The sequence below is a fragment of the Panthera leo genome, chromosome A2, assembly GCF_018350215.1.
Source record: "Panthera leo isolate Ple1 chromosome A2, P.leo_Ple1_pat1.1, whole genome shotgun sequence".
In the NCBI taxonomy this organism is placed as follows: Eukaryota; Metazoa; Chordata; class Mammalia; order Carnivora; family Felidae; genus Panthera; species Panthera leo.
The window spans coordinates 286,617-419,549 of NC_056680.1; the positions used below are offsets into that span (position 1 = coordinate 286,617).

The 132,933-nt window shown below is 63.8% G+C and overlaps 9 protein-coding genes and 1 long non-coding RNA gene across 21 annotated transcripts in view; 7 read left to right on the plus strand and 3 right to left on the minus strand.

The window, feature by feature from the left end:
* The first annotated feature begins 5,073 nt into the window (after positions 1-5,073).
* On the plus strand, positions 5,074-10,989 carry FSTL3 (follistatin like 3). Of its 5 annotated transcripts, XM_042927718.1 has the most exons (6): positions 5,074-5,223; positions 6,564-6,749; positions 8,931-9,146; positions 9,508-9,735; positions 9,826-9,877; positions 10,200-10,989. In XM_042927718.1, exons 1-6 carry the CDS (start codon positions 5,121-5,123, stop codon positions 10,249-10,251), a joined length of 837 nt encoding a protein of 278 aa, XP_042783652.1. In that variant the 5' UTR covers positions 5,074-5,120; the 3' UTR covers positions 10,252-10,989. The 5 variants fall into 5 exon arrangements, with proteins under 5 accessions (XP_042783652.1, XP_042783648.1, XP_042783653.1 ...); XM_042927714.1 differs by having other exon boundaries at positions 9,508-9,877; XM_042927719.1 differs by having other exon boundaries at positions 9,826-10,989.
* Positions 10,990-11,740: 751 nt separating this feature from the next.
* PRSS57 (serine protease 57) lies at positions 11,741-16,316 on the minus strand. The gene is made up of 5 exons (XM_042927377.1): positions 16,209-16,316; positions 15,819-15,972; positions 15,250-15,394; positions 13,289-13,552; positions 11,741-12,244 (listed from the first exon to the last, which is right to left on the minus strand). The coding sequence occupies exons 1-5, from the start codon at positions 16,285-16,287 to the stop codon at positions 12,035-12,037; spliced, it is 852 nt and encodes a 283-aa protein (XP_042783311.1). The 5' UTR covers positions 16,288-16,316; the 3' UTR covers positions 11,741-12,034.
* Positions 16,317-23,256: 6,940 nt separating this feature from the next.
* Positions 23,257-47,248, plus strand: PALM (paralemmin). 4 transcript variants are annotated; one of them, XM_042927722.1, is made up of 9 exons: positions 23,257-23,309; positions 33,780-33,831; positions 34,238-34,318; positions 34,637-34,764; positions 36,083-36,206; positions 37,629-37,650; positions 38,718-38,777; positions 41,251-41,382; positions 45,266-47,248. In XM_042927722.1, the coding sequence occupies exons 1-9, from the start codon at positions 23,305-23,307 to the stop codon at positions 45,793-45,795; spliced, it is 1,134 nt and encodes a 377-aa protein (XP_042783656.1). In that variant the 5' UTR covers positions 23,257-23,304; the 3' UTR covers positions 45,796-47,248. The 4 variants fall into 4 exon arrangements, with proteins under 4 accessions (XP_042783656.1, XP_042783654.1, XP_042783657.1 ...); XM_042927720.1 differs by lacking the exon at positions 23,257-23,309 and adding an exon at positions 31,113-31,452; XM_042927723.1 differs by lacking the exons at positions 23,257-23,309; positions 45,266-47,248 and adding exons at positions 31,113-31,452; positions 42,899-43,512.
* A 150-nt stretch (positions 47,249-47,398) lies between these two features.
* On the plus strand, positions 47,399-55,714 carry LOC122213257 (mitotic spindle positioning). Its single transcript, XM_042927378.1, has 5 exons — positions 47,399-47,462; positions 51,975-53,719; positions 53,999-54,102; positions 55,042-55,080; positions 55,540-55,714. The coding sequence occupies exons 2-5, from the start codon at positions 52,012-52,014 to the stop codon at positions 55,627-55,629; spliced, it is 1,941 nt and encodes a 646-aa protein (XP_042783312.1). The 5' UTR covers positions 47,399-47,462; positions 51,975-52,011; the 3' UTR covers positions 55,630-55,714.
* Positions 55,715-65,029: 9,315 nt separating this feature from the next.
* Positions 65,030-65,867, plus strand: LOC122213656. The gene is made up of 2 exons (XR_006199609.1): positions 65,030-65,312; positions 65,437-65,867. It is a non-coding gene; the product is annotated as an uncharacterized LOC122213656 (long non-coding RNA).
* Positions 65,868-80,985: 15,118 nt separating this feature from the next.
* Positions 80,986-98,044, plus strand: PTBP1 (polypyrimidine tract binding protein 1). 5 transcript variants are annotated; one of them, XM_042927725.1, is made up of 16 exons: positions 80,989-81,174; positions 81,292-81,502; positions 88,413-88,443; positions 91,690-91,765; positions 91,921-92,093; positions 92,174-92,320; positions 92,425-92,595; positions 92,689-92,799; positions 92,873-93,047; positions 93,302-93,379; positions 94,094-94,242; positions 95,378-95,411; positions 95,845-95,937; positions 96,030-96,246; positions 96,345-96,422; positions 96,510-98,044. In XM_042927725.1, the coding sequence occupies exons 1-16, from the start codon at positions 81,066-81,068 to the stop codon at positions 96,640-96,642; spliced, it is 1,986 nt and encodes a 661-aa protein (XP_042783659.1). In that variant the 5' UTR covers positions 80,989-81,065; the 3' UTR covers positions 96,643-98,044. The 5 variants fall into 5 exon arrangements, with proteins under 5 accessions (XP_042783660.1, XP_042783659.1, XP_042783661.1 ...); XM_042927726.1 differs by lacking the exon at positions 93,302-93,379 and having other exon boundaries at positions 80,986-81,174; XM_042927727.1 differs by lacking the exons at positions 80,989-81,174; positions 81,292-81,502 and adding an exon at positions 81,537-81,668.
* A 491-nt stretch (positions 98,045-98,535) lies between these two features.
* Positions 98,536-105,192, minus strand: PLPPR3 (phospholipid phosphatase related 3). Its single transcript, XM_042927379.1, has 8 exons — positions 105,184-105,192; positions 104,039-104,159; positions 101,343-101,528; positions 101,112-101,253; positions 100,830-101,025; positions 100,666-100,723; positions 100,412-100,585; positions 98,536-99,915 (listed from the first exon to the last, which is right to left on the minus strand). Exons 2-8 carry the CDS (start codon positions 104,111-104,113, stop codon positions 98,536-98,538), a joined length of 2,211 nt encoding a protein of 736 aa, XP_042783313.1. The 5' UTR covers positions 104,114-104,159; positions 105,184-105,192.
* Positions 105,193-120,707: 15,515 nt separating this feature from the next.
* Positions 120,708-123,438, plus strand: LOC122213659 (neutrophil elastase-like). The gene is made up of 5 exons (XM_042927731.1): positions 120,708-120,965; positions 121,326-121,482; positions 121,873-122,014; positions 122,821-123,051; positions 123,177-123,438. The coding sequence occupies exons 1-5, from the start codon at positions 120,836-120,838 to the stop codon at positions 123,375-123,377; spliced, it is 861 nt and encodes a 286-aa protein (XP_042783665.1). The 5' UTR covers positions 120,708-120,835; the 3' UTR covers positions 123,378-123,438.
* Positions 123,439-124,958: 1,520 nt separating this feature from the next.
* Positions 124,959-127,436, plus strand: CFD (complement factor D). The gene is made up of 5 exons (XM_042927732.1): positions 124,959-125,339; positions 126,200-126,356; positions 126,443-126,587; positions 126,678-126,935; positions 127,220-127,436. Exons 1-5 carry the CDS (start codon positions 125,282-125,284, stop codon positions 127,379-127,381), a joined length of 780 nt encoding a protein of 259 aa, XP_042783666.1. The 5' UTR covers positions 124,959-125,281; the 3' UTR covers positions 127,382-127,436.
* Positions 127,437-130,793: 3,357 nt separating this feature from the next.
* MED16 (mediator complex subunit 16) overlaps positions 130,794-132,933 on the minus strand; it is a 12,054-nt gene continuing 9,914 nt past the window's right edge. Inside the window, 3 exon segments of the mRNA XM_042927730.1 lie at positions 130,794-131,450; positions 131,957-132,040; positions 132,840-132,933. The exon segment at positions 132,840-132,933 is cut by the window's right edge and continues 120 nt beyond it. Of these exon segments, the coding sequence (XP_042783664.1) occupies positions 131,324-131,450; positions 131,957-132,040; positions 132,840-132,933 (305 nt within the window). The 3' untranslated portion in view covers positions 130,794-131,323.

Genomic DNA, 132,933 nt, shown 5'->3' on the forward strand with positions numbered 1-132,933 from the left:
TATTTTGAGTTATGTCTTTTCTCCCCCATTTTAAAATTTTTATTTGAGAGAGAAAGAGAGGGAGAGAGAGAGAGAGACAATGAACCCCAAGCAGGCTCCACACTCAGCCTGACTCTGGGCTCCATCTCATGACCCTGGGATCACCACCTGAGCAGAAATCAACAGTCAGACACCCAACCGACTGAGCCACCCAGGCATCCCTTCCCTTTTTATTCATGTTTGTTGGCTTGTACTTTTTATTTCTATTTTTCATTTTATTCATACACACCCAGGTGTATCTCCAAAAGCAAGCTACTCACTTACCTGAACCGAAGGCACATTTACCAAAGACACAGAGCCGGGGCTAATCCGCAGCCTCATCCAAGCGGGCTGCTCATCTCCATGGTTTTGTCTCGTTCCGCATCCTGTGGTTGTCAGTTCTCCCACATGGGACATTTTTGGCCGTGACCTTACACACGGCATAGGCTTGGATCAGGCCAAGCGAGTTCTGGTGCTTTCTCTTCCCGTTCACAGGCCCAACCCCAGGACACTGGACACCTGAGCAAACAGACGACGGGCCAAGGTGGATGACAGGACAAGGGACGTGCCCAGGTCGCCCCTGTGCCGGGTGGTGAGGACGTGCCCTGGGGGCGAGAATGCTGCAGGATAGAGGACGCGCCCTGGGGGCGAGGACGCAGAGGCCGCCGGCCGGACAGCGGCGAGCGCTGCGACCCCCGGACACATCTGATTTTGGCCGCTGAGACCCGCCTCAGACCCCTGACCCCCAGCACCGCGAGGCGTCGGGTTTGTGCAGCTAGAATCGCGGTCATCTGTTAGAGCAGCAAACGGGAACCGAATCCCTCAAGCTCTCACGGGTCACGTGCGCACACGCTCGGCCGCGCGGTCTTCCAGTCCCCGCCCTGGCAGGTTGTCTCTCCTACCATTGGCCAGATATGGGTCACATGGTCACGCCTAAACCAATGGCTAGCAAGAGGAGGGTGGGCCCTACCTTTGGTTACAAATCATACTGCCGGCTCCCCGCCCAAGATCTGGTCACTTTGCGGGGACGGGGATGCGGTGGGGGTGCTTGGGGGTGGCGTGGAAGAGTTGCAGCGGGGATTGCATGGATTGAGCAGGAAGGGCCTGCAACCCAGGCTGAGAAGCCTGGACTTCGTCCAGGGGCCACGGGGAGCCACGGTGGCGTTTGAGAGGGGAGGGCACATCCGATGAAGGCGTCATGAAGCCCAGCTCTGACCAGAGTTCTCCCGTAGCATCCACCATGCCCGAGTCTTCAGGTGCTGCCTTGGTTATCAACATCACATACCCTATCGGAGAACCCACAAGGCCTTGAAGGTTTCAGGTCCTAGTGCAAGGGCTGTGGACATTGAGTGTGGAGTCCATCACAAGCCTTCTTCCGGCTTGAGGAAGGTGGGAGCTGGGGGGGGGGGGGGGGGGCGGGGGCGACCCTGACCGTTCTGGATCAAGCTAAGACCCATATCCTGGAGGCAAAGGTCTGCACTTTAGGGTGTGTGTGATTCCTATGGCCCTGCAGACCCACTGCTCTGGGTCCTAAAGGCTCCCCTTGAATAAAATGTAAATGGGCTTATTGAAAGCTGGTTTTTTCCGCTACGAGTGACAGAAACTCAGCTTAAATGGACTTCGTCTTATTGGGGTGGAGGAGTTCAGGTGCGGCTGGATCCAGGCCTCCAATAGCGGCACAGGGAATTTCTGCTGCCCCCTCTTGGCTCAGCATCCCACTGGATTGGCCTCTCCCTGGCCATTGGTAGGAGCCACCTGCAGCTCTAGGCTCCCACCCATCTAGCTCAGGCAGGAAGTTGGTGTCTCTGGATCCCAGAAAAAAAATCTCAGAGCTTACTCCTCCCGGCTTGCTGAATGTCAGATGATTCTAATTGTTTGAGCCTGGGTTGGTGTCCATTCCTGGGGTCATTTGGACTGGAAGCACAGGAGGTGATTTCTCAAAGGAAAATCCAGTGCTGGAACCAGAACGGGATGCCAGCCACAACCTGGGGGCTGGCCCCCAATGTCCGATCCAGAATGGGGAGGGACCTGCCCCACAGTTCAGCACATGGGGCCTGGGATCTTGCTGCTCTGGTACTGTCCCGACACTGTGGGGCTTTGTGACTGCCGGAAAGTCACTTTCCTTCCTCCAGCTTCAAATACCCCCTCTGTAAAACGGGTGCCTGCCTCACAGCATTGTGGTGAGTGGCAGAGAAGACTCGTCACGCGTCTTCCCTGGACACACAGCTCTCTGCTGGTTAATAAGAACCTGGGCACACATGTCGTGCCCCTACTGTGCACCAGGCACTGTCCCTGGCGTCCTTCCTAGAATCTGCAGGACTGGGATCTGTGCCCATTTTACAGGTGAGAAAATGGGCAGAGAGAGAAAATGGCCACACACATGGCCTAGCCAAGGCGGCCTTCCCCCCAGAAGGCCCCTTCTCGTTCCAGGCCCCAGGGTCACCCTCCTGCTCCTGGGGGCGTCTATACCGCCGCCTGCCGTCATACTTGTGATCACTCTCGTTTGTCCCCAGCCAAAGGGGACCCTCTCACTGTGGCACCAAACCCAGTCTGTAGCACCTGCTTGCACTCGTTGCCCGTTGCTGCTCTAAGGAACTGCCACGAACGTGGTGGCTTGAAACAAGACACATTCTTCTCTTCCAGTTCTGGGGGTCAGAAGTCCACCCCTGAACCAAAATCGAGGTATTGGTAGAGCTGTGTTCCTTCCGGAGTCTCGGGGGGGGGGGGGAGGGTCTGTTCCTTGATTTTCCAGCTTCTAGAGGCTATACGCTGGCTCAAGGCCCCTTCCTCTGCCTTCACAGACAGCAATGGCAGGTCACGTACATCACTGTGACCACAGAGGGAAGTGGTCTCCGCTTCTGACGATCCTCTGATTCCACTGGGCCCACCTGCGAATCCCGGACCGTTTCCCTGATCCAAACCTTTGAGGTGGGTTTTCTCTTACCTGTAGCACAAACATCCTATCACTTCTGTCCCCACACCCCCTTCCTCACCGTTGTTCAGTCCAATGCGATTTAAATGTCCTCCTCCTCCTCTGGGAAGCCTGCCTGGGCCTCCCCAGTCTGCACTGGGTATAGCATCTTCCATCACAGTCTTGATCACTTTGGATTGTCATTGCCTGTTTTCTGTGGGGTCTGGAGGAGTGAAGCCTGGGGCCACGGGGAGTCATGGTGGATGTCTGAGCTGGGGGAGGAGCCTTATGGCAGACAGCCAAGGTAGGAAGTGGGCTGCAGGGGATGAGGCTGAGACCAGTTCAGGGTGGACAGGAGGGCATGAAAAGGAGAGACCAAAAGGGGGGGGGGGGCGGAGGGCTCCCCAGAGAGGGCCAGTGTCCTGCTTAAGGTCACCCAGCACGTGGCCTCTGGGTCGGAGAGATAGGCCAGGATGGGAGGCAGGAGGCTGCTGGCAACTGGTCTCAGTTTCGAACCCACGCCAGGCCAACAATGACCCTTTGGTTTGCACAAACCCAGGCTGGGGCGGCTGAGCCACAGCAGGGTCAGCCCTCGGCCAAGGCCACAATGTCCAGCTCTTGCACACCCCTGGTGAGGACATAGGGTCCCATCCCTGCCCCATCCCCAACCGGGGGAGAACCCCCTCACCTACTCAGAGGCCAAGGACAGGCCAAGAAGCTGGGTGTCCTCCCTCAGTGCCACTGGGCAGGAACGTGGCCCTTGGCCACGGGTGGGGGCACATGGGTCGGGCTGAGCAGCTGAGATGGGGCAGAGGTCTCGGCGTGGTGTATGCTGCTGACAGATCTCGTGTACACAGAAGGCGTCTGCTGTGTGGCTGCAGGGATCTTTGGGTTCCATACCTGGGGAAGGAGTGGGGGGAGATGCGGGAATGGGGGGGGTGACGAGGCACCCCCCCACGATACACCACACTGCTCTCAAGCGTTTTTATTTTCCCGAAAGCATTTCCCCTCTTTGAAGGCCTATATTAATGTGTCCATGTACGGATTTCATTTCCGCGGCCCCTGCAAGCCATGGGCTTGCTGATGACAAGACAGGGCACCCTGAACAAGCCCTGCCATGAGGAGATCGTCAAGAATTATTTCTTGGAAACTCAGAGAGGGGCTGTACAGGACCCCCGAGCCTTTGGAGGACGCCCTGACAATTTGGGGTTGCGGGGGCTCCCAAACAGGAAGAGTGTCCGCTGCACTAAGGCCCCAGTGGTCACTACTTTCCAGGGCCACGCTGATGTCTGAGGTCACTGTCACAAACTGGAAAGTCTGGGATTCCAGGTGGCCAGGGGCCGCAGACACAGCACTGAACCTGGGGAGAGAAGAAAACCCTAGCCAGTGAGTTCTCTTTGATGCGGCCTGGGAGGACCGTTTGCAGGGGCCTGGGGGGCGGGCGCGCCCGGCACACTGTGGCAGTCGTGCGGTAGGATCGCTGCTGTCCACGACGACGCCGGGAGGGACCGTTGGTGGCTCTGGGTCTCCCGCTGTCGCCCCTGCGCCCCTCCGCCTCTGCTGCCGCCCGGCCCTCGCCCACTCGCGCTTGCTCACGCCCAGCTGTGCCCACGGGCTCCAGCGGCCAGGTGGGGGCCCCCGGGGTGCGAGTGGGCGTTGCCGGGACTCAGGTCTCCGGAAGTGTGTGGGCGCACCGGGGCGGGGATGAGTCTGGGGGCGCCACGTGAGCGAGCGACCGCAAGCAAGCCAGGACGCGGCTGACACGGAACCGCAGGCCGGCTCCCCGTGGGTCCCCGGCGAGCTCAGCCGCAGCCCTCCGGCCGAAGACCCCACCTCCCCAAACGCGCGGTGAGCCCCGGAACTCACACCAGGGGCCAGGCTGGCCCTCTCGCCCCGGCCACGGGGACACCTTCCCGGGCGAGTTCTCGGGCTCCCGGGTCGCACTCCCGCCCCCCCCCCCGCCCCCCGCGCAGCTGCCCTCGGGGTGGCCAGGCCCAGCCCCTGCACACACCGTGCGCGCCCCGGCCCCGCGCCCCGCCCCGGCCCGGCCCCGCCCGCAGCCAGCGGGACCTTTATAGGGAGCGCCCGGCCGCGGCGCGCTGGGAAGTCGGTGCCGCCGCCCTCCCAGCCGCCCGCCCGCCCGCCCGCCCGCGCCTCCGACGCGGGGGCCGCCGCCGTCTCTGCGTCCGCCATGCGTCCCGGGACGCCGGGGCCACTGTGGCCACTGCCCTGGGGGGCCCTGGCTTGGGCCGTGGGCTTCGTGGGCTCCGTGGGCTCGGGGGACCCCGCGCCCGGTGAGTGGGGCGGCCGGAAGGGGCGGGCGGGGTGGGCCACCCACGTGGGCCTGCCCGGAATGCGGGCCTTGGGGGAGACGTTGGGGGCACGGCGGCCGTGCTAGCCGCTGATCGGGCGGCCTCCTCAGGTTCAGTCCGGGAGGGCTTGGGGCTCCCCTCCCCCAGCCCCAAAGGGCCTGAAGGAGGGTCACCAGGAGGTCAGCAGAGCAGATGTGACTCCCTTTCACAATTGTCAAGAGTGGTCGTCTCGATGACGGCTGACATTTATTGAGCGCTTAGTGTCTACCTCTCGCCTCCTTGAATTCATGTGATAGCCCATTAATGTGTGTACTCTCACGCCCATTTTCCGGATGGGGGAGCTGAGGCGCAGTCACACAGCCCGTCGGTGGCCGAGTCAGGATTCGAACCGGAACCATCTATGTCCTGAAGCCCCAGAGAGGCGGGAGTGGGTGGGGGGGGGGGGGGTGGCAGGCCCCAGGACCTACACCGGAAGTGTCAGATCCTCCCCAGCTTTGGCTTAGGCAGATGGGCCATTGGAGTCCCGTGCCTGCCACTTGTTAGGGGATGCCAGGCAAGGAATATCCCCACCGCTGGCCTCAGTTTCTCCTTTTAGAAGACGGGTGCCAGAGTGCTGAGTTCCCAGAGCTGCCCCCTGGAAGGAACCAGCAAGCTCCCGGGGATGGGGGCCGGGGCCATTCCCGCCCCCATGTAAGGGTGAAGGGATTGAGGGCTATCTGCCTTCCGACCCCACCCGGCAGCCCCACCCCAGCCCCGCATGAAGGGGAGAGCTGAGCCCCCTCCCCGAAGGCCGTGTCCCCAGGGAGATGTGAGCTCATGCAAGGAGAATGTTCCCAAGTTGGAGTGAGTAAGAGGCGGGCCAGGCAAGGGGGGGCTGCTGGGCGAGGGGGGCTCTGCGTGCCCTCGGGCCCTGTCTAGACAGAGGGCAGAGGCGGAGAGGGGGCTCCAGGGCCCACTGACCCTGGCATGCCGAGCTCTGAGTGTTTGACTGGTTGGGCAGGACGCCAGGCCTGGGCCTGGGGGCCTGGGGGCCTGGAGCAAGGTCGGGGGTGGGGTAGGGAGAGCTTCCCACCAAGAGTGAGGGTTGTGTGTGGGGTGGGGCTCAGAGAGGAGGAAGAATCCCAGAGGGATCGAGAGCAGAGCTGGGACGGGAGCACCTGTGCAGGTCTCTGCCCCTCCTTCCCACGTTCGGAGCAAGATCACCCCCTGTGTAATCACCGAGCGCCAACGGTATGCATCCCCCGTGGGTGGAGGGCCTGGGCGTTGGGAGCGGCATAGGAGGGCCCCTCTGGGCCAGTGGTAGCTGTCCCCCTTGTCCACAGGTGGCGTCTGCTGGCTCCAGCAGGGCCGAGAGGCCACCTGCAGTCTGGTGCTGCAGACTGACGTGAGCCAAGCCGAGTGTTGTGCCACCAGCAACATTGACACCGCCTGGTCCAACTTCACTCACCCGGGGAACAAGATCAGCCTTCTGGGCTTCTTGGGCCTCGTCCACTGCCTCCCCTGCAAAGGTGAGCTCCTGGGCATCGGCCACGGGTCAGGGTCACCGCCAGCAGGTGGGGCAGCTGCGAGTGAGCTCCCCACCTTGGGGGTATGCAGGAGGAGGGTGAGGCTGTTAGGAAGGGTGTTTGTGGGGGGACCCGGGGCTCGGAGAGAGACAGGGGGCCTGAGGTTCCAGGCCTCAGCCTCCCTCTGTTGAGGATTCAGGAAGAAGCTTGGAGGACTCCCCAGCTTGGTTTCTAGCCTCTAGGCCCTTGCCCATGCTGAGCCCTCTGCCTGGATGGCCTTTCCCAGCTGCACCCCACCTGGTATACCCGACTCACACCCAAGTCCTAGGAAGATGGATTTTCCTAACTGGCCACCGGGGTTCGTGACTCCACAGTCAGCGCTCCCAAACACTTGATCTTCCCATCACCGCAGATTCCGGCGATCTGTGGTGGGGCCGCAGATGCACGTTTCATAAGCGTGTCCCTTCTGGATCGTGTCCTGAGAAATGCTGCCTCTTTCTTCAGACTAGGAGCTCCTTGAAGGCAGAATGATTGAGTGAATAAGCCAAGACATACCCTCTGCTCTGGAGAAGGGGTTGGGGGTCCTCCCAGGCCTCTCTGGCCGGGGCTGAACCTGCAAGGGCCCGGCGGTAGTGTGAGGCATGGCTTGAAGGAAGTGGGCACTAGGACCAGGGTGTTGGAGTGTGATTAGGAGTTTGCCAGATGGAGAGAGTATGGGATCAGGCCCTAGTGGGTGGGGTCAGGGCAGGGGAGCAGGGAGGAGGCTGGAGCTGAGGGCCAAGCCCAGAGCCCAGCTGGCCACTGGGATGTGATTAATCCCTGCTCGGCCTGGCTGGGTGGTCTTGGGCTCACTGCCATGTGCCCTGGCTGGCTCCCTCCAGAACCTACTCTGGGTTCTGGCAGGGGGAGGACAGACTTCAAAAAGTGCCTGGCCTGGGCATGAGAAGGTCCAGCTCACCCCCCCCCCCCCCCACCAGCACCACATCTCATCTGGCCTTGGGGAAGGGAACTCAGTTCTCCCACTTCCGTTCTGCTTGTGAAGCCACCCAGGGGGAGCGTTTCCAGATGTGCGTGTGGGCAGGCAGCGTGGGAGGTGCCCAGGTGCGGCCCACATGCCCTGCCTCTGCCTGGTTGGGGGCACCAGTGCACCAGCTCATTTTATGCTCATGCTCCCCCTGTAAGGTGGGCACCCCAGTCAGCCTCACTTACACACAGGGAAACTGAGGCTGAACTCAAGAGCTCAAGTCTGCCCTCCAGGTCCACAAGCAACAGAGGTGGGGGGTTCCATCTGGGGTCTGGCCTGGAATTCTCATGCTGAGGGGCCCCTGGCTCTCCTCCACTCACAGCTGTGACGGGGCCTCGATTTCCCCCTTCTGTAAAATGCTAATGAAGTGTCATCACCTCCTAGGGGTGGTTGAGAGACGGCAAGGAGCCTGGGAGGGCCTGTGAGAGGAGCAGCTCAGTAATAGGTCTGGGTGGGGGCGAAGACCCCAGGGAGAGACTTGCCCTGGCCAGACCCGTTTCCCTGCCTGAGAAATAGGGCTGGCGGGGGGGGGGGGGGGGATCCCCTGGGCTCACTGGGCTCGGGATGTGGGAAGCCCCCTCCCCAGAAAATGAGCCTCAGGCCAGGTGCCAACGCCCCACCCTCCCCGACGGCTCCTCTGGGTTGGTCCTGGCAGGCCCGGGGAACAGACGCGGCCGGTCCTCCCCAGGCCCGCTCCTGGACGGGGTGGGGCCCCCCTCTGATGACGCAGCCGGGCCCCGCGCCGGCCTTCCCATAACCGCGCGTAAATCAGGGAACGGACGCCAGCCCCAGCGGGTGGCCCAGCTGCGGAGCGACACCGGGACTGGGTACTGGAAGCTCGTTCCTGGACCCCCAGAACCGAGCGGAAACAACCCACTCCCGCCCGTTCCGAGCCCCAACTCCAGACAGAACCCCAAGCCTAGGCGCAGCCTCGACTCCCGGTCCACCGGGACCGTGGCTGATCTCGTCCCCGACGGATCCCGCACCCAGACTCTGAACCAGTCGTCCTCTCCGGGGTTCCCGGACTCCCGCCCGGCCTCCGGCGTCAGAGCAGGGACGGGGGTGCCGTGGGCTCCGAGGACGCCCGGCCTCGGCCACGCACCTCTCCACCACCACCACCGCCACCACCACCACCACGCGCGCGTGCCCTGTGTCCGCAGATTCGTGCGAGGGCGTGGAGTGCGGCCCCGGCAAGACGTGCCGCATGCAGGGGGGCCGCCCGCGCTGCGAGTGCGCGCCCGACTGCGCTGGGCTCCCGGCGCGCCTGCAGGTCTGCGGCTCCGACGGCGCCACCTACCGCGACGAGTGCGAGCTGCGCGCCGCGCGCTGCCGCGGCCACCCGGACCTGCGCGTCATGTACCCAGGACGCTGCCGCAGTACGTGAGGGCGGGGTGGGGGCGGGGCCTGTGGGGGCGGGGCCTGGCGGCGCTCTGGGGGAGGGGCCTAGCGAAGGGACAGCGCCGCCGGATTGGGTCTTCTGCCGGGGTCGGTCGGAATGAGGAAAAGCGGGGTGGGGTTTCGGAAAGGGAGGCTCACATGGGGTGCGAGACTGGGGTGCGTGACTCAGGGAGGGGCTTGCGGGTGCAACCAGAGGGGCGGGGCCTGGGTGTGGAACGAGAGTGGGCGGGGCGCGCGGAAGGGGTGTGGCTTCCGGCGCGGCCGGGGGCGGGGCCTGCGGGTGGAACCTGCGGCGGGCTGGCCCCCGCCCCTGACCCGCCCCCGGCTCCCCGCTCGCAGAGTCGTGCGCGCACGTGATGTGCCCGCGGCCGCAGTCGTGCGTGGTGGACCAGACCGGCAGCGCTCACTGCGTGGTGTGTCGCGCGGCGCCCTGTCCCGCGCCCTCCAGCCCCGGCCAGGAGCTCTGCGGCAACAACAACGTCACCTACATGTCCTCGTGTCACCTCCGCCAGGCCACCTGCTTCCTGGGCCGCTCCATCGGCGTGCGCCACCCGGGCAGCTGTGCAGGTGTGGCGCGGAGCGGGGAGCAGCGGTGGGGCCCAACCTCCCGCCCCTCTCCGCGCCCCCACTTTTCTTTTCGTCCCTCCCGCTCTTCAGGCACCCCCGAGCCGTCAGATGCGGAGTCGGAGTCGGAGGAGGAGAACTTCGTGTGAGCCCGTGGGGCCGGCTTGGGCCTGGCGTTCAAGGCCTCCCCGTTTTATTTATTGCCACAGCCGAGTCTAACTTATGTCCCATGGACACTCCCCAGAGCCTGGGCCGGGACCGCTTAGGAGGAGCCCTGGAGCCCCCTGACAATACCTTGGAAGGATTGGGGGAAGGGGGCCTGGGAGTGGGGCTGGTAGGTGGGGCTCCCACTCCAGGCAGGAGGACCCCATGCTTCTGCTCTAGGGGTTAGCTTAAATTACGGTCACCACGGAGAGGGCTGGGGATTGCCTGCCAGCAATTAGTGAAGAGGCACCCCCTCCTTCTAGACCGCAGACTGGGAGTAACGAAGGGGTCCACAGCCCGGATGTGTATAAATGAGCCGCAGAACCTGCCCAGGCCCCAGATAGGCCAAGGAAGCAGCCACTGTCCACAAGCAGCTCAAGGACTCCAGGCCCTACCTTCTCGGTGCCTCCATTTCCATTTCCCCAGGACGTCCTGTGGTGGCTCCTGAGAAGAGCCCAGTGTGTCTCCTGGGGTGGGAGAGGCCAGAAGAGAGCACTATGTGTCGTGGTGCCCAATGCACTTTGGGCGGGACCCAGTGGGGCCCACAAAGAGCCCCTGCTCACCCACCGTGGGGTTTGTGTGCCAAGGCCCACCGCACACCCTGCCTCCTAGAGCTGTATGTCTTAGCGGCACCCCTCGTCCCTGCTGCTCCATCCGAAAGGAAAGTCCAGAGCAGGACCCCTCGGTCCCATGAGACTTGCCTTGGCCAAGCCTCTAAGCCCAGTTCCCAGGTGCACCCGCCTCAACCACCAGCCGGCCGGGAGTTTTGACACCTGCCAGATGCTGGCTCTGGGCAGGGTCGCTGCCTTCTGTTTGCTCAGTGTCACCTCCCCGTGGCTGCATGTGGCAGAGGCTCAGACCGGACAGGGGGGGCCCAACAGGCAAGAGCCCACCTCCCCGAGTTTGCAGTGAGCCGTGCAGGGGCCAGTTGTTCCCACCCTCTCCTGGCCCCTCAGAAGTGCCTTACCTGTGACACCCAGAAAAGTGCCCTTGAGGCCACCTCCGCACCCTGGGGTCCTGCCTCACCAAAGAAATAAAGACTATAAAAAGCCACTTCGGGGCGTCCGAGCCTCGGTCTGCCTCTCTCTCAGCCTCTGTGCAGTCTCCTCTTGCTAGTGCTTCCACCCAGTCGGAAGCGTAGGGTGCTGTGAGGGTGGTGAGTGGGGGGCTCTGGGAGCATCTGGGGGAGATGCCTTCTGTCTCTGGGCCTCAGTGTCCACCTCTGGGCAGTGGGCGGCAGCCAGGGAGAGGGCTGAGGTAGGTGAGGTGCAGGGTGAGGCCGGGGGGCGAAAGGAAGCCTTCGTAGGGCAGGAGACAGAAGAGGCAATCAAGACGGCTTAGGGCGCTCCGGAGAAGCCACCGGGTTTAGGCTCCAGAAACAGAGGCCTGGCCTGGAAGGGCTGGGGGTGTGATGGTCGCCATAACACCGTTAAAAATAACACGACGACCATAACACCAGCTGGGACTTACCCAGACGTGGCCATATGCCAGCACTTTCTTCAGTGAATAACAGACTTCACGGGGGGCCAGGCCAGCCTGAGACTCTACACAGAGGACCAGGAGACCCCCCATCCCCATTGGTTTCCCCATCGATGCCTGGGTGTGGTTAGCTGGAGGCCGAGGGAGAGATGTGCTAGGCTGGGCCACTGCTTGGGCAAAGGCCAAGAGGCTGTCCCGAGTGCAGGCTGTCGGGTGGGGGTCGGTAAATCCAGAAGGGCCGGTGGTGAGGAGGGCAGGGAGGGGCCTGGGTCCCGAAGCCAGAGGACCAGATGAGGCCTCTGAGCAAGCAGCTCACGGTCTCAGGGAGGCTGTGGCCGAGCCACACCCTTGGCCTCGCTGAGACAGAAACTCGAAGGATCGTGGATGGGCCCTGGAGGTGAACCATTGTGTCTGGTTATTCAGTTAACATTTTATTTGGTCATTTTGGCCCTTTGCATTTGGAACCGATGCCCTCTCTACCCCACCCTCCACCCCACGGACACACCAGGCTTCCTGGAGTTCGGGGGCCCACGGATGCCCTGCCCCAGCCGTGGAATTTCCAGGCAGGAGCTATCTGAATCATTTACCACCTCATCTGTGTACCCCGTGCTGTTGTGGTTCAGGCAACTCCCGCAGGAACCCAGCGGCCCCGGGCAGGGGACTGGGCTGGGGCCTGTTTGGGCCTTCGAACCACATCCTGTATCCAGCTTACGAAGGCAGACAGCTGCGTGTACACATCAGGGGTCTTAGGGTCGCCGCACCAGAGTCCAGAGAAGGAGACCAGACCATGTGCCCGGTTCCTGCACACCAGGGGTCCCCCAGAGTCCGCCTGGGGGTGGAGGGAAAGGCAAGGTCAGGGGTCCATCTCTGGGCCTCTTTCCCTGGCCTCCCTGCCTCGAAACCCTTCCAAGGCTTCCTAGCGCTCCTCCAGCAAAAACTAAACTTACGGCCTTCAAGGGACTTGAGCACCTAGCCCCCACCCATCTGTCTGCACTCCTTTCCCTAGGTTCCCGCCCCACCAGGCTTCTGGGCTGTTCCTGAAGCAAACCAAGCTTGGTCTGGCCTCTGGGCTTTTCCATATCCTGGAGACCTGTTACTGCCCCCATTGGACACTGCTGGTATAAATATACAAGTCTGCAGTACTTTGTGTAGTACACAACTTGCACAGCTGTATATGGCAGCCCTGTGATGGGTGTCTCTGCCTGGCATGCCTTCCCTCAGATCTCCTCAAGCCTCCTTCAGTCTCAGCTCAAAAGGTGCTCTTCTCTGAGAAGCCTTCCCGAATACTCACCCTAAAATTCCCGCTTCCTCCCCTCCTCTCCCCTTCCCAGTCATATCACCCTAACTGTAATCTGAAATCACCTCTGACCCTAGGAAGTAGGTACTATTAGTGTGGCAGTTTCACAGGTAAAGAAAGGTCCAGAAAAGTGAGGTGACTTTTCCAAGGCCACACACCTGGGAAGCGTCACAGTCGGTTGGACTCCAGAATCTGTTCTGAATCACTCTCTTGCCAGGAACAAAAAAATCCTCCAGGCTGTTTCTCCCTCGGCACCGGGGCCAGGGTTGCCCAGAGTCCACGCAGGGTCTCGGGAGGAGGAACTCCTTGACGGAGATCTGTTACTGCCCCCTACTGAACGCTGCTTGTAAGTACACAAATCTGTAGCCCTTCGTGCGACGCGCGATCTGCACGGCTGTACCTGACAGCCCTGTGACCTCGGAAAAGTCTTTGTCCTTCCAGGGTCTCAGTGAGGCTTCATCTGGTCAAAGGTGAGCTTAAGGACTTAGTTCCCAAGCCTCTGCCTTCTCTAACCCTGTCTGTGGGCCTCAGTTTGCCCATATTGCAGGAAGGTAGGGTGGGGACCCAGTGTCTTACCGAGCAGAAGCCACGCCTCCGGCGGTCCCCACTGTGGGTGCAGAGCATGGCAGGGCTCAGCTGGCCCTTCCAGGAGCTGTTGCAGGCGTCCAGGCCCAGCACGCGCACTTCGGCCTCCATCAGCCCGGGTGGCAGGTCCTCGAAATCGGATACAGAGCCCCAGCCAGCCACCCGGCAGCGTGCCCCAGCCCTGAGTGGCGTGGCGTCTCTCCGTGGCAGCCTCAGCAGCCCCACTGCAGGACCCAGGATGGCAGAGCCGTTGAGCTGCAGAGAGACCGCTGACTTTGGGTTTACCCCCAACCACCCATCAGTGTTCCTGCCTCAGTTTACCCGTCATGACGCCTTGGCTCTCTGTGGACTCACGGGGAGGAATCGGCAGCCGCTGCCGTGAGGCTCAGGAAAGCCTCTTGCTGCCACGCGGCCTGCCCATCAGGCCTCACCCGTTCAGACCAGGACGCTGGCCTCCCCAGCTGCCAGCGGTGTCCTTCCAACCAGCATCTCCCCTGCTCGCAAGCTCTCCCATGGCTCCCCATTGTTCCTGGGACAATACGTCCTGGCTCACCATTCGGCCCTCCCCTCTACCCAGAATGAATTTGCTGTCATTCCCTGGTCCCCACCACCCCACCCCCTCTCCCCCCCCCCCGCCCCCCGCCGGAACACCCTCCCTATCCAGCCTTCAGGTCTCAGCTTAGATGCCACCTCCTCCAGGGAGCCTTCCTAGACTCCCAGGATAGGACAGGAGCCTCCTCCGGGTTCCATGTGCCCCTGCCAAGGCCGATTTACCCAGCTGCCACCGAGTGGGACCGGAAGCTCTAAGGGGACCGGCCCTGGGGTGTCCAGGGCCCCAAACAGCTGGTGGGCGCTCAGTCAGCGTTTATGGGATGAATGACTCAGGCCCCTGGTTTTGGTACTCACTCCCTAACCGTGGCCATATCCTGACCGCACCGCAGCCTCAGTTTCCCCAGCTGCATAACAGGACGGGTGACCAGAGCTGTGGGCTCCAGGTTTTGGGGTTTCACAGATGAGCAAAACCCACATGCCAGCTTTGGCCGCGGATACTCGCTGCCCCCTTTTCATTTTGCTTGGAGAACAGCCCCCGCCCCCAACCCTCTCGTTCCCGGGAACCTATTCCTGTTACGCTGAGCATCTCTGTTTTGACCTTTCACCACATTTGGACAGCAGGCCTGAGGTGTTTTCCCTTGAAAACGGAGGCCCTGGGGGCCCCTGGAATTGAATTTGGGGCACCTGAGCGTCCTGCGGGGGGGCGGCCCCCAGGCAGGCGGGGGGGGGGGGGCGCTCAGAAAGGACGCCCCTGTGTGGGCAGGGGGGGAAGGAGCCACTTCCTGCCCGGAAACCCCGCACAGGGCCTGGGGGGCAGCGACTAGAGTATCTGGTGTCCTAGAGTCTCACGCGTTTCCCCTTTCAGCGTGAACATCGGGGCCTGCCGTGCGCTACAAACGGCCATAAGGAGATAAAAATCCCCGCGCTCCAAGCCTGGAGGAGGAAGCAGTGAACGTTGGTGAAGAAGCAAATGGTTTCAGCTGTGGGGGACACAAGGAAGTTGGGACAGAGGGACGGGATGGGGAGATGGGGGGGCCGGGGGAGGGCGGGTGACAGGGGCTTCTCAAGGGAGGCCCCAGAGGAGGGGACGTTTGAGGGAAGACTGGGAAGGGTTGAGGGACAAAGCCATGCGGTGTCTGGGGGAACGGCGCCCTGGAGGGGACGCAGCCAGTGCAAAGGCCCGGGCGTAGGGGGCACGGGGGCCACGCTGATGGCTCAGTCTGCCCCCGGGGGGCACCGAGGGGGCAATGTGGGAGGCACAGAGGGCAGAGGCGGGACACAATCCGACTCGGGTGCTCACAGGACCTTACAGCTGTTTTTAAAACATGAGAGGTCGGCGTGGGGGTGGCCAGGGACGGGCCAGACCCGCGTCCGGTGCCCCCCCCCCCCCCAAGGCTCACCTGCAGTAGACAGATGTCGTTGGCGTGGGTGGTGGGCTGGTAGTCTGGGTGCCTGACGACGGTGGAGATGCCCAGCACCTGTCGTGTGGGCTCCGAGCTGTGCAGGACGTGAGCCCCCAGCACCACCAGGCCCATTCGGGAGTCCCTGCAGGGGGAGGGGCAACTGAGAGCGAGCCTGGGGTCTCGGCGTCCCCGTCTGCAGAACGGGGTGCGGCCCCACGACCATAATTACGTTTATTTCCGTCCCCACCTCAATTACAGCCTTCACCTAGATAGGCGCGCTATTAACGTTAATACATATTATCGCGAGGTACTTAGAACAGGGGCGATACTTCCTACGTTTCTTACAGCCCCCCCCCCCCCAGTTACAACGTTACCCCCAATATCTTCCGTGGCAACGCCGTGGTTATTCAACAGGAAACCCCGAGCGGACACAGGGCTGCAACCCCGGCTGTGGCCACGACGTCGCTCTCACACACTCTTCTCGCCGAGCCCCCCCCTTGCCGTCCGGAGCCGGGGGCCTGGGGCCCGAGTGGCAGCGGCGGGGGCGGCCCCCGGGGTGGGCTCACCTGTGGCTGAAGCAATGGGCCGCGGAGACCACCCAGCGGGAGCGGAGCAGGAAGCCTCCGCAGTGGTGCTGGCCCTCGAAGGCCACAGACACCATGTAGGGCCGGGAGTGGGGCTTCACCTCGTGGCCCCCGATGATCCGGGCTCCCCGGGAACCTGCAGGAGGGGCGGGACAGAGGGGTGATGGGAGCGGCTCCGGCACCTGCGGGGGGGGGGGGGGGGTCGGGGGGGGGGCGAGGCGCCCGGACGAGGTCCTCGAGCGTGCCGGGAGGGAGCCTGGACTCCAGAAAACCCTGGGCCTGGGCCTCCGCCCCGGCCCCCAGTCCCAGCTGAGGCCGAGAGGGGCAGCGACCCAGAGGGCTGAGTAGCTGCATGGGGTCGGGGGCTCTTACCTGGGGGCCCCGTAGGCAGCGTGAGGGCCACAGACACTGCCAGCAGCAGGCGGCCCAGCTCGTTCGCCCGGGGCCCCATGGCTGTCGCCGGCTGTTGGCTCCCTCAGAGCTCTGCGGGACACGGCCCGGAAAGGGGGAACCTGGCTGTGGCCTGTGGTGGGAGGTCGGCCAGGCCACACCAGCAACGCCCAGTTCGGTGCTGGCGCCTCTGGGAGGCCTCGGGCCGTTGACGGTCCCAGCCGTCCAGGAGGCCAGGGCGCAGGGCGGCGAGGGGATGAGCGAGGGTCTAGGAACTGCCCGCCTGGGGCGAAACCTGGCTCTGCAGGGCCCGGAGGTGACCCCAGAGGCCACTTACCGCCCCGTGCCTCGGTTTATCCAACATCTGCCCACGGAGCACGTGCAGGGAGCTTCCTGCAGAGGCCAGGACCCGGCCGACAGGCATCGTGCCCCCAGCTGCCTCCTGGGGGTGTGGGGCCGCCTCCCCAGCCGGACGGGGTCTGGCCCCTTTGCCACCTGCTCCCCCTCTGCAACTCGGGCACCGACCTCAGGGCTGTGAGTTCCCCGGAAAGCCCTGAGATGGTTGCTGCCTTTGTTGCACTTACCGAGTGCCTACTGTATACAGCCTCTGGCAGGAGCTGGAGATAGGAGTGTGGCAGTGACCCAGGCCCCCGCCCCAGGTGCCCCTCCCACTCTGCCGGCCAGGCCACCTCGCGGAGCCGGGGTGGTGGCCGTCCGACTGGCCATCACAGGGCAGTAGGGTGAGGCCATGTGATGCTGGAGGCCGGCGGGCAGGTTCCGGTGTCTCGGGCTGTGGGCCCACGCCGAGGGGGCTGAGGTTTCTGTTTTCGGGGGTGTGGGGACAGGGCGCTAAGGCTGGAGCCCCCAGACCCGCAGCCCATCCCCACCCCTCCCTTAGGCCCCGGCCGCTCACCCAGCCTCCCCATGGTGCGCGGCCGCAGCAGCACGGCTGGGAAGTGTCCTCACCCAGCTCCCGGGACGCCACGAAGAGGTCTCAGCGGGGCACCATCTTGCGCCCCCTACGGTACCACCTCTCAGGGTCCCTGCGAGTCGGGAGCCTGTGACCACACCCCCAGATGCTGCCCAGACTCGAACCTGCCTGGCATGTCTGTGTGACCTCCCGGGGCCACTGGGACCCGTCACCACACGCCAATTCTGACAGCTCTGGGCTCAGAAGTCCTGACACCCAGGCGTGGGCAGGACTGCTCCCCCCAGGGCCCCAGGGAGCCCCGTCTCCCCCCTCTTCCAGCTTCCAGAGCAGCACGGGGTCCGCCCGGCTCTCTGCCTCCCTCTCGTGAGGACCTCGTGAGGACACTGGGCCCCCCGAGCCCCCAGGTCACCCCCGCCTGGTGATATGACAGGTGCCTGGTCCCGGGACCAGGACAGGGACGTCTTTGGGGCCGCACTTAGCGCCCCCTGGTCCATGTGTGTCATCACCCCATTTCACAGACAAGGTCCAGAGCCGCGAAAGCAGCGGGGTGAGGGGGAACCAGCTGGCCTGGAGGAGGCCCCCGGCCCGTCTGGGTTTGAGCCCCGTGAGGCCCACTGATCAGGTACTAAGTGAATGTCTCGCTAAGCCACCATGTCCGTGGTGACCCGTCAGACCAGCCGGCGGGAACCAGCACGGCCGGGAGAACCCGCGGGAAGAAACCACAAGGTCAGCGTCACGGTTGTTTCTGCCAGCGTCAGACCCCATGTGGCCACCCAGAGCCCTGCGGTGGTCGTTTCCGTGAGGGGCCACGTGGGGCCCTGTCTGCTCTGGGGCTGCCCCAGACCTCAGTCAGTCCCCCTGGCCACACTCCTCCTGAGGCGCTGGGGGAGGGGGGGGGCATGGCCCAAAGCTGCAGGGGTCCCGTTCGGTCCTACAACCTGAGGTGGTCGGCATCGTTTGTACCCCCGTGACCGATGGAGAAACCAATACGCAGAGAGGGCGAGTGCCTTGGCCAAGGTCACACAGCGAGGGAAGTAGGGGGTCAGGGCTGCGGCCTCAGGCCGGCCCCTGTTGCCTCTGCCGACGGCTGATTCTGCCCACAGCCAGGCCTGTTTCCTTCCCATCCGGTGAGAGATTATGAAACAAATAACCGTCCTTCCTGGTCAAACAGGCAAGCTTCCCAAAGCCCCGAGGAGCGGGTCAGGGGTCAGTGTTTCCGTTTCCCAAACTGAGGCCCAGAGAGGGGAGCCTGACTTGTCTGGGCTGCCCAGCACAGGGTCCGACACCACAGCTCTGGACTTCAGTCCTTGAAGGGTCTTCCCGCAGAAAATTTGGGTGGCCTTCCTGGTCAGAGCAGGCTCAGCCATGACGATGGTGACAATGACGGTGATGACGACAGCTCCCTTTACTGAACGCTTACTTTCGTCACGGATTTGTTGGAGCTCTTTGTACGTCGAGGAGATTAACTCACGGTCAGATGGATTTCTTCTCCTGAGCGAGCTTGGATCGGGTGCCAAGAACCCAGCCTCCCCGGGGGTGCGTGTGGACTCTGATGACGTGCAGAGGGGCCCCAGGGCCCACGCGGCCAGAGCCGGTGGCTCCGTCAGACCTCGAATGCTCCCGTCTCCCTTACCTTCGGAAGCTGGAGCTCCCAGGGCCGTCCCACGAGCAGGCCCAGTCTACCCAGGTCCCGGCGGCCCCAGCCCTGAGGGCGCGCGCATCCGTTCACCCCTCAGCCCGGGCCAGGGTGTGGACGCCCGGCTCAGGAGGCGCACAGCCCCTTTGGGCGGCAGCAGGGTGGTGGGAGAGGTTCTCGCGGCGAGGAGAGGGGGTGGGGGTGGGTCTGGAGCCACGGGAAACTGGAGAAAAGCTCACAATCTTCCCAGAAGACGGCGGGCGCGGCGTCGGGGCCCGGGGACCCCAGCTGGCCCGCCTGTGCCGGGGCCTCGGCGGTCAGCGGGATGGCAGCAGCACTTAGAAGGGCCCAGGCCTGCAGGCGTCCCTCGACGACGCTTTTCCTTCTCTCCCTCAATTGAACGAGCATTCCAAGGAAGCCGCGTCTTATCTCTCGACACGGGTGGTGCGCCCGCTGCCAGGCCCAACGACACCCCGCGTCCCCGCAGCGCCTCTCAGGACTCGGCCCTGGCGAGCGTGGGGCTGCGACGCACGTGCCTGCCTCGCGCGGACTCTCCCTGGCCCCGCGCCTAAAGGCCTGGCAGAGAAGGGGTGCGGGGTGGGGGGATCCTTGAGCGAGCCCGTGCCTCCAGTGGGTAAACTGAGGCTAGAGGGCCCAAGCCCCACCACCTCTGCCCGCCTCGTCTGCCTTCATGGCTCCAGATTTCCATCCGGGGAGGGCACTGGGGAAAGCAGCCTGGCCAGAGCCGCTCCCCACCCCCCCCACAAGCCTGGGGCACAGGTGACCCTGGGGCATCTCGAGATGCCCAGCGAAGGGTCAGCGAGGGGCTGGGTGCCCACCGGCCAGCTGCAGTAGTGCCTGCCATCCTCCCCACGGGGCGGGGGGGTGGTCACAGTGCCCGGCGGGAGGCAGGAAGCCACTCATCCCACGGCTGTTTACTGAGCACCGGGGACACGGCAGCAGGGAAGACAGGCCAGTGTGTGCCCGGTGGACCGAGCAGATGACGTCGTCTGCCAGAAGTACTAGGTGGTAAGACAGCGGCCAGAGAAGGACGGGGAAGGGGGTAGGGCTTTAAAACAGGGAAGCCTGGAGACCCAGTAACAGTGGACAAGTGGGGAAGGTCCTCCTGGAGGTGGGCACAGAGGGTGCAAACGCGGGATGTTGGGATGCGGGTGGGGGAGGTGAAGGGAGGGCCGGGCTTGGCAGGGCTCAGCCGGACCCGGGATTAGGGTGCCGGGTCCCGGGGAGCCACAGCAGGCGTCTGATGGGGACAGTGGCGTCCACAGAGGAAGCAGGGAGACCTGGGAGGCTCCGGGGCTGGGAGGCGGGGGGTGACAGGACACAAGGCCCAAGCTAGGGTCAGGGCTGGGGGAGGTGAGGGCGTCTCTGACTCAGTGACAGGGGATGGGTGGGCTCTGGGGGCCGGCACAGAGCCCGGCATGAGAGAGTCCTGAAGTCCCAGGGCCTCAGGGGACGTCCGGGGGTGGGGGTGGGGCGGGGGACAGGCAGGAGCTCAGGGCAGGGGCTGCTGGGCAGAGCCCTGGTGGGGGGGGGGGGGGACACGCCCAGGACAAGCAGGGGGAAGGAGTGTCATCAGGGACACGGTGGGTGCAAGTGGCCGGGGGGAGGTGTGGGCCGAGGGTCCAGTAACCATGCCCCCGGACTGGGATGGGGGCTGCAGGGTGCCGAGCGGAGAGGAGGGGAGTGGGTGATGCGGCCGCCTCTTGGGGAGAACACGCAGCTCTGGCCCCCGGCACACCCCGCCCTGCCCACCTCCCGGCGATCGCCTGCCACGTGTGCCACCGGGGATGCCCACCCACCGTCTCTGCCTCATCTCCTTGTCTCCTGTGGCACCACCTCCGGGCTGGCCCCCTGGAAGCGGTCTGTGGATGTCGGGGTCTCTGTTGGGGACCCCGAGAGCCTCAGGGAGGACTCTGCTTTCGATCTGAGGGAGGCGGGCACCCTGGGAAGTTTAGGGCTGGCGAGGGACGGGAATGGCTTATCACCTGCCCCTCTCCATCCGTTGGCTCTCCTTTCCCTCCGGTCCCTGAACAAAACGCAAACCTCAAAGCTTGCATCATTTACGTAGTAGACAAAAGCGCCCCCTCTCCGAGGACAAGGCTTCTGCAAGCCTGGCACCTAACAGCATCAGGGGCTCAAGAAATGTTTGGGGGCGTGACGGACACAGAGGCAGAGGGGTAGCGCTGAACGCACGCACGGCCCGCTTTCGCCGAGCCCCTAGCGCAGGGTCAGACCGGCCGAGCACCTGTTACATACACAAAGTTTTAGTGGCACACGGCCCCACGGGTGCATCTGTGTGCTGCCTCTGGCCGCTCTCCCGCTGCGATGGCAGACTCCAGTCCTTGCGACGCAGATCGGCCTGCAATGCTGAGAAGCGTTTACTACCTGGCCCTTCGCGGAAAAAGTGCCAAGCCCTGAGTGGGCATGTGCCGGACGCTGCTCCAAGGCATTGTGTATATTCGCTCCATCAACCCTCCCAGCGGTCCTAGGACGGGGGAAATAAGGCCCAGAGGGGTTAAGAAACGGACCCAAGGGCACACAGGATACACGGAGCTGAGCTGGCACTCAACCCCAGGGCTCCCATGCTTCTCGGGACTGTTTGGTTTGCCCTAGGCTTGCTATTTCATCTCACCGGTTTAATGCTAAGCGAATGTACATCCGTCGTAAAGAGAGACAGGCAAAGACCCACGAAAGGAAAGGTATCGATGTCCCTCCCCGTTCAGAGCTCATTCAAGGTTGTTTCTTTCTACACGCACACACCCACCCCCTCATTGAGCCCCTGCTGAGTGGAGGGAAGAACCGACTTCCCCCCACTCCAGACCCCAGTACGTGTTCAGGGTCAGGGGCTAGTGTTCCCGTGAGAGCCTGGTAAGTCGGGGCCGTGGTCTGCACGTTGGTGGGCACAGGTCCTGCCTCACTCCCAGTCTGGGGGGCCCACCTGGTGACACTGGCATCATGAAGGACTCAAGACAAACTACGGGGGACCAAGGAGACAGCGGGGCATCTAGCTGCTTCTTTGGGCCACCGGCACCTGCTCCCCACATCCTCCTGTCCAGGCCTCCCCACCACTAGCCCAGGCCGGGCCTCACACTGAACCCCACCCGATGTCACCCTTGTCATCTCTCCAACCCTGTCTGTGTCATCGTGTCCTTCCAGGGGGTCCCCAGAAGACAGGGGGACCCCAGTACTTGTCATCCCACGTCCCATCTGGTGGCAATCTTGTTGCCTCCCCTTTCAGAATCCGTCCAGCCTCCAAGCCCCCTCTCTTTGCTGTCCTCAATCCCCTCCTGGCAGCAGGAAAGGCCTTCACAGAAATAAGTAAAACAGGCTGAATCCTCACCTGCTCTAAACCCTGCTATGGCTCCCCAGCGCCCCCAGGACAAAGCCTGCATTCTGTGTGGCCTCTGAACGGCCCCTTCCTTCACTCTGGCCGCCTGGGTCTGCAGTGTGGCTAAGGGGGGGCGGGGCGGGGCTGATTAAACGTACGACTGTCCTCCAGCCGCAGGACCAGGCCCAGCGCTGGGGAAGCGCGCAGCTGTTACCCTCCTCGGCCAGGTCTGGCTGCCTTTGCGCCAGCTCTCACGTGCCCTACACCTGGCGGCTCTTCTTTAAGACGTCCCACAACCGGCCTCTCGCGGCCCTTCGGGCTGCGGCAGAGACGTCAGCTCCTCGTAGCAGCCTCCAGGACACCCCCTCCCCGGGTCCCACTCCTTCTCTCGGGTTGCGTGTCCCCATCCACGTCTCCGCCCTCCAGACCCGGCTCTGGGCAGGGGCGACCCTGTCTGTGCAGGCGCGGAGAGGCGGCCGCCCAGGGACACGGAATGCAGGGCGCGGGGTGGGGGTGGGGGGCGGCTGGGGGCCCAGTGCGCTGAGGAGGAGACCGCGGCTGGTGGACCCCCCCCCCCCCCCCGCCACCGTGCGCCAGGCTGGGGGCGGGAGGGGGGCACGGCGGGGTCCCAGGGCGCCAGGCTGGGGGCGGGGACCGCGGCGGGGGTGGGGGGGCCGTGCGCCAGGCTGGGGGCGGGAGGGGGGGCACGGCGGGGTCCCAGGGCGCCAGGCTGGGGGCGGGGACCGCGGCGGGGGGCCCAGTGCGCCGGGCTACGGAGGGGGGGGGGGGGCGGGGGCGCGGCGGCTGCAGGCGGCGGCCGGCAGGGGGCGCGGCGCCGGCAGCCGGGAGGGAGCGCGCGGGGAGCGAGCGCAAGACGCGCGGCGGCGGCAGCGGCGGCGGCGACGCGCGCGCCCAGCCCACCCCCCGCGCCCGCCGCCGCCGCCGCCGCCCGGACAATAAACAGCCGCGCGCGGGGCGATGCCCGAGCCGGTGCCGCCGCCCCCGCGCCGCGCAGCCCCGGCCGCCAGGCCTTAGCCCTCCAGGCCTCCCCCCACCACTGCCCGGCCCGCCGCCGCCCCCCACCCCGAGCCCCCCGCCCCCGCGCCCGCCCGGCGCCCGCCCCCGCCCAGCATCGCGGACCCACCCGGACCTCGGCGTGGAGATGGAGTGAGTAGGCGCGCTCGGGCCGGGGGTGGAAGGCTCGGGGGCCCGGGGGAGGGGGGCGAGGGAGGGGCGAGGCCTCCCCCCCATCTCCCGTCCCTCCGTGGGGCGCGTCGCGGCCCCCGCGCGGAGAGGAAGGCGGCGGCGAGGGGGCTCCCGGGCCTCCCGGGCCTCCCAGCTCTCCCAGCTCTGCTGGAGAAGCGCTTGGGCCGCGTCCGCCCTGAGGCCTCCCCCATCCCCGACCCCGGCGGCGGCCCACGGGCTCGTGTGGGGACTGGGGCGGCAGCGGCCGGTGGGGGCGCAGCCTGGGGCGCTGGGGAGGGGGAGGCCCGCGTCTCTTCCCGAGCCCCGCCCGCGTCCCCGGGCTAGCCTCGACCCTCGGCCACCTGTGGGCTCCAGAGCGGGAGCCGTGGGGGTGATGGACGGACCCCTCCCCATTGCATTGCACTGGCCTTCAGCCTCCCACCGCACCCCCCCCCCCCCCCCCCCCCCCCCCCCGCCTCCAACCTGAGCACTCGCTCCCTGTGCCCTGGACGCACCAGTCCTCCCTCTGTCTGGCTGCCGTCCCCAAGGGCCACAGCACTGTCAGGAGCGCCTGCTGGGGCGGGGTCCAGCCAGCAGACACTGTCCTGACTACCGCGGGAGGGAGGGAGGGGGCCTCTTTGCAGCCTTCCTGGTCTGGGACGTGTGTGAGCCCGGAGTGCTTTCCAGCAGGCGAGCTTGGGTCTGATCCCTTCCCAGGGAAGGCGTCCCCAGGATGGGACCCCAAATGGTGTAGCCAAGGAAGAGCCTGGCCACTTGCACCATAGGCTAAAGGTGCAAGCGGGACAGGCAGCCTGGGTCCCCCCCGGGGGGGGGGGGCAGCCTGGGTCCCCGGGGGACTGGGCGAGGAACTGCCCACAGCAGCGGAGGGTTCTCGCACAAGGTGCTGGATGAGCGTGCACAGTCGTTTCAGACAGAGTCCCCTCTCTCCTGGCGTCAGGGTAACCCCCAGGCCCCACTCCCACAGGTGGGCACTGAGGGTGTGGGGTGTGCTGACATGGTCGGGAGATGAGAAGTGGTGTCCGGGTCCTGGCAGCCCCCGCACTGTGTGCCAAGGCCAGCAGCTGTCTTGCTTGGGGCCAGGTCCTCCCCCACCCCCCCCCACCCAGCGGAGGCCTGGACAGGGAGGCCCCCCCCAGCCCGCCGCCCCCCCCCCATCGCCCAGCCGCCCCTGCTCTTCCCACTGGGTGTGTTTTCTGAGCCGACAACTCTCCTCCAGGGATTCACCCGTGACCTGCCACACCCCCGGCTGGGTGGGGGCCGCTGCAGCCCGCCCTCCCCAGGAAGGGACACCCGATGTCCTCTGCTTTGGAAAACCCAGACAAAGGCCCGGCCTGCTCCCCCACCCGGCCCCCGGGAGCCCAGCCAGGGGCTCAGGGGAGCCAGGGCCCGGATGTGTCTGCCTGCGTTAGGTTCCCCGACTTGTTTTTCTGCTCTGCTCCCCAGGCCCGAGGGGAGCCTCTGGGCCTCCAGACCGCAGACCCTGAGCAGAGTGTGGCTGTGGGGAGGGGGCTGCCTCAGGGGATGAGGGGTGAAAACCAAGGAAAAGGCCCGCCCAGGATGGAGGCATGAGCGGATATTCTGGTTGGTCCCTGTTTCATTTCCTGCTATCCCTTTCATTCCCCGCTGAGGTGCTGCTGAGGCCCAGAGAGGGGCAGCCACTGCCTCAGAGTCACACAGCAGGAGGAGGGCCCCTGAGTGCTTGCGGCCCTGCCCCAGTGCCTTTTGCCCGTGGATCAGACATGCTGCCTCGGGCCCCACGTTGGGTAGATCGCTGGGTTTTCTGGGGGCAGACGTGGGACCGGCTTGGCGTTCACGGGCCTGAGTGGCCGTGAGAGAAAGCGTCTGTGCCCCCGGCTTGGCTGGCCGGGCGGGTGGGGAGCGGCCCCATCCTGCCCTGTCCTGCTGCAGCGCCCGGCCCTGGTGGCCCAGCTTGAGGTCCCATTCCAGGGGCCCGAGGCAGCTGCCCTTTCCTCCTCCACGGGCTTTGCCATCCGAGTCACAAGAGAGGGTTGTGGCTCCCGGCGCTGCTGGAGAGGTGAAATATGAATTGAAGAATTTATCAAAATTTTGTTAATTTAAGGATTAAATTAAAGGTTAAGTTAGTTTGTGTCAATTTAACAACTTAAGGGTTTAACCAAAATCCTTGAGTAACTACCTCCAGGGAGGCCGGGAGCAGGATGGGGGCCCCGCTGACGGGCGGGGCACAGGAGGAGCGACGGGAGCTGGGTGGGACACCTGTCCTGGGGGGGGGGGGGGCTGGCCGCGTGTCCCCTGGCCCAGAGCACCCGGCTATACAGCCCTGAGCAGCCTAAGTCCGGTGAATGGGCTCAGACGGGGCGGCAGCAGATTCCTTCCCCGGCCTCAGGCTCCGGCCTTTTTCCCAGGAGAAGGTCTCAACCGGGTGCAAGATGGGTCCTTAACGCCTCTCCCACACTTGCTAATCTCCCCGTTTAACGAGAGCCGAACCAGTTAAAAGGCAGCAGCGTCTAGTGATAACTGAACGTAATCACCGGCGTTTATTCTCATTGTATCTTAGTTTTTACTCTGGTGTTTGTGCGAGCGGTGTCTGGTTTTCGGTCTTGGCCACGGTGTGACATTTCCTTCTGAAAGCAGGGGGGTTCCTTGAAACAGTGAGTGTCCCCTTGAAGGGACGGTAACAGAGGTGGTGGCAGGAACTTGGGAAGGCGGGTAACGTTTAGTAAGTCCTTGCTGTGCACGGGGCTTTTTGTCCGTGTGAGTGTGCTTGATGCTTACGAAGCCCTGCAAGGTGGGGAAACTGAGGCTCAGAGAGGTGACCTGATGTATCTGAGGCCACATAGCCGGGATTTGCTCCTGGGTCCTTTCAGCTGCCGGGGTTGGGGGTGGTGGTGGTGGGGTCTTTGCACCTTCCTGTGTCCCATGGACTGGGGGGGGGGGGGCTAGGTACCCTCACGTTAGCTTCTCACCCCTGCGTCTAGGACCACCTGCCCTGTGCCTCCCCGCCCCCTCCCAGGAGGGGTGTGGCTAGAGGAGGGGGCAATGCTATTAGCATTTCGGGGGGGACTTCTGCCTCAGGTGCTGAGGTCCGTCTTCAAGGGTCTCAGATTTTCAGGCTGGGAAGTGGGTTGACGTTCTTTAAAAAAGTCATGCCCCCTTTTTCCAAGTCTGGGAACGCGTTTCTTTCCATCCACCTGTGATCTGTTCATTTAGGTGACACTCCCTGCCCACCCGCGGAGCCTTGTGTAGGGATAGGGCCCCGCTCCGTCCCCTCACGGACCTTCTCTAGGAGAGAGATTTAGAGGTGTACCTCGGTGGGCGGAGGGCGTGCCTGCTGGGGGGCTGGCCTGTGCAAAGGCCTGGAGGTGGGAAAAGAAAGCCTCAGCAGAAAGCAGTGCTGTTTGCTTTGTGCTCTCGGGGCTAGGTCCTGCCAGGCTTGGGGCACCCAGCAGGGGAGCCACGGGCGGCCACGGACCCACGGTGTCCAAGCAGGAGAGGAGTGAGGTTTTGACCTAGGCATAGAAAGAGGATCTGGAAGCCGAGGACCAGGTCAGGGCTCAGTGTGGACAGTCACTGTGTGGGCGGGTGGGGGAAGGGGGGGACCCCGTGTCTGGGCGGCAGAGCTGGGGGGAGGAGGGACCCCGTGACTGGGTGCCAGAGACCTGACTTCAGACCCCTGGATGGGCGGGGCGGGCGCCTTGGCCACACGGCACAGGGTCTCCATGTGGCGCCGATGGCTGAGGGCGGGTCTCAGGGTCTGCGGTGTGTGGAGTTGGCCTGGGGGTCTGTCTTGTTTTCAAACAACTTTTTTACACTTATTTATTTATTTTGAGAGAGAGAGAGAGAGAGAGAGAGAGAGTGCGTGCGCACAAGGAGGGGAGGGGCAGAGAGAAGGAGAGACCGAATCCCAAGCAGGCTCCGCACTGTCAGCACAAGCCCCACGCGGGGCTCGTCCCGCGAACCGTGAGATCGTGACCTGAGCCGAGATCGAGAGTCGGGCGCTTAACCGACTGAGCCGCCCAGGCGCCCCTGGGGCGTCCGTCTGCTCTCAAGGGTGTGAAGCAGGAATTCGGGGACCTCCTGAGCCTATCACTGGGACAGTCCGGATGAGGCTGGGAATCTGGAGGGGAGCCCAGCCCAGGCCGAGTGGGAAAGACAGGTGAGAATCAGAGTAGGGGGAGTCACCGCAAGGACAAAAGGGTGGTGGCGGGGTCGGGCCGGGCCTGGGAGCCCAGCCCGGTGAGCAGACCGTGGGTGTTGGGGGCGGCAGTGTTGGGCTCTGAAGGCCAGGTGACGGGCAGGGTCCCTTCTGGTAACTTCCGTCACAGTGAGAAGGCGCTGCCGGTCGGTTTGTAGTCAGACGCTCCCGACCCCGAGAGTCCCGGGCAGGGCCCGGGGGATCCGCCGCCGCCCCTGGGGCGGGTGGGGGGCGCGTGGGGGGCGCGTGGGGCCCTGGCACCAGCCCAGCTGTTTCCACTCCACACGCGAGTGTTTTCTACCCGCTTCCTTGCGATGCAACCCACACCCCACAGAATCCACCTGTCAGGAGGATACAATTCAGTGGTTTTCAGTGTGTCCACGTAGTTGTTCGATCATCACCTCTTTCTAGTTCCAGAACATTCCATCAGCCCAAAAGCAACCCCATCCCCATCCCCAGTCACGCCCCAGCCCCCAGCCCCCACGAGCCCCCTCCCCGTCCGTGGAGGAGCCCGTTCTGGACGTTTCACACACGCGGACTCACACCCCGCGTGGCCTCTCGTGTCGGGTTCCCTCCCTGAGCGTCGTGTGTCTGGGGTCCGTCCGTGGGGCGGCGGGGGTGGGCGCCTCGCTCCTGCTCGCGGCCGAGGGACCTTCCTGAGTGTGGTGGACGTGTTCTATCTGTTTATCCATCAATGGACACTGGGTTGTGTTTTAAATTTATCTTATTTTTTATTAAAATTTTTTCTTGTTTGTTTATTATTTTTGAGAGAGAGAAAGAGACAGAGCGCGAGCCGTGGAGGGGCAGAGAGGGAGACGCTGAGCTGTCAGCACAGAGCCTGACGCGGGGCTCGAACCCACAAACCATGAGATCATGACCTGAGCGGAAGTTGGATGCTCAACCGACTGAGCCCCCCGGGCGCCCGACACTGGGTTGTTTTACGCATTAATTTGTATAGTCACTTCTGAGGTGGTTGGGTGACCTTGGGCTTATTACTTGTCCTCTGTTGGAGGCGGGGAGCCTGTTTTAGATAAATGTCTGATGTGACACTGAGTTTCTTCCAAGAGAGATGGTCACAGGACAGTGGTCCTCAGGGTGGTGGGAATGTGACAGGGGAGGGACCCTTGGGTGGGGGCCACCTCTGAAAAGGTACAGACTCTAACTGATTCGCCGGCCCGGTGAACGTTCATTGAACCCTGCTGTTCACTGGGGGCTGGGGACATGTTATGGACAGAAAGAGACCCTGTCCTTGTGGGGAAATAAAATAAATGATGAGGGTGCTGCTTGGTGGCGAGCCGGTGAGGGGTTGGGGGTACAGGGGAGGCCTACGTGAGGAGGTGACGTTGAGGGAGCCAGTGAGTCCCGGGAGAGAGCACGGCAGATAGAGGACACGGCCAGTGCAAAGGTCCTGAGGTGGGAGCATGCCTGGAATGTTTGGGGGTTGTGGCTGGATCCGAGGGAGGGGTGGGGAGGGACCACAGCTCTTTGGGGCTGGTCTCTGCCTCTGGATTGAGGCCCAGCTTGCCCTAAGCTGGAGAAGGCCTCTGGGTGCCATTCATGCCCCACTGCCCTTCCCCCGTGGGGGCCCAGGGCAGGGTCCACCCCCCTCCCCTACCCCCAGGTTAATAGGCAACAACTGTGCCTCTGGATCTGTGGCCTGCTCTGATCCCAGTTTCCGCTGTGGGGGTGATGCCTCTCTGCCTTGAGCTTTCCAACCATGCCTCACCTTTCCAGCCATTTCCGGCCATGCCTCACGGGCTGCTCACCTTACCAAAGACTGTAGTTGCCCCCTGTGCCGACGGTCTCAGAGGAAGAGAATTCCTTCCTGACGAAGGGACAAGATCAGGAAGGCTTCCTGGAAGAGGCAGCTGCATGTGCTCTGAGCTTGGAGCAAAGAAAGGGGGAGGCAGGGAGCTGGAGAAGGGTGGGGGCTTGAACACCAGCTAAGAGGCTGAGCCTTGTGACCAGGCTGTGCAGGGCCTCACAGGGAGGAAGGTTCTGGGGGCTGGAGGGGGACAAAGGCCCCACAAGGGAGCTGGGAACCAGCAGTGAGATTAGGACTCCCCCCATTCCAGCCACCCCAGTGGGGGGACGGGCCACAGGGCTCCCTTCCTTAGCCCCTTCCTCAGCCAGACTCTGCTCTCCTTCCCTGCACCCGTGGCCACGGCCACGACCACGGCTGTTTCCTTTTAGTTAGCACAGGAATGTTGCCGGTGTTGGGCTCCGTGCCTGCCTGGGCCAGGACCCCTCATTCCACTGGAGCTGCCTGGCATGGGCCTGGAGGGACCGGTGTGTGACCCCCCCCACGCCCCCCCTCCCGCCTCAGACCCGGCTCATCCTGCCCGCTGGGTGACCTTGGGCAGGTTGCGTAACCTCTCTGGTGCCTTTAAAATATAAACGCCTCCCAAAGCCGAGGCCTCTGCAGGGCCCGGCTCGTTTGGGTTTGGGCCTCATTAGCTCATCTCCTGAAGCCAGGATTATCTCATTCGCTCTCAGCCCACACCCTCTCGAGTCCTGAGCCGCCCACATCGGGGCTCGAGCCCAGAATTTGCTCCAGGCACTGTAAAAATAATCAGGCGAGGACAGGAGTCTGCCTGTGCTGAGGGTGGGCCTCCGGGAGGAGGGTCTGTCCCTCCACCGGCAGCTGCTGTGGCCCATTGCCCAGCAGAGCCAGTGGAGGCCCAGAGACGGGAGTGACCAGCCCTGGGCCACACGGCCGCCGGGGACAGCTCTCACCTGTCCAAACCCGACCGTGTGTTTTGGCCAAAGCTCGGTCCTCTGCCCGGCATCTCCTGACATCTGGCCTCTGTGTCCCTCGCTGGGTCCTGAGGAGCGTCCCCGCCGTCCCATTGCCCCCCACCCCCACCTGTGCGGCCTGGCCAGGCCTCAGGGAGGCCCTGTGCTCGGGGAGGGGAGCACTCAGGAGCCCGCCTGTCTGGACCCAGCGTCAGTTGGCCCACTGAGGAAACAGGCCGAATCACTCCAGCTGCCTCTCAGCGTCGTCAGCAGGGTGCTTCCCAAATGCCCTGTACGTGCTCACCTGCTCCCGAGCCTCAGTTTCCCATCCTGGGAAATGGGGCTGAGCCCCGCCGGGGGAAGGTGGTGAGCGCTGGGACCGGGGTCCCTACTTCGTGGCCGTTTGATTAGGATTCTGCGGTCAGACTTTGTCCTTCGGATTGTGACGCGTTGTCTGGCTGACCTCGGTCTCCCTGGCTCCAGGGGCAGGTCCAGAGCCTTCGGGGTACAATCCCCTTCCCCGGGCTGCGGCCCCTGACACCAGAAGGGGGGCACCCCCAGCAGCGGGGCAGGGCGGACCCCTTACCTCCCCGCATCGCACCCTCCCCAGCGGCCCCTGAGGCCCAGGGCGGGAAACCCCTTAGCCCCCCAGGCCCGGCTTGGGGGCGGGAGATGCTCCGCGCCGGCCCGGCCCCCGCGTGCCGGCCTCCGCGTTGCCATGGGGACGGTGCGGTTGCCAGGGCGACCGCCTCCCGCGGGGCCCCACGGGGGGGGGGGGGGGGGGTGGCGCCCGGGGCGGGGCGGCTTTGGCGCCCTGAGGCGTGGGGAGGGGCGCCGAGGGGGGGGCACGCAAGGCTGTGCCCTCTGGGCTGCGACAGGGACGCTGAAGGGAGGGATGGATGTTGTCTCCCCGGGGCCTGTGTCCCTCTCCACAGTGGGCCCGCCTGACCTTCCCCTGACCTGGTTCAGCCGGCAGGGACATGCCGCCCAGCGAGGACACTGCCTGCCTTGTTGTCTCCAGCCTGGCAGGCTGGCCACAGAGCGTCCCCGTGTCCCTGTGTCCGGCCTGAATGGCCGCCTGCCTGCTGGGGTGCGGACCCAGCATCAGGCCGCTGCCGCGTCTGCCCTGCGGGGCCCTGTGCGCGCCGGGGTCTCGTGGCTATATGCCCCTCCCCCAGCTCCACCGTCTTCCTGGTGGGTCCCTGGGGGCCGCGTGGCAGCTGGGAAAGGGTAGGCCCGTGGGGTGGCCCGGAGCTCTGTGCTCCCCGGCTGTGGGACTGTGGACAAGTGACTTGCCCTCTCTGGGCTTCACTTGCCAGCGGCGGGAGGAGGGCACCAGGCGGAGTGAACAGCAGGCAGGAAGGAGCTTGGAGCGCCTGAGGTGGACCGGAAGGGTCTGGGGCCCGGAGTAAGCAGGAGGGAGAACCAGAGGGGTGAGGGCGGAGAGGTGGGGAGGGCTGGGCTACACTGGGACTTCCTTCACGGGGTGATGGGAGCCAGGGACATACAAGGGCAGGAGAATGAGTGGTTCTGATTTTTGTTCTGCCTCTGTTGTGGGTGGAGAGGGGACCTTCAGGGGGCAGGCAGGTGACAGGCTGTGGTCGGGGCGGAGATGGGAAATGTGAGCTTTGCAAGAAGTGGAGGGCGGGCCTCCGTGGGGCGCACCGAGCAGTGTGGCAGACCCAGAAACGTAGCTGATCAGGCCCTTCGGGGCGGGCCTCCAAGCTAGGTTGCTGGATCAAGCCTTTCCTGAACTTGACCCGGCCGAACCCAGCCTCCCTGAGGAAGGAGAGGGGGAAGCCACAGAGGGTGCGGCTGGTGTTGTCGGGTCCCTGGGAGGCACAAAGGGGCCAGGTGCCACCCGCCCGGAAGGGAAGAGCTGGGTGGGGTCACCTGGCCGGGGCGTGAGAACCAGATGACTTCACGGGTCTCAGCAAGGCCAGGAAACTGAGCCTGAGTGGGGTGTGTGGTGGGGCATTGCAGTTCAGGATGGATCTCCCCGGGAGCAGCCGCCTGGGTGTGGGTGAAGCCTCGGTCCCAGGGGGGGACCTCACCCAACACACCGTGTGACTGTGCCTCTGTCTCCTTTCTGAATGGCAGCGGGCGGGGCGGGGGGCACCCAACAGGAGCTCGGGCGTCTGTGCCCACTGTTTGTGCAGATGGGGAGCCGAGGCCCAGAGGGCTTGGAGGGTCTGTGGAGGGTCTTTGGAGGCCCCGGGGTGGCTCCTGGCCCACGGCTGAGGGCTGGTCGGGGCGAAAGCAGAACTGGAGGACGGTCTGTGACTTCGTCCCTGTGCAGATGAGGGTCTCGTGAGAGGATCCGGGTCCCGCTGCCCAGAACCGCCCCCCATGCCCGCCGGCCCTGCCCCCGTGAGACTGGTGAGGCCAGAGCGGCCCTGGGATCCTGGGGATTTGGGCAGAGAACCGGGAGGCGCGGGGGTCCGCGCTGGAGCTCAAGACCCTGCCTCCTCTCCCTGCCTCGGCTTGTCACAGAGGCCCTGGAGGCCAGACTTTATCCTCAGGCCCACCACGGGCGACAGCTCAGGTGCAGACATTTCACTGAGCACCTGCTGTGTGCAACTACTGAGCACCTGCTATGTGCAGCCATTTCGCTGAGCACCTACTGTGTGCAGGCATCTTACTGAGCACCTACTGTATACAACTACTGAGCACCCTATTATGTGCAGACATTTCACTGAGCGCCTACTGTGTGTAGCTTCCAGGGGCCCTGCGAGAGGCCATAGAAAGGAGAGGCCAGGTTCTGCTGTTTCCCACCATGTGTGGAGGGTTTGGGGGAGCAGTGGGGAGGGAAGGGCAAGAACCAGGCCCCCATCTAGTCCTAGGCCTCTTGCCTCCCCCCACGGAAGCAGGAAGCCTGTCCCTTCAGCTGCACCTGGCCACACGGACGTTTAACCAGAGCCCGCTACGTGCCAGTTCTGGGTGGCTTCCCGAAAACATCCCGTGGATGAGAAAGGGCATCTGGGGCTGAAATCTGGGTTTGCTGCTTCTTGGCCTCCTGTTCCCCAGGGGGCTGAGAGCCCTTTCTGAGCACTGGGGCTCCTGGGAGACTCCGGGGGAATCCCCAGGATAGCAAGTCCAAGGGTTGGGAGGGGGCCCGTGGGGTCCTTCGCCCTCCGTGTGTCCCTCCCGGGGCTGGATGACAGGTGCTTGCTGGGTAGGAGGGCGAGGGGAGGGCTGTCCTGACCAGTCTCCGAGTCTGGGCGAGGGGCTGCACGCCTTTTCCTGCACATCCTTCACGACCCAGCTCCTCCCCAAACCCTTCCCCAGTCTCTAGGCAGAGAGCCCCGCCCTCCTGTCCCTGGGCCCTGCTCTGAGGGGGGCAGGAAGCTTTGCGGGAGAACGAATGCGGCGATGAGGCTCAGGACAGGACAGAGCTGCCTCTGAGGGGGGCAGGGAAGGGTCCCATGAAGCTGGAAGGCACAGGGCTGGGTTCTGACCAGATCTGTTGAAAGCAGGCTGGGGTGGGCCCCACCTTGACCTTGTGCGTTCTCTTCCCCCAGGGTCCTGGCGGCAGAGACCGCATCCCAGCAGGAGCGGCTGCAGGCCATTGCAGTGAGTCCCCTGCCCCTCAGACGGTGTGGACGGGGGTCGGGGTCTCCACACCCAGCCCGGGGCCCTTGGGACTCAGAACCAGGGCATCCCACGGGAACCCTGAGTGCCTCCCCGCAAAATGGACATGAAGGGATCCCCTCAGTTCTCAGAACGTGGACTCCTAGTGGAGCCTTCTACTGGAGATGGGGGGACAGGTGGGGGGGTCAGGCTGGGGGCTCAGACTGGGGGGGTCAGGTTGGAGGGGTCAGACCGGGGCATAGGCTGGGGAGGACAGGCAGGGATCCAATCGGCCACGTAGGTGCCATTCACAGTAAAGCAGGATCTGTGTGGGCAAAGCGTCTAGTGGGCCCGGTGGGGTCTGTGTGGCCCCCACCGAGTCCTGACCCATCGTGTGCATCCCCGTCAGGAGAAGCGGAGGTGGCAGGCGGAAATGGAGAGCAAGCGTCGGCAGCTGGAGGACGACCGTCGGCAGCTACAGCACCTGAAGGTCCTGAGTGGGCGGCCCGGCCAGGGACCCGGGCCTCGTCTGGGGGGAGGCAGAGCCTCTGGGACCTGGGGCCCCTCGGCTGGTGGGGGGGGGGCAGGGCCCCAGGACCCAGGCCTCGGCTGGTGGGGGGGGGGGCAGGGCCCCAGGACCCGGGCCTCGGCTGGTTGGTGGGGGGCCAGGGCCCCAGGACCCGGGCCTCGGCTGGTGGGGGAGGGGCCGGGCCCCAGGACCTGGGCCTTGCCCCTGACAGGGGCCAGGGGAGTGGGAAGGCAGAGCTGACCGGACCCTGACTCTGACCCGGGTCCCTATCAACCCCAGTCCAAGGCGTTGCGGGAGCGCTGGCTGCTGGGGGAGACGTCCTCAGCATCACAGGGGGATGAGGACATGCGGAGACAGATGCGGGAGGACGAGCAGAGGGCGCGGCTGCTGGAGGGGTCCATCTCCAGGTGGGTGGGGTGCGGTCCAGGCGCGGCTTTGATGGATGGCGTGCGGGCCTCTGAGCTGGGCCTGAGGGGGCAGGGGGCTGCCTGGCGCGACCCCCTGCTCCTTCCAGCACCGGCGGTGCAGGTGTGTGAGGGTGACCCGTCGGGGCGGATCCTGGAGGATGGGAGTTGCCCGCAGCGGCCTCCCTGGGGGTTTCCTGGCGCCAGCCCCGCCGGTGAGCCTTCCCTGGCTTGGTGCTGGTGCAGGCCTCAGACGCCCAGGCAGCTGGGCCCGCAGGAAGCCTGGGGAGGGGGGGGCGGGCCCAGGGAAAGTGACTCCCCCCCCCCCCCCCCGCCGCCCCCACCGCCCCCTCCCCCCCGCCCCGGGCCGGGACAAAAGGCCTGGGGTTTCCGGGCAGGCAGAGGCTGGGCTCCAGGGCGGCAGGGTCACGGTGGAGGGAAGTGACGGCCAAAATTCCAAGCGTCCACTTGGCCAGAGAAGGTCCAAGAGGCGTGGGGCCTGCCCGGGCCCCACAGCTCGGCCCGCCCACCACGAAGACCTGGGATCCTGTCCTGCCGTCCAAGCAAGCGTATTCCCGGGGCCGCGAGCTGTTCCCCGGGGCCAGAGCTGGGGGCTCGAATGGAGGCGGGACTCGGGCGGGACAGGACTGACAGGCAGAGGGCAGAAACTTGCTGGGGATTGTTGGCCACTGGGGGCTGGACGAGGCGGGCTTCTACATCCCACCCTGCTGGGTGCAGCCCTGGGCGGGGCGGGCACGCGGGCCAGCTCAGGAGACTTCACGGGGGAGGGGGCCTCGCTTGAGCCCTTCCGTGTGTCCCGCACGAGTCAAGTGCTTTGGGGGCCCTTGACTTTCTTCCCTCTCCTCAGGTGGCTCTGCCTGGACGCCTCCCTCAGGAAGCCCTCCAGGCTGACCCTAACTGTGGCCAGCCTGTCCACCTAGAGCTAGGCTCGCTTCATCAGGGGCCACAGCCCCAAGCCCCGGCCGGCGCTGTTTTGTTCCCACGGGGCCGTGGGCTCGTTACTTTGCAGTATTTGGAAGGTGATGTGGGTTTTCCAGTTCCCCCAGAGAGAGAAAGCTTCCTGTAAACATAAATGCGTGTGAACGGAAAACAGGAGACTTGGTTACAAACCAACAGACAAGTACCCGGAGGCAGTGAAGGTCCAGGGACGGGCCAGCCCGGCCCGGCTGCCCGCCTCGGTTTCCCCGGTTGCGAGGGGGAAGGATGGAAATGGCTCCCAGCGGTGGGAGGGGGGCATCGGGTCAGGGAGCCCACGGTGGTGCTGGTGCTCACCAACCCCCCCCCCCCCCGTCCTCCCCAGGCTCCAGAAGGAGATTGAGGTGCTGGAGAACGCGGGCCCGCTCACCACCGCTGCTGGAGAGGGCGCCGCAGCCCCGAGCCCGGCCAAGGACGAGAAGACGGAGGTGGCGCTAGATTCTCGGCAGGTGAGGAGGTGATGATGCGCCTGGGGCGCCCACCAGGGCCAGCCCCAGGGCGAGACACAGCCCCTTCTCAGACTTTAGAGCCACTCCCCGCTGCGCGCCTCAGTTTCCCCCACCCCCCTTGAGCGCCCCCACGTGCTGGGGTGTCAGGAGGGACCGCGGGCACTTTGCACGAGACCTGGCGCGGGGGCAGCTCTCGACGAAACCCCCACTTGTCACCCCTGCGTTTACTGAGTCTGCCACCACCGTCGCCTGTCCGTGGGCCCATTCCGGTGGGAACAGCGCCCCCCTCGGGGGGAAGAGAAGCTCCGGGACCCGGACAGGTTGAGGCCGCACTGCTAGGAGGTGGCCTTTACCGGACTTGGCCATGTTTCTGGGGTCTGACGAAACCAGACCCTGGAGCTCTGGACCCAGAGCTCACGGACGCCGTGTGTTAGCACAGATTCAAGATCTCCCAAGCACCTTTGCTGCTGTAGGATTCAGGAGCCCTGGGACACGTGTTCCCCCCTCGTGTCCTAGCTGTGATGGCACCTTGCCTTGGGGCAGGGGCCCCGGGGGCGTCTTGAAGGCCGGCATCCCTGCCGTGTGTCCGGGCCCTTCTCCACATGCTCCTCTGTCAGCTGTCCCCTGCTCTCACTGCTTTCCGGGGCCTGGCTTGGGGCAGACCAGGGGGATGTGGGCTGGGGCCTGGCCTCACCGAATCACGCCAGGAGAGCGGGGGGAGGGTGGTCAGGCCGCGGTGGGTCAGCCCAGGGTCCCGCGGAGTCCCTGAGGAGGCATTTGATGCATGGGAACCCTAGACAGACTTCCTGGAGGAGGTGGGTTTTGAAATGGAACGGGAGTTCTTCGGGCTTGGGCTCGAGACGAGAGGGACCTTGCACCGAGGTTGACTGTGTATAGACCTTGTCGTCGTGATGCCCGCGTCCTGAAGGAGACGGAGATACTGGTTGGGCACGTGACACGGTACCTTGAGGGATAGTGACCTGATGTGGTCGGGGTGCAGAGTGAGAAACCAGCCAGGCAGAAATCTAGAGTGCAGGGACGTCACATACAAAGGCCCTGGGACAGGAATGTGTTCAAGGAACAGGGAGGCTGGCCAGACATGGGGGGTGGGGGAGGAGAGGCCTGCGGGCAGGGAATCTGTGGACCCAGGACCCTGGGGGTCATCGAGAAGGGTTTCGTCTTCGTTTGGGGAGCAACAGAGAGCCACCGGTGGCTTCTGAGCAGGGCGGGACATTATCTGGCTGTCACAGGCTACGGCAGGGGTGGGGGGGGTCCCTTCCGGAGGAGACTGCCCCTGTGATGGGGTCACCAGCTGCGAAGCCGAGCCCTCTGCGGGGTCCCCCCGCCCCCCCCCCCCCCCCCCCACTGCTCCCAGCGGGAAGGCGGGCCGCAGCCCTGACCTCTCTCCCTTCTTTCTTGCAGGCCCCGGTGGGCACGCCCAAAGGTAGGCTCCGGGGAGGGGCGGGGCCCGAGCGCCCTCTGGTGGCCGGAGGCGGGTGGTGGGCTTGGGGAGGGTGCCTGGAAAGTGACGGCTGGTGGGGTTATTGTCGCTTCTGTGGAGCCCCGCCTCTGGCCACGTCCCCTTGCTCCTGTGCCGGCGGGCGGGCCTCGGTTTTCACGTCTATACAATGGGATCTGTGGGGGCAAGAAATCAGCGTCTCAGCAAGTCCGGGGGACAGGGCGCTGTTTTAAAGGACAAGGTTCCCCTCCCACAGGTGAAAGTCTGCCATGCAGGAAACAAAGACAAAAAGCCAAAAGTTTGAGATGTGGGATCTATCTTACTCCCTTCCTCAAAAAGGATCACAGATAAATAATATACATTTGCCAATATTTCACAAATATGTATGGTGCTTAAATACAGATTTAATTGCAAAGGTGATTGTTAAATATAATAAAGTATTAACCATATTAAAATTATTTAATATAAATTATATTTTTAAAGCACATATTGAGCTAGTATCCGCATGTGGGAGCGTGGAAGGAGGGCCACCAGCCGGGACTGGAGGTGGTGGCCAGTGTCTTTGGCCTGATTTGTTGCATGTTAATTATTCAGGGGAGTGTCTTACTGTGGAATTAAAAATGAATAATTAAAAAAAAATCCACCCAGGGCTCTCAGGGATTTTGTGAAAATCATCTGAGCTGAGAGATGGAAACAGACTGGGGGCTGGTGTGTGTTTAGGGGGTTCTGGACGTGCACACGTGTGGAGGGGAGTGTCTGGGTGTCTGGGCAGTGTCTACGTGTCTGGGGGTTATCTGGCTGCCTGGGTGGGGTGCCTAGGCGTCTGGGGGTGTCCAGGTATGTCTGGGTATCTGGGGGGGTGGCCAAGTGTCTGGGGGCATCTGCAGGGGGTTGTCTGGGGGGTGTCCGGGTGTCTGAGGGTATGTGAGCATGTGGGGAGGTGTCTAGATATCTGGAGGTGTCTGGGTGTATCTGGAGGGGTGTCCGGGGGTCTGTGCGACCGTCCCTCCTCTGACTGCCATGTCTGTCTTTACCCTTCACTCCCTGAACAGAGAAAGGAGTCTCCAACACCCCTGTGAGGACGGTCGAAGGCTCCACCATGATGAAAGCAGGTGGGTCGGCCCCCTGCCTCACCCCCTGCACCCGGCTGTGTCCCTGGGCTGAGCGCCGGCCCCAGGGGGCCTGGAGAGGCAGGGGCCAGGTCAGACGCAGACGCACCCTCAGCAGGAGCTGTGGTTATGGGGGTGGCAGCCGGACCGAGGCCCAGCCCTGAGCCTGGGGTGGGGCCCGGCCGCCCCCCTGCTTTGGCACCCTGGTCACGCGCTGGCCCAGCTTCCCTGAGAAGGTGGGGCCCCTCGCATGGCCGCTCTCTAACCCAGTGCTCCCCACGGCGTCCTCCCTAACCTTGCTGCCCCCTCCCTGCCTGTGGGGCGGCGCACAGGCCCCCCGCACACGCCCGCACGTGCTCACTGCAGAGCCTCCCTCCTCTGCTGTCCTCAGGCTGCCTCAGGATAGGGAGCGAGCGCACCGTTCCTGGAGGTGACCGAGCTGGGACTCAGGCATTTCTGCGCTTCTGGGAAGCCGAGAGAGACAGGGTTAGCGCTAAGCATCACACAGAGTGGGGTTCAGGTTCTCGCTCTGCCACAAGGTGACTCCCCGTCTCCGCCTGTTGGGGCAGCGGGATTATACTGACTGCAGGCCCAGGGTCAGGGACCCAACCCGGGAGCAGTGACGGGTGGTCACAGCTGGCAAAGCCTTATCGCTGCTGCTGGTATCGGGGTGAGTTGTGGATGCAGGAAACCACAGAGGGAGCTGAAGACCATATTGGGGGCAGGGTGGCCAGGACACCTTGGACGGTGACAGGGGAGGCCCGGGGTCTCGTGCAGGGTCAGGCAGTTTTGCCCCAGGAGGCAGGGGACAGAGGGTAGCATTTGCCAGGGAGGAGGTGTCTTCAGGACCCTCTGTGCCAGTTAGACCAGCTCCACCCTGTCCCTTAACCAGTGACCTTGTGTAGTGCACAACCCACGCAACTGTGTGTCTGGAGATGAGGGTGTTAGGTGGTGCAGGGGTGTGGATTAAATGGCATTCGTTCAGTCATTTGGCAAGTGCTTATTGAGCACCTGCTGTATGCAAGGTGTGAGGGACACAACCCGGGGCGGGGGGGGGGGGGGGGCTGACATTCTCATAAGGGCAATGTCTATGCAATTAACTTATGGAGAAAATAAGGCAGCAGGTGGAGCTGGAGGGGGCACATTTAATCAGAGGGCTCAGGGGAGGCCAAACTTAATAGGTGAGTTTTGAGCAAGGACCCAAAAGAACTGAAGGAGCAAGGCACAGGGAGATAGGTGTTTCAGGTGGAGGTCACAGCACATGCAAAGGCCCCGGGGGCTGGATTTGTACCTGCCTTGGGGAAGGAATAACCAGGAGGCCTGAGTTGATTGGAGCAGAATGAGCTAGGGGAAGAGAGGAAGGAGGTGAGTGCAGGCCAAGTCATGCTGGGTCCCGTGGTTGTGGGAGGACTCAGGCCTTAACCCTGGGACAGCACAGGGGAGCCCTGGAGGGCTGTGGGGGGAGCAGGGACCTGTACCACCCAGTGCTCACTGGCGCCCTCTGGTGGCAGTGGGGAGAACAGACCGTGGGCGGCGCCTGGAGGCCAGTGAGAGGGCAGGAGAGGCCTTCAGTGGGTCCCAGAGTGGTGGGGGGAGATGGGGAGCTGACCCGGTCAGGGGACACGGAGGGGTTGAGATGTGGGTTGAGATTCCAACTGTTCCCAAGGCAGCACCCACTAGATTTGCAAATGGACAGATGGGGGGGTGGGGTGAGAGAGGCGGAGGAGGAGGGAATTGCCCTGATCCGGGTAGGGAGACCCAGGAGGGGCGGCTTATGGGGGCAGATTGGAGGGAGTCTTGGACATGGTGATTTGGGGGCGCCTCGGGGACCCTGAGGGGAAGGTGGGATACTGGGATTCAGGGCGAGGTCCTGGGGGCCATGGTCACACCCGGGGGTCACTGCTAGGACCCAGGCTCCCCATGTGGTCTTTGTGGTGGTGGTTTCTGTACAGTGGGGGCGGGATTTTGGCTGTTGAATTACGGCTCTAACGGGTAATGACGCTCATTTATTTCAAGAGGGAATTTTCCATTCTTCACGGTGAAAGAGCTGACGATCAGTTCGATAGTTGACCGAAGTACGGACGCACAGACACGCTGACCACCGAGGCGGGGGTGGGGGGTCCAGGACGGGGCGGAGGTCCAGCTGGGAACGCATGCCTGCCAACCCAAGTTCAGATCTTGGCTGTGACCATGGTCAAGGCACGGCCTCCCGCTGGCTCTGAGGAAACAGAAGCAGTGTAAGGCTTTCCACGTGGGGTGGGATGCGAGTGTGGGCTTCGAATGCCGAGCAAAGGACCTCAGGCTGGCGCCCGTGTGGCGCTGGGCAGCCGTGGGCAGACGAGGAGCTGGGGGGTGCTGCGTGGAGGGCGTCCCCACTGCTTGGCTCTGCGCTGCCGGCTCCCCTCCCTGGCTTGGCTGCAGCCGGCGGGGGGCACGTGGGCAGGTGGCCTTGGGTAACCCGTGCCTCCCGTGCCAGCCATGTACTCGGTCGAGATCACGGTGGAGAAGGACAAGGTGACGGGGGAGACCCGGGTGCTGTCCAGCACCACCTTGCTCCCTCGGGAGCCGCTCCCTCAGGGCATCAAGGTGTACGAAGACGAGACCAAAGGTATGCGGCCCCCGTCCCCCACCCCAGGCCCCCACCCCACCCCCTTCCCGCAGCCCGCCTGAGTTGACGTGGGTGCTGCTCGGGGAACGGTCTCACCCCCCACAGCCCACTGTTGACTTAGAGGCCGTTCAGTACTGGGCCTGCAGCCCTGTCTTTGTTCACTCCAGGAACCTGACCCGAAGCTTGGCCGAGGGCTGGGTCCTAGGCTGGGCTCTGGGAATCGAATCACAGGGGGACGCGGCTCTGTCCTAGCAGAGCCCCTCGGCCCGTGGGCCCAGCCCTTCGGTCTGGAGCTCACGAATAAATTTAGATGACTATTGTTGAGATAACGATGACAAGACCCCCAGAGGTGCGGCGTCTAGCGGGGGCGGGGAGGGGCCAGGGGAGTCTCCTCAGAGGAAGTGAGCAGGGCCTCACTGGACGCACAGCAGGTGCACAAGGAAACAGTGTGCCTCACGGAGGCCACAGCATGTGCAAAGGCCCTGTGGCGGGATGGAATTTGCTGAGCTGGAGGAACTGAAAGGAGCCTGTGGGGCTGGTGCAGAGTGGAGGGAGGTGTCAGGTGAAGCGTTGGCGGGAGGGGCGAGCAGGGGCCAAGGTGCCGAGATCTGGTTTGGTTTTGGGAGTTCCCTCTGGCGGCCGGGAGGGAAACAGGGAGGGAAACAGGGTGTGAGAGACTCCGGCAGGAAGCCTGATGAGCAGCAGCCTTGGTCAAAAGCCCCAACATGCCTGTCTGTCTCTCCCTCTCTCTCTCTCTCTAAGTCATAAACCATAAAATTCACTCTTTTTGTTTTTAGGTAAAAAAAACCACTTTATTTATTAAAATGTTTATGTTTCAGAGAGAGAGCGCGTGCGCACACGCATGAGCGGGGCGGGGGTGGGGGGGCAGAGAGAGAGACACAGAATCCAAAGCAGGCTCCAGGCACAGAGCCCGACGCGGGGCTCGAACTCACAAACTGGGAGATCATGACTTGAGCTGAGGTTGGCGCTCAACTGACTGAGCCACCCAGGCGGCCCAAGAAAAAACTGTCTTTTAAACTGTGTTATCCGTCCGTGTTTAGACAGCAATTTCATAAATATTTTGGCATTTAAACTTTTGCTCCTTTTTGGCATGGCCTGTGGGATAGTATATAGATAACCCCAGGGAGGGGAAATTTCGGGCAGTATTTACTACAATCGTAGGAAAAAGGAGACGGATCACTTCAGTAAACAAAATACGTTTTGAGAAGACATTAAAAAGTTGTATTCAGGGGCGCCTGGGAGGCTCAGTCGGTTAAGCTCCGACTTCGGCTCAGGTCACGATCTCGCGGTCCGTGAGTTCAAGCCCCGCGTCGGGCTCCGTGCTGACAGCTCAGGGCCTGGAGCCTGTTTCCGATTCTGTGTCTCCCTCTCTCTGACCCTCCCCCGTTCATGCTCTGTTTCTCTCTGTCTCAAAAATAAATAAACGTTAAAAAAAAAAATTAAAAAAAAAAGTTGTATTCAAAATTAAGGCAAACCATTTGCTTTCCTCATGCAGTGGAGTTCATGGAGCTGGCCGCCTGAGTCGGGGATAAAATTATACCGCCCGGCCCAGAGTCCGTTAGTAAGTCCACAGTGGGGTCTGTGCCCAAACGTGGCATATGGAGTGGAAGCGTCCAGGACACCCACACAGTTCGGCACGTAGCTCAGTGGGTTTGGGTTTGTTCGCCATGTTCTGTGCTCCGATTGCAGAACATTTTCGTTCTCCAAAACAGAAGCCCCATCACCCCCCATGCCCACCATGGCATCCACGTAACCCCCTCCCTGTCTGCGGATGGGCCTGTTCTGGACGTTTCGCACACGCGGAATCACACAAGTGGAATCGCGCACAAGCGGCCTTTTGTGTCTGGTTCCCTCCCTGAGCGCCGTGTGCTCAGGGTCCGTCCGCGGTCATATCTTATGGGCTGAATAATATTCCACTGTTTGGAAGGATCACGTTTTGTTTATCCAGTCATCGTTGATGGCTGTCTGGGATGTTTCCTTCTTTGGGGTTTTAGAATGCTATACAAGTTTTTGTGTGGGCACATGTTTTCGTTTCTCTTGGGTGATACCAAGGCTTGGAATTTCTGGGTCACATGGGGACTCTGTGTTTTACCTTTGGAGGAACTGCTGGGTGTTTTCTTTTCTTTTCTTTTTTTTTTTTATGTTTATTTATTTTTGAGGGAGAGAGAGAGAGAGACAGAGCATGAGCCAGGGAGGGGCAGAGAGAGAGAGAGGGAGACACAGAATCCGAAGCAGGCTCCAGGCTCTGAGCCGTCAGCACAGAGCCTGATGCGGGGCTCAAACCCACGAACCGCGAGATCATGACCTGAGTTGAAGTCGGACGCTCGACCGACAGAGCCCCCAGGCGCCCCATCTCCCCCTCCCACTAGCCGTGCACGAGGGTCCCCAGCTCCCCACGTCTTTGGCAACACTTGTTATCGTCCCTCTTCAAGTTACTATCATTATTACTGGAGCCATCGTGTTGGTGGTGAGATGATGTCTCGCTGTGGTGTTGATTCCCAGAGCCTCGTGATCTTAGAGGCTGTTCGGTCTCTGTGGCTGTGAAAGGGGCCCACTCGCAGCCCAGCTCTGTCGTGGTTTGGAACGTAGACCTGGGTGGGTAGAGTCCCCGTTCCAGCCCTCCCCAGCTGTGTGGCCCTGGGCACGTCCCAGCTGCCTTGGCTCCTGGACAAGAGTGACCTCGCAGGGCTGAGGGCAGAGGCAGTGCCTGATGCCTGGGCTCCCAGAAGGTCCTCCCTGAGCACAGCCTGGCCCAGCCTGGGGGACTCTGGACCCGCCAGACTGGACTCTGGTTGCTTAGCAATGGGAAGGTGATCCATTTCCATGGCGGCCAAGGGCTCGGATTCCTATCTCGGGGGCAGTGGCCAGTGGGAAATACTCGGCTGGATCCCGTGCAACCAGGGCACGCCCCACCCTCCGGGCCTCCAGCCCAGAGTCGCCGCAAGGCCTTGAGGTGTGGACACCCGTCCCCCGGATTTGGAAAGCGAAAGTAGAAAGCGCTTTCCTTCTGGCCAGAAACCGGGAACTGGAGCCCTGACCCTCGACCCCAGAGGAGCAAGTCCCTAGGGTGTGTCCCCCCCGCCCCCAACACTGACGAAGGGCAGCTGTGTTTCCAGGAGTCTGCTGGGCTGGCGCCATGGTGTGGCGGGACCCCTCCCTGCCCTCGGGGACTGCTCCCTGACCTTGGGGACTCCAGCCCAGATCAGAGACACCAGTGTGGAGCTGGAGAGATCTGGAGAACACCTTTATGGAGATTGTATGCACGCAGGTGCCTTCCTTTCAGACGTGGGGGTGGGGGGCAGGTACACACCAGGCTGGGGGTATCTAGAGGGGCCAGTCTTCTTCCTCAGCGAGCGACAGAGTCCAGGGCGGTCAGGAGAGGGAGTGACCAGACTAAACTTTAACTCAGGGTCAACCACAGGGACCCAAAGAAGGAAGTCACGGTCCCCGAAACTCCTCATGGGAGGGAAACACACTTAGACCAGGAGAAAGGGTCGGGCGCAGCCCCGGCCGGCTGTGTGACCAAGGGCTGGCCACGTCCGTGGTCTGAAGCGGCGTGGGACCCAGTTGCCGGGAAACACTGCAGGATGCAAGCAGACAGAGGCCCCACCAACTGGATTCCAGTCTTTCCTGGTCTCCAACAGGTGCTTCTGTGCCTGTACATTTTCGTCTGTGCGCCAGTTTGGGGGGGGCACAGACGCCCACAGGGAGCTTTCGATGCCCATTGGTTTTAAATGCGTGGTTCAGTTTCGCATTCCTTTTTACCCTGGGGGGCGGCCCACAGCCCTGCCAGGCCTCCCCTCCTCCCAGAGAGAGCCAGCTTACTCTCTGTCTGTCTGTCTGTCTCTCCCACCCCTACCAGTGGTCCACGCTGTGGACGGCACCGCGGAGAACGGGATCCACCCGCTGAGCTCCTCCGAGGTAGACGAGCTCATCCACAAGGCCGACGAGGTCACGCTGAGCGAGGCGGGGTCCGCGGCGGGGGCGGCGGAGGCCCGGGGGGCGCCCAAGGAGGCGGCGCAGAGCACCCCGTCCAGGCGGGAGATCACCGGCGTGCAGGCCCAGCCGGGAGAGGCCACGTCGGGCCCGCCGGGCATCCAGCCCGGCCAGGAGCCCCCGGTCACCATGATCTTCATGGGCTACCAGAACGTGGAGGACGAGGCCGAGAGCCAGAAGGTGCTGGGGCTGCAGGGCACCATCACAGCCGAGCTGGTGGTCATCGAGGACGCCGCGGAGCTCAAGGAGCCCGCCCCGCCCAACGGCAGCGCGGCCGAGCCCCCCGCGGCCGCCGCCTCCCGGGAGGAGAACCAGGTGGGGCCCGAGGCCCCTGCCAGCGACCCCCAGGACCTGGACACGAAGAAGCAGCGTTGTAAATGCTGCTCTATCATGTGAGCCCCCCGGCCCCCGCCCCCGCCCCGCCCTCCACCCACAGTCACCCACCGCCCGGCCCGGCGCCTGCCCGCCCTCCACCCACAGTCACGGGCCCCGGACACGCGGCTGTCACATGGTCCCGCCGAGGGTTCTTTCAATGGAAAGAGAGGGACGGGGGTCCCCCACCCCATCGCCACCCCCGACACCCCATCGCCACTGAGCCGTGCACCTGCGCCTGGTAGGAGAGCGACACGGACGGACCCACGTTTCCCGACGCGAAGGGCACCCCCCCCGCCCCCCCCCCCCCCCCCCCAACACGGCCGGGGTTTCGGTGCAGCCGCGGCCGGCGGCCAGCCGCCCTCTGGGCCTCCTGCCTGTGCCTTCCTGCCGCCTCCAATGAGGTCCCCGAGGGGACGTCCTGCCGGGTTAGGGCTCCTGGGGGCCCGCTCTGTCCCCGCTTAGCCCCTGGAAATGGGGTTTCCCGGCCGAAGCTGTGGCGTCCGTACCCAGGCCACTGGGGTGAGGCCATGCTTCTTTGGGGAGTCTGGGTCGGAGGTCAGGTTCAGGGTCCTGGAAAGAAGCCAGGCCCCTCTCTCTGGATACCCCCAGCCTGGTGTGCCCCTCCCCCCAGGCTCTCTCTGGGGTGGCCGGGGGGGTGAGGGGGGTCGCATGCTGGAGCCTGGGAAGGGAGAGCCCCAGGGACACGCCCCCGTGGGGGATGGGTCCGGGACCCCTGCGCTGTCCCCCTGCCACGGGGCCCAGGGCCACGCGAGCCGCTTCTTGTCCTGAGCTCCCACTCCCACTGGGCCCTTCTTCCTCCTGGTGCTAATTTGGGGACCCTGGGGGGCTGCCCGGGACCTGCTTGGACCAGGGTGCTGGGCCCCTCCAACTATACCCCAGAGATCAGGCCACTGCCACTCCAGCGGGCTTGGCACATTTCCGGCAGTGGTGGGGAGCACGCAGCCTGGAGCGGGGGGCTTCCTCCGCAGGAGACCCCCATCTGCCGCCCCGCCCGATGCGAGCCTGTCCCCTTCCCGCCGGGAGGGGGGCGGGGACAGGGGTTGCGCTCCTGGGGGCCGCCGACACCTGGATGTGCACACACGTCTCCCCGGTTGCAGCCACGCTCGCCCCAGAGGCGCGTTCGTGCACACGCTCACAGACCCTCACGTGTGGGCTGTGGTCGGTGAGGCCCCGTCTCAGCCCCTCCCCTAGGGGCCTCCCACCCGGTGCCCGGGGCGGGCGCAGGGGTCGCCTCTGGTCGCAGCCCGGACCCCGACTCAGCTCTGCCCCTTGGTGGCAGGGGGAGAGGCCCCCTGCGAGGTGACCCTGGGCAGTGGCCGTGGGACCCCCTCTTCCTCCTTGAGTCCTCGAGCTGTGAGCCTCCGCTGAAGTGCCCCTCTGCTTTTGATGTGTGACAAGGCCTTGTTGTTCTTGACTTTCCCAGAGAAGCAAATAAACAGTGTGAACAGCCCCAGGCCCTGGCGTCCTTGGCTTTCACGGGGAAGGGGGGGGGGGGGGGGGGGGGGAGGGTGTGGCCAGGTGGGCGTGGCCCCACCAGGGCGGCCGGGCCATAAAAGGAGGCCGGAAGGAGGGAGCAGGCTTCTGCACCGCAGCCCCGGGCTCCCTTGGGCTCACCCCGGTGCCCAGTGCCCACCGCACCTGCACCCACGTGAACGGCACCTGGGCAGGTAAGGCCTGGAGGTAAGGGGGCAGCTGGTGGTGGCAGGACTTGCTTCCTGCTAACTGTGGAGTCCTCTGGTTCTATGGCCTGTGCTGGGTTCACGGCCCCCAAGCTCTGCAGAGAAACCGGTCCCCGGGAGCCGGGCGGGGGGACGGTGGGACGTGTTTACAGAGGCTGCCGTCCCGCACTTCTGTCTCACTAGGCGATCTTGGAAGTTGCTGCCTCCCCTGGGCCTCAGTTTGCCTATCTATACAATGGGCTTTACGAACCCTGAGTGGGAGGCCTCCTCAGTCTGGGAGCAGGACAGTTGGGTCCTTGTCTCCAGTGTCCCAACATGCTGGGTGATCCAGTCTCTGCCCTTTTTGGGCCTCAGTTTCCCAGTATGAGCAGCATACGATGGGGGTGGGGGGTGGGGAACTCAGGTTCGAGTCCCACACTGACCCTCCTCCCTTAGGCAGGATCGGAAGAACTTGGTGGTCCCTACAGCCAGGCGAGAGGCAGTCAGGACAGACCCCCCAGAGCAGGGGACTAAAGCCCCGTCCACTGTGTCCCCGCCCTGTAGACTGACCGCCAGGCCGATAGGTCCAGGCCCTCAGAGACGCCGGGGTCCCGCGGCCCCGGCAAGTTCCTTGCACCTTGGCTGAGAATCAGGCTGGATGGCTGAGTGCCCGGCAGGCCCCGCTGCCCATGCTGAGCCTTGGGGCCCCCATCTGTCAGGGGGGCCTGAGCCTTGCCCACCCTGCCCATGTTTTCCGGCACTCTGGGTCCTTTATGTAGAAGTGGCCGGGGCATCCTCCCTGCTCTGTGATGTATGCCCATTTCAGAGGAGGGGACAGGCTCAGAGAGGCTAAGTGGAATCTGAACCCCGACCCAGCGAAACCCCCCGCAGAGGCTAGCAGGCTGGGCGAGCCCCAGAAAGGGGCTCTCTGGGATAGGAGCCCCAAAGGGTGTTCTGAGCCTGGAGCACGGGGTGGGGGGCTGGTTCAGGACCTACTGCGTGACTCTGGGCGTGATAGCCCCTCTCTGGGGTGCCGGAGGGCCTGAGAGCAGCTGGAAGGAGCTTTCCAGTGAGTCCCGGCTCTGTGGGGCTGGAGGCCTGGGGGCCGGGGGGCCGGGAGGCAGTGGGCATGGCGCCTGCCGTCCTCCCTGCCTGGGTATCATCTTTCTCCCTCCTCCTCTGGACTTTGTTTCCCGGGCCTGGGTGGGGCTGGAGGGGAGGGGGTGCCCCTGCTTCCCCAGGCGGGGCCCTGTCCCCTGGCAACCCGTGGGCAGGGCATCGGGATTCCGGTCTCTGTCCTGTCGATGGCACCAGAGCCAGGCCCAGAGGCTGCGGGGGCCCAGGGGCAGCATGTGAGTCGGGACCCGGCGTGGGGGCAGGGTGGGGGTCCCGTGTGGACTGGGCTTTGTGTCTGGGACGAGCGTTCACGCGTCAGTCGGCAGCCTGTGCTCACCTGTGGGATCCACGGGGCGCAGGGAGGGAGGTGCCTCAGTCCCCCCCGCCCCGCCCCGGGCCCAGCTGGGGTGCAGGGTCTGGTTGAGGCATGTGGGGGTATGGGGGGTGGCCCTGTGAGGGGGCTGGCTGGGAACCCGTGCGGCTGGGGCGGAGTCTGAGTGTCTCAAGGTGTTGGCTTGACGTCTGACCAGCCAGGGCCCCGGGAGGACCCTCCTTGCTGTGTGACCTTGCTCTGACCCTTAGCCCTTCCAACGGGCCTTTGCCCGAGGCCAGGAGGCCAGTGCCGAGGAAGCAGATGTGTGGCACCAGGGGCCATAAACCCAGTTTCAGTCTGGTATCGACGTGATACGGGGTGGGGCTGGGAGGGGCAATGGGGGAGGGGGGCTTCCTGGGAGAGGAGGCAGCTGCCTGGGAATGCAGGCTCCGGCCTCGGAACCTGCTGCTCTGCGGCCGGCTGTGTGGTCTCGGGTGAACAGCCTGCCCTCTCTGGGCCTCGGTTCCCTCTGCTGTTGACTGGGGACAAGAACGGCCCCCTCGCCGCGGGCTCTTACGAGGAGCAAATGAGACGCTGCTGTGGGGCGCTGTGTGTGAGGGGCCACGGGAGACACGGGAGGCTCTGCGATCGCTACCACCCCTCATTCCTGCGGAGCCTCCGAGGCCCCGAAAAGGCTGACCCCCTGGGCTCTACCCCTTCAGGCCCCATGTGGGGGCCTCATCGGCCCAGCTTGCAGACGGGGACACTGGGGTGCCACAAGAGAGGACGCCTGCCCCGGGGTCACCCCGAGAGCAGTGGTGGGTCCAGCATTTAAAGACCATTAGCAGCCACCGTGAGAGCATGTATCTGGTGCCTACTGTATACTGGCTACATGCCAGACTTCCAGGGTGGACCCAAGTCCCGCGGACTCTACCTCCGGTCCGGGTGTAGACACTGAGGCCGGAGGCACCAGCCGATGGGGCCCCGGGGCCTTGAGCCCAAGACCCAGCCTGAGCCCCGCCCACTGGCCTCCGTGACTCACCCAAGAGGAATGGGCCAAGGAGGAGGCAGTGTCCCCACCCAGGCCCGCTGACAGCCTCTGGGCAGGTCCCCCCACCGCCTCCCCGGAGTTAATGTCCTAAGTGGCCTATAAATCCTGCTGGGTGTACGTCCACCTGCCCACTCGGCAAACACTCCTTCATCGCCGTTCGCACACCTGCCTCCCCCTACCCCCCAGCTTCCCAGGGAGCTCCAGGGCGTGGGGACAGGCCCGCCCAGCCCTCAGGGTCAGCACCAGGCTGGCGCCGGAGGGGAGGCCTGGAGGCACAGCCAGGTCTGTGGCAGAAATGACCCTGACCTCCAGGTCCTGGGCACCCGGAACGAGCAGCGTTTGCAGAGAACTTGCCAGTCTTTATCACCTCCCTGCTGTATACTGGATTCTGGCTGCAGGAGGGGGTGCTCATCTGGGCCCTCCGGGAAGAGAGGGTCCTGGGCTGAGGGCTTCCAGTGGCAGAAGACGAGACTCAAGGACGCAGCCACCCCTGTGGCTTCCGGGAGGGCATCTTCCGGGAGGGGGGCTGTGTGGTCCCGGGCAGTGGTGTGGCCCGCGGGCTGGGATTTACTACCCAGGCTTGCTTGTCTTTACCTGTTGCCTTTCTAATTATAGTCTCATTATTGGATACATACGGACGCCTGCTTAGTACACGTTAGTTAGAACATGGTTCCCATGGTCGATTTTATGTCGCCTGACCCCCCCCTCTCCAGCTCGGGGCGGGGCTGCGTTTTCCTCTTTAGAACTGCAGCTTTCACAAGCAAGGTGGCCCCAACGCGGCAGGTTCTGATAGAACTGGGAGATGGGAAAAGGACAAGGGCTGCTTGAAGACCTGGGAACAGCCAGTTCCTTTCCTCAGCCGTAAGAAGGTGAAGCCTAAACTGGGTGCTGGGCCAAGCAGCGGGAGAGGCCCGGACAACAGGCTCCAAGAGCAGGGGCAATGGGGTGGGGGGGCTCCCTGGAGGAGGTGTCTTGTGGGCTGCAGCTAGGAAGGCTGTGGAGCAGCACAAATGCAGAGGGAGCTGCGGGAGGAGGAGGAAGAGGGTCAGGTTTGGGGTAGGGACCCCTGTGAAGTCCGGGTTTTGTGCCGAGGTCAGACGGAGGCCCTGGAGAGCAGGTGCGTGCCTTCATAGGAGGGGGCTCCCAGAGCTGTGCTCAGCAGAATCCCGAGGCTTGGAGAGGTGCCAGGGCCCCCTGGGGCACTGGATCAGGGTGTGGCCAGAGGCTCCGTGGCCTCACCTGGCCCCGCAGGACAAGGTCCAAGGCGTTCCCTAGCCCGTCCTGGCTTTATGGCACTGAGGCGGGGGACTGTCCGGGATGGGACCAAGTGTCCCTCTAGGCAGGTGTAGGGGAGGGAACCAGGAGACTGGAGTCCCTGCCGGCCATCCTCCCTCTCTGAGCCTTAGTTTCCCCACCTGACATCCCTTAGTGAGGGGCAGGCCCGCTGATGAAAGAAATCACAAGAGAAACCTCAGAACGTGTGCACCCTGGGAGACAGGCAGGTGCGCTCGTGCACACGGGGGCCCAGGGAGGCTGCCTGGGGACGGCCCTGGGTCTGGCCACGTGAGCTGGGTGGGAGAGGGCAGCAGCAGGAGTCCGGGAGACGAACGGGCAGGGGCACCAGGACATGTCAGACGCTCACGGGGCAAGCTGTTGAGAGAGTCAGTACGGGAGTGGGCTACAGGTGCGGCTGGATCCAGGAGTTCACACAGCATGTTTTACGGACGCCTGTTGGCGTCAGTGCTGCCCCCAAGCAGGCTGTGTCCGTGAGGGCACACGTGCGGCCCCCGGCCGCTTGCTGGGTAACAAGCCCGGGGGCGGAGGGCTCCGATTTTCCAGGGTAATCGCAAAGTCTCAGGACCAGAATTTCAGGTCATTGGCAGGCTGGGTCACGCGTCCATCCCCGAAGTGATCACAGAGGCCCTTTGGCCGGGACTTTGGCCTTCGAGGGAAAGGAAATCGCACCTGTCCCCAAGAGAGCGGCCGTGGGCTGTGTCCCGGTCCCTGACGTGTTGGCCGTTGTTCCCTTCTCCTCCCCCAGTGAGCCCGGAGCCGTGGGCAGCTGAGTCCCCCAGGCCATGGACCGAGTGACCAGATACCCCATCTTCGGCATCCCTCACTCGCCCCGTGTGGATGGCCTGGGCCTGGAGGAGGGCACCGGCTACACGTTTGAGCCGGTGGACGCGGGGCCTGCGGCCAGCGGCTGGGACCAGAACAAGCCATGGGCCCTGCCTGCTGACCGAGAGGCCGGGCCGAATGCAGCCGGGCCGAAGGCGTCCCGGAGCCCATGTGCCTTCCTGGACCGGCCAGCCCCGTGGGGGCTCGGCCGGGAGGGTGACAAGAAAGAGGAGGCGAAGGCCTGCCGTCGGCACCCAAGGGACGCCCAGCCCACGCGGCCACGGAGCCTGGAACGGGAGCACCGGGCAGTCATCCAGGGCCAGGCACTCAGGAAGGGCAGCACGGTGGCCACGCTGCAGGGCAGGCCTGCCCACGGGGACCCCGGGAGCCCCGGCCGGGCTCAGTCGGGGCCCCCGGAGGAGCACGTGGTCGACAGGGAGCAGATCAACTTCCTGGCGGCCAGACGGCAGTTCTTGAGTCTGGAGCAGGCCGGTGTGGCGGTCCCCCAGAACCTTCCAGCTAGGGTGGCCCCTGCGTGCGCCCCGCCTGCCGTGGGTCAGGCCTCCACGGCCTCGAGCGGGCTGCCCCCGGCCAACGGGTGTGCCGTCCCACCGAAGCCCCAGGGGAGGGACGCGGTCTCGGGAGAGAACGGGGGCGCCGGCGGCCTCCCCGCTGCCCCTGGTGCCCGGGCTGTGGGCGGCCGTGGCTCCCGGTCCCGAGCGGGGTCCCCGGAGCCCCCCGGGGAGACGCCCATCGAGCGGGAGATCCGGCGGGCCCAGGAGCGGGAGGCAGACCTGCGAGAGCAGAGAGGGCTACGGCAGGCGGCCAGCCAGCAGGAGATGGTGGAAATACCCACCAGGCCACTGCTGACCAAGGTCAGCCCGGCCTCGGCCCCGCGGCGGGACAGGGGGCGCCCGTCACTCTACGTGCAGCGGGATTTGGTGCAGGAGAGCCAGCGGGAGGAAGACCACCGGCGGGAGGGCCTGAAGCTGGGCGAGCCGTCCACACCTGCCAGGGCGGCCCTGGGTCCCCAGCCTGGACTCAGGAAAGCCCTCAGCTCAGACTCCGTCCTCGGCCTGGCCCCGGAAGACGGGCCGGCCCGCCCTGCTCCCGCGGTGAGGAAGGAGGACCGCGGCATCCCGGCCGACGCCCTCCAGCCGCACCTGCGCCCCGGGAGCCCCCGGCTGGCGTGCCCGGCCCTCCACGCGTCCGGCAGGCCCGGGGGTCTCTCTGCGGCCGAGGCCGAGGCCGTGGGCTCTCCACAGGCCACAGGCTCTCCGTGGCATCTCTTGGAATCCTCTGGAAAACCGGCAGGCGCAAAGCCGCAGTGCCCCAAGCCCCGCGAGGGACCCCCGCCGGCCAAGAGAGGGGTCATCCGGCAGGAGCATTTCTGCCTGCGGCCCCTGCGGTTCAGGGTCCCAGACGGGCCCCTGCAGGCCGCGGCCCCCCGCGTCCCAGGCTGGGAGGGCAGGGGGATCCTGGCGTCGACGCTGCAGAGGTCCCAGTCGTCCGAGCTGCTGGAGAAGGAGGTGGAGAGCGTCCTGCAGCGCGAGCGGGAGGTGGCCGAGGAGCGGAGGCAGGCCCTCTTCCCTGAGGTCTTCTCCCCGCCGCCCGACGACGACGACGACGACGAGCCCGCCGGCTCCAGGAGCTCCTCCGCGGCTTCCGGTGAGGGGCGGGGGGCGGGCGCAGGGGCTGGGAACACCTGGGGGGCTCCGGCGGCCGGTCTCTGTACCTGAGCTGCGGATTCTGGAGGCGGACGTCCACTCTGCCTTGTCAGGGGTGCGAAGGTTCGAGGGTGTCGTGTCCCCCGCCGTCCGCTGCTGCCCAGTTCGTCCCCCCGACGGCCCGTGCTTTGCCCGTCTGTCTGTCCGTTGTCCGGTTTCCTCGCGGCCAGGGACTCGGAGGTCCCCGGGACCCTCCTGACGCCCCCCTCTCCCCGCGCAGGCGTCACGGGCAGCTACTCCGTGTCCGAGCCCCACTTCTTCCCCCCCATCCACCTGTCAGGCGTGGCGGGTGCTCCCGAGCAGAAGAAAAGGAAGGAGCCGCGGGTGAGTCCGGAGCCCGTTGGGGCCCCAGGGGGGCAGAGCGAGACGCGGGCAGGACCTGGGTTGAAGCCCGACGCCCTCGCTGCCTGCGGGTGGCTGTGCCTCTGCCTCTTCCCCACGGGGGGTGCACAGCGCGTGTCCCTTTGTCTGTCGGAGGCCCCCGAGCAGGGTCCCCACCCTGAGGGCGTCCCCCTGAGTCAGTCTGACGGACGGGCTCTGCTTCGAGGACGACAGTGACAGTTGATGAGCACCGTCATACCGTCATCACTGCGCAGCATGTGCGGGTGACGTGCACGGGGCTCTGCGGGCCACGCCTGCACCGTCTCAGAGCCACGTCCGTCTTGCCACACGCTCTTCAGAGAAAGCTCGAGTCGCCACGGCCAGCATCAGGCGGTGCTGCCCCACACGGGGACTCGAGCCCAGACCCGACTCCGCCCCCCGCAGTGGTCCCCCTGAGGCCGTCTCCTCCCTGGACGCGGGGAGTGGGGGGGGGGGGGCTCCGGGCCACCAGGGGGAACCACGCCGCGTCTAGCCTCACCGCCTGCTCTGGCGGCTCGGGGCACCGCGTGGGAGCCCAGTGACCCGGCTCAAGTCCGGTCCTGCCACTTGCTGGCCCGTCGTGCTGGGCAAATCCTCTCTGACCCTCAGTCCCCTCCTCTGTAAAATGCGCGTGGTCGTAAGAACAGCCCCCTCTGAGCCCTGGGACGGGGCCCGGGCTGCAGGAGCTCAGAAAACGTTGGCCGTCTCCCTTGTGACGAGTTTGCAGAGAGAGCCTCGAGGCTTCAGGGAGGGGGCAGCGCAGGGGAAGCAGGCTGCGCACAGCTTTGAGTCTGGGGGGCCGCGGTGGCCGAGGAGCTCCCTCCCCTCCACCCCTAGTGGGGGCCCAGGGGGCCGGGCGTGGAGTCCCAGGCCCCGGGGCTCACGTGCCTTCGTTTCCCACAGTATGCCAGCCTCAGCGCCTCCGACCACATCAACTCGGAGGTGAGTGGGCCCCTGGGCCCTCCGCCGCGGCCTCAGAGCCATCAGGTGCCCTTCTCGTGGCGGTGCGGCCCGAGCCTGCCTGAGTGGGTTCTGCTGGGAGCCGCTCGGGGGGGGGCTTGCCGTGGGCACAGACCGTGGGAGAGGTCCGCAGCCGGGGAGTGAGGGTCTGGGCCAGACACAGAAGGAGGCTCACGGGGCAGTGCGTGAGAGCGGCCGCTTTACTGCCTTTGTGGATTCGTTTATGAACTGGGTCCAAAATGCCAGAGCTGGCAGCGGACCTGCCGTGGGTCTCAGGGTGAGCTACCACGCTCCTTGACACTATTACCAGGGGTAGGGGGTCTAAATCGGAGGAGGGGATGGCCTGCTTCCCTCCTGTTCTAGATCTCTCCTACGAGCTGGCAGTGGGGGACGGCGTCCAGGGGTCAGGACCCTGACGGGGACTCTGTGCCTCTCCTGCAGGTCCTTGAGGCCACACGGGTCACCCGCCACACCAATGCCAAGGCCAGGTGCTGGGAAGCCCGTATCTACGCCAACGAGGGCAAGGCCTGAGCCGGGCGCCCCGGGCCTGCCCTGGGGGGTCTGCTGGCCCATCCGGAGCCCCACTTCCCTTAGGAAACAGGTGCCTGTTTAAACTCCCCCCCCCCCCCCAACCCCCCCCCCCCCCCCCCCGAGATCAGGGCCGACAACCCCGAGGCCGGATGCATTTTCAGCCCTGATGGTTCTCTTTCCTGTTCTTATCTTCCTGGAGACATTGTTGTGTTTTCTGTGTGTAATGCTGGGGATGGAACGGGAGGTCTCTCGATTCTGCTTCTAAGACTTTGCCAAACACTTTGGGCCCCAAATGGGAGGAGACCAGCCGCCCCCCACCCCCAGGTCCAGATGTGATCGTCCCTGCTAGTCTGAGGGCGGTGGGGCTGGTCCCTGGGGGAGCCACAGGTCTGAGGGAGGAGCACCCAGTCTGAGGGCCTCTGTGTTGCCCCCGCAACCCCACCCCCGCGTGGCACACCCAGCAAATCTCTGAATTACAGCCCTGTGGGGTTAGCCCCCCCGCCCCCGGCAGAGAAGAGGGCTGAAGGGGACCCACGTGCTCTGTGCCCCCCCGCCGCGGCCCCGCAGTGACAGCGTCAGTGCCTGGCCAGTGGGCGAGGCCAGTGGGTCCCCCGTGTGGCCCTCCAACAGCGTCCCTGGTGTCCGGGGAGGTTGGAGGGGTCACTGGTTGGGCCCTGTGTGCATTCTATCCTCCCACCTGAGAGACGAGATCATTCTGGGCAGGGTGTGGACGCTGGACCTAGTTCTGCAGCCATCCTCGGGGTGGCCTTGGGGGTCCCCAGAGCTCCTGTGCCTCGGTTTCCCCTCCACGCACAGGGATGGCCGGCCTCAGCCTCCAGGCCCCTCCCGCTCCCCCTCTCCTCGGCCGCTGCAGGGAAAACCGAGGAGGCTAGTTCCAGAAATCCTGCGGCCGCCCCCGCCAGCCCAGGAGGCAAAAGCCTGAAATAGCTGGGCGGGGGTGGGGCCGTGGGGGCCCGGGGCGGGCTGGGAGGGGCTCTTCAGGGTAGAGCAGAGACAGGCCGAGGGAGGAGGCAGGGCCCCAGTCCGAGGGAGGAGGCGAGGTCTGTGTCCACAAGCAGGGCCTGGGCCGGGGCCGGGGGTCCCTGCGTCCCGGATTCCTACAGTCTGTCCTGTGTCAGAGTGCGGGCCCCACCCACCCTTCAGGGAGGCACCTCAGGGGCTCGCCGTCTCCTGCCGGGTCAGCCACCTGGTGCCAGCGGGCCTGCCACCACCCTCCCCGAGTCGGGACCTCCAGGGTGGGGGCGCTGCCCGAACGACTGGTTCGATGGCTCTGGGCTCAGAAGTCCTAACACCTGAGAATGGGCAGGGCCGGTTCCCCCGGGACCCCGGGGACCCGTCTCCCCACTTTCCCAGCTTCCAGAGGCGCCGCATCCTGGGCCCGCGGCCCCTCCTCATCCTCGCAGCACAGGGTCGCCGGGCTCTCTGCCTCCCTCTCGTGAGGATGCTGGGTCCCCAGGGCACCCAGCGTCACCCCCTCCTCGGGGGCCTTGACAAAGGTCCTCTCTGCCACGTGAGGCGAGAGGTCTGCAGGTCTGAGGACCAGGAATGGGGACGTCTTTGGGGACCTTATGGTGCCCACCACACAGAGTCTCCTTGTCCCCTGTCCCGGTTAACCTTCCCTGGCCTCTGCTCAGGGCCTCCTGGGACTGTTGCACAGGCCGTGCACAAGGCACCCAGCTGAGGTGGGGAGGGCTGGGCTCCCCTATGGCCTGGGCCCTTCTGTAACCCCCCTGGCCCGGCCGCGCTTCTCTGCACACAGGTCATGTCACGGAGGGGTACATTCATGAGTCCTCTAGGTCAGAGGGCCCCCGCCCCTGGTGGGACCAGCTCTCTGGTCTCAGTAGACTGTCCTTTGACCCCCATAATGCCCCCAGCACCGTGGCCTGTGAAGGTTCCCCCAAAACACAGAGAGAGCCACTGCAGGGAGTGATGTCCTCCCCCAACGCGGTCTGTCTGTCCCCCCACATACTTGCTCTGCCCTTGAATCCTGCCCTGTCCGGTGGGTGCCACGAGGAAGGTTCAGAAACGGCTTCCCCAGCGTGGGTCTGCCTGTGGCCCCGCTGCCTCGGGGTGGGGGGCGGGGCCACCGGTCACGTCCATGGGGCCCCCCACCCTGCCATCCAGACCAGGGTCTGGGCACAGCGGGAGATTCGTCTGCAACCTGCCGGCTCCCTTGGGCCGCGTCTGTCCCAGGACACAGTGTCCGCAGCCCCGGGGCCACCCCGTTCGAGAGGCGATGTCGGCCCTCGATGCCGACCCTGGGACGGTGCCCACGCAGGAGACACGCGTCCCGCTCCCCCAGCCAAGGGCCACCAGGTGGAGCAGAGACTTGAATGTTCCACGGGTGCGTGATGGCCGTGTCCCCACCCACGCCGCCCCCTGCCTGGGTGACCAGGGCCACCTGGGGGGCCCGCAATGTGGGCGGGGAAGCGGACCTTGTGTGTTCAGCCTGACCGACAAAATGAACACGAGTTCCTCAAGAAGCTAAACACACAACAGCCATGTGACCCAGAGGTTCCACGTCTGGGTCTGTCCCCAAGAGAACGGGAACCAGGGACTTGAAGAGATACTGGCACCACCGTGGTCACGGAGGCACGCGTCACAACAGCGAAAGGGGAGCAGCCCAGGGTCCCTCCGTGGATGAAGGACAAACACAATGTGTCCATCCCCACGCCGGAATGGGACCCAGCCCCAGGGAGGAAGGACGTCCTGCCACCTGCCACCGCGTGGAGGGACCCGGAGGCCACTGTGCGCGGTGACAGGAGCCAGACACAGAAGGACACGCCCCGCGCGACCCCTCTCACGGGGGTCCCCAGAGGAGTCCCGTTCACAGAGCCAGAGAATAGACGGTGGGAGCCAGGGGTGGGGCAGGGGCGGGGAGTCCGTTGCTTCATGGAGACAGTCTCAGTCTGGGGAGATGGAAAGTTCTGGAGGCGGGTGGGGGGGCGGGTGCAGGACAGCGTGAGTGTGCTTGACGCCACTGAGCTGTGTGCTCGGAAAGGGTTAGAGTGATACGTTCTGTGTTATGTGCATTTTGCCAAGATCTTTAAAACGCTAAAGGAAAAGTGTTCGGTCTCTTGAAGGCACACGGAGGCCCTTGGGAACCACCCAGAGGAGCCCACGACTTGCCAGCTTAAAATAACTAGAAACCGGACGGCGAGCCGCGTCCTCCGAGACTCTGGGTGGCGTGGGCGTGGGCGGGACGTCCTGCGTCTGTGACTCACCTGTGTTTCATTCTTCATCCACGGCCGACCCCTCAGGAGCCGGGAGGGAATTCGCTCCCCTGCCAGGTCTCCTGAGTCTCAGTGGGACCCCAAAGGGGAGGGTCTGTCTGGGAGGCGACCTCACCGCAGGCGTCCCTGGCGGCCCCTCATTCTCTCGTGCAAGGGGACAGACGTTCTCCCACGTGTATTATGATCCCGGAAGGGAGGCCCTTAGAAAGGCTGGAATACAAACCACGTTTCCAGCTAAAACGTGCTCCTCCCTCCGGCCGGCTTCTGAGCTGCCTCGGGGGGAGTCGGGAGCCGCTCTTACATAATCCACTCCAGCTTGCGCGCGGTGCGGACGGGACGCGGATCCCGCAGGTTTGCTCCGTAACAACCATCCCAGCGGGTGGGGGCTCAGACTCCAGCTGCTCCCAGCGCTGGCGATTCCGTGGGTGGGGGAGGGGGTGGAGGGGGCGGGCTCCAGCAGCTGTGGCGGGGGGGGGGGGGGGGGGGGGGGCGGGCTCATCCATGGGGGGAGGGCGGGGGGGCTCAACAGGGAAGGGGGGCGGGGGGGGTTAGCGGGGGGGGGGTGGAAGGGGCGGGCTCATCCAGGAGTGGGGGCAGGGGGGCGGGCTCATCCAGGAGGTGGGGGGGGGCAGCGGTGACCAGCCCGGTGTGGGGGGGTGGGGTGCAGGGGCCCCTCGCTCACACAAGTGAAGCCAGGGCTCTGTTGGCGGGGGTGGCCGCCCGGCTGCGCTAAAATTCAGGACGCTCGGCTAAATTTGAATTTCAGGCCAACGGCGGATGGCATACTTGAAGTGCGCCCCGTGCCGTACTGGGGACATACTTGTGCTTTTAACAATCGCTCATGGTTTACCCGAAGTTAAACTTACTGGACGCCCTGTACTTTTATTGGCTAACTCTGGCCACCTCCTGGTTCCCCCGAGAAACCTCGGAGAGGGCACCCGGGTGCAGGCGCTTCAAACGCCCCTGCCCCGAGGCAGCACAGGGCGCTGCGGAGCCGCCAGGCCCCGGGCGCGGGGCACGTGGGGCCGCCACGTCGTCCAGCCCTGGGCACGAAGGCACCCGCGGTTTGCGCCAGCAGGAGAAAAGGGGCGGAGCTCCCTGCTCGCCCGGGGCCCGGAGAAAGCACTCTCGCCAGAGCGGAGGGCGCCCGCGTCTTCAAGACGGGCCTGGGGCCCGCACGAGTGAGCACAGCAGTGAGCGGGGGCAGGAGGGACGAACGGGGCTCATCCGGAAATTTCACCGCCGACCCTCAGGATGCGTCAGTGCAAAACGTAAAAACTAGACACTGGTTATCAAGTTGACTGTGTTAGTTGGTAACTTATTGACACACACTTAGCTGCTTCCAACAACGCCCATTTCTCAGGGTCTGCGGGGGTCGGAGGTCCCGCACCGGGTGTCGGGGCCTCGGCTCAGGGCCCCACGGGGCCGTCTGCGCAGACAAAGGCGCCACTGGGGAAGGACCCGCTTCCCAGCTCCTTTGACTGTTGCTGGAACTATCTCCCTACTCTCGTAGGGCCGAGGTCCCGGTTTTCTTGCTGGCTACCCCACGCTCGTGCTTGTCCCCAGGCCCCTTCACAGTTCACAACCTGACCGGTTGCTTCACTCTGGCCTTTCTAGGGCTCTCCTGATTAGGTCAGGCCCACCCGGCAGGATCTCCCTTTTGATGAACTCAAAAGTCAATTGATTCGGGGACCTTCATTACATCTGAAAAAGCCGCCCACTTTTACCAAATCCCACCCACAATCACGGAGTTACACAGGGTGTGTCACTGGGGGCAGGGGTCTTGGGCCACCTCAGAATTCTGGTCATCCTGAGAAGACCTAAGGTGGGGTTTAGGGCGTGGGCTCTGTTGGCAGAGATTGGGCTCGAACCTCACCCCCTGCTGCTACTCATTGGGCTGCCGTAAGTTAACCAGGCATTTTGTCTGTCCAAACCTCAGTTTCCCTGTCAGAAAAGGGGGGTAACTCTTCGCTCACAGGATTTATGGGCAGATGAAATGAAGTGAGCAGGAATGCCTCACCCCTGGGGTCCCACACTGGTGGCCGGAGGGCTGGATTGAGAACACAGGCTTCTCTTACGTGGCCATTAGTGTTTTACACTTTTAAGAGTCTTTCGGGGCGCCTGGGTGGCTCAGTTAAGCGTCCGACTTCAGCTCAGGTCATGACCTCACGGTCTGTGAGTTCGGGCCCCGCGTCGGGCTCTGTGCGGACAGCTCGGAGCCTGGAGCTGCTTCGGATTCTGTGTCTCCCGCTCTCTCTGCCCCTCCCCCCGCTTACGTTCTCCCTCTCTCTCTCTCTCTCTCAAAAATAATTAAAATCACTTAAAAAACCAAGAATTTCAAAGAATTTGCCAAATTTAAACATCAGGACATTTTCATTAAAACCTGGTGTTCTCACGTGCCTGGAGAATTCCCTGTTCTCCCGCCAGGGTGGACTGGGTTTTATGGAGCCACACGTGACTCCGTCCTCGCGGCTCGCGGCCGGCGCGCTGAAGGCCACGGGGCGTCACACCCCCTGAGCCTGTGCCCGGGCCGAGTCTTTCCAGCACGACCCAATTCACGGTGAAAAGCAGGCCTCCCGTCTGAGGGTGTCCGCTCCCCACTCTGCGAAGGCGGCTGCTGTCACGGGTTGAACAGGGACCCCCAAATTCGCGTCCCCCCCAAACCGCGGACCGTGACCTTCCACGGAAGCAGGGCCTTCGCGGTGCGACAGGCGGCGCTAAGCGAGGTCACGCTGAGCGGGCGGCCACCCGGGTCTCCGCTCCCGCGGCGTGCCGGTCTGCGACGTGGGCGGATCCGGGGGGTTTCCGGCGCCTGCCAGACGTCCCCCCGTGGAGCTAGCGTGGCCCGTGGGCGCGTGGCCGGTGGGCGCCGCTCCCCGGCGTCTCTCTGCTGCCTGGAGCGCTGCTGTGTGTGTCTCGGGGCCACCACGCGCGGGGCATCAGGACCTGTCCCCGTAGCCCTGGAGGCCGGACGCCATCACCCGGCTGGGGGCGCCAGACCTCCCTGTACCGCCAGTCAGCGCCCGCCTGGGTCCTCCAGGAAAACGTGCCCACCTCAAGGCCCCCGGTCACGTCCGCAAAGACATGTCTTCTTTTTTTTTTTTTTTAATTTTTTTTAACGTTTATTTATTTTTGAGACAGAGAGAGAGCATGAACGGGGGAGGGTCAGAGAGAGAGAGAGGGAGACACAGAATCGGAAACAGGCTCCAGGCTCTGAGCTGTCAGCACAGAGCCCGACGCAGGGCTTGAACTCACGGACCGCGAGATCGTGACCTGAGCCGAAGTCGGCCGCTTAACCGACTGAGCCACCCAGGCGCCCCAAGACATGTCTTCTAAATAAAGTAACATTTGCAGTTTCCTGCGATTGGGATCTGGTATCTTTGGGGGCCGATCTCTGGCCCGTGACACTTGTGCGTGTGGCAAGGCCCCCAGACCACGCTGTGTGAGAACCCTCTCCACCCACACCACCACGGGAGCGCTCTTCCAACACTCACGAGATGGGCCTTCCAAGTGATGGGAAAGCCCTGAGTGTCTAGAGCCTAAAATGTCGGTGGCCCCTACGATCAGTGACACTGCGGCTTTGGTGAAGGCCCACAGCTCATTTAATCCCACCTACACCCCCTGAGGCCATGAGAGATCAGAGGTCAAATAACTCCCAGAGGTCACACGACGGCCCAGCAGTGGCTGGGGTTGGTACTGAAGCTGGTTTGGGCAGAGGCCCTCGGGGCTTTTGATCACAAGAGAAGACGAAGCCAACTCAGGTCACGGGCTTTGACAAAACAAGAATTTACCGGGTTGTATAACTGGAAAGTCAAAGTGGCACCGGCTTCAGGCTCAGCTGGTTCCAGGACCCAAACTGGGACTTCAGTTTCCCTTCACTCTTGAGAGCCGGCAGGTTCAAGTCCCAGCTCTGCCAGGAAACCTTCCGTGATCCTGCCCGAGGCTCCTCTCTTCCCTCAGCCTGGGGCGCCGGGGGGGGGGACGGGAGTGGTACATTTTGAGGGTTACCAGGCACCTGGCCAACGGTCAATGCTGGAAAAATGTTGGCTCTTCACTCCTGTCGCTATTGACAAAGTAAATAAATGAATCCTCACCAGACAACCAGGAACTTAACGACCAATTATCCTGGGTTGAGGCTGAGAGCAAATGCACACTGCCACCAGGGGGCGGCACAACATAAACATTGCTGCACCAGCTCTCCCCTCTCCCCAGGGAAACCCGCCTACTGCCTCTTTCAAGTTCCCGCGGCTCTAACTGGCAGGCATTTTCAGAGCCCCTTTAGGGCCCAGGTAGGGGTCAGGGTGGTCCCGGTCCCACAAAATGCCCCTAGGCTGGTGGAGATATCGAAGAGGGAAGTGGTGGTGGACAGAGACTTACCAAGCCATATTAGAGAAAATCATGCCCTTTATACATGTTTCTCTGTATTTGAAATCCCCTCAATTAATTTTTTCTAGAACATTGAAGTAGTTGGAAAAAAAATCGCAAAACTGAGAAGTCGGTGTATTAAAACTCACAGCGTCGTTTTAGTTACACACACACAGACACACACACGCGCACACGCATTCTTTTGTCTTAATTTAAACGACAAAGAGAATGTATCATTCTGTCCCCAGTCCTGACTCTGCGAACTGTATTTCCTGCATTGGTTTCCTGCTGGGGATTTGCTGAGCTCTCCCTGGAGAGTTCATGTGGCAAAGAGCCTCTGGCAACATCGGAGAATTCTAGGGGCTCACTGGACGGAGTTCTGTGGGGTTAAGAGGGAGGCAGAGTGGAGCAGGGCCAGGGGGCCCCTCAGCCAGCGCCCCCCCCCCGCCACTGTACCCCCACGGCCCCACTGGACCCCACACCGGTCCGGGACCAGCCCCCTCCCCTGAGCCCCGCTCACGGTCTGTTTCCCCGCGGCCGCCAGAGGGCGCCGGCGAGCACCGGCTCGAGCAGGTGCAGCTCTGCCCGCGGCCCTCCCGGGCTCCGCGGTGCCTCCCCCGGGACCCTGCACGGCCCGCTCCCTCTCTCCCCATCGCTCGTTCTGTTCCACTCAACACGGGCCTCCTCGCTGCTCCTGCCGGACGCCCGGTGCACCTGAGGCTCAGGCCCTTTGTACCCGCGGTGCCCTCCGCCTAGTACACTCTTCCCCAAATGCCCCTTCAACTTGATCCCGCACCCCCTTCGAGGCTCCTCCCAACCCCCCCCTTATCACGTAGTAGCTGCTCAGTAACTTCTGGCTGAGTAAGTGAGCCTGTGAGGCAGGCTCTCAGGTCACAGACCGAGACCCGCAGGCCCAGAGAGAGGCCACCTGCAGGACCCAGGCCGCGCAGCTGCACGGAGTGCCAGCGGGGGGGAGGGGCCGGGGGAGGGGCCGCTGGGTTCAGGTCTCAGGCTGCCGCCAGAGGTGAGACCCTCAGGATCGGGCCTCCCTCTGCACTGACCTAACGCGAGGTCACCCAATGGAGCACCAGCCCAGGCCCGCACACAGTAGGTGCTAAATAAGTGTTTACTGGATGACGCAATGGAGGTGGAGAAGGGGTGGAGGGCGGGGGGCGCTGCCGTCCGCCTGACTTCTGTCCCTCCCTCCTGTCCGGGGGTGGGGGAGCCATCGCGTTGTGACACGGTGACACTGACGATGCCTCTCCACCGAGGCTCCCCCCTGCTTTCTGGAGCGGCCACAATGACAATGGAGAGCATGGCCAGCCCCTGAGAAGGGCCCGCCTGGCCCCGTGCGTGACCGCGGGCAGCGCCCACCCTCGCACTCTGACAGCCGCTGGCAGCCACCTTCATTGTCCCACTTTTAAACATCGTGGCAAAATTCACGTAACATAAAACTGACCGCTGGGCTTCTTAAAGTGTATGATTCAGGGGTTTCTCGTACATTCACGAGGTTATGCAACCATCACCTCTATCAACTTCCAGAACATTCTGACTCCAAAAAGAAATCCGCCCCCATTAGCAGTCACCCCCCTCCTCAGCCCCAGGTAACCTGTATTTACTTGCTGTCCCTATGAATTTGCTTATTTTAGGAACCTCAGATAAATGGGATCGCTCACGTGTGGCCTCTCGTGTCTGGTTCCCTCCCTGAGCGTCGTGTGTTCAGGGTCCGTCCGCGGGGCAGTGGGTGTGGGCGTCTTGTTCCTATTGGCGGCCGAGGGACGTGCGCGTGCGCGGTGGACACGGTCATCTGTGAACGTGCGCGTGCGCAGCGGACCCGTCGTGTGTCCTTCCTTAACCTGATGGACGTTAGCATTATTCCCACGTTCTGGCTGCCGTGAACGTTATGTCCAGTATTTACCGGGATGTGTGTGCACTTTCCTGGGGTGGACACTCAGGAGTGGAGTCACTGGGTCATATGATGAGTCCATGTTGAGCTTTTTGAGGACCTGCTGACCGTTGTCCACAGCAGCCCCCCATCTCACCTCCGTCCAGCTGTGGATGAGGGTCTGTCTCCCCCCTGGGAGCTCTTTGCAGGAGGAAGGACCTGGCTGGGAGCGGAGTGGCTCGGGGGTGTCCTTGAGCTCCACAGGCTGACCAGGGGTCCTGGGGACTTTTCTCCCATACTTAGGTTCCTGGTTGGGACAACATGATCAGCCTGCAGGCCAAGTCCCCCGTGGACGAGGAATGCGTTACCAAGATGACGGAGAGGATCCTGAGGTTCCAGGTCTGGACTCAGCCGCGTGGCTCCTGGCTCCTGTGAGCTGCGGTCCCTCGTCTGTAAAGTGGGGACAATGGGAAATAGCCTGGAGTTTCCTCAAAAGTTATGAGTTGTCACGTGACCCAACACTTCCACTCGGAGGCCCCGAAGCATTGAACACATACCTTGAGACAAACCCTTGTGCACCTGTGTTTGCTGCAGCAGGCGTCCAGGAAAACCCGGGCGTCCGTCAGTACGGACCATCAAGTACGTGCTCATTGTCATTTGGGTGCCTGTCTTCAGGAACTTCCAGTTCAGATTTTTGGCCCATTTTCTTAAATTAGGTTGTTTGAGTTTTGTCATTGATTTGTGAGCGTTCTTTACATATTCTAGACCGGAGTCCTTTTTTGGGTTACGTGTGCTGCAAGTATTTTGTCCCAGTCTGCGCTTTGCCTTCTGACTCCCCTAATGGTTTCTTTGAACAAACCAAGTTGTTTCAAATAAAATACTACGTGTTTAATTAGAAATAAATTTTACAGGCCAGAAGGTTAACATGAATCGTTGAGGAGACAGTCCGCCAAAGTTGCTCCCGGTTTTTCACGGGAGGGCAGAGGGAATGAGCCTGGCTTCACTCACGGATAAAGTGATGAACGTGGCCCGAAGCACCCTGACGTGTTCAGGGTCACCTGGTGCGGCAGCCCCAGCTCTGCGCTCCTGACCCTGGTTTGGGGAGATGTCTGCCAGGGATGTTTCTGGAAGACGCATCCCTTGGCCCTCGTTAGGGTATTTCTGAGCAGATCTGCAGTTTCGCATATGCAGCTCTCCATTTGAAGTTACAAAACCTCATTTCCTGCCAAGGCGGATGGAAAAGACTGGGGACGGGGAGGTCTCTGTTTATGTCTTGTCCACTCCGGCTGGTCAGTCATTTGTGTGACCACATGGTGTGGAATGCGAGCTTGGCCACCCACAGGGCTCTCAGAGGACGTGTGTCCCCTGCCCAGGGCCCCCCGGGTCCACCTCCGGGTCTTCTCAGATTTTCCCACGGGGACAGAGGGTGCTGGCAGGGGCCGGGCGAGCACAGCGGGCAATCACGGCCCAGGCTTTCTGGGCACAAATATTTGGAGCCTCCGAACCCTACTTGTAGGTACAAACCCCAAAGAACTAGAAATAGGTGTTGACACAAAAATGGGTGTAAATGGGTGTTCACAGCAGGGAAGGGGCTGGAAGCAAACTGTCCATCAGCAGACAGATGTGTCTACCGCGCACGCGCACGTTGGCAGGAACAGCAGCGAGGCGCCCACCCCCGCCACCCTGGGGACAGACCCTGAACACATGACACTCAGGGAGGGAACCAGACACGAGAGGCCACACGGGGTGTGAGTCCACGTGTGTGAAACGTCCAGATCATCCACGGAAGGGAAGGGGGCTCGTGGTGCTGGGGGAGGGGAGAGGGGGTGATGGGGACGGGGTTTCCTTTGGAGATGGAATGTTCTGGAACTAGAGACAGGACGGCTGCACAGCCTTGTGGATGCCACTTTAAAATGGTTAATTCTATGTTACGTGGATTTTACCTCAATTAAAAGATAGGTTTAACATTTGCAGCTTCTCTCTGCAGACGCAGAGGCCCATGGACGGGCCTGGTCTCCGTCTGACGTGTGCCTGGGCGCACAGAGCTGCTGCTCTCCCCTTCGTTTCTTTCCTCCTTGTCTGTTCTTGGACCCTGTCTTGAATCGGTGTGGCTGAGCCCCGGGCAGTTTTCCATGTGCATGTGTCCCTGGGATACCGTGACCACAGCCGACAGACTGTGAAATGTGTCTTAGAATAAAAGTGCTCACAGTGTGCAGAAAGGTGCCAGACACAGAGTGGCCCGCCGGCCCAGGGTCCTCTGTCCAGAACCAGCATCTGACTTGACACAGAACCTTCCAGAGAAGATGGTCTCTCACGAGCTCGGGCCCCCGCCCCAGAGCCCTGCTCCGACCAGGCCACCGCCTGCCCTTCCCCGCGGACACCTGCACATGAGCCCTCACATGACCACCTGCATATGGTGGGAGGCGATGCCCTGACCCGGGTTGGCGGATGGGGGAAACCGAGGCTCAGGAGCTCACAGAGCCAGCCAGCTGCCGGGTCCCAGGCCACCTTATTAGGGTGAAACCAAGTCCTCTGGTTGCTTTGTTTTTAGGGACAGAAGGTGTGTGTATGTGTTAGAAGCTTAAAGTAGGAGTCAGCAAACAGAATGTGTGGCTGGAGCTTGTCTGGGGTTCCTGACCGCCGCCTGGGCTCTCCGAGGGGCGGTGCCGGCCGCGGGGTGGGCCCCAGGGCTTCAAGGAACAAGCAGGGGCTGGCAGGGCCACGTCCAGGGTCACCCAACAGCCATGGTCGGGCAGCAGAGGCCTGGGTGCCCCTGGTTCCAGAAACACCCCTTGGCAGCCTGCCCCTGGCCCCGGGGGCCCCAACAACCGTGTGGCTGTCACCTAGAGTCTGGGGGAAGGTGGGGACCCCAATCTGCCTGTACTCCTTTCCCCCAGATGAGGCCTCTTGTCCCTCTGCCGCCCAGGGGAAGAAGGGAAAGGGCGGTCTCTCCGGGCCTCAGTTTACCTGCCTGTAAAATGCACCCGAGCAGTGGTCCCTAACTCAGGGAGCAAGAGGGAACTTGGGGAGGGAGGGGCCAGTGCGGCTGGAGAACGGAGTCCCCACCGGCTCCCACCGACAGAGGCCAGAGTGTCGGGCCCAAGAGAACGGCCTCTCTGGTTATCACCACTACTTCGTCAGGGGACAGCCTGCGCTTTCACAAACCTTTTAAAAAGGAGGCAGAGAGCATACATCTCGCGACTGAGGAGGTACCCGGTGGGACACAGGCCCCCCATCCCTGGCCCCGTGAGGGTGGGGGTCTGAGGTCAGCCACACCTTCCCAGGAATGAAGACGCCCCCCCCCCCCCGCTTTGGGGGCCGAGACTGCAGGGCACCCCCCCGGAAGAAAGGGTGGGGTGGTGGGGGTCACAGACGCGAAGGCAGCCGGAAGCCCCCGCATTTGCCCCGAGGGCGGTAGCGGCCATCCCAGCCCCTCAAAGGGTCGTGAGCCAGGCGTGGCTGGCCGCTGGGGAGCAAGGTGGTCCTGACCACACTCGGGGACTGCAGATGCCACAGGAGGCAGCCGGCGTGGGGCGGCCTTGTCCCGGGCCCGGGGACCCCCCCCCCCCCCGCCGGCCCGGCAGCCCGTGCTCTCACGCCAGCCCCATTTATAACGGGAACCGCGAACCGTGGAAAATTCTCCCGGCTCCACCGAGCTGCGCTCATCAATAAGTCACGGGCAGGACACGTCAGTCCCCCCCCCCCCCACCCCACCCCGGGGAGCAGCCGAGAGGCAGCCGCGCCACGAGGGGCCTCGCTGGGCTGTTAACCGGTCGGCCCTTCCTCGGAAGGTCAAACGTGGACTCCCCGTGGGACCCAGCAACGCCCCCCCCTCCCGGCTGAAAGCGAATCAGAGCCCCGAACACCGAGCTCCGCACAAACCTGCACACGCGGGCTGGCGGTACGCAGGAGGTGGCCACACCCAGGCGCCCCCTGTGCACGCTCACGCCCCTCCGGCGTGTCCGCCGCGCACGCGCACGCCCACAGAGGAAAGCGCCCACCGCGCACGCGCACGTCCACAGACGACCGTGTCCCCCGCGCACGCGCACATCCCTCGGCCGCCAGCAGGAGCCAGGCGCCCACCCCTGCCGCCCCGCGGATGGACGCTGAACGCGCGATGCTCACGGAGGCGACCAGACACGAGAGGCCGCGCGGGGGTGTGAGTCCACGTGTGTGAAACGTCCGGAGCAGGCTCATCCACGGACAGGAAGGGGGCTCGTGGCGGCCGGGGGAGGGGCTGGGACGCGTTGCTTTTTGGGCGACGCGATGTTCTGAAAGTTATCAATAGCGATGGACGCCCAGCAATGAATGGGACCCTCTCTCAGCAACCGTCCCGCGTGCCGGGCTGTGCGTTCGATCCTCAGAACCTTCTCACCTCGTAACTGGAAGTTGGTGCTTTGATGAATCTCCCTGTCCCCCTCGAGTCCCTGGAGGCCACGTTTGCCGTCTCCGCTCCTGTGAGCTTGAGGTGGCAGTAAGATCTTACGGTGCTTGTGTTTTCGGTCCGGCTGGGCCCCTCAGCACAAGGCCCTCCGTGCCCCGCCACTCGTCACAAATGGTCCGATCGCCCTTTCTGAGGCTGGATGGGACTCCGTTGGGCGGACAGACAAGATGTGAGGTGCGGATACGTCTTCACTCGCTCATCCGCCGCGGGGCACGGGCCGCTGGTGTCTGGGCCGCTATGAGAAGCCCCCCCACCGTGAGCGCAGAAGAGCAGAGATGCTTTCGCGCCAGAGCTTCCACTCCCTCTGGGAAAATACCTAGAGGTGCAGTTGCTGGACCCAATGGTAGTATTTGTGCTCTCGGGACCCTCCACACTGTTCTCCAGAGCGGCTGCACTGGTTTGCACTCCCACCAACAGTGCAAGAGGGTTCCCGTTTCTCCGCGTCCTCGCCAACACGTGTTTCCTGAGCTGTGGATTTCAGCCGCTCCCAACTGTGTGAGGTGGGGACTCACTGTGGTTCTGACGTGCGTTTCCCTGATGCTGAGCGATGCTGAGCATCTTTTCATGTGTCTGGTGGCCATCCGGATGGCTTCTTCGGAGAAACAGCTGTTCAGATGCTCTGCTCGTTTTGTCATCGGTGTCACATCCAGACCTCGCTTTACAAGGACCCACGCCCTGCTTCTCAGTATCCTTGTTTAAAAAAAAAATAGGCTTTTTATTTTTTTTAACGTTTTTTTTATTTATTTTTGAGACAGAGAGAGACAGAGCACGAACAGGGGAGGGTCAGAGAGAGGGAGACACAGAATCCGAAACAGGCTCCAGGCTCTGAGCCGTCAGCACAGAGCCCGACGCGGGGCTCGAACTCACGGACCGCGAGATCGTGACCTGAGCCGAAGTCGGATGCTTAACCGACCGAGCCACCCAGGCGCCCCAAAAGTAGGCTTTTTAAAAAATCAGTTTGAGGGTTACAAAAAACTGAGCAGAACCTGCATAGAGTTCCCTCCATCTCCCTCACCGTGGTGTCTTTTCATCATTAGCAATGTGCATTGGCCTGGTACGTTAGTCACACGGGTGAGCCAGCTCTGAACGTGACGAACCACGTGACGAACCACGGTCCACAGCGGACACGAGGTCGCTCCCGGCGCGGCACACCCCGTGGGTTCGGACGAATGTCACGGACACCTGCCCACCACCACGGTGTCGTCCGGAGTAGACCCACGGCCCTGAAACTCCTGTGCTCCTCCCATTCACCCTCCCCCACCCCGGCAGCCGTGCCTCCGCGGTCCTGCCTCGTCCAGAGCATCCCGGACTGGGAACCACCCCGTGTGTCGCCTCCTCAGCCTGGCTTCTGTCACCGAGTGCTGTGCGTCTGAGGGTCCCCCGTGTCTCTGTGCGGCTCGATGGCCCGTTTTTAGTGCCGGATGGAGCGCGGTCTATCTGTCACCTGTTGAAGGAAGGGCAGCACACTTGCTCCCAAGTTTGGCCAATTCTGAATGAAGCTGCTGTAAACACCGTGGGCTGTGTATGGACACCATTTGCCTCCGCAGAGCTCAGGCCACTGTCTGTGAGACCATCACAGGAATCCACGGGACCAAGGTGGGTTGCCAGTGCCCGCACGGACCCTGAAGGTGGCTGGAAACCAGGATCAGGCAGATGATGCTTCATATCCCCCACCTCTGGGAGGAGTGACCGACTGGGACCGCCTGAGCCTCAGTTTCCCGAGTTGCGATGAGGCCTGGAGGGGAGGGTAAAAGAGGCTGCCTGGGCTCCTGCAGGCTGGGGGGGGGGGGGAAGGGGGGAGGGAATCCCTGCTCTGCCCTCCCCCTCCCCCCACTCCCCATGCCCCCACTTCAGGAAGAAAACGCTGGGAAGAAGCCACCGGGCGCAACTACAGAGCAAGCACTCATGGCCCCTGGCGCCTCGCCTTGCCTCGAGGGGACACGAACCTCACGCTCAAGAAAGTGGTGCGGCGAACACTCGGGGCAGGTTTTACCAGCCCGCGGAGTCCAAGGCAGCAGCGCCGAGTGGGGCTGCCCAAACTTGTCCAGCTTCCCAGCCCTCTCCGTGCACCCGGCTCTCGAACGATGAAAACACACCACGCGGTCCGCGGTGCCTGGCGACGGCCTGAGTCCACCAGGCACCAAGGCCAGGGTCCGACCCCAGGATCCGCGCCGCGTCCACGCAGCGATGGGAAGACGGTAAAACGGGGCGGCCGCCGTGGAAGACAGCCAGGCAGAGACTCGCCGCCCGTGTGTGCATGTCTCAAACTGCACACGCGAGTGTGCCCACGATGCCCGCTCACAACTGTTCCCAGCAGCCAAAGATGCCCGCCCACTTGTGGAGGGACGCACACGACGTGTCCACGGTGCACGCGCACGTCCACAGACCGCCGTGTCCCCCGTGCATGCGCACATCACTGAGCCGCGAGCAGGAGTGACGGACCCCGAACACACGACGCTCGGGGAGGGAACCGGACACGAGAGGCCACACGGGGTGTGAGTCCGCGTGTGTGAAACGCCCAGAACAGGCTCATCCACGGATGAGAAGGGGGCTCGTGGGGGCGGGGGGAGATGATGGCTGATGAGACAGGGGCTTCTTTTGGGGTGATGGAATGTGCTGGAACTAGATAGGGGTGATGGTGGCACAATATAACCAATGTACCAAATGCCCCTGAATTGTTCACTTAAAAATGGATAATTCTACATTATGTGAACTTACCCTCAATTTAGGAAAACAGGAATTCTGCTCCGAGCAACTCTCCTTCCCCCCACCCCAGGCGCCGGTGGCTCACTGGCCGGAACCCCCGCATGCAGCTCTGTGCTGGGCGGGCTGCCGCCGCGGGACCCCCAGCACCTACTTCGCGCCTGAGCCTGGCCCCGCATCTCCAGTTTCCCGAGAACCATCTCATCGCAAAAACCATCCGGCTCACACGGGGGCCTGAGATGTTACCTCGTTTCTCCCCACTTTTCCTTCCAGAAGGAGGCCTGGTCGCACAGGGGGGCTCTGGGGCCTTCCCCGCCCCACACCAGCGCCCCTGAGGTCGCGGGCTCCCAGCTGACCTGACCTCTGAGCTCTGCAAGGCGTGCCCCCCGTGCCCCTAGCATAGACACCCTGTCTGGGTCCGGGCAGTGAAGCAGCCCGCTGTCCCCCCACCCCGAGGAGGTCACTCACTGCACGCCGGGACACAGACACAGGGCTGCAGGCTCGGTGGGATCCCGCCGGGAACCCGAGGGCCTGCGTGGAGATCAAGATGGGGTGGCTCACGTCAGGCGGGGACGCCAGCAGCCGAGGCCTAAGTCTGATGAAATCCCCTTAAAGGGGAGGATTCGCACAAACTGTCAGACTCTCCAGACTGACCTCTGAACAAAACAGACTTTCCGCCGCTCGAACCCAGTAAGCAGCCTGTGCCCAAGCTGACCCAGCTCGACCTGACCCAGGCCGCCCGGCCTCGTGTGCCCGTGCACGAGGAAGCCAAGTTCAACGCGTCGTGAAACGTCACTGAGTTCCGATCCCGAACCCGTCTCGTGATGACACTAACCTTGCTTCATGACCGAATAAAGCTGACTTCGTGGAAAGACAGGCCTGGCGTGTGCACCTCACGGCGAGCTGGGATTCCTCACCAGGGAGGCTGGCCGCTGTCCACCGGCGTCCACCGTCGGGCCCCCTCCCCTGGACCCAGGCTCGGCGTCCACCGCAGCTCAGCCTGGCCAAGCGGCAGAAATCTGCTCTTTGCTGCCCTCGGCGGGGCCGTCCCCACCCCCCACCTCCCCGCAGGGTGGCGGTTCCGGTTCCGACGGGGGAGGCCCAGAGACACTGGGCGTGGGCTCTGCGTGGCCAGGGTGCACGTGCAGCCTAGATGCACGCACTCCAAGGAAAGATAATCCTCGGTGTGGGTGTCGGGGTGGGGAGAGGGGGGTGTAGCCCGGAGGGTGCTGGAACGTTCCCTGCCTGGGCCAGGGGGTGGTTCTAGAACTTGCTAAAAGTCCCAGCAGAATCTGAAAGGAGAAAGGAACTCCTGCCGGCTGTAATTTCAAACAAACAAACAAACAATGTGGAAGCAGAGCAGGAATGCCAGGCATGTGGGCCGGTTTCCCCTCCCGGGGCCTCCAGGGCCCACCCAGGCTCCCTGCAGCCTCTCGGTGTCCTGGGGGAGGAACAAGGAAAATTATTAACGAAAAAGCAATCAACACTGCCCCGAACCCTCCTTCTGGCCCCCTTCCGCTCCTGCTGGAAGTCCTGGATAAGAAAGCATCGGGGGCACTGCTGAGGTCCAGGCACAGTGGTGCTGCCTTGTGGGGGACTCGGGGTCTGGGTGGGAGGCCCTCACGGTTTGAATTCTGCGCGGTCTGGGGTGTAAATGGACCGCCATGGAAGGTTCCAGAGACCAAGGTTTCCCAGGAAGAAATAACCACAAACTGTCTCTAAAGCCTTGGCCCTGTTCTCTGTCGGCTGTGTCCGCGCTGTCTGCCGGAACCCCACACAATATCTGGAAATGACACAAGAACATTCCGGAGGCCAGAGGCTGTGCTTTGGAGATAAACACGAGTATCTCAGTATGTTCGTTTTTATTCTTGGGACCGATTTTATCTTCAGCAAAAAGGAAGTCGCCAAGAAAACAAGAAGCCAACCAGGCCTGCTCTTCCCACCTGAGTTTAGAATTTTCCACCAGGAGAACGTCTGGGAATGTTAAGCCCTGGTGGTCAGAGAAGCTTGGGGGGAGGGGCAAGACAAAATGTAGCTTGCTTTTGAAAAAAATAAGGACACGGGGGGCACCCGGGTGGCTCAGTCAGTTATGCGTCCAACTTCAGCTCAGGTTAATATATCAGGGTTCATGAGTCCGAGCCCCACGTCGGGCTCTGCGCTGACAGTGTGGAGCCTGCTTGGGATTCTCTCTCTCTCTCTCTCTCTCTCTCTCTCTCCCCCTCTCCCTCTCTCTCTCTCAAAAATAAACATTAAAGGAAAAAAAGGATATTGGATTTTAGGGAAAGAAAGACGGTCACCTCAGTCCCTCTGGGCTTTTCTTCTTGTTGTTTGCTGAGCTTTGTGGTTCAGACGGGAAGGCTCTCGGCCATTGGGCTGGTTGAAGGGAGGGGCCGGTGGTCCCAGAACCGGACAGGACAGGTGGCAGGTCCCAGGCCAGCTGTGCTTGGGGAGGGTAACGGCCCCTGTCGAATGTGGGGCCGGGGCCAGCCAGAAACGTGTGTGTGCTGAGCAGCGCCTGGGTTCAGGGCTCACCGCGGCCTGCGGCCGCTAGTAAGTCGTCGGCAAGTGACGAGAAGCCAGGCCAGCTGGTGAGTGTGAGGGGCCGGGGCAAGAGGTGCCCCGCCAGCGGGACGAGGGCGGTGGCGGGCTCCCGTGCGGCAGGTAGACCAGGAGGAGGAGGTGCGACCATCAGAAGCCATGACTGGTGCCAGTTAAAGATGGTGTTTTCCCAGGGCGCCTGGCTGGCTCAGCTTAAACCGAGTCGGTTAAGCATCCGACTTCGGCTCAGGTCATGATCTCGTGGTTCGTGGGTTCGAGCCCCATGTCGGGCTCTGTGCTGACAGCTCAGAGCCTGGAGCCTGCTTCGGATTCTGTGTCTCCCCCCCTCTCTGCTCCCTCCCCCACTCGTTCTGTCTCTCTCCCTCTCTCTTCTCTCTCTCTGAAAATGAATAAACATTGGGGCGCCTGTGTGGCTCAGTCGGCTAAGCATTCAACTTTGGCTCGGGTCCCGATCACACGGTTTGTGGGTTCAAGCCCCATGTCAGGCTCTGTGCTGACACCTCAGAGCCTGGAGCCTGTTTCGGACTCTGTGTTTCCCTCTCTCTCTGCCCCTCCCCTGCTCATGCTCTCTCTCTCTTTCAAAAATAAACATTAAAAATAATTTTTTTTAATGAATAAACATTAAAAAATAATTTAAAAAAAGTATGGCGTTTTTCCAGAGCCCCAGTCTGGGGACATGGAAAGTTCTGGAGACAGACAGTGGGGATGGTTGCGGGACCGTGAGTGTGCTCAGCGCCGCTGAGCTGTGCACTCGGAAATTGTAAAAAGGATACAGGTTATGATATGTGCATTTTGCCATAATGTCCTTTCGAAAAATGGTTTCAGGAGGAATTTTAGGATCATCCAGAAACCAAATAAAGGGAAGGGAGAAACGGGTTTCACTTTGGCCAAGACAGAATAAAGCTACAAAATACAATTTTTAACCCCTGCTCCATGTTATAACATCCAAACACCAGCAGCGGTCACCTCCAGGCTGACTGCCAGGATGCGCACCCCCTGCTCCGCGGCAAGGCTATGTTTGAGTATTTTCTACCTGAGCCTGGGGGCTGAGGTCGGGTTTATTTTATTTATTTATTTTAAAAAATTGTTTAATGTTTATTCATTTTTGAGAGAGAGAGAGAGAGAGTGCAAGTAGACGAGTGGCAGAGAGAGAGGGAGACACCGAATCCGAAGCAGGCTCCGGGCTCCGAGCCGTCAGCACGGAGCCCGACGCGGGGCTTGAGCCCAGGAACTGTGAGATCATGACGTGAGCCAACGTTGGACGCTAAACCCCGCTGGGTGGGCTTTAATGTGTCCAGGTAACATGGACACAGAAGGCTGGAGGGCCGCCTGAAACCCACGGACCTGCAACACTTGGGAGTGATGATGGGCCACCCTCAACCGTATGTAGTAATTTTGGGCCAGCGCTCAGCACACACGGACTGGGATCCCAATTACGCGTGTGAATCAACACGCACGCGGTACACGGGACAGGCAGGTGAGACGCACGCCTGTGTCTGCGTGTGCGCGCCTCCCCCGTTTGAGACGAGCAGGTACAGGACCCGTTCTGGCGGGAAGGCCTCTGAGGCTCAAGGCAGGTCTCGCTGGCTTGGGGGCTGTCACGGCTGGTTTCTCGTTTTCTTCTACGTGGCTAATTGTGTACAGTGAGCATTTGACATACATAAATTTTAAGTTCAGTAAGAAAAAACACGGACCAAAAGTCTCAGGAACGAGAAGAAGCCGCCGTCCCCAGCAGCCCCCTGCCCATCTGTGGATGAGCCTGTTCTGGAAGCTTCACACACGTGGACTCTCACGCCCTTTGTGTCTGGGGCGTTTGGTGACTCCAGGTTTACCTCTGGAGGAACAGCCACTGTTTTCCACGGTGGCCGCAGCGTTTTACTTCCCGCCGGGAGGGCTCCAGCCTCCACAGCCTGGCCCACACTCGCCATCTGCCCTCGTGGGTCTGAGGGTCTGAGGCGCCAGCTCACTGTGGGTTCAGTTAGCATTTCCCTGACGGCTGAGCGCGTCTTCATGTGCTCGTCGGTCATTCATCCAACTGCTGTGCAGAAACACGCATCAAAGCCGCTGAGGAATTTGGAGCCAGCGGCTGCCCCCCCCCCCCCGCCCCGCCGGCCACCAGGCAGCCAGGAGCAGAAGCCCCTGCAGGTGCGTGACAGGCCTTCGCCCAAACCCCTCTGGTTGAGCACCCACGCAGCCCCCACACCTTGGCCCACCAAAACGGCAATAACAGGGGACACGGTGTCTCCAGGCCCAGAAGGGGTGGCCTCTGCATTGGCCACCTTCTAGTGCGTTCAGCCCAACGCGCGGACGGGCCTTGCCCTGGGCCCAGGGTGGGTTGTCAGGGGCCTCGCCTGGGCAGGTGGCCCTCAGGCCGCTGGGGCTGGTGCTGCCCACAGGGATCACGTATCTTTCCCACCATAAACTATTAATGCCGTGGTGCCTCCAGCAAGAGGCTCGCAGTCTGGGTTTCACATGGTGCCTGTTATGAAACCTGAGGCTAGTCTGCCTTCTGTCCTGGAGTCCCAGCGTCCTCTGTGCCTGGATCCTTCCAGAACTGGCTTCCCATGTCTCCCAAAATGTGGAGGCCCAACCTCTGGGGAGCATGACTGCAGAGGACGCTGGGGGCAGGTCGTTCTCAGGGCGGGGGGGGGGGGGGGCGTCTTGGGCACCGTGGGGCTGAGCGGTATCCACCCCTCCCCGCCAGGAGCTCCCAGGGTGACACCCACAGGCGTCCCCCAACACCGGCCAGCTGACACCAGTTGGGCTCTTCTGGGTCTGCCACACGGCTGAGTCTGGGGGCTCCTCACAGGGGAGGGGGCGATGGGGGCTGCGGTCTCCTCGTGCCCGTGACCCTGTGGACAGGCAGGTGGCAGGTGAACAGGTGGCCACGGGATCGCTTACAGCCCGGCTCACGTTCCCTCCTCATAATCGAGACATCTTCCTTTTCATGAATTTTGCAGGACCGAGGAAGCGAGCTGCCCCATCAGTTCACAGCCGTCACTCCGCCCGCCCAGCCCCCGCAGGATCGCAGGCAAGACAGGTTTCCTGTGGCTGTGTCACCAAGGACCACAGTCGGTCCGGGTTTCCAGAGAACGACACTCAAGTATTCCCCCTGCGTGGGGCCTGGCGGGGTGGCTCCTTCTGGTGTTGCCGGAGACCTTGGTGCCCCGGGGCTCATGGCCACATTCCCCCCATCCCCCACCCGTCATCAGTCGTCACACAGCTTCTCCCTGCGTCCCTGCCTGCATTTCCCTCTTACAAGGACATGAGCCATTGCATCAGGGCCGCCCTGCTCCGCCATGACCTCATTTCAACGTATCACGTCCGTGGAGACCCTACTTGCAAATACGGCTGCGTTTCTGGCTGCCAGAGGTCAGGATGTGGACACACTGCTTGGGGACCACGATCTAACCCAACACAGGCCTTTGGGGTTCCCTCCTGTGCACTCGTGGCCTGAGTCCCCAGACTAGATGTGGCCTCCCCTTCCTGCCTTTCTGTCTCCGGCAGCCACTTCCTGTGGGGGCCTGTCACAGTTGCCGATGTGTGCTGCCCTCGGTCTGTGTCTGTTGTCCACCTTCCTGAGGCCCAGTGCCTGGCAGAGGTCTGTGTCCCCACTGCCAGCAGCTTGACAGAAAGGCCCCTGGCCTACCCTTCTGCGTGGGCTGCACACGGCGACCCCTGCCCACAAGGACCGTGTGGAGCCCGACCGGCACACCCGGCCGGGAGACCAAGGTCAACGTCAGCGGTGAGGAACCTCGTGGGCAGCGGGGGCCCCAGGTGTGACGGCATGAGCCAGACACTTCGCTCAGAGCCATCGTGGGATGAACCCGGCGGGGGGGACATCCTGCAGGAAGCCTGTCCAGTCCTCCTCCTGACCGCCTGCCCGGGGCATCCACCGGAGAAGAGGTGGAGAAAGCGTGTCAGCCCAGTGGGGCCTAAGGAGAGTGAGAACCCGATTCACGCGGTGTCCCGATGGGGTCGTGGGACAGAACGAGGACACGGGAGGCCGAGGGATCGCAACAGTAAAGACGGTGTGGCGCATCCGTGGACGGACAGTGGCCTTTGACTGCAGTGGCGGGAACGCAGACGGGGCGGCCGGGCAGAGAGTCACCCCCAAAACAGGAATGCTGGGGGGACCAGATGGGACACAGGGTCTTTACACAGGTGATCGAGTTATGACAAGGTCACGAGGGTCACCCTGACCCTTACAGGGACACCCAGGGAAGATCCTGTGAGGACACAAGGAGGAGACTGCCAGCGCCGTGATCTCATACCTAACGCCTCTAGAGCCGGGCAGAAACAGCTTGTTTATGCTGCAGCCCCCCCGGGGAACGTGCAGAGCCCACGCGGGAGAGACGGGGGCGCACGTCCGTGGCAGCCAAGGGTGGAAACTTCAGTGGGTGAGCGGACACACACGACATGTCCACACCCCTCAGCCACGAGCAGGAGCGAGGCGCTCACACCCGCCGCCCCGTGGACGCACCCTGAACACACGACACTCAGGGAGGGAACCAGACACGAGAGGGCACACGGGGTGTGAGTCCGCCTGCGTGAAACGTCCAGAACAGGCTCATCCACGGACGGGAAGGGGGCTCGTGGGGGCCAAGGGAGGGGCTGGGGGGGTGGAGGTGATGGCTGATGGGGATGGGGTTGCTTTTGGGGAGATGGAATGTTCTGGAATTGTAGGACCCTGTGAATGTACTAAAAACCGCTGAGTGGTACAACATATGTCGGTGAATCGTGGTGTATAAATTATGTCACTAAAGCCACTACCGAGAAGACCGCCCGGAATGAGGAATCACAGGTCAGCAGCCCCGTGCGCTGCACCCCCCGCAAGGGCAGCCTCTCAGCGGCCCCTGGCAGCTTGCTGCGCTTTCTCCACAACCCCCCCCCCCCCCACCGATTCCCCGTGCTGCTGTGCGTTTTCCAGGCTCACCCTGCACATGACCTCCGGCGGCCCCCCGCCCCCAGCCAGGGGCACACTGCCTGCACTTCCTGCACCCCAGAGTCTTGCTGGTTAGGGTCTGCGTGCTTCCCTCCTTGTTGTGCGGCCACCCACCCCAAACCCTGTCCAGCCCAGACCACGCTTACCCTGTCCCTCAGCCCAAGGTTGCTGTTCTCTCTGCCCCTGATGCTGTTCCTTGTAGTCACCCCTTTGGAAGGACACCTAACACTCCCAGCAGCGCTGCTCCTCAGCCCCGTCCAGCCGCAGGGCCCGCTCTTCCTCTCCACGGGTCCCGACACACACACACACACACACACACACACACACGTGCGCGCGCGCACACGCACGCACACCCATCTACCAGCAGCGGGATGACCCCCTGTACCCAGCGCAGCCACAGCTGCCCACACGCGCGGAGGCCCGAGAACACGCAGCCGGCAGGTGATGCGGGCAGGTGGGCCTCTGGGCCCGCGAAGCAGAACAGCGACAGGAAATGGCCACAAACAGCTGTCCCTCAGCTCCCTGCGCGGGGACTTCCCACCACCGCGGACACGGCCTCCTCACCTTGCGACTGCGGAGCCGCCAGGGTGCGCAGGGAGCGTGGTGGACTCGGAACCGCCCGTTTCACTTCTTCGTGATTAACGTAAACTTAGCCACGTGGGGCCAGCGGCCACGTTATCGGGGGGTAGATTCAAATTTTGCTAGATCCTTGCTATAGAGTCTGGATTTACAAACTCACCTACTCGCTAACGTTTATGTGTCTTTGTCTGTAAACTTACGTATAAAATCTCTCTGTGGATTTGGCAAATGTATCCTGAACTGACCCTCCCGGCGCCGTTGTGGCCCCTCGCGGGCACACCCAGGCCGGCAAAACCGCGGGTCTCCGACGGCAACACCCGGCCTTCTCGTTTCAGCTCTGCTCGGAGAGAAGCGCCCTTTCGGAGGCTTATTCAGTGCGTGTGTTTTGCATGTTGGTGCTTTTTCTGGGTGATTCAGCTTTAAACCGGCCCCCCGAGCGTTCCCGACCACCAGAAGGCTGTGACGTGCCTTTGGGAGAAGACGCGTGTGTCGAATGTGCTTTGTTCCATGGCGCTGTCGCCCCGGACGTGGATGTTAACGAATCGATGATATGGGCCAGGTAAGGGGTCTCTGAACCGGAACGCAGGAGACCAGGTAAGGTGTGGATGCGGTGAGGTGAGCGAGGCTCGGCCGCTTCAGAGCTCCGCACGCCCGGCCTTGTGAGCAGGCTGCACGCCACACGCGTGCCAATAGTGACAACCGATGGTCCTTCCCAAGTCGGATGTCCACGGAGCTATAACTTACAGACAGCAGCGTCCCCATCGCAAAGCCTTTTACGCGGCGGCCTTAGCCGCCCTGCCCTGCTCAGCCTGTGAGCCCCCCGAGGGCCCCAGCGGCCCCCCCCCCTGCTCAGCCCGGGAGCCCCCAGAGCGCCCCAGTCGCCAGGGAGTGACACCCCGGCCTGAACTTCACCCGCCTGCGATCACAGGCCCGCTCCCCAAAACGCCTGGGACAGCCATCCTGGTGCGGTTCTGTAACACACCAGGAGGTCAGGCAACGCCACCGCCCGCCGCGGCCCGGCCCGTCCCAGGCCTGGTGAGCAGCCTGCGTCCCTACGGCGTCCCGGGGCCATTTTCGAAGAGCCGCTCTGGAGACTCTCGTGGAAGCTTCTGGGAACGACTTCTACGCCTCTCTCTCGGGTGAGCACGCGGCAGCACCTGCCCTTCCGGGAAGGCCCACAGGCAACTTTGCAAGGAGCCGCCAAGCTGTTTCCCAAAGTGGCCGCACCGCACCCCTCCGCGGGCGGCCGTTCGCACGCTCCCCACCCAGCCCTCGCCGGCGGATGGCACTTCCAGCTTCGTGGGAGTGAGTGCTTACAGGTTGCTTTATCTTTATTAGACGCGACTCACGCCCTTACCACTCAGCCCTTACGAGCTGTGCAGCCAGCACCACAGCCAGTCTGAGAATATTTATTTCATTACCAGGAAACGCGCCCCCTGCCCCTCATCCCTTTGCCTCCCCCCGCCCCCCCGCCCCCCAGCCCCCTTCCCGTCCGTCCGTGGATGGGCCTGTTCTGGACGTTTCACGCAGGCGCACTCACACCCCGTGTGGCCTCTCGTGGCCCGTTCCCTCCCTGAGCGTCGTGCGTTCGGGGTCCGTCCGCGGGGCGGCTGGGGTGGGCGCCTCGCTCCTGCTGGCGGCCGAGGGACGTGCGCGTGCGCGGTGGACACACCCGGGTAACGTGTGCGTGCGCCATGGACACGGTCATCTGCGGACGTGCACGTGCACGGTGGACACACGTTGCGTTAACCACTCCCGGCCGACGGTGGGTCCTTCCGCTTTGGGGCTGCTGTTGAGTCGTGGGGCCGAGGGCGAGTGGCGGGCGCGCGCGCGCGGCGACTGAGTCCGGTGCTAACTCCTCCCTGAGCCTCTGGAGCACTGGCCACACTGGCCACCCCTCTGCAGCAAGGTGGAGCGGCCTGGGTCAGGCGGGGTGGGTCCTCCTACGGGCTGAGAGGCTCAGGCAGCTCGCTCCACCTCTATTTGGGAAAAGGAAATGAAAGTATTTCCTAGCGGACGATTAAAAAGTTACAACAGGGAAGTGTGCAGGGAGGTGGCCAATGCATGGTCAGGCTGCCTGGGGTGAAGAGACGGCTCCGGCTCAGGGCAGGCCCCGGGGAGACGCAGGGTTTCTCTGGAGGCTGCATCTGGGAAGGGGGGGGGGGGAGGGGTCCGGGATGAGCCGACGCTTGAGAGGTGACACGCTTGAGAGGTGACGATTCAGGGGAAGGACCTTGCAGGGACAGGGTTTCCCTTAGGGGCTGGAGGCTGGGCAGGGCCTAGCAGGGGAAGGGGAGGAAGAGGCCTGCGGTTCCTCCCCTAATTAAAGAGGAGGGTGGGCAAGAAGCCTTGGGGCTGGGGAGCGTGACCCCACCACAGGGCAGGAGGCATGCTCTGATGTGAATATCATCAGGCCAGAGTAAGCCGTTTCAGTCCTGCCTCCTAGCTCCCTGTGGTCCGACCTCCCTGTGGGCCAGGCCAGGCTCCAGGCCACCCAGCTGGGGCAGGGGCGGGGCTCCAGCTTGGAGGGGCTGGGGGCAGCCTGTTGGATTGGTCCTCCAGTCCCAGCTCTAACAGACGTCTAGAGAATGGGTCAGAGAAGCTGGGAGGCCTATGCGGGATGGAGACAGGGTGAATCCTGCAAGCCCACTCCCTCGACCCCTGCCCTGCCCCCCAGCCTACTGTTTTTGTAATCCAGGCATGAATAAACACACACATGAACAAATATTCCAAAACTATTAACCATTTCCGTTTGAAACACAGGGGAAAGCCCACAGGGAGGCAAGGGGGGACTGGCCTGGTCCTGTGTTTTCATTTTGACAAAAGAGTAAACAGGCACCGTATCAACAGCCCCCCCCCCCCCATCTGATCTGAAATGAGGAAGGGGGCCCCAGCAGGCCCCCTTCCAGGGGTCTGGGAGGCCAGTCCCCTCCACCCGTCTGGCTTCTCCCTCCCTTGTTCCTGCCACTGAGAAGATCATGTTTTCAAAACTCTCAAACAGATACAAGGTGATCACACACCCACTCTTACCCTAAATCATTAATGAGGAAGCAGCTGGCAGGCAAGGCTGGGATGGGATAAAGGGCAGCAAATGTAAAAGAAAAAGGAGACCGACCTGCTCCTACGTACATACGTGCTGGGGCACCCCCAGAGCCTCCCCTGAGGCCCTGGCCCAGTCACGAAACATCTAATTCATACACGCTGGGGCCTCTGGAGTCGGGAATGCACGTGTGTTGTAGGCCTCCCCGCTTGTGGATTGTCCAAGTGTGGTAATCAGTGTGGGTTCTCATCGGAGCCCCTGCCCCCATCCCCTTCACGCGTGCCCTCTCCCCTTCCAGCAATCAGCAGGACTCGGGCTGGCCTGAGACGCTGGGGGCCTCATCTCAGCCACGGACACCTCCCTCGGTGGCCTCTTGGCCACCTTGCCAGTGTTTGCTGTCTAACACTGGATTTTCTACCTAATATGAATTCTAATTTACTTCAAGGAGCTCCAGTGCACTGTGGAAATGAGGGATGTTACCGTCAACCTTCCCAGAAGAAGACATTGGGGAAGCTGTTCTAATGAGGGGCCTTGGCAAAGGCCCTGGGGCAGGGGTGTGAAGGAGAGAGTAGTGTCATTTAGGGAGGAGTCTCCAGGAGGGACGAGCCAAATACTGGAGGCCTGTGTACATTAGGCCAGAACCAGACAGGTGGCCGGCCGTGTGGGGCCCGCTGGACTGGGCTTGGGCTTTCACCCTGAGCAAGGCAGAACCCCTGGGAGGGCTGTGACTGGAAGTGGGTTTTAACACAATTCTGACAGTGTAGACACTCCAGCAGCGTCAGCTGCCCTCTTCTCCCCCTGGGCCGTGACACTCCGCCGTCTCCCTCCCTCCCCACTGCCGTCAAGGAGGGGCCACCCTTGGCACCCCTCCCGAGAGAAGGAAGATGAGCAGCTAGCTCTGCGGTACCCAGAGCACAGCTCAAATGGCAGTTCCGGACGAGCAAATCCACGGGAATGTGTCAGAGATTCTCCTAAATCCACCGGGACATTCCTGATTAGCGATTCTGGGGCTACAGATGGCCTTGCGTGCGGGAGGACGGAGGCCCCCGTGGAAATGCGCGGCAGCTCTCTGGCACTGGCGCCGGGTGGGCTGCGGCCCTGGAGCTGGCGCTGTCCCCCGACTCCCAGCACTGCTGTTTGCTGGCCAGACCCAACGAATGTCATTGTCATTCTCATTCTCCCTCCCTCTCTCTCTCTCTCCTCTCTCTCTCTCTCTCTCTCTCTCTCTCGTCGCCCGCCACTCCGAAGGCCCCTTTCTCAGCATGCACAGATAGCAGTCACACCGGTGTCCCTCACCTACTGAGCATCAACTCAGCGGCGAGTACTGCGCCAAGCCCACCATGCGCAGGGTCTCCTGAGTGCTTCCCTCTCTGGTCCCGTGCGCCCCCCACCCCACTGACCTAAGGGTTACCCCTGTCACGCACAACCATGTACAACTCTTGCCATCATCTCTCAGAAAAATGTTTAGGATGTTCTTTGGCTGCTGAGATGGAGATGCGTCCCTGCCTGGATGCCCCATGACAGCGAGACTGTGCTGTGTGCGTCCGGGGCTCAGTTCCCCGGTGGGCAGGGGCCGCCTTGCTCCACGGACCTCAGTTTCCCCATCCCTGCAGCCGGGGCACAGGGCTGCGGTCGGGCTTGGCTGCTCTGGGGGTGAACAAAGGACGACCGCACGCTCGGAGGTCAGCAGTGGATACGGAGTCCTAGCTAGTCTGGGACGCGTTAAGCGGCCTCTAGTTCCCCGCGTGCTAACCTAAAAATAAGGTCTCCTTTTGAATCAGGCTTTTCGGCCACGTGCCCAAAAGCAAGATGGAGCCCCGTAGGTTCTCTGCCCGACCCAAAGATGGCGACACAGCTCCCTGTACCCTCACGCCCAGGGACGGCCCCTGCCCGTTTGCAAGATGGCGGCAGCCTGGTAGAAAGCACGCTTCCCGCGGCCGGACTCGCCACGTACCCACTCTCAAGATGGCTTCTCCCGCAAAGCCCCACGCAGGAGCGCAGCTAGCTTACTGGCTCAAGCTCCGTGACGTGATCCCGCCTTTTCTCCCCTCCCCCCGTCTCCACGGGTCGTTTCCGTCTCGAGCCCCGACGGACGGCCGCCTTCTCCAATGGTCGCCTGCCATCCCTCTTGGCTCCACCCCTCGAGCGACCTCCTAGCCATTGGGAGGTGCCGGCAGGGCCCCGCGGCGCCCGCCCCGCCCCCTCTCCGTGGCGGGAGCCAATGGGCAGAGCGCGCGGGGGACGTGTTCGGGCGTCTCCGCCATTTTGTGAGTCTATAACTCGGAGCCGTTGGGTCGGTTCCTGCTATTCCGGCGCCTCCACTCCGTCCCCTGCGGGTCTCCTCTGTGTGCAATGGACGGGTAAGTATTGCTTCTCCGCGGTTTCCGACGACCTCCCGGCGATCCAGCTTTCCCCTCGCCGCCGCCCGGGTCTCCTCGGGGCCGTGGCCCGCGCGTCGCTCCTCCTCCGCCCGGGTTCGCGGGCGCCTCCGGGGTCCCTCCCTTCCCTGAGCCTGGGGTGCGTGCGCGGGGCAGGCTGCCGGAGACGGCGGGGGGGGGGGGGGAAGCGCCAGGCGGGCAGTGCCTCCTGGGCTTAGAAGAGTGGTGCAGGCCAAGCTCTCGAGCCCTGCTCGTTTCCGGCCTCCGCGCGCCTCAACCCGAGCGCACGCGGCAGTCGTGAGGCCCTTCCCGCTTCCCGTCCGTGTCCCGCGCGCACGCGCCAGTGTTCGCGCGCCCCGTGTGAGCCTTCCAGCTCCCCGTACCCCCCCGCTGCGCGTGCCCCGTGTGGCCCTTCCCGTTCCCCGTCGAGCCCCCGCGCTTGCGTGCGCAGCCCTTCGCGCCCCTGTCGGGCTTTGCGCGTGCGCGGTCTTTCCCGCCGCGCGGACTCTGCCCTCGCCCCCCTTCAGCCCCCCCCTCCCCCCCCGCACGCCGCGGGCCCAGGCGCGGCCGGGAGACGCCGCCCTCCTGCCCGGAAGGGCGCGGGCCCTCCTCCGCCCCCGCCGGCCGCCCGGCCCCTCCCCGGCTACCCACAAAGGATGGCCGCGCGCCCGAGCCGGGGGCCGGGGAGGGGCCCGTCCGCCCCCCTTTGTTCCCGCCTGCGGGGCGCCCCGGGCCGGCGGTTCCCCGAGCCGGAGCCGACCGCGGAGACCGGGCCTGCCCGCGGCGCCGAGACCTGTTCTCAGATGTTAGGTTTCTTTCTGGTCTTGGGGGAGAAATGCCAGGACCTGCGGAAAATGAAGCTCGCTTCAGAGTGTGACTTGCATCCCGCGTGTCCGGGGGACCGTTTGTCGTATCCCCGTGGGCGAGGGGGAGGTGCCACTTTTATTAAAGTTTGAGGCTTCCCGAGAGTTCTGCTTAACTTCGTTGGATAGTGGGCTTCGAGCCCTCCTTCCTCCCCGTCTGGCCCTTGGGGCGGGGCGAGCTGGTTAAAATGCCTGGAGGGTCACGTGCCTCGTGTGCCTCGGGCCTGAAATGATAGGTTTCGGGCGGAATCTAATCCAGCCCCTTAGAAAGATTGCTGCGGCGTGGTGGGCATGATCTCGCGGTCCGTCCTCCATGTTGCCTGGGATGGACCTCCCCCTGGGACCCCCTCCCCAGCCAGCCAGCTGGGGGGGACGTGTTCCCCGGGCCGGGTCGCGGTCTGGAGTCTCGGGAAACGGCGCTCCGAGGCCGCGTGCCGGTTCGGCGGGCAGCCAGGGCTCAGATCCCGCGTGAGGAAAGGCCGGCCTCTGTGAAACACTTCCTGTGGGAGCGGCCCCCCCCCCCCCCCTCGGGGGACTAGGAGGCCGCGAGTCGCCCTGGGTTAGTGGCCGGGAAGCTGCATGCTTTTCATTCTTTCGGTTTTTCTGGGAAGTTTTTTCTTGGCTCACTAGGGTTTTTAAGAACGTGTTGCTGTCGGGGCGTGAGGTGTTTTTTGTTCTTTTTTTTTTTTTTTAACGGTGAGGAGGCAAAGGTCCTGCCTCGAGGGGAATGATGGCAAGACAGCAGGCCACAGCTGCAGGCAGCAGGACTAGGCCGGTGCTTTGGGGTCCCGACACCCCAGGGTTTGGGTCCTGGGAGTTGCCTCCCGGAGGACAGGAACCAGGGGCTCCCAGCTGGACAGCGAAGCTGGCCTTTGTGCAGGGAGGGGGTGCGCGTGGCTGCCCCAGGGCCTGCCGCGGGGTCTGGGACCGCCTGTCCTCGGCCAGGTGACGGGGGCCATCGTGTGCTGAGGCGGGTGGCTCCATCCACCGGGCAGGCCCGGTGGGGGGCGTCGCTGACTCAGTTCCCTTTGTGGACGGATGCTCCGTGAGTCGCCTAGGACCTCGCTGGTTCACGGTTGCCGCGCACCAGCCCTTGGAGGGGGTTTCGCCGTGCTGTTCTAGGAGCTGGCGCGCGGGGCTGCGGGGACCCTCAGGTAGCCCTGCTTCCGTCCAGCCCCCAGGCGGGAGAAAGTCCAGTCACGCGGAGCCAGGTTGATAAGTAACCTGTGTTAATGTTGTCTGTTCACCGGAGCCGAGCTGCCCCCTTCCCGGGAACCTTCCATGCGTGGGACGTGGAGTCCCCTGTCTTCCCCTTGGAGCCAAAGCTCTGACCTGGGGCCTGAGAGCTGCCTTTTCAGTGGCCCCGTCTTGCTCAGAAATGTTCCTAAGCGCTTCCAGTGTTTAGAAAGCAGACGACAGCACTTGAACCTCAGTAACAACGTCAAGGGTCCCTCCTGGGGCTTTCGAAGGGGGCAGCTTTGTCCTCGGACAGGTCCAGAGGCGGGGCCTGGGGTCCTGCTGGGAGGGAGGGGGCTGGAAGACAATGGTGGCTCCTTTTCAAGTTGAGATTAGTTGGACGACGGCTCACTTCCCTGCCTGAAGGGCTCTAGTGGGGGTGGGGGTGTGCAGTCAGCAGCGAGCCACGCTGGTGGCCACGGGGAACTCCCGACACCCTAGTGGCAGGGGCTGTGGGCTTTCCCCACCCCTGGGACAGTGGGGACACCGGCAGTGCACCTGGCTAACGGCTTTCTTTTTTCTCTCTCTGTAGCATCGTCCCAGACATAGCAGTTGGTACAAAGGTAGGTACTTTCGGCTCAGCCTGAGTCTGTGCCCGTGGCCTGGGCCCATCTGCCCGCGCCACCTCTGACTCGGTGCTCCCGAGGCATCCAGGCTGCAGGCCCTGTCCTCTGCCCAGTGGGCTCCCTAGCTCCCCTGAAGAAAAGGCACCTGCCCTGAAATTCAGAGCCCATGAGAGTCCTGCTTTACGGCTCACGGGTTAGGAGGGATGTGTGCGGTGGGGTTGACGGGGGCGTCTGCCCCAGAAAGTTCTGAGTGCCCTCGGTTTGATGTGGGAAAAGTCAAGATCTGGTTATGCTCCAGGCCCTTTGTGGAGTGGGGGGGGGTGAGATTGGAGGGGGTGTGGGGGCTCTGGGGCAGTTTGGGGCTACTTCTGATGGCGTCGTGGTTTGGGTAGTTGTCTGTTTTGAGAACTTCCGGTGTTTGTGAGCTGAGGGACACGAGAGCGCTGTGTCCCTTCTGTGCGGAAGGGTTAGTTCTCAACGCCAGTGGCAAGAAAGGTGGACGAAGGAACGCAGAGTTGTCCCCACGGGAAGTTGGGGGGCCACGTGCTTCTCCCTCCCGGTTGCAGGCCAGGCATGTGCACGCACGGGGACGTGGCCTCCGGGGGAACCCTGGGCCTGATGATCGGTAAGCACTGCCGGTCAGTTGGTCGCCTCCTGGGCTCCGTGCTGGGAGGTGGGGGAGTCTCCTCGGGCCATGGCTCCTGGGCTCCCCGCAGGTGGCTCGAGTGACCTGAGCAGGCAGCCAGCTGGTTTCTGGTAGTCGGCAGCCGTGCCTGGGCTGGGTTTCACTTTTCCCAAGTGGATTCTTGTCTTCACACGCTGCCTGTCCTGATCTTCCTGCAGATAAAACCTGTTTGTCAGGTGGTGAGAGGGGAGAGGGACTGTCTTCTGAGGGGGTTGTAACGATCCCAGAAAACGCCTGGGTTGCAGACTGTCCTCCCCTTACTGTGGGAGCCGCTTTCCGGCCGGAACAGCTCTAGAACGGCTGTTCTCGGAACGGTCTCCTTCTGGCCATCCTGTTCCCAGGAGACCTGTGCTTCCAGAATCCCACCTGCACAGACAGAACCTCCTGGGGGGTGCGGGCAGGGGCTTCCTGCCAGTACAGCCCCCCTGAACCTGCACCCCCGGCCCACTGGGAGGGCAGTGTGGTTCTTCCTGGGTTTAGAAGCGGCTATGCGGGAAGTGAGTGGTGTCCAGGTGTCAGGGGTACTTGGTGTTCGGGGGAAGGAAAGGTGGTCCTGCCGTGTGCTGTCCCGCACTGTGTCCGGTAGCAAGTACGTGCTTGAGGGTTGGTTTCTCTCGAAGCTTCGTTGACTTGAGGGCTGATGCCCAGTGGCCTCCCCAAGTGTGGCGTGGGAAGAACTCTGCTGGAGGCAGTTGGGTGGTCCCTGGGCCTGGCCCAGCTGTGGCCCAGTCACAAGGCCTGTGGTGTTCTGGTGCCTGAGGTTCTGCCCTGCGAAACATCCGCGCCTCTTGAGCTGGGGGTCCGTGTGTGTACCCGCGCTGTGTGTGTGGGGGGGGGGGGGGGGTCTGTGTCCTGGGAGAGGAGCAGAGTGTAAGTAGGCAAGGGAGCACGATGCCCACAGAGACACGGATGCAGCCACTCACGGGAGTCCCGGCCCCACCTATTGCTGGTCCTCGGCAGGGGCCAAGATTGCCCTTATGATGAGGGTTGTGTGGCCGGCAGATGGGGGCAGGTCAGGGCCCGGGCCCCTGAGTCCCGAGACAGGAAGGGGCTGTCCTGTGGCTCTGACAGGTAGGATGTGGACAGGCCTGCCTGGGGTCCCTGCCGGCTTTCCTCTTGGCCTCCGTGACTCGGGAGGCTTGGGGTGTGATAGGCTGCAGCTGGCTGGTGGTTAAACACTTCCCTTTACTGTGCCAGACCTCAGCCTGGAAGGGAGTCTGACTGTCCTGCTCTTCCTGAGCCACGGCGGCTCCTCAGGTGGAGCCACGCGGGTCCTCCCTCGGATCTGTGGACGCTTACCTCCACATCGCTGGGCTCCAGGGCTCTGGGCTGTGGGGGACCTGTGTGGGTTCCTGCCTGTCCAGGCGTTTGGGTTTGGGGACAGGCCCACATTAGCCGTCTCAGTAGCTGGGGCAGCCGGTTCCCGGTCCTTGTCCCAAAGGGCAGTTTTAAACCTCTAGCTTCCTTCGGCCGCTGTCACCAGCTGCTGGGCTGGGAGGTTCTGGAGGGTTTGGGGCACCGGGTGCTGTGCGCGCTCATGTTTGCACAGCTCAGCAGAGGAGCGAAGATACGGTGTCCTTGAGGAAGCACATGGAGAAGGGGGAGGCTCTGGGGCCCAGGTGGGCTGCTCTTTCCCCTTCTGCCTGGGCAGCCGAGGCCCCGAGACCCTCTTTGGCTGCCAGTTTTGGATCCAGGGAATCTGAGGAGTTATTTGTGGTTCCTGGTGGCGCCGTCCTAAAGCCTGTGAGCCTTGGGCGGCGAGAGTGTGCGGCCGGAGCCGGGTCCTTGGGCCCACGGGGCCCCCGACTGAGGAGTGCTGGTCCCCTGCGGTTCCTCACCTTGTGTAGGCTGGTTCTGCCCTCGGGCCTCACCTGGCAGCAGGGACGCCACATGGTGTCTGGACCCAGGGTCGGTCTCACGTGGTGCTGGGGGGTTGACTCCAGTACATGGAGCCCAGCACGTGGCAAGAGAGGGGCAGGTCACAAGTCCCAGGGAGCCGGGGTCCCCGCCCCTCACTGCACAGCGCCGCCCACAGCGCGGATGGAGAGCAGGTAGTATTTCCGTCCGACAGCGACTAGAGCAAGGCTCAGGTTTCCTTAGACGCCTGGAAAATAGGGCAGGGCCCTGTGGCTGAGCAGGTGGCTGCAGTGCGACAAGGGGGCTTTGTTCCTCGAGTCTGCCGGCAGCCCCGTGGTCATCGAAGACGGTCCCACGGTCTTGACGTGGGCAGGGCTACAGCCGAGCTCTCTAGGACAGCCGGGCCGGGCTCAGCCCCGTGTGGCTATTGGCGCGAGGCCCCGTGTGCGCAGGAAGGTCCTGCAGAGCGTGGGGTGGACGTGACGCGTGAACCCGTGCCATAGGCGTTGGGCCCCCCGCCCCTGCCTTGTCGAGGAGGAGTGTGTCTTGGGATTAGGATTGCGAGGACATCGCGGGGGAAAAATGGTCAGTTTGGGGTGCGGTCTTTTCTCGAGAGCAGGTCACACGGGAGAGGTGGACACGGGTGTTGGGGAGGGCGTCTGGTCTTCTGCTCTGCTCCACACACCCCCTGTTTCTTTCAGCGGGGATCCGACGAGCTCTTCTCTGCCTGTGTCACTAACGGACCCTTTATCATGAGCAGCAACTCTGCTTCTGCAGGTAACTCCGCGTGCAGTCCCCGGTCCCCTGGCTGTGGGTGGGCAGGGGACATCTGCTGGCGGCCTCCTGGAGTCGCGGAGGAAGCTGGTTCCGGGCACAGAGGGTTTTTCGAGTCTGGACGGTGCTTTATGCCTTACACACCGCTTTTCCGTCAGCAAATGGGAACGACAGTAAGAAGTTCAAGGGTGACAACAGGAGTGCAGGCGTGCCCTCCAGAGTGATCCACATCCGGAAGCTTCCCAGTGACGTCACCGAGGGCGAGGTCATTTCTCTGGGACTGCCCTTCGGGAAGGTCACCAATCTCCTGATGCTGAAAGGGAAAAATCAGGTATCTGCTCGTAGCCAGGCAAGTGCCCTTCCTGGGAAGGCTCAGGAATCCGGGCCTGGCTCACGCTCCTGTCCTGCCAGGCTTTCATCGAGATGAACACAGAGGAGGCCGCCAACACCATGGTGAACTACTACACGTCCGTGACCCCTGTGCTGCGCGGCCAGCCCATCTACATCCAGTTCTCCAACCACAAGGAGCTCAAGACGGACAGCTCACCCAACCAGGCGGTGCGTTGCCGGGCCTGGGGCGCGGTGGGGTGGACTTGGGGAGAAAGGAGCCGGTGGCGCGGGGCTCCCGGCCGTAACTCCCCCCCCCACCCCCTTCCCCACAGCGGGCCCAGGCAGCACTGCAGGCGGTGAACTCGGTGCAGTCGGGAAACTTGGCCCTGGCCGCCTCGGCTGCCGCGGTGGACGCGGGGATGGCCATGGCCGGCCAGAGCCCGGTGCTCCGGATCATCGTGGAGAACCTCTTCTACCCAGTGACTTTGGACGTGCTCCACCAGGTGAGGTGGCTGGGGGCGTGCGGCCGCCCCCGGGCTTGTTACCGACCGTGGGGTTCCCCGGGCGGAGGTCGGGACCATTCCTTTCTCTTGCAGATCTTCTCCAAGTTTGGCACGGTTCTGAAAATCATCACGTTTACCAAGAACAACCAGTTTCAAGCCCTGCTGCAGTACGCCGACCCTGTGAGCGCGCAGCACGCCAAGCTGGTGAGTAGGGTCCCCGGGACGCCTCCCTGGCCAGCCCCCGGCCCCCAGCGCCTCACGGCTTGTCTCCTTGCAGTCGCTAGACGGGCAGAACATCTACAACGCCTGCTGTACCCTCCGTATCGACTTCTCTAAGCTCACCAGCCTCAACGTCAAGTACAACAACGACAAGAGTCGTGACTACACACGCCCTGACCTGCCCTCCGGGGACAGCCAGCCTTCGCTAGACCAGACCATGGCCGCTGCCTTCGGTAAGACGCCCGGCAAGGTGCCCCGACCGCCGTGTGCCGTGGGAGGCGAGGATGTGTACGTAGCTCAGTGTCCGTGCCCCAGGCACCCCGTGACGCCGACTCTGTGCCCAGGGAGGTTGGTGCCTGTTGCTCCTTAGATGGCCAGCACGGCACCCGGCCCAGACTGCCCACTGGGTGTGGGGTCACGCACACACACAGCCCTTGCTCGCGGCGGAGGTGGTGGGTGCGATGATTAGTGTCTCATTTGTTTCTAGGTGCGCCTGGTATAATGTCAGCCTCTCCGTATGCAGGAGCTGGTTTCCCTCCCACCTTTGCAATTCCTCAAGCTGCAGGTACTCAAACACTTGACCTTGGTCCCCACCGTCGATCGTGCATGCCCACACACCTTTCCAGTAGCTGTGCTTCCACGGGCAGCTGACGTGGGCTCGGTCTCGGGGGGAGCCCGCCTCCCTGGGTGCGGGTCTCTGGGTTCCCTGAGGAGCCTGGACAGGGCAGTCTTAGGACAGGGCTGTGCAGAGAATCCGCTAACCCCAGAGTCTCTGGTCTGGTTCCCTTAAAGCACCTCCCGGGCGAGGACGAGCGCGCACGGTGGTTGGAGGGATGTGTCCCTAGTAGATGAATTTAAGTGGCCCGGTAAGCAGAGCGGCATGAACCGGGGCGGGGGCACACCCGAGCGTCCCTGCCAGGGGGCCAGCCTGCCCTCCTGTGACAGGCACGGGCCTGCTGCGTCCCGCCCGGGTGTCGTCTGCATGGTGACGGGCGCCTGCATGCGCGCACGGCCGAGGCCCGTCCGGGGCTCCGTTGTGCATCCACCGAGTGGAGCTTCTGTACTGTTGGGCGCATGTAGATGGGGCCAAAGCTGGCACGGTCTGTGCCACGAGGAGAGGCAGGAGGAGCCGGCAGGCCGCACAGTGGGCACCGGGCCGAGCACGGCCGCGGCCGCCTCCTGTGTTTCCTCCTGCGAGAAGACGGGCAGGACCGGCACTCGCCTCCCAGCAGAACCCCCGGCCCTGCTGCTCACATCCTGACCGCCCTTCCCTTTCCAGGCCTCTCTGTCCCTAACGTGCACGGGGCCCTGGCTCCTTTGGCCATCCCATCGGCGGCGGCGGCGGCGGCGGCGGCGGGCCGGATCGCCATCCCCGGCCTGGCAGGGGCAGGAAACTCTGTCCTGCTGGTCAGCAACCTCAACCCCGAGGTACGTGCCTCTTCCCTCCAGGCTGTCGTTCCCAGAAGCGCAAGCGGGGGTGTTACGCTAGTGGGTCTTAGTGCGGAGGGGAGCGGGCTGAGCTCCTGTTGGCCCCAGGCGCCGGGGTCCCACCGGTCGCGGCACCCCTCCGTGCCGGTCCACTCGCTGCCGCCACCTCGGCGCTCAGTGTTCTCTCGTTCTCCTTTACACCTCGGCTTACGTCTCCCGATTCCGTAAGACGCAGGGTCGAGATACGCTTTGATACGTGAAAGCAGTCCTTAAAATTTCTAGCCAGACACGACGCGGTCTGGACGCCCGCCGGGTGCCTCCGTCGGGGGGACGCTGCCCTGCAGCTGAGGTCCCCGGGATGGCGAAACCCGTGCCCGTCCCGGTGGCAGAGTTTGGCTCAGAGAGAGCTCGGGTGAGCGGAGAAGGGCTCCCGGTCCCTCACTCGGGAAGGATGGGACCGCCTTTGACGAGCGTTTCAGACTGTCTCTCATCTGTCTGCCCCTCCTGTGACTTCCCGGCCCGGGGGCGGCCGGCCCCTAGCGAAGCCTCCACTAACAGACTCGCTCCGCCTTGTGCTTGTGTGAGCGTTGTTCGGAGGCCCGCCCGCCGCAGCGAGCAGGCCGCCGGGGCCCCTGGGAGCCGGGCTGCCGCCTGGGGGTCCCGGCCGCGCCCTCCTGCTGCTCGCTGCGGGAGGGGGGCGCTTTCCTGCCTGTGTTTGCGAGGTGGACCTGTGACTTGTAAAGTGTGTAGATCTGGACTGATGGAGCGCTCGTGTTTCTTATGTATTTACTGACCTGTGTTTTTTTGCTACTTTTTTTCTTTTCTCCCCTTCCCCTTTCCCAATTTTTTTTCTTGCCCTGATCCGGAATTTCTTTGCCAACTGACTGCACGGCACTTCTGCTTCCTGTTGTTGCTTGAAACAAAACAAAACATAAATAAATAAAAAACAAAATTCCCCCTCAAACCCTGCTCTCCGGAAACCAACCTGCCCTTGAATATTAACATCCTGACAACTTCATCATCCATCAACCTGCACGCCTGTGGGGCTGCCTCCTCGTGGTGGACGATTGGCAACTCGCCCCCTGACCTCTCCCTTTCCCTGTCCCTCGCTGCCTTGCTCTGCTGTCCTCTAAAGAGAGTCACACCCCAAAGCCTCTTTATTCTTTTCGGTATGTTATCATTCACACTTTTATTACCTTGTTTTCATTTAGTTGAGGTTATTTTTTACGCCCTAAGATGTACTATGAGTTTGCAGTCGGGCATTCTGCCTCGTTACGTGGCTTGCCTTCGGTTTGCGTATTTATTCTGACTCGGGAGACGCATGGTTTATTGCCCTGCATGCTTTTCGAAGAGTTAAACGTGCTGGTAGCATGCTAAAGTGCCGGTTCTTGGCCGCGGACCTTTCCTGGAGTTTACGACCTCTCTGCTGAAGGTAGTTTCCTGGTACCGTTCCCTGTGACTAGACGCAGGTGCCAGAGGCAGAATAAGCAAACCTTCGGGGAGAGCCAGCCCTGCGAGGGGTGTGCGGGGCGTGGGGGCTGGCGGGGGAGGTGGCGGCGGGGCTGCAGGCGGCTCAGCGCCCCTGTCCCCGCGCTCTCGAAGGCGTGTACGGCGACGTGCAGCGGGTGAAGATCTTGTTCAACAAGAAGGAGAACGCGCTGGTGCAGATGGCGGACGGGAGCCAGGCGCAGCTGGGTAAGCGGCCGGGGCCTGCGGGGCGGGCGGGCGGGCGGGCGCTGCCGGGCGTGGGCGTGGGGCCTGGGGTCACGAGCGTACCGCCTCCGCAGCCATGAGCCACCTCAACGGCCACAAGCTGCACGGGAAGCCGGTGCGCATCACGCTGTCCAAGCACCAGAACGTGCAGCTGCCCCGCGAGGGCCAGGAGGACCAGGGCCTGACCAAGGACTACGGCAACTCCCCCCTGCACCGCTTCAAGAAGCCCGGCTCCAAGAACTTCCAGAACATCTTCCCGCCCTCGGCCACCCTGCACCTCTCCAACATCCCGTATGTGCAGGGTGTGGGCTGCGGCCTCCCTGGGGCCCCCCCGGGCCCTCCCCGGGCCCTCCCCGAGAACCAGCGTCCGACCCCTCTTCTCCCCGCAGGCCCTCCGTGTCCGAGGACGATCTGAAGATCCTCTTTTCCAGCAACGGCGGGATCGTCAAGGGGTTCAAGTTCTTCCAGTGAGTGCCGCCCCACCCCCACAGCTCCCCGCCCTGCCCGCTGCCCCGACCCACCCCCCAATGCCCCTGGCCCTGTCTGTCCCTCAGGAAGGACCGCAAGATGGCCCTGATCCAGATGGGCTCGGTGGAGGAGGCCATCCAGGCGCTCATTGACCTTCACAACCACGACCTGGGCGAGAACCACCACCTGCGGGTGTCCTTCTCCAAGTCCACCATCTAGGGCCGCCAGGGACCGGCCTGCTGGCGCCTGGCCACAACTTCCATCATTCCAGAGAAAAGCCACTTTAAAAAGCAGCTGAAGTGACCTTAAAAGACCAGAGATTTTATTTTTTTAAAAGAGAAATCAGTTTACCTGTTTTTAAAAAAATTAAATCTGATCGACCTTGCTCACCCTGGGGAGGTGGGGTGCCGGCCTCAGGCTCCTGGTGACGAGTGGACAGTGCGCCCCCCCCCCCCCCCCCCCCCCGCTCCCTCCCCGGCCCCCCAAGCCCGTGCCTTCTGCAGCCCCTGTGGGGTGGGCGCTCCCAAACCTCGACTCGGCTTTCTTGTGCCTTAAAACCAGCTGCTCTGGCAGGGCCCTCGGCGGGGGGGTGGGGGGGGGTGTGGGGGCTGGTGGGTCGGCCTCCCGCGTGGGATCACGTGCCTGGCGCAGCAGGAGGCTGCGAGCTGCAGGGACCAGCCGGCACCCCCTGATCTGTCCAATCAAGTGTGTGATTCTCCCCACCCCCACCCCGGGACCCCAACTTGGGGCAAGACCCCGAGGCACCGGCCCTGTCCTCCTTCAGCTCGGAGCTCTGTTTTCACCGTAATCTCTGTATTATGCTTTGATGCAGCTGCAGACATCTGTGCCTAGCAATATTTCCAGTTGACCAAATATTCTAATCTTTTTTCATTTATATGCAAAAGAAATAGTTTTAAGTAACTTTTTATATAGCAAGATGATAAAAATGGTATGAGTATAATCTCCGTCTCCTCCTCGTGGTATGACCTATGACCTTACATACTGTCCTTTTTTATTTTATTCCTTGTAATTAAGTCGCAGGGCAGGATCCAGTTTCCAGGGCAGACCCGCTGGGGCCCCGGCCCTTCCCGCGAGGCCCCAGGCCGGCCCTGCCCACCACCTCCAGATGCCTTACTCACACCTAACCTGTTCCCTGTCCAGGGGAAAAGCGCTCTTAAACTCGTAAACTTTCAGGGTTTCCTTTCTCCTGCAAATTTTGGACCAAAGTTTTGTTTGTTTTTTTGTCTGCCTCTAATGCTGGGGCCCCAGAAGGTGGGACAGCGGCCCCTGAGTCTTAACTGTCTCCCACACGTCGTCCTGCACTCACGGGTCCAAGGGGCGCCCCTGCGAGCAGACCCCGTGCTGGCCAGCCCCCTCCCTCGGGCCTGGACCCTCGAGTTTCCGTGTGGGGTTGGAACAAGGGTGTAAATATTTATAATTTTTTATACCTGTTGTAAAACGAGGGGCAGCAAACGTGGTTTTTTATAAAGGTGACGCAGATGTATATTTTGATAACCGCAGTTACAGGCTCAGTATTGTGCCGGGAGCGAGGCACTCCACTGCCCGCCCCGACGGCTTGTAATGCAGAGAGAACCGAATTAAAGCGATTTTACAACTCCTACCTTCTCTGTAGGCTCTTTCTTCCTGTTCACGTTGTAGAGGGCGGCTGGCCAGTCTGTCTGCTGGACTTTGAATAAATGTCTCTGCATCCTGCACTTGATTCCCTCTTTATTCCGCCTCTGCCTTCACTGCTGTTTCCTCCTCTGAATTTAGCCTTCTCCTTTCTGACGGGGATGGGGTTTGGGGGAGCTGATGAGGTGTGTGGGGCGGGGGGCAAGGGTCTCCTCCCAGGGGCGAAGGCCGCACGCACACCACTGCCCACCCCCGCCATCCGCGTGCATGAGCCTCAGTCCACGAGCGTGACATCTGTGTCCCGTCGTCCCCCCCCCCCCCCCCCCCAGCCCTCATGTGCGTGGGGGCCCTGGACCACAGTGACTCAGCCGGGACTCCAGTGGGTGTCGACATTTTATTGTCCGGTCACCAAGTGCTTCCCCCACCCCCACCCGCCCAGCGGTCCCCGCCTGCGCCCCATGCGGCACCCACCCCTCCCCCTCAGTCCTTGAACCTGCGGGCCGCCTGCATCTTGCGATAGTAGCCCTCGGCCTCCGCCTCGCCCGTGGCCTCCCGCTCCCCTGGCACCAGGCCGCCAGCCTTGCGCCTCAGCGTGGACTCACGGCTGCCCGGGCCCAGGGCCCCGTCGGCCATGCCCGGTGGGGGCAGCCCCTCGCCCGTGGCCAGGTTGACCGTGGCCACGGCCCCAAAGCGCGGCTCCTCTTGGTCCACGTCGCTGATGGACGAGCCGGGGGACACACCTGGCGGCTTGGGCCCACCGCGGAAGCCGCGGGCCAGGTCCCCCAGCTCGTAGCCACCCTCGCCCTCCGCCCCCTTGGCCGTGCCCCCCGCCGTCTTCCACTCCCAGGGCCCGTTACCCGAGGACAGGTGGACCACGGGGTGGTGGGGCGCGTGCGCGTCGATGGTGACGATGCTGGCCGAGTCGCGGTCCGAGGGCGATCTGTACTGCGAGGAGTCGGAGCTGGCGCTGGAGGACGAGGCGGTCTCCGCCACCTTGGGGCCCGGCCCGCCCGGCGCCTTGGACATGGCGATCACCTGCAGCAGCCGCGGCGGGTTGGCCACGCGGGGCTGGGCCGAGGCCACGGCCACAGCGGCCCCGCTCTTCTCCGCCATCATGAGCCACTTGGCCCGCACGGCGGCGCTGCTCTTGGGAGACAGGCCGCCAGCCGCCTGTGCCCCCTCCTCGGGGATGTGCACCAGCGGCTGCGGCCCGGCCCGCGGTGGCAGGAGGACCCGAGGCCCGAGCCCCGGCCGGGCCTGCACGGTGGGGTAGAGTGAGGGCGGGGCCGGCCCCCCTTCCTCACCCTCCTCCTCCTCCTCCTCCTCCTCCTCCTCTTCCTCCTCCTCCTCCTCCTCCTCCTCTTCCTCCTCCGCCATGGGCTCCGCGGGCGCCCGCAGGTGCCCGGGGCTGGCCTCATCGGGCAGCCCTAGGCCACGGCCCTCCAGCGACTTCTGCTTCCACTCGCTGATGAGCTGCTTGGAGCGGGAGGCGTCGAGTGGCACGTGGATGGTCATGTGGCGGCGAGCAGGGTCGTCGAGCGAGGGCGTGCTGACGCGGGGCAGCGTGTGGCTGAAGGTGACCATGTTCTCCTTGCCCATGGGGCTGCGTGGGGCCAGCAGGTCCACGTCCACGCTGGCCCGCTTCAGGCTGCCCAGCGAGGCCTTCTCTCGGGCTACGGGCCGGGGCACGCCGTCCAGCCGCCCCGGCGGCCCCAGCTCGTCGGTGCTCACGGACTTGTTCTGCTGGTACACCGAGTCGTGGCCCCGCTGGGTCAGGGCCCGCAGCGCATCCTTGGCGGGGGCCAGCGCCATCGGCTTCTCTGCCGTCGGGGCCTGGAAGTTGCCGACCGCGTGGCAGGCCTGAGGGCGAGGCGAGGGCTGAGGACCAGGGTTCTCCCCGGGCGGCAGGCTTGCGAGGTGGTCCAAGCGGGAAGCCTGGCCTCCCCGTGCGGTCAGAGCGGGGAGTCCCGCTCTCTTCCCGCGGGGGCAGGTTCCGGTCAGGCCGCTCCGGCTCTGCGCACTCGGCAGGTCTGAGCCCCTGAGGTTCTGACTCCGGCGTTCCGAGGGAGGAGACTCATCAGAGTCCCCAGGGCGGGGCCAGGTCTCCCCCCTTCGGAGCCCCCCCCTCCCCCCCCCTCGCCGGGGCCGGCCTTCCCTGGGACACCTCCTCACCGCGCCCCACCCCCACCCCCATCCAGCCTCCCCCTTCACACCTCTTCCCGCTATCGCTATCGACGCCCCCTGCCCCGCCCCCGCCAGCCACCCGGCCTTCCCCCCGCCCCCAGAACCTCCCCATGGGGGCAACCCCGCTCCCCCAGAGCTGCCCCCACCCCGGGGGCCTCCCCCGCCCCCTCACCAGGTAGGCCGCGATGCCAGCGCCGATGAGGAAGCCCGCGTACACGTCCACGGGGTGGCTGCGGTACTGCGTGATCTGGGTGAGGCCGCAGACGCCCGCTGCGATGGCAAAGCCGAACACCAGGATGGGCTTGAGCAGCTTGGTGGTGTCCGAGATGACGGAGTTGAAGTACATCTGGGGGGGGGGGCGGGGCGGGTCAGAGCAGAGCAGCCGGCTCCCCGCAGGCGGCGGGCTCGGGGCGGGCCAGGACTCACCGACACGTAGACCGCGGCGAAGGCGGACAGCGTGGCGTGCTGTGACGGGAAGGTCTTCCTGCAAGAGGCCACAGGTGAGCCCCGCCGGCCCGGCCCCGCGCGCCTCGGGACCCCGCCATGTGCGGGCGGGCGGGCGGGGGGGGGGGGGGGGGGGGGCAGCTCACCGCGCAGACAGGATGGCGTGCGCGTCGCGGCCGGAGCAGATGTCCTGTGTGACGTAAGGGTTGGCCTCACACGACGTGCCCAGCAGCGTGTAGTTGGGCTTGCAGACCGTCAGGAAGAAGGGCGCGTGGTAGCCCGTGGCCAGCTGGATGACGTCGGTCACCAGGGCCGTGGCACACAGGCCGAACACGTGGACGCCTGCAGGGCGGCGGGGTCAGGGCCGGGAGCTGGCGGGGGCCCCGGGTCGTCCCCCCGCCGCGTGCAGACCGCGGGCCTCTACTCACCCACAAAGCGCACGGTGCGCCGCAGGAAGGAGTTGAAGTTGCAGCCGCCAGCGTTGATGCTGCCCTCGGCGCCGCCCGGGCCCCCGCCGCGGCCCCACAGCCGGGACTGCACGCAGTACAGCATGCCCTCGCCGACCATGATCTGCCCGACAGGGAGGAGGCAGGCGCTCAGCCCGGCGCCCCGCAGGGCGGTGCCCGCAGGCCGGCCCGCGCCGGGCGCCGGGGACTCACCGAGGCCGCAGGGGCGGCAAAGGCCAAGCTGAGGAGCATGAGCAGGGGGATGAGCTCCTCGTTGGTCTCCACGTAGGGCATGGAGAGCGTCCGGTCGTAGCACTGGAATCCCACCTTGGCCGGCTTGAAGAGGTCGGTCAGCTCCAGGAAGTACAGGGACACGACGGAGGACGCCACGATGGGGAGCTGCGGGGCACGGAGGCCGGCGTCACCCCAGCCCTGCTCACCACGTGAGCTCGGTCCCGTCCGCCACCCACGCTGCCGTCCGTCCGTCCGCCGGGCCGTCCAGCCACCTGCCCGCCCCGCACGCCGTCCGGGCACCCATCGCAGCCTGCCTCCGGCTCGCTGGGGCCACGAGCAGCTACTGGGCTCAGATCTGGGCAGAGCCGACTCCCAGTGACCTGCACCTTCCCTCCTCCGCTCCAAGGGTCTCAAACCCAAACACCCGCGGGGTCCAGGCTGGGGCGGGCGCCGGGGGGGGGGGGGGAACCACCGTGAGCGGGCGCCTGGGGTGGGGGGGCTGGCTGCCTCAGGAGATGCCCGTCTCCATTTGATGGACGAGGAAACAGACAGGGGTGGGGCCCACGAGAGGCCTCCGCGTTAACTCCTGCCTTCGACGGCACCTCGGCCTCGTCCAGGCCCGGCCGGGGGGTCCCCAGAGGGAAACTGCCGAAGCTGGGTCCGCGGGAGCTGGGCTCTAGTCCAGAGAGCACTTACTGAGTGCCTGCTGCATGCAGGAATGTGGCCCAAGGCAGCTGAGTGGAGGGGTTCACAGCCACCTGCCCAGGCTTGAATCCTGGCTCCACTGCTTCCCTGTGCCTCAGTTTCCCCAGCTGGTAACGGAATGACAGAGTCACCACCTCCCAGGTTCGACGTAGGACCGGGTGAGTAAGTACACGGACAGTACCAGCCTTTAGTCAACGCTAGCTCGTGATTCCCTCCCCGTGGCCGTTAGCGCAGCTGGGCCGCGGCGGGCAGGGCACTCCAGGCTGCGGGCAGGGGTTTGGGTGGGGCCCGGGCACATCACATCAACTCCTTCGGCAAGAGGGTCCTTCGAACGGTGATGCTGACGATGCCCCCGCGGCACCCCGAGCTCCCAGGCGGCGCGGCCACGGCTGTGACGCCGGCCTGGCTCCCCAATTCGGCCCTCGGCCCCATCTCCTCCCCGCTGGGCCACGCCGGAGGCGGAACCAGCCCCAGAGGGTCCCTGTGTGCCACCCCACTTGTCCTTGCATCTGGAGACAGACCCTCACCCAGGCACGGGAACACTGACGGCGTATCAGGCCCAGAGGAAAACGATCCACGAGCACGTCCTGCCCACGGACTTAACGCGTGTGTGCGTGTGCGTAAACACGCTGAAGTAAGGCTCACGATAAGGGAAAGGCGGATGAGAGCAGGCACACACATGGCTCTGCGTCCCACGGGCCGGCCAGGCTCCAAACACCGCTAACACAGTGCTGGCGCAGACGGTAAGGAAAACACCGTGGCCTCGAAGGTGGCGGGGTGGGGGGTGGAGGGGGGAATTTGGGGCGCTTCCTGAGCCACCAAGCGTGCTCCCCAGGGATGTTATCTGCAGATAAGCTCACTCTTGGTTCGAGGTGAGGCAGACCAAAGGGCTTTCCTTACGGGGACGTGCGTGACACGGGCAAAGGCCAGGCAGCCCCTGAAGGCCCAGCTCCGTGGGGACGGTGACTCGGGGCTCGAGTACTACACGGCAGTGAAGAGGGACGGAGTCAGCCGTGAGCAAAGATTTCCACTAGAAAAAAGCCAAGAGCCGAAACCCGTCTTGAAAGGGGAGGGGTTACAGAGCTAACAGACTTGAGTGGGTGTGGGACACGTTTTGGAAGGACCCAGGTGAGAGCAGGGGGTTGAGGAGGACGCAGGGAGGGAGCTGCTTGGCAAGGACGTTGACACCCTGAGAAGGTATAAGCTACTATAACGGGGATTTAAATACAAATTTGACAAACGGCTTTTCTGCCTGTGCGCAGGGACCCACTGGCCTGCGGGTGAGCCACTGGCTTTGTGACTGGCGTGGAGGGCTGTCTGCTCGGGACTGGGGACCCCACTCCTCCACCCACGCCCTGCCTGGACCGCTCAACAGACTGGGGTTTTCCTGGCAGGTCAAGTGGGGAAGACTATGGCTACAGGAACGTCCTGGTAGGTGCTGAAGGATCTGTCCCAGGATGGGTAAATGTCACCCTGTGCCATCATCAGCACTTAGTATGTGCCCGGTGACTGCGTTTATTACATTTTATTTTTCTGAACATTCACAGAGCCCTCACTGCGTGCCAGGCCTGTTCTGTGAGCGCGCTTATGGGAAGGGCACCGGCCCCTTAACAGAGGAGGGATTTGAACTTGCACCCTCAGGCTGCACAGCCCACGTGCTGCATGAAGAGCCGGCATCCCCCAGCCCCTTCATGGGTGCCCCCCCGCCTTGCTCCAGCCCCTCCAGGTGAGCCACTGACCCCTACCTCAGTCTGGAGGTCCCACTCCCCAGCATTTGCCCCGGCTGCTGCTTTGGGTGTGCCTCTGGAACTCCTACTCATCCTGCAGAACCCGAGTCCCCCCAGCCCCCCTCAACAGGCACCCTCGCTGCGCCCACCCGTGTCCTTCAGAGTGGTGGTCCCCGATGGCGTGTGCCACAGAGGCCTCTGCCCCGCCCCCATCAGTGCGGACACCCCTGCCCCCCCCCTCACCTCCACGAAGTAGAAGCAGGGCAGAAGCGTCATGCTGTCCTTTGGGGTTTTATTCTTCTCCTTGGTCGCGATCATGGTGCCGCGGGCTCCACAGGCCGTGGTTGGAGGGGACAAAGACGCGCTGGAGGAGGGGAGGCGCAGTCTGAGCCCTGGGGGGACCCGGTGCCCAGCGCCTGCGGGGGAGGGGCGGGCAAAGATGCGCCGTACCGCCCAGGGAAACTGAGGCTGGGGGAGAGGGGTGTCCCCGCGGCCTCCCCCCCCCCCCCCCCCCCCCCCCCCCGCGCACTGCGGCCCTGCCCAACAACCCAGCTGCCCGGCACCCCTACACCCCAGATCGGGGGGCGGGAGGGGCCCGGCAGAGGGCGGGGCCGGCCTGGTTTAGGAGTCCCCGGACGGGGGCCGTTCCCCGGCGTCTGGACGGTGGGGAGGCCCGCGGCGGGGGGCGGGGGAGGGAAGGGAGGGTCCCGGCGGCCGGAAGAGGGGTGCGGCCCCGGCCTTCGGCCCGCAGGCCCCTCACCTGGCGCGCGGGCGCTCGGAGGGCGGAGCCGGCGGGCGCGCGGGGCGGGGGCTGCGGCGCGGCGAGCACAAAGCGCGGCCCCTCCCCCGCGGGGGCGGGGGGAGCGGCGAGCGGGAGCGCGGGGAGGGGAGGGGGCCCCGCCCGGCCCGAGACCCCGCGCTCGCCACGGCCTGCGTGCGGCGCGAGGGGCGGGGGCTCTTTGTCTCGGCGCGTCCGGGGCGCCGCGCGCGTTCCTCGCCGGGCCGGTCCCCCGGCGTGCGCTCGCCGCGCGCAGGGCTCCCGCTCCCTCGGCCCCGGGGAGTCGGGGGGGGGGGGTCTCGGGCCCCCCGTAGGGGCGGGCTGGGACCGGAGTCTGCGCCGCCCCCCTCCCCTCCCGGCTCGGCCTCGGGAGCCCCGTGGACGGCGGGGGCGGGGGCTGGGCGTCCGGACCCCTGGGGCCCCGGCTATCCTCGTGTCTCCCCGGGTCTCCCCCCGTGTCGTCCCCCTCCCGGGGCCCGCCGCTCCCCGGCGCGCGTTTCCATGGCGAGGGCGCCGAGCGCCGGCGCAGTCCGGAGACAAAAGAGCCCGGGGTGGGGGGTGGGGTGCTTTCCCTACCGTCCCCGCTCCCCCCCGCCCTCGGCCCCCTCACCCTCGGCCCGGGCGCCCCCGCCGGGTCCGCTCTGCGGGCCTCCAGGCCCCTCGCCAGGCTCCCAGGGCGCGCGGCGGGATGCTCGGGGCGCGGGGGTGGCGGGTACGGCCGCGCATCGACTCGACGCCGTAGACAGGTGTTTCCTCCGAAACACACACAACCACGTAGGCTAGGGACTGGCTGAGCCTGGGTGTTATGAATGGGGAAACTGAGGCCCTGGGAACTTCGTTCACCGTCCAAGGTCGCCAGGCCCCAAACGACAGGATTGCATTTGGCTGGTGTATTCATCATCTCCTGAGCACCCACTGTGTACTTGACCCTGAACAGTCACCGGGGAGCCACTGGGAAGCGGGGCAGACCCTATCAATCCTGAAGTAAGCGTCTCATTAGAGTAGTGGTGAGGCTGCATTAATTGAGCACCTACAGTTTGTCGCCTTGACCCTTCTTGTTTTGCAAGCGACAGCTCCAGGGCGCCAGGCTGGCTCAGAAGAGCATGTATCCCACTTGACGCGGGGCGGGAGGGGGGGTGGTCGTGAGCTCGTGCCCCATGTTGGGTGTAGAGATTACTTACAATACGTACATTGAGAAAGAAAGAGCTCCATGGGTTTTGAAAGACGATTCTATGTGTGGTGAAGAGTGGGACCCAGAAGGTTCGGACCCCACTGGGGCCTCCGCTTCCTCTGCCCTGAGCCGGCTGGCTGTTCCCCCTTCCCAGGACCTCGAGGTGGGCCTCAGTTTGCTCTCCAGGGGCGGAGCCAGGGCAGCGGTTGGGAGTCCTGGTGTTGGCAGTTGTCCACAAACAGCAAGAGAAGGAGAAAATGGGGCAATCGCTCCTGGGTGCTTTCTGGGGGCAGAAGCGGGAAGCGTTGTCTCGGGGGAACCTCCTGATGTCTCGGGGGTCTGGGACAGGGTGTCAGGGAATCTAAGGATCAGGGCTGGGGGGGTCCTTGTCCCATCGGAGCCCCCGGTGGTGATGGGGCAAGGCTCGGCTGTGGTGGCACACTGCCCAGCTGCGGAGTCTGGACTTGAGTCGGGGACACGAGGGAGCCATGGGAGAGTTTAGAGGGGGAAAGAGGGGTTGAGCGCACCAGATGCTGCTCAGAAACTTGCCCATGTTAAGCTCTTGGGCGGCGGGGGGGCAGCCTGTTCATGTCCCTGTTGCATAGATGGGGCAGCAGGTCTGCTGAGAGGGAACACTGAGGTCACCCAAGGGAAGGGATGGCGTCCTGTCTCCCGCTGTGCTCTGGCCACCCTGGTGGGCGGGCGGGAGCGGGGGAGCGGGAAGCAGGCCTGAGGGACGTGCGGGGGACACTTAGGCAGCTGCGCCGTGTGGCTTGGTGAGGACCAAGGCAGGGCCTAAGCCCCCAGGACCCCAACATCCTACCCTGACTCCCAAGCCCCAAACCACCCCACATCTGCCTTTGGGAGCAAAACCAGCCTGGAAGAGCCTTCCACAGCCCCAGACACAAAGTGGCAACCCCGAGGCGTGGGTGGCCACCACCCTTGTCAAACCCGAGTTTCACCTTGGAAACAAATACCACTTTCAAAAAGTTGGGCTGGCATTTGATTAACAAAGTTACTGCCTTACGCTGTAGCACGCAGTGGTATTGTTAGCATCTTCACGGAGATGTGCAACCACCACCCTTGTCTCATTCCAGAACATTCCATCACACGAGAAAGTAACCCCGGCCTCATCAGCCATCGCCCCCGCCCCCCAGCCCCCCGCAAGCCCCCTTCCCGTCCGTGGATGGGCCTATTCTGGACGTTCACACACGTGGACTCACACCCCGTGTGGCCTCTCGTGTCTGGTTCCCTCCCTGAGCGTCACGTGTTCAGGGCCCGTCCACGGGGCGGCGGGTGCGGGCGCCTCACTCTTGCTCGCGGCCGAGGGATGTGCGCGTGCGCGGGGGACACGGTCGTCTGTGGACGTGCGCGTGCGTGGTGGACGCACCTGAGGGGCGTGCGCGTGCGCGGTGGACCCGGTCTTCTGTGGACGTGCGCGTGCGCAGAAGACGTGTGATGGGTATACGTTCACACGTCGATGGACATTTGCGTCTCGGTTGCTGTGCACCAGGCTGCTGTGAACGTCGTGCGTGCTTATCGGGGCCCCCCGTTGCCCCCCCCCCCCCCCCCCCCCCCCCGTCCCCGGCTCTTTCGGACACGCGCCTAGAAATGGTTGCTGCGTGGAACTTTCTGAGGAAGCACCACCAGACTGTTCTCCGCAGCGGCTGCCCCATCTCAGTGGTCCCGATTTGCCCACATCCTGGATGACACTTGGTATTTTTCTGTCCTTCAGTCGAGCTGTCCTGGTGGGTATGCAGTGGTGTCTCATTGTGGCTTTGGTTTGCGTTTCCCTAATGACTGATAACTTTGTGCATCTTTTCATGGCTTCTTGGCCTTTGGTTACTTTCTAGGGGAAGTGTCTGTTCAGCTTCTTTGCCTGTTTCTAAACCGGGCTGTTTTTTTGTTGACTTGTGAGAGTTCCGTGTGCATCCTGCAACCCAGCCTCGTCCTTCCCTGTCCGTGGTCCCTCTCTCTTGCCCCCGTCCTGGGTGTCGCAGCTCGGAAGGCCCTGCTCCAAAGATGGGACGGCGAGGCCACTTCTCCAGCGCCACCCAGCTCGGCGGCCCCACGGCCACTCCCACCCACTTGACAGATGCCCCGACTGCGGGCAGGTGAGGGACCCACCCAAGTTCTCACAGGTTAAAAAGTGAAAAGCTGGTCACGAAAAGCTGACCACACAGCGTGTGATCCCCCGTGTGTGAAACAGCCGGAAGGGGCTCATCCACAGACGGGAAGAGGCGCGTGGGGCTGGGGGCTGGGGAGTGATCACTAGTGGTCGGCAGGGGTGGGGGGTGTTCTTTTTGGGATGATGGGTTGTTTTACCCCTAATCGTGGGGGGCGGGGGCGCACGCCCCTGTGAAGACACTAAAAGCCGTTGAAGTGTGCGCTTTAAAGGGGGAAATGAATGACGTGTGAATGAGATCCCGGTGGGCCTCTCGGGAAAGCAGGGGAGTGACACATACTCCCCGAAGCCAGCAGGACCCAGTCCCCGGTCTGCTGCCTGCACAGGCCCAGCCGGCACGTGGGGTTCTCCAGCACGCAGGCTGGGGAAACTGAGGCCTAAGCCCGCGTCGTGAGTGGCGCTCACCATTTTGTTACCATGCTGGGTGTCTGCTTCAGGCGTGCCGCGCGCTGGGCCTCAGCAACGGTTAGTTAACATCACCCTCACCCAAACCCGGAGCTGTGGCTCGCTTTACGGAGGGGGAAACTGAGGCACAGAACGGGGCCGTTGCCGGAGTCCAGGCAGGCCCTGGGAGCGGTTGGTGGTGGAGGCCTTGGGCAACTTCCTGTTTCCTGCTGGGAGGGGCTGGCCCCCTGCAGGGGGTGGGGGGTGCCTGGGTCCCGCTGCCCTCCCCAGCCACCCCCAGCCCACCCTGTGCTGCCTGCGACCTGGAGGGCGAGCGGGTGTCCCCCTGGGGCCGGTTTTCCTGCCTGCCCTGCAAGCCTCTTCCCAGGGTGGGGGCTGAGGTCGAGGCCCCCAGCCTGGTGTCTCCACTTTGCCCCGAAGCCTTCAGGTCCTGGCCCTGCTGCTGGGGGGGCCACGAGGTGTGGCGGTGGTCCCCGGGCAGAGGTGGGAAGGGCAGTGAAGAGGGGAGGCAGGGCGGGGGAGGGGGGTGGAGGGGGGAGAGGGGTCAGTGGTAGGGGGGGCCAGGGACCGATGCTGGGGGCGCCATGGGGAGGTGCAGGGGGAGGGGGGATCAGTGCCCGGGGGAGGGGGCTGGGGGACAGGGCTAAGAGAGACAGGCGCCCCTGTGTGGGGCCCACCGTCCGGGGCCTGGTCACACGGTCCAGTTACCCAGCCTTCTGCCGGCAGACACGTTTCCAGATGTTCTGTCATGACGGAATGACGACGAGCTGTTTTGTGCGTGTTTCCCTGCAGAAGCCTCTCCGGGGCGGTCACAGCAGCCGGGCCCCCCTGCCCTCCCCTCCCGCAGAACTGAGCACTGCCCGTGTCCCCACGTCTTTGCTGACACTGGCCGCTCTGGCATTTTCTGCCACTTGTTATGCAGGAAGGGTATTCTGCTTTTATCTGTGTTTCCCGGGGAGCCCGGTGCCTTCCGTGCCTTGGTTTACCCTCAGGACCACCTTCGTGGGTCCGTCAGCGCCCCACGGGTGGACTTGCTCCCAGCGTGTGCATCCTGCTTGCCGCCCGAAGCCCTGGGTCTGTGGCAGAACTAACCCCTTTCCCTTGAGATTTGCAGACGACCGGCCTCGAGGACCGAAGGCCAGGCTTCCCCAGAAGATAAGGCCTGATGGCCCTTGGAGACACCCGTCTCACTCAGATGCCAGCAAGCCTGTTCAGGGTCTGCTGACCCCGCGGGGCACCGGCTCCCCTCGCTCGCAGCGCCCCCTTCGCCCAGATGGGGAGGTGGTCTCTGGGACGTCTGTCCACCCTCTTCCCAGGTCACCCGCTTCCGGGAGAAAGCACCCTGCTCTCTCCCACCATCACAGACCCACTGGGTTTGGAACCGACTGGCTCTTCGTTTTCTGTGGCAGAGGGACCGAGGTGCAGAGCTAAAGTGACTTGGCCAGGATCCCACGGCAGGTTACTACTACTGAGAGCTGGGATTTGAACCCGAATCACTGTACAGACCGAAACGTGTGCTGTGGCCGCACTGGCCCCGGCTGGGCCCCTTCGGGCCCTGGTCTGCAGTTCTCCCCTCTCCTGACTTCATGTCCAGTCAGCCTCACGAAGGCCCCCGCAGACCGCCGGGGGGGAAGCCGGCAGCAGGGCGGGGGACATCCAGGATGAGGCCCCAGGACCGAGTGTGGAATTGGAATTAGAGGTCTCAAACATTTGAGCATCTTAACAGTGTGGGAAACAGCATTTATTAAACACCACGTGCCAAGCGCCGTGGGTGGGGCTGGAGACGACGAGGGACAGGACGGAGAAGGACCTGCCCTGTGGTGCTCCCAGACCCTGTGGGCGGGGGGGCCAGACATGTGTGAAGATAGGGGTGTGCCAGGGGTTGTGGGTTTGTGCCCACCTGGGGTGCCAAACAAACAAAAAGTAATCAAAAAAAATAGAGATGTGCACAGGACGTCGTGATTCTCTTTGGGGGCGTGCCTCCTGACCCGGCCCACGAGCATCAGAAAATTCCTGGAGGCATCTGGGACCCGAACGTCAAGTAGGAGTTCATCAGGAAAAGAGGGGGGAGAAGCATGCAGAGATGGAAGAGCATGTGCAAAGGCCCTGGGGTTGGAACAAGATTGGTGGGTTGCAGGAGAAAGGCTCAAGTTGTCAGAGCAGCTGCCAGGTGGGTAGATCTGAGGTGGAGCCAGGGGGCTGGCCTGAGTCTCCTGCTACCTGTCCAGGGAGATGGGGGGTGGGGATCTTGTCTGGAACGGCCTGGCACATGGCACAGCCTCTTTCTCCCTGGGGCCTTGTGGCAGGAGCCCTGATGTCTTCGCTGGAGTGGTCTCTTCCCAGGCTAGATTCTGTTCTCAGCCCCCATCAGAGCAGACAAGCCTGGGGGTGCTGTGACCTCCTCTGGGGCCCAGCTGACCATCACCGGCCCCACCTCCCACACTGTGCCTCTATCCTTGGCCCTTCGTGTGCCCCGCACACCACTGGGCCTCCCTGCCCTTGACCCCGTGGCTGTGACCCTAATAAGTGATTCCCGAGGCGCCCGGGGGGCTCGGTCAGTTAAGCGTCGCGGCTCAAGTCAAGATCTCACGGTCTGTGGGTTTGAGCCCCGCGTCGGGGTCTGTGACGACAGCTCGGAGCCTGGAGCCTGCTTCCGACTCTGTGTCCCTCTCTCTGTCCCTCCCCTGCTCATGCTCTCTCTCAGAAAATAACTAATAAACATTAAGAAGCGACGCCCATCCTCTTCTCGACACCGATTTCTGCTTTGCTGGGCGGGCGGGGCTGGCAGCAGGAGTTCATGGACGCTAACTGGCAGTGTGGTCTCCACCCCAGGGGCCTGTGTTCACTGAATTCTCTCGCAGTCCTGAGAGGCAGGGGCTGTTCTCTCCGGCAGACAGAGGGAGGGGCCACCACGGCTCAGAGAGGTTGGGTAACTCGCCTGCAGACACACAGCCAGCGTGAGCTTTGATCCCAAGTCAGATTCCCCTGGACCATCTCTCGTTTGTGCGGAGAATATATTGTACAGCAAGGTCAAAAGACACACGAGAAACTGGTGATAGACTCTTTGCCACTTGAGTCACAGGAGGCTGATGTGCGCCACGTAGAAAGACCTAAAGCATAAATATTACTCATATTAAAATAATATTCAAATGTGAAAATAATTATATACTATGTATTATAGTTTCTTAAGCTAAATAAAATTCTATTGAAATAGATCATACATATTTATTATAAATCACTATATGTCTACAACATGTATACTTCATAACATATAATAAAATATGACAGTGAAGCTCATATATAAAGAGTGCCTAAAGCCAATAACAACAGCCCGGTCGATCGTACAGGTAGAGGCTGTAAGCAGACCGTTCAGAGCAGAGAAACACAAAAGTCTCTCGACGACGTGGGGACACCCTCACCCTCACTGGTTTGCACGAGAGACTGAGCAACCTCCCCGGAGACCCTGTCTTTTGACGAGGACACAGACACAAAGCTGCTGAGAACGGTGCGGGCGTCCCCCTCGGCGGGCGACGAGGCATCTTCCCGCTGCAAACAGTCCGTGTTCCCAGCAGGAGGCCACCGGGGGAGCCACAGCCGCGTGGAAGGTACGGAGTCCTCGGGCCACTGCCCTGAGGGGTCTTCATGGGACAGCGGAGAGCAGTGTGTGTGGCGGGGGACACCTGTCGCCGGCTGCTCGAAGCACCAACCAGGAAGCCCGCGAGCATGCGGGGTGAGGTGGGCAGAGGGGCGCGGATTGCACGGTGACCCCCGTCTTTCCAGCAGGGACTGTTTACACGTTTTTTCGACCTTGAACCTTACGAGGGTGGAAGTAAAATTTAAAAATGAAGAATAAAGAGCAGCAACGCACCGGCGAGCGCCCGGCGGGGCCGGGATTTGGGTGACGCTGTGTCCAGACAACTGTTAGCGCTGCCGACCCGAGGTCACCACAGATCGCCTGGGGTCTGAGGCAAACACGGGCCTCAAACCCCGGGGCTCTGTCCTCTCCCAGCAGCTGCATGGGGGCTCCGTGCTTATTCTCCAACTCGATCGTGAGGAGAGGGGCCCGCGGGGGCCAGCCCTCTGCCCGGAGCCGTCTCCCAGCCCCCAGCCCTGCCCCGGGGTGTCCCAATGCCGCCCAGCACCCCCAGAAGCCCCCAGTGCTCACCCAGACTGGCCACCAACGTTAGTCGAGTTGCCATTAACCCACTTGGCAGATGGAGAGGCTGAGGCCCAGACAGGAATGTCAGGGTGCACGAAGCTAGATTGGTTCGGGGGCCCCGCCTGGACCCAAAAGAGGTCCTTCCTGCCCGCCCATTGTTCAGAAGGGGAACTGAGGCTGAGGGGGTGGGGGCCCCACACGGACGCACCCGGGAGGGAAGACAGAGGGACACCGAGACACTACAGGCTGAGCCTCCCGCACTTTCCCTGGACGCTGGGGCGTTCGCTCGGGTCCCGCCGGCCCCCGCCGGCCACCCGGCCCTGCCCTCGGCCGTTGCCTGTTGCGTCACCCACAGTTGGTGCCGGAGGGGCCGAGGCCGCAGCTTCCAGGCCCCACTTCCCCTCCGCCCGCCCGCCCAGCCCCTTGGAGGAGCCCCCAGGGCTCCACACGGCCGCACGCCACGCCTCCGCCTCCAGGCAGCCCCTGGCCCTGCGGTCGCCTGCCCGCCCCCCAGGTCTCCGGGTGCTGCACACCCAGAGCAGAGCACTTGGAGGGGGTCATGAGGGCCCCGGCCCGCCCGCTTTCCGGCAGTTCTCTTTTTTTTTTTTTCTTAAGTTTTATTTAATTGCACTTCACGTTCCGTAGAGCCGATCCATTTAACGATTCCGTGGCATATGGTACATTCACAAAGTTGTGCAACCACCACCTCTGATTCCAGAACATTCCACCACCCCCGCCAAAAGGAAGCCCCGTCTCCACCAGCAGTCACAGCCCACCCCCCCCCCCCCCGCCAGCCCCATCAGCCATCACCTCCCCCAGCAAACCCCCCGCAGCCCCCTGCCCCCGCGAGCCCTCTTCCCGTCCCTGGATGAGCCCGTTCTGGACGTTTCGCGCACGCGGACTCACACCCCGCGTGGCCTCTCGTGTCGGGTTCCCTCCCTGAGCGTCGTCGCGTGTCCGGGGTCCGTCCGCGGGGCGGCGGGGGTGGGCGCCTCGCCCCTGCTCGCGGCCGAGGGACGTGCGCGTGCTCGGGGGCGCGGTCATCAGTGCGCGTGCGCGTGCACGGTGGCTGCACCTGAGGGACGCGCGCGTGCGCGCGCGGCGGACACGTTGTTTTTGTCCCTCATCCCTGCTACACTCCTACTTGTATCGGGTAATTGAAGGCCTGTGGGGGAGGGCTGTTCTCATCGTTCCCACTTAGCAGGTGGGGAAACTGAGGCTCAAGAGGCGGTATTTCCAGCCCGGAATCACAAAGCCCAGCAGAATTTGAGCCCAGGCAGCAGGTGCATGTCTACTCCCAGAAGAGCCTGGGAATGCGGAGGGGCCGTGTGACCTGCCGGGAAGGGAGGGGACGGTGGGGGTGGTGATGATAGTGATAGGTGGCAGTGACGGGTGGTGGTGATGGTGACAGGTGGTGACAGTGATGGCGACAGGTGCCGGTGGTGGTGACGGTGACAGGCAGCGCCCCCCCGCTTCCCTCACCCTCCCCGTGGGCGGAGCACTTTCCAAACAACCAGCCAGCCCATCCCTGCCCACTTCACGGGTGGGGGTGGAGGACCCAGGCGGCTGGCCGCAGGGGCACCGGCGGGCCCGGGGGCACACGGAGCGCATACTGGTGAGGGGGGTGCCCCGAGGTGGCTGGACCGATGTAAGGGTTCAGCCAATGTCTGCAGGAGGACAGGAGGAGGGGAACCAGCCCTGCTTGCTGAGGGCAGCAGACCCGGGGGCGAACATTCCAGAAACAGGCTGCATGCGTTCCGAGGGGAAAGCCCCAAGGTCAGTACCGTCAGCAGTAAGTTGATGGTCGCCCCGGACGGGGAGGTGGTGCCCGGGGGGACGCGGCCACCCGCCCGTGGGACGCCTGACGCATCACAAGGGGCAGGAAAGGCTGTGGGCCGTCCCGCGTGGAGGAGACACCAGGACCAGACGGGGAACGGTGCCCGAGCTGCAGGAGATCCACGAGGAGCCTATCGGAACCAGCCTTCACTCCGGCCGCGTTTCCAGGGAAGCTGGGGATGGCAAACCTGGGAATTCTGGGGACTTCTGTGAGCTTGAAACCATTTCAAAATGAAACGTTAAAAAGCATTTTTTTGGTCCCCAAGTCTGGTGAGCTCTTCTCTCTCTGTTTCTGTACGTTTGTGCTTTTCATAATAATGAATATTTATAAATAAGCCCTAATATCTCCTTCTTGCCTGGCTTCTCCCTCTGGGCCCTGCAGCCCCCGGAGTGTTCTCTGTGGGGGCGTCCTGGATGCTGTAGGGTGGAACGGAATCCCTGAACCCCACCCCCTCGATGCCGGGAGCCCCCCCGACCCCGTGATAACCACAGACATTGCCCAGGGGTCCCCTGGGGCAGAATCACCCCAGGAAAGAGCCCCTGCCTGCGAAGGAAAAGCGAATCTGTAATGGGTAAGGTGGCAGAGATGTTTCTGGGGGTCTCAGGAGGGCACACGGCTCTGTGGCCCCCCCCACCCACCTGAGTGGGGCTCACCCCAGTCCCTAGACATGCAGGCCACATTCTGCCTTGCTGGGGCCGCAGGGACCCTGAGAGGGAAGGGGTGCAGGGCGTCTGAGAGATGCCTCTTGCAGTCAGGACCCCTGGGCCCAGCCCCTGCATGCTCCGCGGACTGTGCTTCTGACCCCAGGCTCCCTGTGGCCCCAAAGATGCGAGGAGGATGTGAGGACAGCAGCCCAGGTGTGGGACCGCCCCAACGGCCTCCCCAGCTGGGGAGGGGGCAGAAAGGGTGGCAGGCGGGGTGACCCTGGAGCCCCTGCCCAACCACGGCCCACAGCCACCTACCCCGTGGCTCTGCCCTCGCACCCGTCTCACTGGCAGTGCGTCGGGCCACACGTCCATCTGTCTGTCTGGGCGCTGCTGATTCTGGGGGAGCGTCCACTCAAGCCAGCCAGTGAAATGGGGACACCGAGGCAGGACCAGACCAGGACTCTGTCTGCCCCTTGGGATGCGTGCCCCAAGGGGAGGGGAAGAAGAGAGAATGGGGGGTCTCTGGGCCATTCGACTGTTTCCCCACCTGTAAAACGGGCAAGTTCCATGCAAGCCATGAGCTCCTGAGCCTTGGCCGGCACAGCAAGTGCTCAGTGAGTGTGTGTGGGTCTGGGGGGGGGACGCGCGGGGGCAGGTGAATGATGTAAGTGCCAGAGGAGGGGCAGGAGGCAGAGGCCCTCCAGAGCCCTCATCCTGATGAAGATGTTCCATGACTCAGTTTGTTCATCTGCAAAATGGGTCGCCTCACCGGCTTCCCCCCCCACCCCCGCCATCCTGCTTAGAAACCTCCCTGGCCTTCCAGACCGGGTGCCACCGTCCCCAGGGAACCTTCTGAAACAGCAAGGATCCCAGCTGCCAGGCTCTCTGGCCCCAGCAGTGGCTGCCTGCCAGGCCCGGCCCCCTTCCACCAGCAGACCGCAGCCCCCTGTGCTGTAAGCCACAGGACACCCATTGTGCAGATGGGGACACAGACTCGGAGAGGCCATGCGCCAGGGTCGAGGTCGCACCCTGGCTCTGCCCGCCCCACCCCCCAGAGACCATGGGTGGGCACAAAGCTGAGCCCCACTCACAGCCCTCCTTGGCGGGCATCCACCCAAGCTCCGTGCTGCCCACTGCCCACTGCCTGGGGACCCATGAGTGCATGCAGGCGACCCTGCCCTGGGTCACCCCATTCCAAACTGGGCGATGCACTTGCCCTGCTCTGCAGCCTGAGCCGCTCCCCCCGCCTGGTATCGGGACAAGGCTCCGGGAGGGCTGGGCTCACGGGTGTCCTGACCTCAGGCCCCAGTGTCCCTCTTGTTGGCAACTCAGGACCAAGGGTGCAGAGCAGGCTGTCAGGACGCCCTGGGGAGGCTGTGGGGGGTCACCGAGGGGACTGTGCTTTGGGTCTCACAGGGCAGGGGGCACCAGTGAGTGGGGGGGGGGCCAAGGGATGGGCACCCCGGTCCCTCAGAAACTCCATCCTGGTGAGTGTGGTGCCCGGGCCCTCCACCTACAGACCCCCAGCCCATCCGGCCAAGGTCAGCGTCACCCACCTGTTTGAAATCAACTACAGTCCAGGACCCAGAGCAGAAGCTCAAAGACATTCCCCTCCTATAGGCGGGTGGGCAGAGCCAGCAGGCCAGTGGGATCTCTGTCATTCATCCTGCAGTAAACATTTATGGAGCGCCTACTGTATACAAAGCCCTGTGCAGATGCGGGGACACAGCCTGGCATACAGCAGGCTTGGTGGGGAGAGAGCCACCCAGGGGAGCCCAGAATTGCCCTTTGGACACATGGGACCCCGCCCCCAGCCCCACCTCCCAGCCCTGCCCTGGCCGCTCCCGGATACCTCACCCAAGTCTTGGTGTCACCCTCACTCTACTTGGTGCGACTCTGACCTCCTCTGGGTTACGTTGACCATCAGACCATACTTCCTTCGACTATACCTTCCCTCCACCTCCTCCCAGCCCTGCCACCCTGAAAATCAGGCGCCTGGGCAGAGGCAGGACCCCAGGGCCAGCACAGGACCAAGAATACGGTTGGTTTTGTAAGTGAATTAGTGTGCCAGTGACAAATGTTACAAAGAGGGGCTCCACGTGGCAGGGTCCCTGGAGGAGGTACTTCCTGCCAGCACTCGGCCCCAGCTGGACCTCCAGCCACCCTCTATGCCCAGGTCGTGGGGGCCCATGGCACCCGGCGCCTGGCCGTGGTGGGGGATTCTGGCACCTTGCTCAGGTTGTACAGGAGCCCAAAGGCACTGTGGCCACGGAACGCGTGCGTGTCACGGCCCCGGCATCTGCTGTGGCCATGCCCACCTGGCTCGCAGCACCTGGGGCCTCGGACCCATGGCTGGAGGAACTCACGAGAGGCCCAGGGGAAGGCGGGGGGGGGGGGGGGGGCTTCAGAGGGCTGACGTGTGGAGTGGCCTCACCCCCACAGCCTTCGTGGGTCTGGGGGCTCTCCCACCTCGGGGGCAGGTGTGGGTGACCAGTCCAGTGTTTTCTGGCAGCCACACCCAGAATCCAGGGGTCCAGGTATACAGTAGGAAGCCAGTAAACACCTGCTCCCCTCTGGCGTGGCCCTGTCTCTTGTCCACGTGTCCTAAAGAAAATTCCAGACTCAACACATTCCACCCCTAAGTGGCGCAAGACCACTCCCAGCCCCCTTTCCCTGACGTAGTCACATCCTGGCCACCTCGCCCAGCCTGGGTGACTGACCGACCGGTTTCCTCCCCGCCTGGGGGACTCAGCAGCCGCTACCCGCCGTGGTCCGGGAATGAACTTCCCAGGAGCGCTCCAACTTCTTTGCTCCCGCCTCCCATACGTACAGGGGCTAAACTGGGGCTGTGCCGAGCAGTGCAGGGGGGAGGGCCGCCCCCTCCCACGGGGGCCCCAAGCATGAGGCCAGCGAGCCCTGAGGTGGGAGCTTGGACACAGGGTGGCCTCAGAAAGGGACTTCTTCTTCCACGCCTGGGCCCACAGACGGCCCTTTGCACCGCCCACCCCTACGGGGCTCTCAGGAGCCCCGGGTTCCTGTCTGTCCTTCCCGCGTGGGGAGAGGGCCGAGGGCTGCTCGTCTGAGCCCCAAACTCGGGCTGGGGGGCTGGGGAGAGGCCTGGAGATCAGTAGAGGGCCCAGGTCACAGTGGTCTGCCTGCCTGGACACACACAGATGGGGGTTTTAATCCAGCCCTGCCCGGGCGACCCTGGTTAAGTCGATGCCCATCTCTGTGCCTCAGTTTCCTTGTCTGGAGTCACCCCAGGCATTTCCCAGAGCTGTCCAAGGAGCCCCACCCTGGCCCTCAGGGACGGTGACACTGTGCCCACCCCTGCATCCGTCTCCCAGCTCGGGGACTGCTTGAGGACCAGGCCGTGATAACATGGAGTGCCCGGGGCCTGGGGGGCTCTTGATCCAAGCGGGGGCGGCACAGGGGTTATTAGGGAAGCTTCCTGGAGGAGGTGGTGATGCCTGGGCTGAGTGCCCCGCACGAACAGGACTCTCAGGAGGGTTGCCAGGCTGTTCGGTGCGGCTGGAAGGCAGCAAGGCAGGGGGACAGAGGAGGAGAGCGGGTCAGGGAGGGGGCGGTACGCAGGGCCGCGGAAAGGAAGTAGGGTGGGCCTGGAGGCGAGGTCTGAGGCAGGAATAGGTGAAGGTCATCGGCCAGCTGTGGAGCAGGAGACTGGTCGTAGCGATGAGGCCATTAAGGCTCAGAGAGGAGCCTACCCGCTGAGGGGACACAGAATTGGAAGGCAGCCCTTTCCTTATTGATTTACTCTGCTGCCACCTGGTGGCAGCATGCAAATTCAAGCAAGAGCGAGAACTCTGGGCCGGCCCTCTCTCCAACCACCCCAGGGGAGGAGCTGCTACGGTTCACAGCCGCGGTGCCAGGAACAAATCGTTGCCAAACCCCAGGAAATGTATGCTGGTGAGCGTCGGAGGAGGCCGGGAATTTCCCGAATTTCCCAGGAGCCCAAGGCAGGGAAGCGGTTCCTATAAAAAGCCCAGAGGGGCCTTTGGTGCCCAGAGATGGGAGTGAACGAGGCTTGTTGGAGGGGATGTCGACTGAGCTCATTGCTGGGAACAGAAAGACCCAGAAAATGCGGCCCCCGGTGTTTCCCATGGGCTCAGGCGTGTGAAGCTGGCCAGGATCGGTCTGCACAAGGCAAAGACGAGAGCCCGGCGGGGAGGCGAGGACCGGGGCTTCGGGTGGCTTTGCCAGAGCTTGGCTGGGGTGGTGCAGATTCAGGCAGCCACAAAACCACAGGAACAATACAGGGGCCGCCTCGTGAACCCAGTGCCTGTCGTGCGGGCACCGCACCCGGTCACCACCCCTGTGATCTCGAATTAGAAGCTTCCCAGCCTGCAGCCCTCCAGGCCAGCAGCACCCTGCCCTCCTGATGGCGGTTAATGGCTAACAGGCCCTCAAGGACGGCACTTTCTCAGCTGCAGACTCTGCAAACCTTCATTTCATCCCTGCGTCCGGCCTCAGATGGAGCCTAGTGTTCAGACCTCCATCTGACTGACGGGCGAGGACACGGAGGCGGGGAGGGGTCGAGTCGGTGGCCGGGGCTGGTGCGGTGGGCAAGTGGCCACACTAGGGAACGAGCCCAGAGTCAACACGTAACCACCACGACACGGATGAACCTAGTATACAGGTGGTGCTCGATAGAGGCAGCTCTGGTTAAATCCGCTCTCCCTGCCAGAGCCACGTCCTCCTCCCCCATCCCCAGACTGCAAGCGCGGGCTTGCTAAGTGCTCTGTGGGTGGGGGGGACCCTGCCACGGGGACAGGAGGGTTGTGCCTCAGGCCAAGGCAGGGAGAAAGGGCAGGTGCCAAGCACCCGCTGTGTGCAGGGCTCCGGAGGGCAGGGCCGTCACCCTCATCGCTGGGGACCGTGGGGTTGGCTCGCCTGTGGCCACAGGGTGAGGGAGCCCGGGGACCAACTGGGCCCCAGCCGAGGCGCCGGCTCTGGGCGTCCCTGGGGCCCCGGCCCGCCCATTCCCACAGCGGGTCCGTTGGCTCCCTCCCCGCACCCTGCCCGAGCCCCGAACCCCGAGGACGTTGCCTATTGCGACAGCGGCCGTTGGAGCATCCCGGGGGAGGCGGGAAGTGAAACGGGTCACGGGGGAGGGGGCTGGGCCCTGGGGACCCTCGGCTGCCCCTGGGCAGAGCACTCTGGCTAACTGGAGGTCAGGCCCAGCTGGGGCCAGGGCACTGGCCGGGCCAGGCTCGGCGGGGGGGGGGGGGGGGGGTTGGGGGGGGCTTCAGGGAAGCTCAGGGGGGCTGGGGGGTGGGGGCCCCTTCCCAGGACTTGTGCCGGACTCCAGATGCTGACCCCGTGACAGTGAGTTCCTGCTGTGAGCCCTGGGGGCTGGGTGTGGACCCCAGATCCCCCGTGTGGGCAGGAGCCCGGCGGGGGGGGGGGGGGGGAAGCCCCCTCCCTGCCTCAGTCTTCCGTCCCTGCGGAACGTCAGGACACAGACCGTGCAGCATTGTTGACACTATGATAGTGCCCGGGGTAAACTGAGGCACGCGGGGGCCCCAGCCAGTGTCCTCTGGGCCTAGGGTGCCAGATTCAGTAAAAACACAGGACGCCCAGGTCAATGTGAGTGTCGGGGAAGCGAGGACTCACTTCGTGGAGGGGGGGGGGGGTCCTGTGCGGAACTGGGGATACACTTCTACTGAAAGACATTGCGTATCTGACCTTCCCATTTAATTGTGCGGCCCTGGCCGTGGGACGCATCCAGTGACCCTGCGGAGCCAACCCCGGCCCCTTGCACCCCCCCAACCCTGGGCGGGGAAGAGGAAGTGGGGACACCTGGCCCCACCGTGGGGCAAGGGCAACGGCCTCCGGGGATGGGGGCTATAAGAGGGGCAGGTGGGCACAGGGGTCAGAGACGCCAGAGCCCCAGCCCGACCATGACCCCAAGCCGCAGATCCACCGGCCCTGCCCTCGCCCCCGTGCTGCTGGCCATGCTGCTGGGTGGTGAGTGCGGCCACGTGTCTGTCCGTCTGTCTGTCCCCGGGCATCTTGGCCTCTCCGCTTGTCCTGGGCCCTCGTGGCCCCTCATCCTCGTGGGAAGGGGACCACCGTGACGAGCAGGCCTGTTTCCAGAGCGGGACAGTGAGGCTGTGGGTGGCGAGGCCGGCACGGGAGCCCGGAGCTGGGGTGCGAACCCTCTGGGGACCCCGAAGCCACTATGTCTAAAGAGCTGTGCTCTGGCGGGGTGGTAGGGTGGTGGCAGGCACCCCCCCTCCCCGTGCCTCAGTTTCCTCATCTGGATGCATCGGCCGCGGGCCGGGGCTCCTGCACGGGACTCACCCCCCTCCCCCCGTGTGTCCTCAGGCCCTGCACTGGCCTCGGAGATCGTGGGCGGCCGCCCGGCCCGGCCCCACGCATGGCCCTTCATGGTGTCTCTGCAGCTGCGTGGAGGCCACTTCTGTGGTGGCACACTCATCGCCCCGAACTTCGTCATGTCGGCTGCCCACTGCGTGGACGGCCTGTGAGTCACCCCAGCTCACGCCTCCCTTTCTCACAGCCCCGTTGCCGCGTGTATCTAACGGGAAGGAAGTGAGACCTCCCAGGGGCGGGGCCGCATTAGCGCACCTGCCAGGCTAGGCCCTCCTGGGCTGGGGGGTCAGGCCGGGCCCTCCTGGGCTGGGGGGGTCAGGCCGGGCCCTCCTGGGCTGGGGGGGACAGGCCGGGCCCTCCTGGGCTGGGGGGGACAGGCCGGGCCCTCCTGGGCTGGGGGGGGGTTCAGGCCAGGCCCTCCTGGGCTGGCGGGGACAGGCCAGGCCCTCCTGGGTGGGGGTCACAGCTGAGCTCGGGGTCTCTCCGCGGTCCCAACCACCAGAGCCGCCTCGAATCGCCTCCTGCCTCTTCCTTGCTGCAGGAACTTCCGGTCGGTGGTGGCGGTGCTGGGGGCACATGACCTGCGGCGGCGAGAGCCCACCAGGCAACTGTTCACCATCCAGCGGGTCTTTGAAAACGGCTTCGACCCCCAGAGGCTGCTGAACGACATCGTGATTCTCCAGGTGCAAGGCCGGCTGGGCGGGGAGGGGACACCCAGGGGGCAGGAGGCTTGGGGAGGGTGCAGAGGCGGGAAGACTGGGGGGCCCAGAACGGGGGGCCTGCGTCAAACCCCCGCTCTAGCTGGGTAGGTCGCCTCTCTGTGCCTCAGCCCCCACCCCGTGACGTGGAGAAACCAGTCCCACCTGGCGGGCTGCTGAGGGCACAGGTGCGGGAGGCTGTGAGCCGCTGTCCGTGGGCAGACTTATTATCCGTGTGGCCAGGCACGGGGACCGCTCCTGTCTTTGTGACATGGGGTGACATTCCCCACATTCAGCCGGCGGGAGACTCCCTTCCCCACTGCTTGCAAACTTAAGGGTTATTCTCTGGGAATGTTCTAGAACAAGGGAAGTGTCACCGCTGTTGCCCAGTGTTTTATTGGTTACCCACTGCATACAGACATGGCCGGGGGCGCCTGAGGGGCTCAGTCGGTTGAGCGTCCGACTTCAGCTCAGGTCGTGATCTCACAGTTCGTGAGTTCAAGCCCCGCGTCAGCTCTGTGCTGACAGCTCAGGGCCTGGAGCTGCTTCGGATTCTGTGTCTCTGTCTCTCTCTCTCTGCCCCTCCCCTGCTCATGCTCATGCTCGTGCTCTGTCTCCTGCTCTCAAAAATAAATAAACTTTTTTTTTTAAATATTTAAACAAAGACATGTCCAGAGATGCTCTGAACCACTGCGGCTGCTCCCACTAGACAGATGGGGAAACTGAGGCCCGGGGAGGGGAAGGTCATGGCCCACCACCCCCTGTGACGCTCTCTGTTCCACCCGCCACAGCTCAATGGGTCGGCCACCATCAACGCCAACGTGCGGGTGGCCAGGCTGCCTGCCCAGAACGAAGGTGTGGGCAGTGGGGTGCAGTGCCTGGCCATGGGCTGGGGCCAGCTGGGCACAACCCAGCCACCGCCCAACATCCTGCAGGAGCTCAACGTGACCGTGGTGACCACCCTGTGCCCCCGTTCCAACGTGTGCACGCTGGTGCCACGCCGGCAGGCCGGCATCTGCTTTGTACGTACCCGGGTCCCCCGGTCCCCACCCCGGTCCCCCCCCTGGGTACCCCCCCCCCCCGCTCCCGCCTGGGCTGCGGCCAGAGCCCTGGAAGGCCAGCCTTCCGACCCTGTCTGTGTCCGCAGGGGGACTCGGGGGGGCCCCTGGTCTGCAACGGGCTGATTCAGGGCATCGATTCCTTCATCCGTGGAAGTTGTGGCTCCGGCTTCTACCCAGACGCCTTCGCTCCGGTGGCACAGTTCGCCAACTGGATCAACTCCATCATCCGTCGCCAGGACGACCGCCCCTCGGTGCATCCCAGGGACCCTGCGAGCAGGACCCTCTAGAAAGGGCGCCGCTGGCTGGGCCCTGCCCACGGTGACAATAAAAGCCTGTTGGTTTTCGTAAGAATGCGCGTGTTTCTTGGTTGTACAACGGGGGCCCCAGAGTGGTCCGGAAAGTGTGTCTCGTGAGCGTGTCGCCTGCAAACGTTAGCAAATTCGGGGCCCTGGGGTAAGAAGACCTTCCCCACCCTCCACAAAGGATGCCAGCTGCCACCCGGGTTCCCAGCGTCACCGGATTGAGTCACTGCTCGCGCGGCACAGGGACCGGTCCAAGTCTCTGCCACCGTTCACTCATCAGGCCCTTGAGGCGAGTCCTAGTCCTGCCCCATTTTACAGGCAAAGAAGTCGAGGTACAGACAGGCGTGAAGCTGTGCTCGGCAGCCTAGGTTTGAGTCCCAGCTACGTTGGGCACCTGTCTTTCCCTGAGCCTCGGTTTCCCTGCAGGAAGGAGTGAGGGGAGGGGTTCGGGTCCCACACGGGCCTCGGCCTCACGGACCCTGCCCCCCGCCCCCCCCCTCCCCACTGGAGGTCACCGGACTGGGCTCTGCCGCACGGTTCTGGCCTCTGGGGCTCCCTCTGCCTTGGGGTGCTCCCCTCCCACAGCTCTGCCCAAGCACTGGCGGGGGGTCAGCCGGTCAGTCACCCTTCCAACCTAGCCGGGCACGCTGGCGGTCGTTGGTTCGTTGGGCCACCGGGTGGGGAGTGTTCAGGGTTATTTATTGAAGACGTTTCAAATTTTGTTGCAGTTTCCAACTCTTACATAACCTGGACTCCATAGCCTAACGGCTTTAGTTTCGAGTTTCTGATTTCAATAAGGAAACATGTTACGATCTAACAAATCACACTGGCTACATTTTTTCTATGCTCTGTGCCTGAAACAGTCCACAGCAAAGAGGAAAGCAGTAGAGGGAAAATACTGTGCAATGTGCCCACTGGGGATGTCCAAGGCCCGTCCCGCCCTTGTGTTCCCAGCACCGCCCCCCTCCATGGGTTCATGAGACATCGATCCATCATCCTGACCTTATAAAGGGTCACGCAACCCATTCTGCTCATCAGAACCTGCCAACCCTTGCTCCCAGTGATTGGCTTGGGAAGGGACATGTGATCAAAGCTCAGCTAACCAGAGGCAGCCTTGAGAAGCTGGCTGGAGTGATGGGGAATTGGGGGAGGGGCCCACTGAGCCACTGGGCTGAGTCTGGGGCCCCTGGGCCCACAACAGGGGAGCCTGGTGAGGAGAAAAATCACCAAGGAGGAAAGGACGAACTAGAGACAGAGACACCTGATAGCGGTCAGGCACCTGGATCAAGCTACACCTGAAAGTAGTCCCTGAACTTTCCATTTAAATGTCTTTGTTGAAGACCCCACCCAGTTCAACTTGTTTTTTCTGTCATTTGTATCTGACACACCCCCTTTCTAACATTCCATTTGTTGGGGTGTTGGGCCCCAGAGCCAACAGGGACAGGGCTGTCAGGTGACCTTCCCACCCCCACGGACCTCCTCTCTTAGTTGGAGGAGGAAGAGAAAGAAGGGAGGGGCAGAAAAACAGAGGAAGTTGGTTGTTTACAAACTGTGGCCTCCAGCTGCTGTTGCAAAACCTTGGGGGCAGGAAGGGCACTCTGGGGAGCCTGGGCCGGGGGGCTGAGAGTGGGTCTGCCTGAGGGTCTGCGGCCCGCACGGGGACCAGCCCTGGACCTGACACAGAGGCAAGAGTCCCCTCCAGCCGCCTGTCCTCTCGGTGCGGGGCTCCCGTGGAGGGTGGGCACGGAACAGGCAGGCTCCCCTTCGCCCTGCTGGACGGCGGCCACGCAGCAGAGCGAGCCTTGGGAGCCCCGCCCCCTTGCCCGCTCATACAAGTGTCGGTGCCTGGGGGCCCCAGCCTGAGTCCCCGCTCGGGCCACAGCAGCAGCATGACCGCCTGCCTGGTGCACCTGGTGACTCTGGTCCTCCTGGGCGCAGCCGCGTGTGGTGAGTGACAGGGCCTGGGCCTACCAGTCTGGAGGGCGGTCAGCCGCCCCCCCCCCCCCCCCCCCCCCCCCCCCGCCATCAAGCAGGAGTGTCCCCGGCTCCAGCAGGTGAATGGAAAGCTCTGAAAAGGAAGGATTTTCCCCAAACTTCGAATATGAAGCCTGAGCTCTCAGAGTCCAAGCTCGGCCTCCAGTGAGGGTCAAGTTGTCGGTGCAAACGGCCGGGACTGCTGGGTCTGGTCAGCCACACTTAGCGAATTTGCCCCAGAGTCCCCTGCTCCCAGTGGGCCCGGACCGGACTCCAGGCCTGCCCCCCACACCGGACTGGACTCCAGGCCTGCCCCCCCTCTGACCGGACTCCAGGCTGGGCCCCCCACCTCTGACCGGACTGGACTCCAGGCCTGCCCCCCCCTCTGACCGGACTCCAGGCCTGGGCCCCCCACCTCCGACCGGACTCCAGGCCTGCGCCCCCCACCAGACTGGACTCCAGGTCTGCCCCCCCCTCTGACCGGACTCCAGGCCTGTCCCCCCCCCCCCCCCCACCGGACTCCAGGCCTGGGCCCCCTCCCCTCCGATCGGACTGGACTCCAGGCCTGCCCCCACCCCCACCGGACTCCAGGCCTGGGCACCCCCCCCACCGGACTGGACTCCAGGCCTGCCCCCCCTCCAACCGGACTCCAGGCCTGCCCCCCCACCTCCGATCGGACTCCAGGCCTGGGCCCCCTCCCCGCCGACCGGACTGGACTCCAGGCCTGCCCTCCCCCCCCCCCCCCCACCGGACTCCAGGCCTGGGCGGCCTGAGGGCCGGGTGGGGCAGGGAGGCCCGCCCCCTGAAACACACACCTGCCCTCCCTCCCCCAGCGGCGCAGCCCCGTGGGCGAATCCTGGGCGGCCGCGAGGCCGAGTCCCACGCGCGGCCCTACATGGCGTCGGTGCAGGTCAACGGCAAGCACGTGTGCGGCGGCTTCCTGGTGTCCGAGCGGTGGGTGCTGAGCGCGGCGCACTGCGTGGAGGACTTGTGAGTGTCCGAAGCCAGCGGGGGGCTGGGGGGGGGGGCTGGGGGGTGTGTGACGCGGTTCTCATGTGGACCCCCCCCACGCCCAGGGCCGACGGGAAGCTGCAGGTGCTCCTGGGCGCACACTCCCTGTCGCAGCCCGAGCCCTCCAAGCGCCTGTACGACGTGCTCCGCGCAGTGCCCCACCCAGACAGCCGGCCCGACACAATCGACCACGACCTCCTCCTGCTGCAGGTCTGCCGAGCCCAGCCTCAGTCCCACCTGCCGCACGCGACCCCCGCTGCCCCCCCGCCCTGACCCCTGCTCCCGCCCCTTCCCGTATAGCTGTCAGAGAAGGCCGAGCTGGGCCCCGCCGTGCAGCCCCTGGCCTGGCAGCGCTTGGACCGCGACGTGGCGGCCGGCACGCTCTGCGACGTGGCCGGCTGGGGCGTGGTCACCCACGCGGGCCGCCGGCCGGACCGCCTGCAGCAATTGCAACTGCGGGTGCTCGACCGCGCCACCTGCAACCAGCGCACGTACCACGACGGCACCATCACCCAGAGCATGATGTGTGGGGAGAGCAACCGCCGGGACACCTGCAAGGTGGGGGTGCGGGCGGGGGGTGCGGGGGGAGTAACGCTGGGACACCTGCAAGTTGGGGTGGCAGGGGTGGTGCGGGGAGAGCAACCGCCGGGACACCTGCAAGGTGGGGGGGGGGGGTGCGGGCGGGGGGTGCGGGGGGAGTAACGCTGGGACACCTGCAAGGTGGGGTGGCAGGGGTGGTGCGGGGGGAGCAACCGCCGGGACACCTGCAAGGTGCGCGGGCGGGGGTCCCTGCAGGCGCGGCTGCAGCGCTCACGGCCCGGCCCGCCGTCCTGTCCCCGCAGGGCGACTCCGGGGGCCCGCTGGTGTGCGGGGGCGTGGCCGAGGCCGTGGTCACGTCGGGCTCGCGCGTGTGCGGCAACCGCAAGAAGCCCGGCATCTACACGCGCCTGGCGAGCTACGTGGCCTGGATCGACGGCGTGATGGCCGAGGGCGCGGCCGCTTGACGAGGCCCCGAGGGGCGGCCGACCGGGGTCGCGCAATAAAGCATCCTCTCCTGCACGCTTCCGGCCCGTCCTGAGCACGCGCGGCCGCGCGGGGGCGCCCGTGCTCCTCCATCCGCGGTCCCGGGAGGTGGCGGGGAAGCCGCCCTGCGGGCGAGACCCTGCTCTGGGGGGAGCTTCAGCTTCACAGACCCTCTCGAGTCATTCTGTTCTATGACCCCCGTCCCGCATCGGGAAACGGAGGCTCAGGTCGGGGGAAGCTTCTGGGCAAAGCCTGGATTCGAACCCAGGATCACAGCACCGGCGTTCATAGTCACTTCCGGGGACTTGGGGGCTCCCAGAATGAGGAAGGCTGATGCCTGTCTTAGAGCAGTCACACTGGGTCTGAGGGACTCCCTGCCCTCCTGGGTCTCAGTTTACCCTTCTGGTCAAGGGTCCAGTTTACCCAGGCCCCAAGGCCCCGTGCTTTCTCCCACCTGGGTGAGGGGCCGTCGAGACCCACACCTGCTAGGGCCCAGGTGGTAAGCGTGGGCCACAAAGGGGGCTCACGACTCCCCTTTTGTTGAAAAGAAGACTGAGGATCTGAGAGGTGAAGTCATGTGCCCACCCCTGGGGATTGTGAATCGGGGGGTTTGGAACCGGTGGCCACGTTTTACTTTTCCACCACAGAGTGTTTACCTTGGAGTCATATGCTCATGCATACAAAAGCTTTTATGGAGCACCAGCTGTGTGCACGGTCCTGGGCTGGGCACCATGGTCACTAAGACCTGCTCATAGTAACTCAAATATCCCATTACACAGGATGTAACTCACTCAGCCCTTCTGATGATGGACACGGGGCTCAGGAATCTCGTGTGTAATTTAAGAAACTGGACACATTTAAATAAGGGGGGGGGGGGAGACAATTGCTGGCCATCCAGACCCCGGAGTCTCATTCATTCAATAGGTATTTCCTGGATGAAGTGATGTCAGGGAGTGGCTTTGAGATGATCCAGTTTGGGGGGAAAGTGTGGGTGCGGCTACGATGACTAGATTCAGCAAATAAAAACACACGTCCGGTTAAACGGGAATTTCAGAAAAACAACAACTACTTTTGCATGATGAGAGTGTCCCGTGGCATGTGGGACGGCCTTGTACTGAAACAGCATTTGTTGTTCGTTTGAAACTCAAATGCAGCTGCCCCGCTGACGACCTGGCACCTGGAGGGTCAGAGCAGGGCCTGGGGAAGGGCTGGGGGCCGGCGGGTCTGCCCCAGAGGAAGGGGGCGGGTTTCCCGGCTGGAGGCACAGTTCGGGCGAGGGCCTGGCGGGAGACCTTGTGGCTTCTGCAGCCAGGAGGGAAACCGCAGCCCGCTCAGCCTGGAGGGCCCCTTCCAGCAGCTTCCCCAGACGGGCGGGTTCTCAGGTGCCGGTGAGTGTGGTCGGCCCGTCAGGGGCAGCAGGATGACCCCGAGCCCCGGGCAGGCGCAGGAACGACCTGGGTGTCCAGGGGGCACGGCCCGCGAATAGGAAGCCAAAGGCCGCCCCGGTCCTGCTTTCCCGCTTGTTTCTGGAGGTCAGGGCCCCGGTGGGCCCGGGGCAGGGGGTAGGAGTGGTGGTTCGCGTCTGACTAGGGGCTGGCCGGTGTGACATCTCCCGGGGCATCTTCACCCCCCTCCCGTGGTCAGTGTGGGAACCACAGAAGGTTCCGGTGAACAGTGTGGGGAGGCGGGCCATGAGCTCGGTGGGCACTAAGCCCACAGCAGCACACACATCTTCCGAACGTGGTCCCGGTGGCCGCCTCTGTGACGCAGGGCCTCCGCTCTGACGAGGCTGGCCGCACACCCAGCCGGCCGGGCTGAGCTGTCTTCACGTACTAACTAGAACAGGGCCTTGCTGTTGACCCCAGAGGCAGGCGCTGTGGGGACACACGGGTGTCATGGTAACCCCTGGCGGGCACAGGACAGGGACGGGAACGCGGGACCCTGCTGACCTAACCCGCCTGGCGAGCTCATCCGGGGTTCGGCAGGGCCCACGGGGGACCGGCCACCGGGACGGCCGGGCGCACACACGCGACCGTGCTCATCCCGGTTCGCGGGCTGTTCTCGTCCACCCCAAACCTGGGGACAGAGAGCCACCCCCGGGTCACCGTGCTCAGCTTCTGCGGGTCCGGAAGCGGCCGGCACAGCGGGGCGGCGTGCTCACGGCAGGGAGGCACAGGCTCCGGGTGGGGGTGGGGGGCCGGGAGCAAGGCCGCTTCCAACCGCTCGGGGGTCACACGCACCGCTTCTGCGCAGGGCTGGACGCAGGCGTGAGCCCACCCAGACCCGAGGGGGGTGGGCGCGGACCCCACGTGTCACCCGTGGGGGCGAGTCGGGTCCGTGTCGTAAAACCACAAGTTAACCTGGAGCGGGTGAAACAGGGGTGCGGGACAACGGGCCCTTTGTCCCGATGCAGACGGCTGACCGCACTGGCGGGGTGGCTGGAGGCCGCGGCCGCGTGAGGGACGTGGGCAGCACGGCGTGGGGGCCCGAGAGGGGGGCAGGGACGCCACGACAGGCAACCCCCACCTCAGCCGCGCAGACGGCACAGCAGCGGTGTGGGCACGGTCGGGGGAAAAGGGCCCCCGAAGCGGATCCCCACGGAGGAGAGGCCTCTCCCCTGCTCTCCGCCTACACCTGTTAGATGAGCAATTTACACAGAGCCTCACCTCCACCGGCTCACGGATGGCTGTCAGCAGTGACCACTCAACCTGGGGGGGGCTGCCCTCGGGGTCCCCGTGTCACTAAAGGGGCACCAGGCAGTGGTGACCAGCAGGGTGGGAGGCGAGGCGGCTGGCAGAGGCCCAGCCAAGGGCCGGCTCCCTGCCCTTGTCCGCCCCCACCACGTGCCCACCATCAAGGCCTACGGCTCAGACAACAGGCCCTCCGGGGCAACACGGCCCGGGCCTCGGTAAGGGGCTCCGAGCCCCCACTGCCCGGGGAGCCCCACAAGCACAGGTGCAGGGTCTGACCCCCGCGGGGCATCCACCCGCCCCACCCTCCCTGCACCTTCCAGCAAGAAAACCAGAGAAGCCATTAGCACTCCACAGGCAGGGCGCTGCGTCTGGAGGCCTGGGGAGCGGGACATAAGCCGGACGTGATTGGGAAAGTGCTCGTTGGCAGAAGGCGGGACCCCCTGGGGACCAGACCTGAGCTCCCAGAAGCCCAGGGGCCAGAGCAGCTCAGGGCCTGCAGCAGGGAGGCTAGAGGGAGGCAGGGAAAAAGGAGAGAGAGAGACCTGCCCATCGCCCACCGGTGCCCGGCCTGCTGCCCCCTGCAGGGACCTCGGTGACTGGCATACACTAGGTGCTCGATAAATGCTGACAGAGCAAGAGAGTCACCGGGCACGGGAGCCCAGGGGAGGAGAGCACCCTTGGCAGGGACAGGACACCTGCGACCTGGCAAGACATTTATTGGACCTGCTGACGTCAGGACCACGCGGACACACGGACAGGAACAGGGAGGACACTGAGGCAGGTGTCATGGGCAGTACCCACCCAGACACTGGACAAGTTCACGGGGGGACGTTCTAAAGAACAGAGACCCCGGGCCACCCTGGACCCTCCGAGCCAGGACCCGGGGCCTCCGGAGGGGCCACTGGGGGTCCAGGGAGGACAGTACGTGAGGCCGTGAGACCCACAGGTCTGTCTCGGTGGCCGCCTGGGGCACGTGGACAGGGGGCCGGCCCTCCTCCTGGAACCACCGCTAGGCTCTGAGGGACAGAAAGCAGTCCCGGCTGGGCCGACAGGCACCAACTCGCGGCTTCAGGCCGCGTCCACCCCTGCCCCGTCCGTTGACGGGACACGACCTTGGCCGATAAGGCCCGGAAGGCCGTGCTTCCAGGATGCCCGTTTCTTGATGTACCCGATGAAGGTCGGGGTGTATGTGGAACGTTCTGTCGCCGAGAGGGCCCGGGGGGCCCCCAGTCAGGGGTAGCTGAGGGGCACCCGCCGCCAGAGCCCCCCGCACAGGCAGTTCTTGATCCAGCGCTGTTCCCACTGCTTGACGGCCGTGGTCTTATTGGGTGACCTGAGCATGGTGACGCAGCCACACCTGGGGGCAGAGCCGGCAGGGTGAGGTTGGGGGGGGGGGGGGGGCTGCCCTGCCGCTGGGCCTCTGCACGTGCTGCACCCCCACCGCCAGAGCGCCGTTCCCGGAGCCGCCCGACACCGAGCCGGCTCAGCCCCGTGAGTGGCCACAGGTGTGGGGTTTTCGAGTCCCGGCCTGGCCGCTCCCCGGCAGCGTGACCCTGAGCGCCGGAACCCGCTCCCGGTCCCGGGGTTGCGTGGTGGCAAGTGGGGCTGCGTCTGCAAAGCTCCCGGCCTTCGTTTCCACACCCGCCGGGCGACGGAGAGCTCCCCTGGGGCAGGCTCGGGCTGCGGGCACAGCTGGCCACCGATGCCCCAGGAGAGGGTGCTCAGGACCTCCCAAGGCGGCCGTGGCCCTCGCTGGGAGGCGCTCCCACGACCTGTGTTCACAGGCAGGGAGACAGGCTCGTGGCGGGAAGCCACCGGCCCCCGGGGCAGGGCTGAGGGCGGGTCCGCGTGGCGGGCGCTCACCGGGTGCAGGCCTTGCACTCCTCCGTGGGGTAGGCTCCCAGGTGCAGCCTTCGCAGGTGGTCGATCTTGGGCTGGCCCGGCGCCCTGGCGGAGAGGGGACACGTGAGGCGCGCACACACCAGACACGGGCCATCTCTGACGCGTGCCCTCTGCCCGCACGCTCAACGGCGCCGGAAAGCTCTGGAAGCCACCGAGAACCCGCGGGGAGGGGCTGAAAACTGCGTTTGAATGTTTCCAAAACACCACATTTTAAATCTCATTGTGATCGACCTCCTCTTCTCTTAAAGTTTTTCCCGAAACCCAAACCCAAATGATTCAGGCGGTCCCTCCCACGACAACACAAGAAGGAAGCTGCCAGAAGGGGGCGGGCCCAATGCCCGAAGCATTACACCCAAAGGGGGCCCCCGGGTGCTGACTTTCCTCCTTTGGCTCATCTGCGATTTCTGAAATTTCCACCCAAAGTAATGGACCTCGCGGAGGATTCGCGGGTCTCTCTTCACCACGTGAGCGTCCAAAACGGGGAAGCACCTTGTGCGACCTGGGGTCAGTGACCGCACCTTTCTCGCCTGAAAAGTGGGGACAAACCCCTGCCCCGTGGTGCTGCTGCGCAGAGAGGGCTCACACGGGAGTCTACGCTAGGGTGACTGCCCCTTACGGGGGCAGAGGCCGCAGCCCGAGTCCTCAAGGTCAAGCACACGGCACTCCACGCAGGGGTGACGCGCCAGACGGAGGGCAGGACACGGCCGAGCGCAAAGACGGAGAAAGGCGGCGGGGGAGTCGGGGACCGAGCGGGGCGTCTCTCGGGGACGGCGTTCAGGCGGAGCCCCGAAGGCGGCACCAGCAGGGCGCACACGCAGGGGGCGAGGCGGAGCCGGGCACGCACCTGCTGAGGCCGTCGGGCTGCACGGTGGCGCAGGCCGGCAGGGCGGGGGCCTTGCCGAACTGCAGGCGCAGAGGCTGCTTGGGCTGCAGGCGGC

Excerpts from the sequence above, each read along its gene's own strand:
- LOC122213257 (XM_042927378.1), top strand. The coding sequence starts at position 52,012 with ATGGACCGAGTGACCAGATACCCCATCTTCGGCATCCCTCACTCGCCC. Across the intron at positions 54,103-55,041 it reads AGAAAAGGAAGGAGCCGCGG|TATGCCAGCCTCAGCGCCTC; the intron begins GTGAGTCCGGAG and ends CGTTTCCCACAG. Across the intron at positions 55,081-55,539 it reads CCGACCACATCAACTCGGAG|GTCCTTGAGGCCACACGGGT; the intron begins GTGAGTGGGCCC and ends CCTCTCCTGCAG.
- CFD (XM_042927732.1), top strand. The coding sequence starts at position 125,282 with ATGACCGCCTGCCTGGTGCACCTGGTGACTCTGGTCCTCCTGGGCGCA. Across the intron at positions 125,340-126,199 it reads CCTGGGCGCAGCCGCGTGTG|CGGCGCAGCCCCGTGGGCGA; the intron begins GTGAGTGACAGG and ends TCCCTCCCCCAG. Across the intron at positions 126,936-127,219 it reads ACCGCCGGGACACCTGCAAG|GGCGACTCCGGGGGCCCGCT; the intron begins GTGGGGGTGCGG and ends CTGTCCCCGCAG.
- PALM (XM_042927720.1), top strand. The coding sequence starts at position 31,154 with ATGGATGTTGTCTCCCCGGGGCCTGTGTCCCTCTCCACAGTGGGCCCG. Across the intron at positions 33,832-34,237 it reads AGCGGCTGCAGGCCATTGCA|GAGAAGCGGAGGTGGCAGGC; the intron begins GTGAGTCCCCTG and ends CATCCCCGTCAG. Across the intron at positions 36,207-37,628 it reads TGGCGCTAGATTCTCGGCAG|GCCCCGGTGGGCACGCCCAA; the intron begins GTGAGGAGGTGA and ends TCTTTCTTGCAG.
- FSTL3 (XM_042927714.1), top strand. The coding sequence starts at position 5,121 with ATGCGTCCCGGGACGCCGGGGCCACTGTGGCCACTGCCCTGGGGGGCC. Across the intron at positions 5,224-6,563 it reads CTCGGGGGACCCCGCGCCCG|GTGGCGTCTGCTGGCTCCAG; the intron begins GTGAGTGGGGCG and ends CCTTGTCCACAG. Across the intron at positions 9,147-9,507 it reads GTACCCAGGACGCTGCCGCA|AGTCGTGCGCGCACGTGATG; the intron begins GTACGTGAGGGC and ends CCCCGCTCGCAG.
- PTBP1 (XM_042927725.1), top strand. The coding sequence starts at position 81,066 with ATGGTCCTTCCCAAGTCGGATGTCCACGGAGCTATAACTTACAGACAG. Across the intron at positions 81,503-88,412 it reads CTTCTACGCCTCTCTCTCGG|CATCGTCCCAGACATAGCAG; the intron begins GTGAGCACGCGG and ends CTCTCTCTGTAG. Across the intron at positions 94,243-95,377 it reads TCAGCAACCTCAACCCCGAG|AGAGTCACACCCCAAAGCCT; the intron begins GTACGTGCCTCT and ends TGTCCTCTAAAG.
- LOC122213659 (XM_042927731.1), top strand. The coding sequence starts at position 120,836 with ATGGGGGCTATAAGAGGGGCAGGTGGGCACAGGGGTCAGAGACGCCAG. Across the intron at positions 120,966-121,325 it reads GCTGGCCATGCTGCTGGGTG|GCCCTGCACTGGCCTCGGAG; the intron begins GTGAGTGCGGCC and ends GTGTGTCCTCAG. Across the intron at positions 122,015-122,820 it reads ACGACATCGTGATTCTCCAG|CTCAATGGGTCGGCCACCAT; the intron begins GTGCAAGGCCGG and ends CACCCGCCACAG.
- PLPPR3 (XM_042927379.1), bottom strand. The coding sequence starts at position 104,113 with ATGATCGCGACCAAGGAGAAGAATAAAACCCCAAAGGACAGCATGACG. Across the intron at positions 101,529-104,038 it reads CCTGCTTCTACTTCGTGGAG|CTCCCCATCGTGGCGTCCTC; the intron begins GTGAGGGGGGGG and ends CGTGCCCCGCAG. Across the intron at positions 101,254-101,342 it reads TTGCCGCCCCTGCGGCCTCG|ATCATGGTCGGCGAGGGCAT; the intron begins GTGAGTCCCCGG and ends CCTGTCGGGCAG.
- PRSS57 (XM_042927377.1), bottom strand. The coding sequence starts at position 16,287 with ATGGGGCCCCGGGCGAACGAGCTGGGCCGCCTGCTGCTGGCAGTGTCT. Across the intron at positions 15,395-15,818 it reads GCCCATTGCTTCAGCCACAG|GGACTCCCGAATGGGCCTGG; the intron begins GTGAGCCCACCC and ends CTCCCCCTGCAG. Across the intron at positions 12,245-13,288 it reads GGAGGCGTGGCTTCTGCTCG|GCGGACTCTGGGGGACCCCT; the intron begins GTAAGACACTGG and ends CTCCACCCCCAG.